This window comes from Arachis hypogaea, chromosome 20, assembly GCF_003086295.3.
Source record: "Arachis hypogaea cultivar Tifrunner chromosome 20, arahy.Tifrunner.gnm2.J5K5, whole genome shotgun sequence".
Taxonomy (NCBI): domain Eukaryota; kingdom Viridiplantae; phylum Streptophyta; class Magnoliopsida; order Fabales; family Fabaceae; genus Arachis; species Arachis hypogaea.
In genome coordinates this window covers 121,439,226-121,583,404 of record NC_092055.1, presented here as the reverse complement: position 1 = coordinate 121,583,404, position 144,179 = coordinate 121,439,226, and the positions used below count along the sequence as shown (strand labels likewise).

The 144,179-nt window shown below is 37.7% G+C and overlaps 1 protein-coding gene, 1 long non-coding RNA gene and 2 other non-coding genes across 4 annotated transcripts; 2 read left to right on the top strand and 2 right to left on the bottom strand.

Moving 5' to 3' along the window:
* The first annotated feature begins 79,667 nt into the window (after nt 1–79,667).
* On the top strand, nt 79,668–117,854 carry LOC140183191 (uncharacterized). Its single transcript, XM_072231212.1, has 4 exons — nt 79,668–79,883; nt 117,374–117,427; nt 117,563–117,664; nt 117,756–117,854. Exons 1-4 carry the CDS (start codon nt 79,668–79,670, stop codon nt 117,852–117,854), a joined length of 471 nt encoding a protein of 156 aa, XP_072087313.1.
* On the bottom strand, nt 102,558–102,665 carry LOC112787518 (small nucleolar RNA R71). The gene has a single exon (XR_003194928.1). It is a non-coding gene; the product is annotated as a small nucleolar RNA R71 (small nucleolar RNA).
* On the top strand, nt 113,183–113,290 carry LOC112788607 (small nucleolar RNA R71). Its single transcript, XR_003195966.1, has one exon. It is a non-coding gene; the product is annotated as a small nucleolar RNA R71 (small nucleolar RNA).
* A 1,238-nt stretch (nt 117,855–119,092) lies between the features above and the next one.
* Nucleotides 119,093–120,783, bottom strand: LOC112786251 (uncharacterized). The gene is made up of 2 exons (XR_011878628.1): nt 120,679–120,783; nt 119,093–119,698 (listed from the first exon to the last, which is right to left on the bottom strand). It is a non-coding gene; the product is annotated as an uncharacterized lncRNA (long non-coding RNA).
* Nucleotides 120,784–144,179: the final 23,396 nt, after the last annotated feature.

Sequence of the window (144,179 nt, the reverse complement as noted above, 5' to 3'; positions counted from 1 at the left end):
AAATTTTGAGCATTCCTTAGTTCTTTTATTTCTTAAGTTCCTTTAATCTTTCATTTCTTGATTTCAAAACCTCCCTTTTTGCCGTCTCTACAACCAAAAGTGTAACATTTCATTTGCATTCCTAGGGAGAACGACCCGAGGTTGAAGTACTCTTGATCTCGGTTATTTGATTTGAATTTAAACATTTGATTTGGGAATTAATTTTTGGTCTAAACTATACTTTCAACGACGGAATTCTATTTTGCAAAAATCTAGACTAACGATAAATTCCTAACTATCATTTATCTTGTGCTTAATTTAGGGAATTTTATCAACTTATCTCACATTTATTCAATGAAATAGCATGGTTTTGTAATTCTCCCTGATTTTGTGCTTAAGAGTAAAAACATGCTTTTTGGGCCTTAAAATTGCTAATTTTAATTCACTTTAATCCCATTTGATTCCTTGATATGTTTATTGAGTGATTTCAGAGTCATAAGGCAAGTATTGGATAGAAGAAGTGAAGAGAAAAGCATAAAAAGTGGAGAATTCATGAAGAAATGAGCATTTGGAGGGTTCATAGCCACACATACGCGTCATCTATGCGTACGCGTGAAGAGGACATTCAAGCCACGCGCACGCGTCGACCACGCGCACGCGTGACGCTAATCACGTGACTTCATTAAAGTGAAAATGCTGGGGGCGATTTCTGAAGCTATTTGATGTAGAACTCAAGATGGGTCAAGGGGGGAGAAATTAGTTAGTGTAGGAAGCATGCCTTAGGTTAGTTCTAGAGAGAGAAGCTCCCTCTTCTCTCTAGAAAATAGAGTTCTTAGTTTATTTTCATCTTAGATTTAGGTTTAATTACATGTTTTGATTTAGTTTTCTTTATTTTTCCTAGTTGATTTGCTTTAATTTCCTTAGTTCCTCTTGTTAATTTCTCTATTATGTCATTTTTATGTTATGAACACTCTTGTCAATTTCTATTTCATTTAATGCAATTTGAGGTATTTCATGTTTAATGTTGCTTTCTTTAGTTGTTGTTGTTAATTTCTTGCATTGGGTAGTGATAGATTTTAGTATTCTTGCAATTTTATGATGCTTTCCTTTTATGCCTTCCAAGTGTTTGACAAAATGCTTGGTTGGATGTTAGAGTAGCTTTTTGAGCATTCTTGGCTTGGAAAGAGAAATTAGGTAATCTTGAGTCATTAATACCCAACTAATGTTGGTGATCTAGAGTTGTTAGTTAATATTATTTTCATTGACTCTAATCTCTTGCTAATTCAATTAGTAAGTTGATTAGGACTTTTGGATTGAAATTAACTAGTCTTATTTGAATTTCTCTCAATGTGAAGATAACATTTTACCTTTTTCCTATATTGTAGATAACTAAATAGGATTAGCTCTTGTTCATTATTGTATGATGATTAGTGATTAGGATAGAAAGCCTACATTCTCCATCCTTACCATGAATGTCTCTCTTTAGTATTTGTTTTCCTTAGTTGTTTGCTTTATTTTCTTGCCATTTATATTCTTGCCCCTTTTATGCAAACCACCCTTTGGATACCATAACCAAGAATATGCATACCTCACTGCAATTCCTTTGAGAGACGACCCGAGATCTAATACTCTCGGTATTCTTATTGGTTTGCATTCGTGACAAACAAAATTAAAATTTGATTGAGGGTTACTTGTCGGTTTGGAACTATACTTGCAACGAAGTTATTTTCTCTAAACGAGAAGAAATTCTAAGCCAACGATAATGCTCTTTCACCCCTTAATTTGATGATTTTAATTCTCTTTAATTCCGTTCGATGTCTTGATGTGTTTGTTTAGTAATTTCAGGCTTAGGAGGCAAGGATTGGATTGAAGAAGTGAAGAAAAAGCATGCAAAGTGGAGAATTCATGAAGAAATGAGGATTTGGTGAATTCATGGCGACACATACGCGTGAGAGAGGAACTTGCCAGGCCACGCGTATGTGTGACCCATGCATACGTGTAACACTTGTCACGTGACGTCATTAGCTCATCCAGGCCCAAATCTAACTCATTTCTGAAGTATTTGAAACCAAAATCAAGAAGGAAGAAAGGGGGAGCAATTAGTGTAGCTTAGGAATCATGCTTTAGGTTAGTTCTAGAAAGAGAGAAGTTCCCTCTTCTCTCTAGAAATTAGCATTTTTAGTTTAATTGTATCTTTAGTTTAGGTTTTAATTCTTGTTTTCATGTAGTTTCTTTTACCTCTCCTTGTTCTATTGCCTTAATTCCCTTAAGTTTTCTTGTTAATTTCTCTTTTATGCTACTTTTTAGTTTATGAACACTCTTGTTAATTTTCATTTCATTTAATGCAATTTCATGTTTATTGATGTTTGTTTGAGTTATTGTTGTTATTTTCTTATATTTGGTAGTAGTAGATTTTATTATTCATGCAATTTAATATGCTTTTCTTTTTATACACACCAAGTGTTTGATAAAATGCTTGGCTTAGATGTAGAGTAGATTTTGAGCATTCTTGGCTTGGAAAGGAAAATTAGGTGCTCTTGAGTCATTAATACCCAACTTATGTTGGTAATCTAGAGTTGTTAGTTAATCTTGTTTCCATTAATGCTACTTATGGATTGGGATTAACTAGGCTTATTGTGTTATAATTAATGACTAGGATAGAAAATCTTGATTCTCAATCCATGCCATGAATGCCTCTTTAGCATTTGTTATCTTTAATTGTTAGTTTTATCTTCTTGCAATTTAATTCTTAGTCTTTTCACCACCAACCCCCCTTGATATCATAACCAATAATTGAGCACTCGATTGTAATTCCTAGGGAGAACAACCCGAGAGTAATACTCTTGGTTATTTTTATTGGGTTAAACTTGTGACAACCAAAATTAAACTTTGATTGAGGGTTGTTTGTTGGTTTAGAACTATACTTCGATGAGATTATTTTTGTGTGAAAATTCTAAACCGACAAATTATCTCCCATCAGTATTCCATATTTTGCAACTTCAGAAGTACACTTCTGATGCAACTCATGTGATAGAGCCCGAATTAGTTCAGCTGAAGTATCCAAGATACCCCCATTGTTAAATGTGGAGGATTAACTGAGTAGCATAATGAGAAGGAGAGCTTGGAGCTTCAAGAAAAAGAAGAGGAGTTGAAGCAAGAATTGCAACAAGAGGAGAAAGTTGAGATAACTGAGCCGGAAGGAGCGGTTGAAGAATTAGGAGAGGTTGAGCAAGAATTGGATTTAATCATTGATCAGTTCTTGTCTACACTAATTAATCACATCGATGATTTTGTTGAAACCTCCTTCTGTTAAGCTTGAATTTGATGTTGAGGAGGGTGCACAACCTCCAAAGCATATGATGAATGAAGAATTGGAAGAAGTTGAATAAGCAACTAACCCACATCTTGACAATGTTTCCACACCAACGCATGACCCTTTTGAGTTTGAGGAGTCTTCTTCCATTGAAATTGAGGTTGATGTTGAGATAAATTCCTCATTGGCTCTGAGTTGTGACATGAAAGATGCAGAAGAGTTAGAAGAGGTTGGTCAGGAATTGATTGAACATGAAGAACCTTGTCACGAAGTGGACATGGAGGATGCTTGTCAAGAGGTGGAGGTAGTCAAAGAAGAGCACAAGGGAGTGGAACTTGCAAGACCATTGGAATCATCCCTTCCTAAGTCACCATCATCCATTACATCATTCAAGTAGGTAAACTTCATATCTCTTAGCTTTCTTATTTCACCTGAGTATGATTTGCTTGAAACAGATGGTCAACTTAGAGCTCTTTATGGAATGGGAAGCAAGAAAGAGTTGGTTAGTGGTTGGCACCACAATTCAAGGTTCATTATGGTTGAGTCATCAAAGTTTAAGTGCAAAGGGTGGTGTAGTACTCAATTGAGAGGATCTAGGAAATTTTGGTGCTTAAATGAGAATTCACAAGTCTTGTCACCCGGATTGAACTATGGTAGCCAACAAGAAGACGGGTGCAAAAATAAGGTTTGGGACCCCAAAATACATATCAACCATCATCAATCTTGGGGTCTTGTTACTTGCTTGAGATCTATTGGGAGCTTGGTGCGCCTAGTTTGGGATCCCGGAGGCTATTGTAAATGCAAACATTGGTGGGGATTCAAGGAAGAATTCAAGCATAAGCTACCTTGATGAGAGCTCACCAAAATGTCCAACTTAAGGATTTAAAATAAAAGTGCTAGGTGAGAGACACCCCACTATGGTAAACTCTTTTCATTTTTCTCTTTTGTATACATTAATAAATAAGTTTAATCTCATGTTTAGTTTAGCTGGTTGAGTTTATTTGGTAGTCTAGGGTGTTAAATAAGGTTTGCTGGTGTTTAGATGACTGTTTGGATATTTTGAATGCTTGGTTTGGTGCAAGAAGTTGGAAAAATTTTGAAAAACATAGCACCCTGTCACGCGTACGCATGACTCCTCGATTCCAAACACTCCCGTGTATGCAGCAATATTTCCGCGTACGCATCATTGTATTTTTGGCCCAAGACGCGTGCGCAGTCACTTCCTGCGTACGCATTCCACCTCCGCGTTCCAACTGCTCGCGTACGCGCATCACATCACGTTTTCCCTTGTCACGCGTACGCGTGACCACCCCCTGCTTCACATATTCTTCTTTTCTTCCCTTCTTTCCATTTCTTTTCCTCTTTTCTTTTCTCCTCTATTCTTTCCCTCCTTCAACCATCATCCACCACCACCATTCACCATCTACCATCATTTCCTTTAGTTAGTTAGTTAGTTGTTAATTAGTTAATTAGTTAGTTAGTTAGTTCGTTTACTTTTCCGTTTTGGTGCTAAGTGTTGGATTCTTGATTTAATTTGTTGTATATTGCTACTAATTACTGGTGTGATGCTATTTTGGCATCATTATTGTGAATATTCTTTGTTGGATTTCTTTGTTGAGGTTATAATTTGTTACTTGGTATTGAATTTTTCTTCTTTGATACTCTACATACCATGTACTTGTGAATTACCTTCCAAGCATTCTAAATATTTTGAATTGCATGATTTGACCACCATGTGATTTAAATTCTTTAACCATGACTAAGTAATTTATTGATATTGGATGATGTGCATTTATCTCAATGCATTGTGTTGCGTGATCATATGCATCCATATGTTATGCTTATGCCCTAATGACATGTTAATCCTTAATTGTCTAACTATGTGCTCTACACATATTTGAAGTTAGTCATTTTGGCATAATGCTTCATTTGTGAGATCGGATTGTAAGCTCACCTAGGGGCATCTTTTTGAAATTCTCAAGCTATATGGACCTTGCTTGCTATGTGATTGATTTTAACTTCTATCTCTCTTTTCCTAAGATGAATAGCAACCATGTGTCCCACTTCATGTCAATTAGGTAATGCAAACAAATTTCAATGTGTGACATTGTTTGATGTGTGAGCTCTATATATCATTTGATTTATTTAATCTCTTTTACATCAACCAATGTCCATTCATCATCCATTTCACATTTGCTAGATTCTTTCTTGAATGCTTTTGATGAGCGGATAATTTATACCCTTTTTGGCATTGTTTTTACATAATTTTTAGTATGTTTTATTTACTTTTTATTATATTTTTATTAGTTTTTATTCAAAAATCACATTTCTGGACTTTACTATGAGTTTGTGTTTTTTTGTAATTTCAGGTATTTTCTGGCCAAAATTGAGGAACCTGAGCAAAAATCTGATTCAGAGGCTGAAAAAGAACTGCAGATGCTGTTGGATTCTGACCCTCCTGCACTCGAAGTAGATTTTTTGGAGCTACAAATATCCAATTGGCGCGCTCTCAGTTGCGTTGAAAAGTGAACCTCTTGGGCTTTCCAGCAATATATAATAGTCCATGCTTTGCTCGAGATTTGATGACCCAAACTGGCGTTGAAAGCCAGCCTAAAACTTTCTGGCGTAAAACGCCATAACTGGCATAATTCTTGGCGTTAAACGCTTATTTTGGCACCCAGGGTGGCGTTTAACTCCAATATGAGGCATATGCACGTGGAAGCTTGAAAGCTCAGCCCAAACACTCACCAAGTAGGCCCCAGAAGTGGAATTCTGTACTATCTACACCTAGTTACTCATTTTCTGTAACACCAAGTTACTAGTTTAGTATAAAAACTACTTTTAGAGATTTATTTAGCAACTCATGACATTTTTACATTCCATATTGTATCTTTGACGGCATGAGTCTCTAAACCCCATAGGTCGGGGTGAGGAGCTCTGCTGTGTTTCAATGGATTAATGCAATTACTACTGTTTTCTATTCAATCACGCTTGATTCTATTCTAAGATACTCACTCGTACTTCAATATGGAGAATATGATGATCCGTGACACTCATCATTATCCTCAACCCTATGAACGCGTGCCTGACAACCACTCCATTCTATCTGAGCTCAACGTAGTCATTGGGCAACAGCTTGAGTGCGTATCTCTTGGGTTTCTGATCCACGGACCGAGTCCGGAGGTTAGAACCTTCGTGGTATAAGCTAGAATCAATTGGCAGCATTCTTGGGATCCGGAAAGTCTAAACCTTGTCTATGGTATTCCGAGTAGGATCTGGAAAGGGATGACTGTGACAAGCTTCAAACCTACGAATGCTGGGTGCAGTGACAATGTGCAAAAGGACAAGGGTCCTATTCCGACGCTAGTGGGAACCAATAGATGATTAGCCGTGCGGTATCTGTACATGGTATTTTTCATCTGAGACGAGCAATCCGACAGTTGATTAGCCATGCAGAGATCGTACCTGGTATTTTTCATCCGAGAGGATCATACAGCTTGCCATTGAAGGAAGCCATGCGTGTTTGGAGAAGAAGACAGTAGGAAAGCAGAGATTCAGATGACAGAGCATCTCCGGAACCTCAACCTGTTCCTCATTACTGAATCACAAGTACTATTTAATTTATGTTATTTATTTTTCATAAATACAATCACTCTTATCATTAATCTCCTGACTAAGATTTACAAAATAACCATAGCTTGCTTTAAGCCGACAATCTCCGTGGGATCGACCCTTACTCACGTAAGGTATTACTTGGACGACCCAGTGCACTTGCTGGTTAGTTGTGCGGAGTTGTGAAAAGTGTAATCACAATTTTGTGCACAAAGTTTTTGGTGCCGTTGCCGGGGATTGTTCGAGTTTGGACAACTGATGGTTTATTTTGTTGCTTAGATTAGGAAAAAATTATTTCTTTTGGTTTAGAGTCATTAAAATTGAATCTTTTATTATTGTTTTTGTTAAAATTTTAAAATCCTTGTTTTCTTTTTCTAGATAATTTTCGAAAACTTTTAATAAATAGATAAAATCAATAAACTAATAATTGAGTCTTCTGTTTGAGTTTAGTTTCATGTTTTAAGTTTGGTGTTAATTGCATGTTTTTATTTTTATTCACATTTTTAATTATATGTTCTTAGTTCTTTATTGATCTTCAAATTGTTCTTGATAATTTTCCTTATTTGGTCTTTAAAATTTCTTGTTTGGTGTTTGTTGCTATTTATCTTATACATTTTCGAATTATTAGTGTCCAAAATATAAAAATTTTTAAGTTTGGTGTTCTTTGTGTTTTTATTTTCTTAAAAATTTTTAAAACTTGTTCTTGGTATTCATCTTGATCTTCAAAGTGTTCTTGATGTTCATCTTGACATTCAAAGTTTTCTTGTTTATTTTCTTTGTTTTGATATAAAAATTCTAAGTTTGGTGTCATTTTATTGTTTTTCTCTTTCCTCATTAAATTCAAAAATATCTTTTCTCTTTATTTAATTGAATTTTCGAAAATTTCATTTAAAAATTCAGATTTTTATTTTAAAATTTTTATTTTATCTTATCATAGTTTTAAAATTTCAAAATTCAAAATCTTTTTCAAAAATTATATATTTTTCAAAATCTTATCTTATCTTATTTCAAATTCGAATTTCAAATTTCAATTAAATTTCAAAATTTAAAATTCAAAATTTAATTTTCAAATTTAAAAATCAAATCTTTTCAAAATTTAAATCTTTTTCAAATCTTTATCTTATATTGTTGACTTTTTCAAAATTCAAAATTCAAAATTTAATTTTCAAATTCAAATTTAAATTTCAAAACTTTTTCATTAAAAAAAATTTTATCTTCTCTTACCTAACTTATCTTATCTTTTCTAATCTCAAAACTTAAAATCAAATCTTTTTCAAATCTTTTCTTTTATTTATTTTCTTACAGGTATCTTTAATTTGAAGACATATCTTTTTCAAAACTTTCTAACCACTTTCTATCTCTCCATTTTTCGAAAATCCTCACCTATTTTTTTCAAATCTTTTTAATTAATTAATTATTTTAGTTTTCAATTTTCTTTTAATTTTTGAACTTATATTTGACTTTTCATTTATTTTATTTTCTTTTAATTTCGGTATTCAAAAAAAAATTATTTTACAATCCACATCATCTCCCTTTCTCCATCATGGACCTAAGTGGAAATGAACAGTCCAGAAGGACCCTGGGGTCATATGCTAACCCCACTACTGCTGCATATGGGAGTAGTATCTGTATACCTCCCATAAGAGCCAGTAGTTTTGAGCTAAATCATCAGCTTATTATCATGATGCAGCAAAATTGCCAGTATTCCAGTCTTCCATAGGAAGAACCTACTGAGTTTCTGGCACAGTTCTTACAAATTGCTGACACAGTACGTGATAAAAAAGTAGATCAGGATGTCTACAAATTATTACTATTTCCATTTGCTGTAAAAAATCAAGCTAAGAGGTGGTTAAATAACCAACCCACAGCAAGCATAAGAACATAAAAACAGTTATCAGATAAATTCCTGAATCAATATTTTCCTCCAAAAAGGATGACACAGCTAAGGCTGGACATCCAAGGCTTTAAACAAGAGGATAATGAATCTCTTTATAATGCCTGGGAGAGGTACAGAGGGATGCTAAGGAAATGCCCTTCTGAAATATTTTCAGAGTGGGTGCAGTTAGACATCTTCTACTACGGGCTTACAGAAAAGGCCCAGATATCTCTAGACCACTCAGCTGGTGGATCTATACACATGAGAAAGACAATTAAAGAGGCTCAAGAACTTATTGATACAGTTGCTAGAAATCAATATCTATACTTAAGTAGTGGGTCCTCCATGAAAGAAGAAGCTAAAGCAGTATCCACTGAACTTAGTCCTCAAGAACAAGTTGCTGAACTCAATCAGTAATTTCTTATTATAACAAAATAGTTCACAGAATTTAAAGAGATGCTCCAAGACACTAAAAATGCTAACAAGAATATGGAAGCATAATTGGATCAGATAAGACAGCAGCTGTCTAAACAGATAACAGAAGAATGCTAAGCTGTTCAATTAAGGAGTGGGAAGACATTGAATGTCTCAACTCAAAGCAGCAGAAAGCCAAGAAAGGAACAACTGACAAAGGATAACCAACCCACTACCCAAAATCCCTCTGAGGTTAGTAAGAGCCCAGAGAGGAATGATTCTGGCGTTCAAACGCCAGAACAGGGTAGAAAAGTGGCGTTAAACGCCCAAGAGATGGCCAATTCTGGCGTCCAAATGCCAGAAAAGGGTGGCAATCTGGTGTTAAACGCCCATGCAGTACCCAATTCTGGCGTTCAAATGCCAATAAGGGGTCAGACACCTGCAAGTGCTGATAACAACCCCCTTAGGCAGGCTTCTCCAACCACTTCTGTAGGAAATAAACCTGCAGCAACTAAGGTTGAAGAATACAAAGCCAAGATGCCTTATCCTCAGAAACTCTGCCAAGCGAAACAGGATAAACAATTTGCTCGCTTTGCAGACTATCTCAGGACTCTTGAAATAAAGATTCCTTTTGTAGAGGCACTTGAGCAAATACCCTCTTATGCTAAGTTCATGAAAGAGATCTTAAGTCATAAGAAGGATTGGAGAGAAACTGAAAAAGTTGTCCTCACTGAAGAATGCAGTGCAGTCATTCTGAGAAGCTTACCAAAGAATCTTAAAGATCCCAAAAGCTTTATGATACCATGCACATTAGGGGATGCTTGTACCAAGAGAGCCCTTTGTGATCTTGGGGCAAGTATCAACCTAATACTTGTATCTACTATCAAAAAGCTTGGTTTGACCGATGAAGTTAAACTAACCAGGATATGCCTCCAACTTGCTGATGGCTCCATTAAAATCCCATCAGGCATAATTGAGGACATGATTGTCAAGGTTGGGCCATTTGCCTTCCCTACTGACTTTGTAGTGCTGGAAATGGAAGAGCACAAGAGTGCAACTCTCACTCTAGGAAGACCTTTCCTAACAACTAGACGAACCCTCATTGACGTCTAAAAAGGAGAGATAACCCTGAGAGTCAATGAGGATAAGTTTAAGTTGAATGTTGTCAAAGCTATGCAGCATCTAGACACACCAAAAGACTGCCTGAGTGCTGATATTATTGAATCCTTGGTAGAAGAGGTCAATATGACTGAGAGTCTCGAATCAAAGCTAGAGGACATTTTTAAAGATGTTCAGCCTGATCTGGAGGAACCAGAGAGAACAGAAGAACCTCTGAAAACTCCTCAGGAAGAGGATAAGCCTCCTAAACCTGAGCTCAAACCACTACCACCATCACTGAAATATGCATTTCTGGGAGAAGATGACACTTTTCCCGTGATCATAAGCTCTGCCTTAAATCCACAGGAAGAGAAAGCACTAATTCAGGTGCTAAGGACATACAAGACAGCTCTTGGGTGGTCCATAAGTGATCTTAAGGGCATTAGCCCAGCAAGATGCATGCACAAGATCCTATTCGGGGATGATGCTAAGCCAGTGGTTCAACCACAGAGGCGGCTAAATCCAGCCATGAAGGAGATGGTGCAGAAAGAGGTTACTAAGTTACTATAGGCTGGGATTATTTATCCTATTTCTGATAGCCCCTGGGTGAGCCCTGTACAAGTTGTCCCCAAGAAGGGAGGCATGACAGTGGTTCATAATGAAAAGAATGAACTGGTTCCTACAAGAACAGTTACAGGGTGGCGTATGTGTATTGACTATAGAAGGCTCAATACAGCCACCAGGAAGGATCATTTTCCTTTACTATTCATAGACCAGATGCTAGAGAGACTAGTAGGTCATGAATACTACTGCTTTTTAGATGGCTATTCAGGTTACAACCAAATTGCAGTAGATCCTCAAGACCAAGAGAAAATAGCATTCACATGTCCATTTGGAGTCTTTGCCTATAGAAGGATGCCATTTGGTCTGTGCAATGTACCTGCAACCTTTCAGAAGTGCATACTCTCTATATTCTCTGACATGGTAGAAAAATTTCTGGAAGTCTTCATGGATGACTTCTTAGTATTTGGAGACTCATTCAGCTCCTGTCTTGATCATCTAGCACTTGTTCTGAAATGGTGCCAAGAGACCAACCTGGTTTTAAACTGGGAGAAATGTCACTTCATGGTGACTGAAGGAATTGTCCTTGGGCACAAAATTTCGAACAAGGGAATAGAGGTGGATCAAGCTAAGGTAGAGGTAATTGAAAAATTACCACCACCTGCCAATGTTAAGGGAATCAGAAGCTTTCTGGGGCATGCATGATTCTATAGGAGGTTTATAAAGGATTTTTCAAAAATTGCAAAACCTATGAGCAATCTGCTAGCTGCTGACACGCCATTTGTCTTTGACACGGAGTGTCTGCAGGCATTTGAAACTCTGAAAGCTAAGCTGGTCACAGCACCAGTCATTTTTGCACCAGACTGGACATTACCATTTGAACTAATGTGTGATGCCAGTGACCATGCAATTGGTGCAGTATTGGGACAAAGGCATAACAAGCTTCTGCACGTCATTTACTATGCTAGCCATGTTTTGAATGACGCACAGAAGAATTACACAACCACAGAAAAAGAGTTGCTTGCAGTGGTTTATGCCATTGACAAGTTCAGCTCTTATTTAGTAGGATCAAAAGTGATTGTGTACACTGACCATGCTGCTCTAAAATATCTCCTCACAAAGCAGGATTCAAAACCCAGACTCATAAGATGGGTGCTGCTTCTACAAGAGGTTGATATAGAAATAAGAGATAGAAAGGGGACAGAGAACCAAGTAGCTAATCACTTGTCCTGGATAGAACCAGTAGCAGGAGCGTCCCTCCCTCCTACTAAGATCTCTGAAACCTTTCTGGAATACCATGGTTTACAGACATTGCAGACTATAAAGCTGTGAGATTCATACCCAAAGAGTACAGTAAGTAGCAAACGAAAAAATTGATTACTGATGCAAAGTACTACTTGTGGGATGAACCATATCTCTTTAAGAGGTGTACAGACGGAATGATCCGTAGATGTGTTCCTAGAGAAGAGGCATAGAAGATCCTATGGCATTGCCATGGATCACAGTATGGAGGACATTTCAGAGGTGAGCGAACCGCCACCAAGGTTCTCCAGTGTGGCTTCTACTAGCCTACTCTCTATAAAGACTCTCGAGAGTTTGTACGTAACTGTGATAGTTGCCAGAGAGCTGGTAATCTGCCTCACAGTTATGCCATGCCTCAACAAGGGATCTTAGAGATTGAGTTGTTTGATGTATGGGGTATTGACTTCATGGGGCCTTTCCCACCATCATACTCAAACACTTATATTCTGGTGGCAGTAGACTATGTATCTAAATGGGTGGAGGCAGTTGCAACACCCACTAATGATACTAAGATAGTGATGAAGTTCCTCCAGAAGCATATCTTCAGCAGGTTCGGTGTCCCTAGGATACTAATCAGTGTTGAAGGCACTCATTTCTGCAATAAACAGCTTGACTCTGCTCTGGTCCGATATGAAATTAACCATAAAGTGGCAACTCCATATCACCCACAGACAAATGGGCAGGCTGAAGTATCAAATAGAGAACTAAAATGAATCCTGGAGTGGACTGTAAGTAACCGTAGAAAAGATTGGACAAGAAGTCTAGATGATGCTCTGTGGGCATACAGAACCGCATTCAAGACTCCTATAGGGACCTCTCCATACCAGCTTGTGTATGGAAAAGCCTGTCATCTGCTAGTGGAACTAGAACACAAGGCCTACTGGGCAACCAGGTTCCTAAACCTTGATGCTAAGGTAGCTGGAGAGAAAAGATTACTCCAGTTGAATGAGCTGGAGGAGTTTAGACTCAATGCTTTCGAAAATGCTAAAATTTACAAGGAGAAAGCAAAAAGATGGCATGACAGAAAGCTGTCATCTAGAGTCTTTGAGCCAGGACAGAAGGTTCTACTGTTTAACTCTAGGCTCAGATTGTTCCCTGGGAAATTGAAATCCCGGTGGAAGGGACCATATGTGATTACAAGTGTGTCACCATATGGTTATGTAGAGCTTCAGGATATTGACTCTGACAAAAAGTTCATTGTTAATGGACAAAGAGTCAAACATTATCTTGAAGGCAATGTTGAGCAAGAATGCTCAAAACTAAGACTAAATTAAAAGCTTAATCAAGTCCAGCTAAAGACAGTAAAGAAGCACTTGCTGGGAGGCAACCCAGCCATTATCAAAAATTAGATGTTTGTAAAAATTATATAAGTTTATTTAATTTTGTTATCTATGTTAGTTACATGCATTTCAGTGAATAAGTCAGAGAAATAGAGGTTCAGGACATAAAACAGAGGAATCACAGAGAAAAGGAGCTCACTGGTGTCAAAACGCCAGAAAAGGTATCATTCTGGGCGTTAAATGCCAGAATAGGCAGCATTCTGGGCGTTTAACGCCAGAAATGGTAGCATTCTGGGTGTTCAGAAAAACGCCCAATAAAGAAGGAATCCTGGCGTTTAACGCCAGCCAGGGTATCTGGCTGGGCGTTAAACGCCCAAATAGGCAGTCAAGTGGGCGTTAAACTCCAAAATGGATAGCATTTTGGGCGTTTAACGCCAGGATGACACAAGGGAGGTAATTTTATTTCCAATTCGATTTTTTTTTATTTTTCATGTTTTAATTCATAATTTTTTGCATCAAACATATTTCAAGCGTTCATCTTTCAATTTCTATTTTCAAATATTAATAATCTTTCAAATTCTTTTTAATTCCCTTTTTAATTATTTTTAATTCCTTCCAAAACATTTCCAAAACTTACATATCTTTTCAAATTCTTTTCAAATCCTTTTAAATGTTTTCTTGTATACAGTAATAAGTTTTCAAAATTAATTGCATCATTCTTCTTCTACTCCCTTCTTTCTTCTTTTGCTCGAGGACGAGCAAACCTTTTAAGTTTGGTGTGGAAAAAGCTTTGCTTTTTGTTTTTCCATAACCATTAATGACACCTAAGGCCGAAGAAACCTCTAGGAAGAGGAAAGGGAAGGCAGTTGCTTCCAACTCCGAGTCATGGTTGATGGAGAGATTCATCTCAAAAGCCCATCACTAGAAAGAGGATGGAGCAAACAAGAGAGCCCACTTATGGACCTCAACAAGAGCCATGAGGGAAGAGCAACAAAGGGAAGGAAGAGACATAAAGGAGCTCAAGCACTCCATAGGATCTTCAAGAGGAAGAACTAGCCGCTGTCACTAAGGTGGACCCGTTCTTTAATTTCCTTGTTCTTATTTTTCTGTTTTTCGATTTTTATGCTTTATGTTTTGTCTATGTTTGTGTCTTTATTACATGATCATTAGTGTCTAGTGTCTATGTCTTAAAGCTATGAATGTCCTATGAATCCTTCACCTTTCTTAAATTAAAAAAATGTTTTCTGAAAAAGAAAAAGAAGTACATGAATTTTGAATTTTATCTTGAAAATAATCTAATTATTTTGATGCGGTGGTAATACTGGAAAACAAATTGCTTAGGGTCACGGCCAAGACTCATAAAGTAGCTGTGTTCAAGAATCAACATACTGAACTAGGAGAATCAATAACACTATCTGAATTCTGAGTTCCTATGGATGCCAATCATTCTGAACTTCAAAGGATAAAGTGAGATGCCAAAACTGTTCAGAAGCAAAAAGCTACTAGTCCCGCTCATCTAATTGGAACTGAGCTTCACTGATATTTGAAATTTATTGTACTTTCTCTTCTTTTTATCCTATTTTTTTTAGTTGCTTGGGGACAAGCAACAATTTAAGTTTGGTGTTGTGATGAGCGGATAATTTATACCCTTTTTGGCATTGTTTTTACATAATTTTTAGTATATTTTATTTACTTTTTATTATATTTTTATTAGTTTTTATTCAAAAATCACATTTCTGGACTTTATTATGAGTTTGTGTGTTTTTCTGTAATTTCAGGTATTTTCTGGCTGAAATTGAAGGACCTGAGAAAAAATCTGATTCATAGGCTGAAAAAGGACTGCAGATGCTGTTGGATTCTGACCCTCCTGCACTCGAAGTGGATTTTCTTGAGTTACAGAAGCCCAATTGGTGCTCTCTCAGTTGCGTTGATAGGTGGACCTCTTGGGCTTTCCAGAAATATATAATAGTTTATACTTTGCCTGAGATTTGATGGCCCAAACTGGCGTTGAAAGCCAGCCTAAAACTTTCTAGCGTAAAACGCCAGAACTGGCATAATTCTTGGCGTTAAACGCCCATTTTGGCACCCAGGTGGCGTTTAACTCCAATATGAGGCATATGCACGTGGAAGCTTGAAAGATCAGCCCAAACACTCACCAAGTGGGCCCCGAAAGTGGAATTCTGCACTATCTACACCTAGTTACTCATTTTCTGTAACCCTAAGTTACTAGTTTAGTATAAAAACTACTTTTAGAGATTCATTTAGCAACTCATGACATTTTTACATTCCATATTGTATCTTTGACGGCATGAGTCTCTAAACTCCATAGGTGGGGGTGAGGAGCTCTGCTGTGTTTCAATGGATTAATGCAATTACTACTGTTTTCTATTCAATCACGCTTGATTCTATTCTAAGATACTCACTTGTACTTCAATATGGAGAATATGATGATCCGTGACACTCATCATTATCCTCAACCCTACGAACGCATCCCTGAAAACCACTCCGTTCTATCTGAGCTCAACGTAGTCATTGGGCGACAGCTTGAGTGCGTATCTCTTGGGTTTCTGATCCACGGACCGAGTCCGGAGGTTAGAACCTTCGTGGTATAAGCTAGAATCAATTGGCAGCATTCATGGGATCCGGAAAGTCTAAACCTTGTCTGTGGTATTCTAAGTAGGATCTGGGAAGGGATGACTGTGACGAGCTTCAAACCTACGAATGCTGGGCGCAGTGACAGTGTGCTAAAGGACAAGGGTCCTATTCCGACGCTAGTGGAAACTGACAGATGATTAGCCGTGCGGTAGCTGTACATGGTATTTTTCATCCGAGACGAGAAATTCGACAGTTGATTAGCCGTGCAAAGATCGTACCTGGTATTTTTCATCCGAGAGGATCATACAGCTTGCCATTGAAGGAAGCCATGCGTGTTTGGAGAAGAAGACAGTAGGAAAGCAGAGATTCAGATGACAGAGCATCTCCGGAACCTCAACCTGTTCCTCATTACTGAATCACAGGTACTATTTAATTTATGTTATTTATTTTTCATAAATACAATCACTCTTATCATTAATCTCCTGACTAAGCTTTACAAAATAACCATAGCTTGCTTCAAGCCGACAATCTCCGTCGTATCGACCCTTACTCACATAAGGTATACTTGGACGACCCAGTGCACTTGCTGGTTAGTTATGCAGAGTTGTGAAAAGTGTAATCACAATTTTGTGCACCAGCTTTCATGCTTCTTTATTACTTGTTTGTTTACCTTAACCTACAAGATTCTTTAAGAGTATTTTAAGCACACTAGAATGAGTGAAGTATATGCTTTTTTTATGTAAATGTGACATACCTTTTAAATGCTAGTGTATGACTTCTAAACCGCATGCAACATACAATTCACGCACTATTTTCATCAATGTCACACACTAATTCACTCACTTCATTTTAGTGATTATCACCTCATTCCAATAATCTATGCTTCCTTGCTTTTGCTTTTACTCGTCTTACTATCCTATTTTCTATCTTCCAGGATGAGTTACCATGAGCAAAAAGGGAAATAGAAGAAAGAACATACAGCAGCCAGTTGATCCACCAACTGAAGGTGGCAATCTGGAAAGTCGCACTACCCTCTTGCTCATCTTTGAATGCACCAAGGACGGTGCAAATTTTTAAGTGTGGGGAGGTTGTCCGACTAATCGGCCAATTTTTGAGTGACAAATTTCTAATCCCAACACTTTCATATTTTATTTTATTTTATTACTAGGTCTTCTAGAATTCTTAGTTGCATTTTCTTAGTTTGCATATACATAATAAACTTAGTCAAAATAATAAAATTTTTCAAGAAGAACATTCTTAATAGGGCATTGACATCCCAATTGATTTGAGTTAAAATATTTTTCATTGAAACTTGCATGATTCATATATTGTGGAACATATTTTTGAGCTAAGAACACATAAGCTTGTGAGTTTTGAGCCTAATTATGTGGTTACATCATATAACCACTATTTTTCTTCTTGTGTGCTATTCTCTCTCTATGATTGTAATCTTTGATTTGTTTGATTCTTTATATCCATTATTTTGTGTATGAATACATTTATATGATTGAGACCTTTATTTTATTTGAGCTCACTTACCCAAATAGTCTTACCTTTTTATCCACCTTTGTTAGCCAATTTTGAGCCTATTTTAATTCCTTTTTATTCTTTATTTTAGCACATCATTACCCCTAAGTGAAAAACAATAAATGGTCTTAATGGGTAAAGTAATAAGAATAATGCATATGGGATGTGAATTAAAAAGGAAATGCATGAGTGTGTGAAAAAAATGAATAATGGGTAGTTAGGTTTGCATTTGAATTGTATAGGTTATTATAGTGTTAGGTGAGAGCTTAGGTTAATCAAAAATACGAATTTCAAGCTCACTTAGCCATATATATCCTTACCTTGACCTTAGCCCCATTACAACCTTGTGAAAAGTTCTCATGATGATTGTATGCATGCATTGAATAATTGTTGATTGTTAGATGAAAAATAAATCTTAGAAAGCATGATTAGAAGAGAATTGAGAGAATCAACCCTATACACTTGAGTGACTAGAGCGGATACACATCCGGTGAGGGGTTCGATTGCTCAATTACATGTTTTCACCTATGATCATCTCTTTTCTTGCAAGTTTGTAAATTCTTTTCAATAACTCAATTCAATTGTGGATTTGATTTGATTGTGATTGCTTTAGCCTTTATGTTTGTGTATGCATTCTTGAAAATTGATTTATTTTGACCAAGTACTTGCATGCATGTAGATAGGTTGTATATAGATAGTTTACTTGCATTGAATTAATGTTGATACCCTTTTCTTGTCTTTCTTGGTTTAGCACAAGGACATGCTTGGTTTAAGTGTGGGGAGGTTGATAAACCCCAATTTTGTGATTTATCTTGGGTTGAATTTAGTGAAATTTATCAACTTTTTAGTATATTTATTTAATGAAATAGCATAGTTTTGTGAATTTCTCCTACTTTGTGCTTAAGAGTGAAAACATACATTTTAGCCCCTTAATTGTTGACTTTAATTCTCTTTAATTTTATTCGATGCCTTGATTTGTTTGTTTAGTAATTTCAGGCTTAGGAGACAAGGATTGGATTGAAGAAGTGAAGAAAAAGCATGCAAAGTGGAGAATTCATGAAAAAAGAGGATTTGGTGAATTCATGGCGACGCGTACGCGTGACCCACGCGTACGCGTGAGAGAGGAACTTGCTAGGCCACCCGTACGCATGACCCATGCGTACATGTGACACTTGTCACATGATCTCATTAAAGAAAATACGATGGGGGCGATTTCTGAGCTCATCCAGGCTTAAATCCAACTCATTTCTGAAGTATTTGAAGCCAAAATCAAGAAGAAAGAAAGGGGGAGCAATTAGTGTAGCTTAGGAATTATGTTTTAGGTTAGTTCTAGAGAGAGAAGCTCCTTCTTCTCTCTAGAAATTAGGGTTTCTAGTTTAATTGTCTCTTTAATTTAGGTTTTAATTCTTATTTTCATGTAGTTTCTTTTACCTCCCCTTGTTCTATTGCCTTAATTCCCTTAAGTTTTCTTGTTAATTTCTCTTTTATGCAACTTTTTAGTTTATGAACACTCTTGTTAATTTTTATTTCATTTAATACAATTTTATGTTTTCATATTTATTGATGTTTGTTTGAGTTATTATTGTTATTTTCTTGCATTTGGTAGTAGTAGATTTTATTATTCATGCAATTTAATATGCTTTTCTTTTTATGCACACCAAGTATTTGATAAAATGCTTGGCTTAGGTTTAGAGTAGATTTTGAGCATTCTTGGCTTGAAAAGAGAAATTAGATGCTCTTGAGTCATTAATACCCAACTTATGTTGGTACTCTAGAGTTGTTAGTTAATCTTGTTTCCATTGATGCTACTTAAGGATTGGGATTAACTAGGCTTATTTGACTTTCTCCCAATGTTGGAAATAACAAAATAGGATTAGCTCTTGATAACTATTTTGTTATAATTAATGACTAGGATAGAAAACCTTGATTCTCAATCCTTGCCATGAATGCCTCTTTAGCATTTGTTATCTTTAATTGTTAGTTTTATCTTCTTGCAATTTAATTCTTAGACTTTTCACCATCAACCCCCCCTTGATATCATAACCAATAATTGAGAACTCGATTGTAATTTCTAGGGAGAATGACCCGAGAGCAATACTCTCGGTTATTTTTATTGGGTTGAACTTATGAGAACCAAAATTAAACTTTGATTGAGGGTTGTTTGTTGGTTTAGATCTATACTTTGATGAGATTATTTTTGTGTAAAAATTCTAAACCGATGAATTACCTCCCATTAGTATTCCACATTTTGCAGCTTCAGAAGTACACTTCTGATGCAACTCGTGTGATAGAGCGCGAATTAGTTCAGCTGAAGGAAAATCTAACGTTTTAAGTGGCTCTGGTTAGAATTGATGATGTTAGCATTAAGAAACTGCGCGAAAAGAAAGTTTCAATGGTGAAAATGGCTTGGAGTTGAGCCAAAGTAGAGGAGCATACGTGGGAGCTTGAATCTAATATGAGGGCGGACTATCCACAACTTTTTACTGGTAATTAAATTTTGAAGACAAAATTCCTAATTAGATGGGTAGTATGTAAAAAACCTGATTAAATTATAATTAGTAAATTATTTATGAGTCAAAGAGGTTAAGAAATTAAAATTTATAATTCAGAAAAGTGAAAATAATTAGGATGCAAATTAAAACACTAACCTTAAAGGTTTTGGCAAAAAGTTAGGCCATACAGGCTAAAATGAGTGTACCAAGCCTCACTTGGGCCCAAGGCCCACTCATAACATCCACCCACTTAGCCATTTTAGCATAACACTCCCCCCCCCCCTTTCATTGAAGAGAAGAAACCAATGAAGAAGAGAGGAAGAGAGTTCCCTAACCATTGTCACTATTCACCTTTCCCTTCAATTTCCCATGTCTTCCAATTCGGAGCTCCGATTGACAAACCGTTTGTGGCCACACATTCGTCTCGGAGTCCTCTTTAATTCCATTTGAACAAATTGGTAAGAAACTCAAAATTTCTTGCCCAGATTACTCTCTTCATTAATTTCGCATTTTTTGTTTGGGTATTGTGGAAATTTTGAATTTTTGTTATTTAGGGGAGGTTCAACCTTGAGTTCTAGTAGAGTTTCAATTCAAGGTTGTGTAAGAAAAGGTAAGAAATCTCAATCCCCCAGTTTTTCCACTATATGCGAAAACCTAGGTTAAATTATGTGAAAATTATGTGATTAGATGGAATAGAGCTTGTTTGGAATGAATTTTGGGTAAAGTGGAACTAGCCCTGTGCATTTTGGTGCGAAATTGGATTCAAGGATCACTTTGGTGTGGAATTGGCGAAGTTTGGAGTGGAGGTTAGAGTTGCCCGGAGGAAATCAAAGTGTTGGAGGAGCCACCGACTAGAGGTACAGGTTTTAGTTTCAAGTAGGCATTATGTAAGATTATGTGAATGCTTAGGCTAATTGCCCCTCAGGTAGGATTGAATGGAATTGGTTGATGTTGTATTAATTTATTGTGATTTTTATGAATTGAGTGGTTAGTGAATGATATGAATGTCTATATAAATGAGTCGAATCGAATATGAGTTGTGGTATGCTTGATTATGATTGATATTAAGATGGAAATTGGGCTGGAGGCTATGATAGGATGAGGAATCTCCTATAAGGTGAGTTAAGGTAAGTTGGTGCAAGCACCATGCTGTGAAATTGATGGTTTGGTTTTGATTATTAATGAATTAAATGTTGGGATTGATTGATGACATTGAAATTTAGTTGATTAAGTTTTGTATAGTTAAGAAATGATGATTGAGTGTTTGGAAGGCCTAGCAATGGTATTGGTATAGTTTGGAGTATGTTGGATTTAAAAATTTGTCAAAATGAGCATTGTGCAATATTTGGTAAAAATAAGTTTTTGACCAAATTCAACAGGCCATAACTTGGTGCTTGGTGTTTGGAATTGAATGAAATTAGTCTTGAATTAAAGCTAAGGGAAAGATCTTTAAAACTATATAAGAATGAGAGAAAATAGAATTTTGTAGAGGAAATTATGAATGTGTAAAAATTGAGGTTTAGGGATGAAATCTGAAATGTTACAGAAAACCAAAATTTTGGCATGTGTGCCACGCACACAATGGTGCCCACACACAGAACAGATTGAGTAAAAATGATTGTGTGTACGCATAGGGATTATGCAGACACACAAGCTGGGAATGGCATTCTGGTGGGTGCGTATGCACAACCCCTATTTTCTCAAAAATTTCTCTATTTTTCACTGTTTGGTTTTTTTGGCAAGCTTGTAAACTTTCGTAATCCCTAATTAAGGTCCGATGACTAGTTTTTAGGCACGGAAATGAGTGTGAACTTATAGATTTGATTAAATTGATATTTTGGAAGAGGTTGTGGATCAAAGTGAATGGTTATTATTGAAGACTTGTGGCTAATGTAATTACTGAGAAAAGATTTTTACTGTGAAATGAACTGAGATGTATTCTGGCAAAGTCAGTGGTATAAACCACTTGCATACGGATTGGTGTTACTCTTGGCAACGACGCGGCAAGAACGGTGGTGAATCCCGCTTGTACTGAGCCGAGTTATGCCAAAACAAGGACGGTGGTTGATCCCGCTTGTTTTGTGGCTCTCTAATCATAAGGGTGGCCGGACTCGCAATTCCCAGAGTAATGCCTCTAGGAGAAGGTGACAGAACATTAATCCCTCTTAGACTGGCATGTGATAAGTTTGGGGTAATGCCTTATGGGGATGCACAACAGAGAGACAATGTCCAAACTAGCTACCAAATGTGTCAGGTTCTGGCAGTATAACTGCGTGAGCTCATGGCCAGTAAGACAAGTATGCATCATATGCATTTATGTGAAATTATTTGAGTATGCATTGTTTTGGTTTGCTTACTTATATATCTCTGCTTAATTACTAACTGTTGTATATGTTATAACTGTTATTGATTGTGTTTGCACCCTATTAATTGTGTTTGCATCTATTGGTTACAATTACTAAAATCAATACCAAAATTATGTGGTATTGAATTGAAAATAGACGGGTTGAGTGAAGTGTGGGATGAGATTAAGAATTGGACCATGAATATAGTGAAGTATGTAGAGTGTTTTACCAGGTTTTGGATTAGTATAACCCTAGGCTTGGATCTCGGTTTTTAGAACTTAGGATTGCTTAGTGGGTTCGGGTAGTTTTACATCGTCTCTATTTAAAACTGTGATGAGCGGATATTTTATACGCTTTTTGGGGTTAATTTCATATAGTTTTTAGTATGTTTTAGTTAGTTTTTAGTTTATTCTCATAAGTTTCTAAAATTTATATTTCTGGACTTTACTATGAGTTTGTGTATTTTTCTGTAATTTCAGGTATTTTCTGGCTGAAATTAAGGGAGCTGAGCAAAAATCTGATTCAGGCTGAAAAAGGACTGCTGATGCTGTTGGATCCTGACCTCTCTGCACTCGGAATGGAATTTCTGGAGCTACAAGAGACCAATTGATGCACTTCCAATTGCGTTGGAAAGTAGACATCTAGGGCTTTCCAGCAATATATAATAGTCCATACTTTGCTCAAGGATAGACGACGTAAACTGGCGTTCAACGCCAGTTCCATGATGCAGTCTGGCGTCCAGCGCCAGAAACACGTTACAAGTTGGAGTTCAACGCCAGAAACAGGTTACAGCCTGGCGTTGAACGCCCAAAATAGCCCAGGCACATGAAAAGTTTTAGTCTCAGCCCCAGCACACACCAAGTGGGCCCCAGAAGTGGATTTCTGTACTATCTATCATAGTTTACTCATTTTCTGTAAACCTAGGTTACTAGTTTAGTATTTAAACAACTTTTAGAGATTTATTTTGTATCTCATGACATTTTAGATCTAAACTTTGTACTCTTTGACAGCATGAGTTTCTAAACTCCATTGTTGGGGATGAAGAGCTCTGCTGTGTCTCGATGAATTAATGCAAGTATTTCTGTTTTCCATTCAAACATGCGTGTTCCTATCTAAGATATCCATTCGCACTTCAACATGAATGTGATGAACGTGACAATTATCATCATTCCCCCATGAACGCGTGCCTGACAACCACTTCCGTTCCACCGTAGAATGAATGAATATCTCTTGGATCTCTTAATCAGAATCTTCGTGGTATAAGCTAGATTGATGGCAGCATTCAAGAGAATCCGGAAAGTCTAAACCTTGTCTGTGGTATTCCGAGTAGGATTCAGTGATTGAATGACTGTGACGAGCTTCAAACTCGCGAGTGCTGGGCGTAGTGACAGACGCAAAAGGATAGTAAATCCTATTCCAGTACGATTGAGAACCTGCAGATGATTAGCCGTGCGGTGACAGCGCACCTGGACCCTTTTCACTGGAAGGACGGATGGTAGCCATTGACAACGGTGATCCACCAACACACAGCTTGCCATAGCAGGACGTGCGTGCGTGAATCAGAAAACAGAGGAAAGCAGAATTTCAGAAGACAAAGCATCTCCAAAACTCCAATATATTCTCCATTACTGCATACAAGTATAATTTGTGTTCTGCCCTTTTTACTTTTCACAATTCAAATTAAAAAGTTTTATTGATATTATATCCTGACTAAAAGTTACGAGATAACCATAGCTTGCTTCAAGCCAACAATCTCCGTGGGATCGACCCTTACTCACGTAAGGTATTACTTGGACAACCCAGTGCACTTGCTGGTTAGTTGTGCGAAGTTGTAAGAGAGTAATGTGAACATTGACATTACAATTTCATGCACCAAGTTTTTGGCGCCGTTGCCGGGGATTGTTTGAGTTTGAACAACTGACGGTGAATCTTGTTGCTTAGATTAGGAAAATTTTGTCTTTTGGGTCAGAGTCTTTTATATTCTTTTCAAAAAAATTTTTCAAAAAATACTTTTTCTTAGTTATTAAAAATACTTCTTCAAAACAAGTGTTACATTTACAGCTCTATTGGCTAGAGCATTGGTTTATGTTCTTGATGATTGGGCACCGGTTTTATTAAAAATCTGTTTCAAAAATAATTTTTCTTGATCTTGTGCCAAACTTTAAGTTTGGTGTTTTCTTGTTAATCTTTCTATAATTTTCGAAAATTTTAGTTTGGTTTTCTAAAAATTTTAAGTTTGGTGTTCCTTCTTCATGTTCTTGTTGTTCTTGTGAGTCTTCAAGGCGTTCTTGAGTTTTCCTTGTGTCTTGATCTTAAAATTTTTAAGTTTGGTGTTCCTTGGTGTTTTCCCTCCAAAATTTTCGAAAACAAGGAGCATTAGATCTAAAAATTTTAGATCTTGTGTTATTTTATTGTTTTTCTCTTTCCTTATTAAATTCAAAAATATCTTTTCCCTCTATTTTAAAGTAATTTTTCGAAAATCAATTTTAAAATTCAAATTTTTTTCTATTTCAAAATTTAAAACCCTTTTCGAAAAAAAAAATCATATCTTTTTCAACACTTCCTAACCACTTTCTTTCTCCTCATTTTTTTTCGAAAATCTTCACCCATTTTTATTTATTTTATTTTAATTTATTTTATTTTTGAAATAAATAAATAAATAAATAAATAAAAATAATTTTTTTTATTTTACATCATCTACCTTTCTCCATCATGGATCTAAGTGGAAATGAACAGTCCAGAAGGACTCTGGGGTCATATGCTAACCCCTCTACTGCTTCATATGGGAGTAGTATCTGCATACCCTCCATTGGAGTCAGTAGCTTTGAGTTGAATCCTCAGCTCATTATCATGGTGCAGCAAAGCTACCAGTATTCCGGTCTTCTACAGGAAGAACCTACAGAGTTTCTGGCATAGTTTTTACAAATTGCTGACACAATACATGATAAGGAAGTAGATCAGGATGTCTACAGATTATTACTATTTCCATTTGCTGTAAAAGACCAAGCCAAGAGTTGGTTAAATAACCAACCTAAGGCTAGCATAAGGACATGGAAACAGCTGACAGAAAAATTCCTGAATCAATACTTTCCTCCAAAACGGATGACACAGCTAAGGCTGGACATCCAAGGCTTTAAACAAGGAGATAATGAATCTCTTTATGATGCCTGGGAGAGATACAGAGAGATGCTAAGAAAATGCCCCTCTGAAATGTTTTCAGAGTGGGTTCAGCTAGACATCTTCTATTATGGGCTTACAGAAAGAGCTCAGATCTCTCTAGATTACTCAGCTGGTGGATCTATCCACATGAGAAAGACAATTGAAGAAGCTCAATAGCTCATTAATATAGTTGCCAGAAATCAGCATCTGTATCTAAGCAGTGACCCTCCCATGAAAGAAAAGGCTAAACCAGTAACTGCTGAACTCAGTCCGGTAGAACAAGCTGCTGAATTCAATCAGCAATTGGATTTTCTAACAAAGCAGTTAGCCGAATTCAAGGATAGACTACAAGAGACAAGGATGGCTAATATAAATATGGAAGTACAATTAAAGCAAACAAAGCAGCAGCTGTCAAAACAAATAACAGAAGAATGCCAAGCAGTTCAATTAAGAAGTGGAAAGACATTAAATACCCCACCTCAAGGTACCAGAAAGCCGAGAAATGAGCAAACTACCCAAAATCCATCTGAGGACAGTAAGAGCCCAGAGAGAAATAATTCTGGCACTAAAACACCAGAGATTGGGTGGAAGGCTGGTGCTGAACGCCCAGACCATGCTAAGGACTGGCGTTCAACGCCAGAAACAAGCAAGGAACTGGCGTTGAACACCCAAAAGAAGCACAGTTCTGGCGTTCAGACGCCAAGAACAGATGAAAAGTTGGCGTCTAACGTCACTCCAGCTTCTAACTCTGGCACTCAATTGCCAGAGAGGGATCAGACATACACAAGTTCTGATGACAACCCATCTAAAAAGGCTTCTTCAACCACTTCTGTAGGAAATAAACCTACAGCAACCAAGGTTGAGGAATATAAAGCCAAGATACCTTATCCTCAAAAACTCCGCCAAGAGAAGCAAGATAAGCAATTTGCTCGCTTTGCAGATTATCTCAGGACTCTTGAAATAAAGATTCCGTTTGCAGAAGCACTTGAGAAAATACCTTCTTACGCCAAGTTCATGAAAGAGATCTTGAGTCATAAGAAGGATTGGAGAGAAACTGAAAGAGTTCTCCTCACTGAAGAATGCAGTGCAGTCATTCTGAAAAGCTTTCCTGAAAAGCTTAAAGATCCCAGAAGCTTTCTGATACCATGCACATTAGAGGGAAATTGCACCAGGACAGCTTTATGCGATCTTGGGGCAAGCATCAACCTAATACCTGCATCCACTATCAGAAAGCTTGGTTTAACTGAAGAAGTTCAACCAACCCGGATATGTCTCCAACTTGCTGATGGCTCCATTAAATACCCATCAGGCGTGATTGAGGACATGATTGTCAGGGTTGGGCCATTCGCCTTTCCCACTGACTTTGTAGTATTAGAGATGGAGGAGCACAAGAGTGCTACTCTCATTCTAGGAAGACCTTTCCTAGCAACTGGACGAACTCTCATTGATGTCCAACAGGGAGAAATAACCCTGAGAGTCAATAGGGATGAGTTTAAGTTGAATGCTGTCAATGCCATGCAGCATCCAGACACACCAAAAGACTGCATGAAAGTTGATCTTATCGATTCTTTGGTAGAAGAGATCAACATGGCTGAGAGTCTCGAATCAGAGCTGGAAAACATCTTTAAAGATGTTCCACCTGATCTAGAGGATTCAGAGGAATTGAAAGAGTCTCTAAAATTTCCTCAGGAAGAGGAAAAACCTCCTAAACCCGAGCTCAAACCATTACCACCATCCCTGAAATATGCATTTCTGGGAGAAGGTGATACTTTCCCAGTGATCATAAGCTCCGCCTTAAATCCACAGGAAGAGAAAGCACTAATTCAAGTGCTAAGGACACACAAGACAGCTCTTGGGTGGTCCATAAGTGACCTTAAGGGCATAAGCCCAGCTAGATGCATGCACAAGATCTTATTGGAGGACAATGCTAAGCCAGTGGTTCAACCACAGAGGCGGCTAAATCCTGCAATGAAGGAAGTGGTGCAGAAAGAGGTCACCAAATTACTGGAGGTTGGGATTATTTATCCTATTTCTGATAGCCCCTGGGTGAGTCCTGTTCAAGTTGTCCCTAAAAAGGGAGGCATGACAGTGGTTCATAATGAAAAAATGAACTGGTTCCTACAAGAACAGTTACAGGGTGGCGCATGTGTATTGATTACAGAAGGCTCAATACAGCCACCAGAAAGGATCATTTTCCTTTACCATTCATAGACCAGATGCTAGAAAGACTAGCAGGTCATAATTATTACTGCTTTTTGGATGGCTATTCAGGCTACAACCAAATTGTAGTAGATCCCCAGGATCAAGAGAAAACAGGATTCACATGTCCATCTGGAGTATTTGCTTACAGAAGGATGCCTTTTGGGCTGTGTAATGCGCCTGCAACCTTTCAGAGATGCATGCTCTCTATTTTCTCTGATATGGTGGAAAAATTTCTGGAAGTCTTCATGGATGACTTCTCAGTATATGGAGACTCATTCAGCTCCTGTCTTGATCACCTGACACTGGTTTTAAAAAGATGCCAAAAGACCAACCTAGTTTTAAACTGGGAAAAATGTCACTTTATGGTGACTGAAGGGATTGTCCTTGGGCATAAAATTTCAAACAAGGGAATAGAGGTGGATCAAGCTAAAATAGAGGTAATTGAAAAATTACCACCTCCTGCCAATGTTAAGGCAATCAGAAGCTTTCTGGGGCATGCAGGCTTCTATAGGAGGTTTATAAAGGATTTTTCAAAAATTGCAAAACCTTTAAGCAACCTGCTGGCTGCGGACACACCATTTGTGTTTGACACAGAGTGCCTGCAAGCGTTTGAAACTCTAAAAGCTAAACTGGTCACAACACCAGTTATCTCTGCACCAGACTGGACATTACCATTCGAATTAATGTGTGATGCCAGTGATCACGCCATTGGTGCAGTACTGGGGCAGAGGCATGACAAGCTTCTGCATGTCATTTATTATGCTAGCCGTGTTTTGAATGATGCCCAGAAAAATTACACAACCACAGAAAAAGAATTGCTTGCAGTGGTTTATGCCATTGACAAGTTTAGGTCATACTTAGTAGGATCAAAAGTGATTGTGTACACAGATCATGCTGCTCTTAAATATCTACTCACAAAGCAGGATTCAAAACCCAGACTCATAAGATGGGTGTTGCTTCTGCAAGAGTTTGATATAGAAATAAGAGACAGAAAAGGGACAGAGAACCAAGTGGCTGACCATCTATCCCGGATAGAACCAGTGGAAGGGGCGTCCTCCCCTTCTATTGAGATCTCTGAAACCTTTCTGGATGAGCATTTGTTCGCCATTCAGGAATTACCATGGTTTGCAGACATTGCAAACTACAAAGCTGCAAGGTTCATTCCCAAGGAGTACAGCAGGCAACAAAAGAAAAAATTAATTACTGATGCAAAGTACTACTTGTGGGATGAACCCTATCTCTTTAAGAGATGTGCAGACGGCATAATCCATAGGTGTGTGCCTAAGGAAGAAGCACAAAGGATCTTATGGCATTGCCATGGGTCACAATATGGAGGTCATTTCGGAGGTGAGCGAGCAGCCACCAAGGTCCTCCAATGTGGTTTCTACTGGCCTACACTTTACAGAGATTTCCGAGAGTTTGTACGTAACTGTGACAGTTGCCAGAGAGCTAGTAATTTGCCTCACAGTTACGCCATGCCTCAACAAGGAATCTTGGAGATTGAGTTATTTGACGTATGGGGTATTGATTTCATGGGGCCTTTCCCACAATCATACTCAAACACTTATATTCTGGTGGCAGTTGACTATGTATCAAAATGGGTTGAGGCCATTGCCATGCCCACCAATGATACTAAAATAGTGCTGAAGTTCCTCCAAAAACATATATTCAGCAGGTTTGGTGTCCCTAGGGTACTGGTGCACGAAAATTACTTCACAATGTAATTTCGCACAACTAACCAGCAAGTGCACTGGGTCATCCAAGTAATACCTTACGTGAGTAAGGGTCGAATCCCACGGAGATTGTTGGTTTGAAGCAATCTATGGTTATCTTGCAATTCTTAGTTAGGAATTCAATTATATTTATCAGTTGAATTACGAATAAACAAGAGAGAATGGATTAGAGGTTACTTGTTATGTAGTAATGGAGAATATGTTGGAGTTTTGGAGATGCTTTGTCTTCAGAATCTATGCTTTCCTCTATCTTCTGATTCACGCACGCACGTCCTCTTATGGCAAGCTGTGTGTAGGTGGATCACTGTTGTCAATGGCTACCATCCATCCTTCCAGTGAAAAGGGTCCAGGTGCGCTGTCACCGCACGGCTAATCATCTGCAGGTTCTCAGTCATACCGGAATAGGATTTACTATCCTTTTGCGTCTGTCACTACACCCAGCACTCGTGAGTTTAAAATTCGTCACAGCCATCCAATCCCAGAATCCTACTCGGAATACCACAGACAAGGTTTAAACTTTCTGGATTCTCATGAATGCCGCCATCAATCTAGCTTATACCACGGAGATTCTGATTAAGGAGTCTAAGAGATATTCATTCAATCTGATGTAGAACGGAGGTGATTGTCAGACACACGTTCATGGATTGAGGAAGGTGATGAGTGTCACTGATCATCACCTTCTCCATAGTTAGGCGCGAATGGATATCTTAGATAGGAACACGCATGGTTGAATGGAAAACAGAAATACTTGCATTAATTCATCGGGACACAGCAGAGCTCCTCACCCCCAACAATGGAGTTTAGAGACTCATGCCATCAAAAGGTACAAAGTTCAGATCTAAAATGTCATGAGATTCAAAATGAATCTCTAAAAGTTGTTTAAATACTAAACTAGTAACCTAGGTTTACAGAAAATAAGTAAACTATGATAGATAGTGCAGAAATCCACTTCTGGGGCCCACTTGGTGTGTGTTGGGGCTGAGACTAAAGCTTTCACGTGCCTGGGGCTGTTTTGGGCGTTCAACGCCAGCTTTGGATCCTTTTCTGGCGTTGAACTCCAACTTGCAACTTGTTTCTGGCGCTGAACGCCAGAATTGGGCAAAGAACTAGCGTTGAACGCCATTTTACGTCATTTATCCTTGAGAAAAGTATGGACTATTATATATTGCTGGAAAGCCCTGGATGTCTACTTTCCAACGCAATTAAAAGCACGCCATTTGAAGTCTTTTAGCTCCAGAAAATCCATTTTGAGTGCAGGGAGGTCAGAATCCAACAGCATCAGTAGTCCTTTTTTAGCCTGAATCAGATTTTTGCTCAGCTCCCTCAATTTCAGCCAGAAAATACCTGAAATTACAGAAAAACACACAAACTCATAGTAAAGTCCAGAAATATGGATTTTGCCTAGAAACTAATGAAAATGAACAAAAAACCAACTAAAACATACTAAAATCTATATGAAATTAACCCCAAAAAGCGTATAAAATATCCGCTCATCACAACACCAAACTTGAACTGTTGCTTGTCCTCAAGCAACTAGACAAATAAAATAGAAGAATAATAAGTCAAGAAGCAATAAGATCTCAGAGTTTTTGAGTGAAGCTCAGATTCTAATTAGATGAGCGGGACTAGTAGCTTTTTGCTTCCGAACAGTTTTGGCATCTCACTTTATCCATTGAAGCTCAGAGTGATTGGCATCTATAGGAACTTAGAATTCAGATAGTGTTATTGATTCTCCTATTTCAGTATGATGATTCTTGAACACAGCTACTTTATGAGTCTTGGCCTTGGCCCTAAGCACTTTGTTTTCCAGTATTACCACCGGATACATAAATGCCACAGACACATAATTGGGTGAACCCTTTTAGATTGTGACTCAGCTTTGCTAAAGTCCCCAATTAGAGGTGTCCAGGGTTCTTAAGCACACTCTTCTTTTTGCTTTGGACCTTGACTTTAACCGCTCAGTCTCAAGTTTTCACTTGACACCTTCACGCCACAAGCACATGGTTAGGGACAGCTTGGTTTAGCCGCTTAGGCCGGGATTTTATTCCTTTAGGCCCTCCTATCCACTGATGCTCAAAGCCTTGGGATCCTTTTTATTTGCCCTTGCCTTTTGGTTTTAAGGGTTATTGGCTTTTTGCTCTTGCCTCTTGGTTTTAAGAGCTTTTGGCTTTTTCTGCTTGCTTTTTCTTTTTCTTTCTATTTTTTTCGCTTTTTTTTTCTGCAAGCTTTGTTCTTTGCTGCTTTTTCTTGCTTCAAGAATCATTCTTATGATTTTTCAGATTATCAATAACATGTCTCATGTTCATCATTCTTTCAAGAGCCAACATATTTAACAGTCTTAAACAACAAATTCAAAACTCGAATTTTTCTTATTAAAAACTCGAATTTTATTGCCTCTTATTCAAAAGATCTACTATTTTATTTATGTTTGCTGATGATGAGAAAAATAGACTATAACTTAATTGGAGGTAAAATCAAAATAGACACTAATTACTACTATATGACTCCTAAGGTAAACTCCTATAACGACAACTATCACAGAGTTAAAGCAGAAATTGAAATTTAACAACCTTTGTTCTGGGGAGTGGATGTTCCTCGGATCTATGGGGTGCTTGGTCCTTCAAGAGATAACTTCTGGCGCTTCAATTCCCTCAAGTCACGCCCTTGCTCTTCCTATTCTTTAATCAAATAGCAAAGAATTTGACTTTGTTCCTTCTGTTCTTTTATTATTTGTTCCATAGCTTCTTGCATCTTGGTGACTGATGTTTCAAGATACTCCCAATATTCAGATTGAGGGATTTCTGGGAGAAATTCCTGTGTTTTCTTCTTGATGGGATCATCCTGTGCTTGTTGTTTTTCCATTGATGCTTTGGTGATTGGTTTCTCAATTGAGATATACTCAGTTATTCCCATCCTTACTTCAGCATCCTTGCAGAGCAGAGAAATCAAGCTTGGGTAAGCCAACCTGGCCTCTTTAGAATTTTTATTAGCAATTTTGTAGAATTCAGTTGAAATTAGTTGATGAACTTCCACTTCTTTTGTAACACCCTAACTACCAAAGCTCACACTTCCGGCTGCGCGACTCTGATAGCTCGGACATTACGACGACACTTATACTATTTAATACTAAAATATGAGCCTGTTTTAAAACTTTAAACCGCAATACCGATTCCAAAAGATACTTTTGCTATACAACGTACATCTATACATACAATACACTTACAACAACACATAAAGCGTACATACATGTATATATATATATACATAAATGATATTACAACTATTATCCAATACAGTTCCTATCCCTCTTACAGAAAATATCAATATAAAGGCGAGGGTACAATAGACCATAACTAAAACAATACAGAGCATCTCAACAACAACTAAATAAACTCTTCGTAACTTCTGCGCCCATATCCTGAAAGGGGAAAAATGTAGCGGGGTGAGAACATCATCCTCGAAAGGGTTCTCAGTAGAGGGTTTTTGGGAATTACTGTAATAGGATACATGAAGATAAACCGTACCAGTGATTAATAACCGTCTTATGCCTCTTTTTAAAAACAACGATTTACAATAAAAGAGGAATCGGAAATCTTTTCTAAAAGAGGAACAGTTCAATTCTCAAAAACTCAAAAATCCTTTCAAAACGGTTTATCTATATTAAACCAAAATAGCCTTTCGTATTTTATTCCAAACCAGAAACACAAAACCGAAATCAACCATCGGTTCATCTCATTCCAACCACGGCTCTAGGCCCAAACAATCCAACCATCAACCAATCACCACAGTCCAACAGAGTCCCAGATGCAAACACAGATAGGAAGAGGCAAGCACAAACAAACAGTTATTGCAAGTAGATCAGTTAGCAATTAATCACATAGGCAAACCAAGTATAATATGCACACCCAAACAATGTCACACAAATGCATATGATGCATGCCTGTCCCTAATGGCTGATGATATCATCTTTCGGTTATATAGCCAGCCCGACACGTCCTGGTAGCTAACCATGGACAGAAACACCCATCGCGGAGCAAGTAGGTTTGAGCTACAACCCCCTTGCTACTGCCCGCTCAACCCAGAGCCAGTGGAATAACCACTACTGTGGCTACTACCCAGGCAGGTGTTTAAAAGCTCAACCTGGAGCGAGTGGAATCACCACTACTACCGCTACTACCCAGGCGTCACAGTCTCTAACCTGGAGCAAGTGGGACAAGCCACAACCCTTGCTACTACCCAGGTATCTCAAGCATATATTCATTCAGTCCCAACCATGGATCAACATCCATCTCAGCCATCCGGCTTAAATTCATAATTCATAATCAGCCATACGGCCCATAACTCATTCGGCAATCCGCCATAAATCAATATTATACACAGCCATTCCGGCTCATTACAAAATGGCACCTCCACCATTCAACATCATCAAATTCATAAAATCGGCATTTAAGCCACAAATCACTTTTTCTCAAATCGTTTCACTTTGAAATCAAGTTTCAACTCTTTTCAGCCTTGGCTTTAGAAATCTCGTTTCTCAAATCATCTCAGGCTCATAAGCCAAATCTACTCAAAGTGAGTTCCCTTTTAAAACAAAGCCACTCTCGGCATTCTCTTTCCAAAACTTCCAAAACCATGGAAAGTTAAAGATTCATTTTGGGAACATTCAAAATCACCCATCCAACAATGAGATTTTATAACAAAAGTTCCTCGGCAGAGTCCCAAGTCTTTAGGGGAGAATAACATAACTCATTTCGCCAAATTCATTTAAAATCATTAAAACCTTGGCTTTCCGAGTTGAGTAATAAAATAGGATCTAAGCCAAACCGAGTCATGTAATCATTTACTTCTTTCAAAGCCGTTTCCTTTACTTAGGCAAAAACCAACTTCAACCCCCATGATAAATTATAGAACGTTTCAACTGTTCAAAATTGTTTTAGTCTTGCAAGAATTCAGAATTCAAAGAGTACTTAAACCTTTCCAAAACATTTCAAAATGAAACTTGTCAATAGACATTCAGGTTCTTTCAAAATCATTGAAAACTCCTCTAATTGAAACCCTCAAGTCAAATTCAAAGGCATTGCACTTGTCACATTTAAAACAGCTTTAAAACATAAGTTTCATCTAAATAGCTTTCTCCTGAAAGAGATACAATGCCTTTCTTAAGAAGCAAGGCTAAATCACAATTTCCTCTTTAGTAATCCATTTCAAAAGTATGAATCATCCTTTTCTTGATAATTCAAATAAAATAGTAGAAATCTTTAACTCGTCATTTTTCCAGACAACATTTCAATAAAGATTCGGATTTTATAGAAATTTCGGCAGCACCTCCCCTAAAACTTGGACTTTTGCCACCCGGTTCGGGTCCCAACTAAACCGTTTCTCATTCCTTTTCAACAGCTCAAAACCAGAAATCAATTCAAAAGCAAGCTAAGTCCAACAGTCGCCTCAGTGGCATATCTCAAGAAAACCATTTCAAAATCAACTCAATATCAACCGATTTAACTCATTCCCAAAGCTTTAAAGAATCGGTTCAGTAATAAATCATTTATCAAAACCAAATCAATTAAGGCAACCCAGGCTGAATTTCAAGGGTATTCTATCTTCCACATCATCAAAATAATTGACTCAATTCAAACCAATCCTCAACGGATTAAGCTCATATTTCAAATCTTTAAAGAATCAACTTCAAACATTACATTTCACAAGCCACACAATAATTCAGCCAAACCAACATCCATAGTCCTTCGAGTCAATCAAATAATACATAAGGCAGATACAATCACCAAATACACAATATCTCACACCAGTATCCATATGTAATAATTCCAATACACAAAACAAAGTTTTCGGAAAGCGCCCCTACCTCAAAACGCAAATCCATAACCCAAAAGTCTCACAGAGTCCTTTCCGGCTCAACCCGAACTGACGGCAACCAAAACCTCAGCTCCCAGCCACTTTTGCAATAACCAAAGCAACACTATTCGCAACATACAACGATCGAAACTCAATCTTATAGCAATTAATGCCACAAACCTCAGCGTGAGATAACGAAACAGTAACAAAAGGGCTTTCAAATTAAAACGCTTACCGAACCGAAGGAGGAACGGCTGAACCGAAACAGCGGCGATCTCTGAACCGGTTCGGCGGCTGTCCGATAGCCACCTCAAGCGGCAGCGGTGACCTGAACAGTATGCAGAGACAATGAGATTCCCGAAAACTCAACGGAAAGGAGAGCCAACTTGAAATCCTTACCGACAGAATTTTTTCGGCGACGGCAAAAGCAGCCAGAAGCTCCGGCGGTGCTCCCGGAAGTCACAGAACCACTTCCGGCGGTCAGAATCACAGAGACGCAGCTCCCTTCTCCGGCAACGACGCTTGCGGTGGCCGAGACCCCTTTCTAACGGTGGCAGTTCTGACGGAGGCGGCGCCGGCGACGCGAGCACGGCTGGGCATGGTGGCTGAACCCCAGCTCAGCCTCTGATCTCTCCGTCTCTCATGCTCGGTGTGACTGGACGGCCCTCCTCTCAACAGCACGGCGGCAGCAAACCCTAGCAGTGGCAACGGCGGCTCAGCAGGGACGGGTTCCTTCGGCGGCAGCAGCGGTGCGACCTCCTCTCCCCTGCGTCGTTCCCTTCTCCACGGTGGAACCCATCAGGGACGGCAGCAGCACCAGCCGCGACGGATTGACTGCGACGGAACCCTTGGCGGCGACAATGGCGAGGTGGCTGAGCTTGTGAACGACGGCAGTGTAGAGGCGGTTTCTTCCCCTCCCGTGCGCGCCAGTTCCTCCCGTCAGCCTCTTCGTGATCGCAAGGATGGCGGCGGCGCGGCGAGGGCGACAGCGGCGCTGTGTGCTTCAGCGACAGCGACACGTTGGTCACGGCTCCTCCAGCGGCGGTGGTGAGTGGGTAAGCGCCGAACGACAGCGACGGCTGGCCGGTGGTCACAGCGCAGCTTTTCCCTCTGCGTTTCCCCGTTTCCTCCTAGCCCTTTTTCTTTCTTCGTTCCATTTCTTTTGCAGCTATTGTTGCTGTGTTGCGGCTGGGTTTGGGGGGATTGAGTGAAGTTGAGAGAGAACCGAGTCGGGTAATGGGTTACCGGGTTAGGGTTTTCCTTATTTGAAAATTAGGGTTAAGGGCATTATGGTAAATTCACATAAAATTAGGAATAATATGGTAATTGAAATCCAATGTAATTCCAACACTTATTGTATATGGAAAAACACTATTTGCTCATCTACTTTTACAAATTATTTTCAACAAAATGCCCGAATCTAAAGATTAGAAATAATATAATTAATTTCTCTATTTTCCAAAATAGCAGTACTAATATTCAAAATATTAATTACTTAGTCCAAAACATATAAAATTCTTATTATTTCACAACTGCTAAATTTATAATTTAAATATAGAAAATAATCCAATAATTATAAAATTGGATAATAATCATAACTTATTTCAAATTCAATAAATCAAAACTTGCTTTAATTTTCTTTAGTAGAGGAATTTCTGAAATTAAAGCTGCAGAAACACTTAATTTGAAATTAGCTAATAATAGCCCTTTTTCAAAGGTTTTGGGTCTTACATTCTACCCACCTTATAAAAATTTTCGCCCTCGAAAATTGATACAAGACGAAAGAAATCTCATAACAGTTCACCCTTGAACACATTTAGGGAAGTAGCAAAAATATCTCATCATATAAACATATATACGATTTTCAAATACTTTAATAGTCATATGCATAAGGATGCAAAGGTAGATGTATGATTGCAAAGCAAACATTACAAGACAGGCTCAATGTAAAAAGTGACATGGTTCAACATGTGGTAGAAAAGAAAGGCATCGAAGGCTATAAAACAGGATGGGGTTAAAACGACGCGCTTAACATCCGCACACTAATCTCATACCAACCTCAAGGCTTCAACTTTCCAACTTCGTCAAGCACTTTTCAACCTCATAGCCAATCATAAGCCTAACACCCGCAAGCTCGTTTGCAAGGGACAAAACACCCACAACTCATCATAACGTTACACACCTACCACTTCACCTTCCATATACACATATCACGTCTTAAAGAACTAACGCATCGCGTTACGTATACGTCTACAAGTCGCACGTGATATCAAAACAATTCTCGAGTCTACTTAGAAGGATACAAGATTTAGAAAGGAGAGTCAAATGTCAAGGGTAGTACTCATAGATTTGAGAGAATGTATCCAATTCCAGATAAACAAGGATGTTCAAGCAATGAATTTTGCTAGACACAATTCAATTGACAACTTCAAAGATAACCCTTAGATCAAACAAGTTCAATAGGATCAATAAGAAGAAAACCAGCGCATCAGTTTGAAACAAACTCAAGCTGAGTCGAGGAAACATGAGGTTTACAGAAGAGAATATTTCAAACCCAAGACAAAGCTCACAGAACTCGAGAGCATGATTAAAAATACTTTCGAATACATTGTTCATGAAAGAGTCGAAAACTTGCGAAAAAACCACTGTGCAGTCTAGAAGAAAAGTTGAGCAACAAACATTCTTCAAGAGAGTAGCAAAAGCATAAACGTGGCTTTACTTCAATACAATTTCATGTTGAAGTAGATCATGTAGAGTTTTAAAAACAAAATGCACACAAATTTGACTAAGAGCTAAAATATTTCCTCAAATATTTTAGAAAAATAGTTAGGTGCATAACTTAACCAAAAGTAATTCATAAAACTCGGAAGAAATCAAATGCTTGTTCAAAAATTTCCAAAGTTCACATTCAAACAAGCGTGTATAACATTCGTAGCAAGGATGAAAGGGAAAATTAAACTCCTTTTAGAAAAGAAACTCCAAGGTAAAAATTTGCACACAATCTGGTAAGGAAATAAGCGGTGTGTTACAAACAAACCGGTTTCCACTAAACAAGGAAGCTTTCCAAAACTTCATTTAAAAGGGCGCATGCCAACTTTAAATTAATTTCGCCAAAATTGGACAATGGTTTTAATCTCAATCAAACAACAGAAAATAAATTCCGTTTAATATTTCGTCAAAGAGAATTCGAAACTTCTTTAAAAGGTTCAAAACAAGACTCCAAAAGCGTTCTTGAAATCACCATCTCGGAAGAACATTCAAGAAGTTTAAGATGTACTAAAAAGGAGTCAAGCCTTGCAAGAAAGGATCTTAATTTAAAGTAGTTCAAACAAGATCCACTAGACATGAAACATCAAACAAGTTTTAAATTGATCCAAAAGAATACAAAAGTCATAGAAAAAGACAACTCAATCATTAGTAATTTCTCAAGGATAAATCTTTGACTAAAAGCTCTTGTAAAGACAATGAGAGGATAAACGGTGCACGAAATTGAAACAAATCAAGCTGACTCACATAAGAGTCAAGAGAGGAAAAACCAAGATCAATGGTAATGTGCACAAGATGTAAAAGGTCAGTTAAAAACAAAGTCAAACATGACATTCATGGAGATGGAAAGCTTAAGAGAGAATGAGTCTGTTCATAAGAAGAAAGCTAGAAGTCCAACATTTTCAAAAGAACTACAATGGCATAAACCATGTAGTATGCTAGATCAGGCTCAAATCAAAATAAATTAAGTAAAGTTTATCAAATGAAATTCAACCGAGGCAAAAGTGATAAATCCTTTATTTCCAGTATTTCGAAAAATATCCAAATACACAATCAAATAAAGATGTCCATTGGAATTATAGTAAAATTACTAGAAGGTCAAAATTTACTTTTAAAGTAAGTGCAATTGCGTAAACCAGTAAAAGTACAGGCAAGGTATTAGAAAGAAATAGTTGTTAAACTGTATAAATAATTTCAAAGTCTCATATATAGAAAAGTATATATCTAATCAACAGCAACTTTATAAAAATCTCAAAATTGGCTGTGATCACTGTCAAGTAAGAGAAAAACTGAATCAACAATTTCTCAAAGAATGGACTCAGAATCCCAGAGTTACAATGTACAACGCAGTAGGACAAGTTCAAGGCTATATCAAAGAATACATGAACCAAGAACTCAAACAGAGAAAGATAGATACAGCAAGGATTTCAAACAAACATATGCAATTAGGATCAAACAAGAATGCATATGAATAGAGGAATAGAGTTGAAGTATCAAACTACTTTTCAAGAGGACTAGCAAACAAGAACTTCATGTTAGGATATAAAAGAACAAGTCAACTCGAACAGAATTCAAGACACACAACTGAATAGCCTCGAGAAATAGTTTCTAACGTTCCCAAAACCCGCGATTCGCTTTACTCAAAACTCGTATATCATCTATGACAACCCATTAGTGCTTTCATATACATAATTCACTAGTATTAAGCCGGCCAAACTTAATACCAAGAATTATGCAATGCAAGACTAACAGCGTTAATCAATAGATCGTCATGTGCATAAAGCTCTAATTCTCGTCGTTTGACAAGACCTATTCCATGACAAACGCTTAGAGCATGCAACTGAAGCATAGTCAGTCCATTCCTCAGGCTCTACAGGAAGAACTGCTCTGATACCATAATGTAACACCCTAACTACCAAAGCTCACACTTCCGGCTGCGCGACTCTGATAGCTCGGACATTACGACGACACTTATACTATTTAATACTAAAATATGAGCCTGTTTTAAAACTTTAAACCGCAATACCGATTCCAAAAGATACTTTTGCTATACAACGTACATCCATACATACAATACACTTACAACAACTCATAAAGCGCACATACATGTATATATATATATATATACATAAATGATATTACAACTATTATCCAATACAGTTCCTATCCCTCTTACAGAAAATATCAAGATAAAGGCGAGGGTACAATAGACCATAACTAAAACAATACAGAGCATCTCAACAACAACTAAATAAACTCTTCGTAACTTCTGCGCCCATATCCTGAAAGGGGAAAAATGTAGCGGGGTGAGAACATCATCCTCGAAAGGGTTCTCAGTAGAGAGTTTTTGGGAATTACTGTAATAGGATACATGAAGATAAACCGTACCAGTGATTAATAACCGTCTTATGCCTCTTTTTAAAAACAACGATTTACAATAAAAGAGGAATCAGAAATCTTTTCTGAAAGAGGAACAGTTCAATTCTCAAAAACTCAAAAATCCTTTCAAAACGGTTTATCTATACTGAACCAAAATAGCCTTTCGTATTTTATTCCAAACCAGAAACACAAAACCGAAATCAACCATCGGTTCATCTCATTCCAACCACGGCTCTAGGCCCAAACAATTCAACCATCAACCAATCACCACAGTCCAACAGAGTCCCAGATGCAAACACAGATAGGAAGAGGCAAGCACAAACAAACAGTTATTGCAAGTAGATCAGTTAGCAATTAATCACATAGGCAAACCAAGTATAATATGCACATCCAAACAATGTCACACAAATGCATATGATGCATGCCTGTCCCTAATGGCTGATGATATCATCTGTCGGTTATATAGCCAGCCCGACACGTCCTGGTAGCTAACCATGGACAGAAACACCCATCGCGGAGCAAGTAGGTTTGAGCTACAACCCCCTTGCTACTGCCCGCTCAACCCAGAGCCAGTGGAATAACCACTACTGTGGCTACTACCCAGGCGGGTGTTTAAAAGCTCAACCTGGAGCGAGTGGAATCACCACTACTACCGCTACTACCCAGGCGTCACAGTCTCTAACCTGGAGCAAGTGGGACGAGCCACAACCCTTGCTACTACCCAGGTATCTCAAGCATATATTCATTCAGTCCCAACCATGGATCAACATCCATCTCAGCCATCCGGCTTAAATTCATAATTCATAATCAGCCATACGGCCCATAACTCATTCGGCAATCCGCCATAAATCAATATTATACACAGCCATTCCGGCTCATTACAAAATGGCACCTCCACCATTCAACATCATCAAATTCATAAAATCGGCATTTAAGCCACAAATCACTTTTTCTCAAATCGTTTCACTTTGAAATCAAGTTTCAACTCTTTTCAGCCTTGGCTTTAGAAATCTCGTTTCTCAAATCATCTCAGGCTCATAAGCCAAATCTACTCAAAGTGAGTTCCCTTTTAAAACAAAGCCACTCTCGGCATTCTCTTTCCAAAACTTCCAAAACCATGGAAAGTTAAAGATTCATTTTGGGAACATTCAAAATCACCCATCCAACAATGAGATTTTATAACAAAAGTTCCTCGGCAGAGTCCCAAGTCTTTAGGGGAGAATAACATAACTCATTTCGCCAAATTCATTTAAAATCATTAAAACCTTGGCTTTCCGAGTTGAGTAATAAAATAGGATCTAAGCCAAACCGAGTCATGTAATCATTTACTTCTTTCAAAGCCGTTTCCTTTACTTAGGCAAAAACCAACTTCAACCCCCATGATAAATTATAGAACGTTTCAACTGTTCAAAATTGTTTTAGTCTTGCAAGAATTCAGAATTCAAAGAGTACTTAAACCTTTCCAAAACATTTCAAAATGAAACTTGTCAATAGACATTCAGGTTCTTTCAAAATCATTGAAAACTCCTCTAATTGAAACCCTCAAGTCAAATTCAAAGGCATTGCACTTGTCACATTTAAAACAGCTTTAAAACATAAGTTTCATCTAAATAGCTTTCTCCTGAAAGAGATACAATGCCTTTCTTAAGAAGCAAGGCTAAATCACAATTTCCTCTTTAGTAATCCATTTCAAAAGTATGAATCATCCTTTTCTTGATAATTCAAATAAAATAGTAGAAATATTTAACTCGTCATTTTTCCAGACAACATTTCAATAAAGATTCGGATTTTATAGAAATTTCGGCAGCACCTCCCCTAAAACTTGGACTTTTGCCACCCGGTTCGGGTCCCAACTAAACCGTTTCTCATTCCTTTTCAACAGCTCAAAACCAGAAATCAATTCAAAAGCAAGCTAAGTCCAACAGTCGCCTCAGTGGCATATCTCAAGAAAACCATTTCAAAATCAACTCAATATCAACCGATTTAACTCATTCCCAAAGCTTTAAAGAATCGGTTCAGTAATAAATCATTTATCAAAACCAAATCAATTAAGGCAACCCAGGCTGAATTTCAAGGGTATTCTATCTTCCACATCATCAAAATAATTGACTCAATTCAAACCAATCCTCAACGGATTAAGCTCATATTTCAAATCTTTAAAGAATCAACTTCAAACATTACATTTCACAAGCCACACAATAATTCAGCCAAACCAACATCCATAGTCCTTCGAGTCAATCAAATAATACATAAGGCAGATACAATCACCAAATACACAATATCTCACACCAGTATCCATATGTAATAGTTCCAATACACAAAACATAGTTTTCGGAAAGCGCCCCTACCTCAAAACGCAAATCCATAACCCAAAAGTCTCACAGAGTCCTTTCCGGCTCAACCCGAACTGACGGCAACCAAAACCTCAGCTCCCAGCCACTTTTGCAATAACCAAAGCAACACTATTCGCAACATACAACGATCGAAACTCAATCTTATAGCAATTAATTCCACAAACCTCAGCGTGAGATAACGAAACAGTAACAAAAGGGCTTTCAAATTAAAACGCTTACCGAACCGAAGGAGGAACGGCTGAACCGAAACAGCGGCGATCTCTGAACCGGTTCGGCGGCTGTCCGATAGCCACCTCAAGCGGCAGCGGTGACCTGAACAGTATGCAGAGACAATGAGATTCCCGAAAACTCAACGGAAAGGAGAGCCAACTTGAAATCCTTACCGACAGAATTTTTCCGGCGACGGCAAAAGCAGCCAGAAGCTCCGGCGGTGCTCCCGGAAGTCACAGAACCACTTCCGGCGGTCAGAATCACAGAGACGCAGCTCCCTTCTCCGGCAACGACGCTTGCGGTGGCCGAGACCCCTTTCTGACGGTGGCAGTTCTAACGGAGGCAGCGCCGGCGACGCGAGCACGGCTGGGCATGGTGGCTGAACCCCAGCTCAGCCTCTGATCTCTTCGTCTCTCATGCTCGGTGTGACTAGACGGCCCTCCTCTCAACAGCACAGCGGCAGCAAACCCTAGCAGTGGCAACGGCGGCTCAGCAGGGACGGGTTCCTTCGGCGGCAGCAGCGGTGCGACCTCCTCTCCCCTGCGTCGTTCCCTTCTCCACGGTGGAACCCATCAGGGACGGCAGCAGCACCAGCCGCGACGGATTGACTGCGACGGAACCCTTGGCGGCGACAATGGCGAGGTGGCTGAGCTTGTGAACGACGGTAGTGTAGAGGCGGTTTCTTCCCTTCCCGTGCGCGCCAGTTCCTCCCGTCAGCCTCTTCGTGATCGCAAGGATGGCGGCGGCGCGGCGAGGGTGACAGCGGCGCTGTGTGCTTCAGCGACAGCGACACGTTGGTCACGGCTCCTCCAGCGGCGGTGGTGAGTGGGTAAGTGCTGAACAACAGCGACGGCTGGCCGGTGGTCACAGCGCAGCTTTTCCCTCTGCGTTTCCCCGTTTCCTCCTAGCCCTTTTTCTTTCTTCGTTCCATTTCTTTTGCAGCTATTGTTGCTGTGTTGCGGCTGGGTTTGAGGGGATTGAGTGAGGTTGAGAGAGAACCGGGTCGGGTAATGGGTTACCAGGTTAGGGTTTTCCTTATTTGAAAATTAGGGTTAAGGGCATTATGGTAAATTCACATAAAATTAGGAATAATATGGTAATTGAAATCCAATATAATTCCAACACTTATTGTATATGGAAAAATACTATTTGCTCATCTACTTTTACAAATTATTTTCAACAAAATGCCCGAATCTAAAGATTAGAAATAATATAATTAATTTCTCTATTTTCCAAAATAGTAGTACTAATATTCAAAATATTAATTACTTAGTCCAAAACATATAAAATCCTTATTATTTCACAACTACTAAATTTATAATTTAAATATAGAAAATAATCCAACAATTATAAAATTGGAAAATAATCATAACTTATTTCAAATTCAATAAATCAAAACTTGCTTTAATTTTCTTTAGTAGAGGAATTTCTGAAATTAAAGCTGCAGAAACACTTAATTTGAAATTAGCTAATAATAGCCCTTTTTCAAAGGTTTTGGGTCTTACATCTTTTCCCATCATGATGCAATGGATCATCACTGCTCTTTTAACAGTGACTTCAGAACGGTTGCTAGTGGGCAGCAGAGAATGCCCAATGAAGTCCAGCCATCCTCTGGCGACTGGTTTGAGATCTTCCCTTTTGAGTTGATTTGGGACACCCTTCGTGCTAGTGGTCCACCTTGCTCCAGGGATACATATATCCTCTAGAATCTTATCCAGGCCCTTGTCTGTTCTCATCATTCTCCTGTTGAAAGAGTCTGGATCATCTTTCAGCTGAGGTAGCTTTAAGATCTCTCTGATCTTGTCAGGGATGGTATGTGATGAGCGGATATTTTATACGCTTTTTGGGGATAATTTCATATAGTTTAGAGTATGTTTTAGTTAGTTTTTAGTCTATTTCTAGTAGTTTCTAGGAAAAATTCATATTTCTGGACTTTACTATGAGTTGTGTGTTTTTCTGTAATTTCAGGTATTTTTCTGGCTGAAATTGAAGGAGCTGAGCAAAAATCTGATTCAGGCTGAAAAAGGACTGCTAATGCTGTTGGATTCTGACCTCCCTGCACTCAAATTGGATTTTCTGGAGCTACAAAACTCGAAACGGCATGCTTCCAATTGCATTGGAAAGTAGACATCTAGGGCTTTCCAGCAATATATAATAGTCCATACTTTGCATAAGGATAGACGACGTAAACTGGCGTTCAACGCCAGTTCTCTGCCCAATTCTGGCGTCCAGCGCCAGAAAAGGATCAAAAACTGGAGTTGAACGCCCAAACTGGCATAAAAACTGGCGTTCAACTCCACAAATGGCCTCTGCACGTGACTCACTCAAATCTCAGCCCCAGCACACACCAAGTGGGCCCCAGAAGTGGACCTCTGCATCATCCATCATAGTCCACTCATATTTTGTAACCCTAGGCTACTAGTTTAGTATTTAAACAACTTTTAGAGACTTATTTTGTATCTCATGACATTTCAGATCTAAACTTTGTATTCTCTGACGGCATGAATCTCTAAACCCCATTGTTGGGGGTGAGGAGCTCTTCTGTGTCTCGATGAATTAATGCAAGTATTTCTGTTTTCCATTCAAACACGCTTGTTCCTATCTAAGATGTTCATTCGCGCTTAACTGTGATGAAGGTGATGATCCGTGACATTCATCACCTTCCTCAAACCATGAACGTGTGCCTGACAACCACCTCCGTTCTATATCCGATTGAATGAGTATCTCTGAGATCTCTTAATCAGAATCTCCGTGGTATAAGCTAGAACTGATGGCGGCATTCATGAGAATCCGGAAAGTCTAAACCTTGTCTGTGGTATTCCGAGTAGGATTCAAGGATTGAATGACTGTGACGAGCTTCAAACTCCTGAAGGCTGGGCGTTAGTGACAGACGCAAAAGGATAGTAAATCCTATTCCAACCGGATCGAGAACCAACCGGTGATTAGCCGTGCTGTGACAGAGCGCGTGAGCATAGTTTTCACTGGAAGGATGGAAGATAGCCATTGACAACGGTGATCCACCAACACACAGCTTGCCATAGGAGGACGTGCGTGCGTGAACAAGAAGACAGAGAAAAGCAGAGATTCAGAAGACAAAGCATCTCCAAAACTCCAACATATTCTCCATTACTGCATAACAAGTAACCTTTAATCCATGCTCTATTGTTTATTCGCAATTCAACTGATAAACATAATTGACTTCCTGACTAAGATTTACAAGATAACCATAGATTGCTTCAAACCACCAATCTCCGTGGGATTCGACCCTTACTCACGTGAGGTATTACTTGGACGACCCAGTGCACTTGCTGGTTAGTGGTACGCGTTGTGAAAAGTGTGATTCACAATTCGTGCACCAAGTTTTTGGCGCCGTTGCCGGGGATTGTTCATGTTTGAACAACTGACGGATTATTTTGTTGCTTAGATTAGGAAAAATCTTTCTTTTTTTTTTTTTGGTTTAGAGTCTTTTATTATTTATCCCTTGTTAAAATACTTTAAACTTATAGCTCAGTTATTTAGAACGTGGTGTTTATGTTCATGATAATTGGCTATCATAAATTTTTTTAAAACCTTTTTCAAAAATAATTTTTCTATTAAATCCTGTGCCAAACTTTAAGTTTGGTGTTTTCAAAAATAATCTTTCTTAAAATTTTTGAAGGTCCCATAACTCATTTGGCTAGAGCGTTAATCTGTGTTCTTGGTAATTGGGTTAGAATCTTTTATACTCTTTTCAAAACCTTCTTTTTCAAAAATATTTTTTCTATTAAATCTTGTGCCAAACTTTAAGTTTGGTGTTTTCTGGTTGATTTCCCTTTGATTTTCGAAAATTTTGGTTTGGTTTTTTGAAAATTTTAAGTTTGGTGTTCTTCCTTCATGTTCTTGTGTTCTTGTGAGTCTTCAAAGTGTTCTTGAGTTTCCTTGTGTCTTGATCTTAAAATTTTTAAGTTTGGTGTTCCTTGGTGTTTTCCCTCCAAAATTTTCAAAGACAAGGAGCATTAGATCTAAAAATTTTAAATCTTGTACTATCTTATTGTTTTTCTCTCTCCTCACTAAATTCAAAAATATCTTTTCAAAATATCTCTTCTAACTTCCTAACTTCTTATCTTTTCAAAATTTGTTTCAACTAACTAACTAACTTTTTGTTTGTTTCTTAACTTTTTCAAAACCACCTAACTAACTCTCTCTCTCTAATTTTCGAAAATATCTTCCCTCTTTTTCAAAAATTTCCTTTTTTTAACTAATTATTTTTAATTTTTTTTTACGAAAAAAAAAATATTTAACTTCAAAATTCAAATTCTTTTTAGTTATTTTATTTTATTTAAGTATTTACTTCTTATAAAATAAAATAAATAAAAAGGTAAATCAGTCCAAGTTATATCCATAGATCCATCATGGACATAAGTGGAAATGATCAGTTCAGGAGGACTCTGGGGTCATATTCTAACCCCTCTACTGCTTCATATGGGAGTAGCATCTGCATACCCTCCATTGGAGTCAGTAGCTTTGAGTTGAATCCTCAGCTCATTATCATGGTGCAGCAAAGTTGCCAGTATTCCGGTCTTCCACAGGAAGAACCTACAGAGTTTCTGGCACAATTTTTACAAATTGCTGACACAGTACATGATAAGGAAATAGATCAGGATGTCTACAGACTATTACTGTTTCCATTTGCTATAAAAGATCAAGCCAAGAGGTGGTTAAATAACCAACCTAAGGCCAGCATAAGAACATGAAAACAGCTGACAGAAAAATTCCTGAATCAATATTTCCCTCCAAAAAGGATGACACAGCTAAGGCTGGACATCCAAGGCTTTAAACAAGGAGATAATGAATCTCTTTATGATGCCTGGGAGAGATACAGAGAGATGCTACGAAAATGCCCCTCTGAAATGTTTTCAGAGTGGGTTCAGTTAGACATCTTCTACTATGGGCTTGCAGAAGGGGCTCAGATGTCTTTAGATTACTCAGCTGGTGGATCTATCCATATGAGAAAGACAATTGAAGAAGCTCAAGAGCTCATTGATACAGTTGCCAGGAATCAGCATCTGTATCTAAACAGCAACCCTTCCTTGAATGAAGAGGTTAAAACAGTAACTGCTGAATTCAGTACTGTAAAACAAGCTGCTGAATTCAATCAGCAATTAGATTTTCTAACAAAACAGCTAGCTGAATTCAAAGACAGGTTACAGGAGACAAGGATAGCTAATATACATATGGACGAACAGTTTAAGCAAACAAAGCAGCAGCTATCAAAGCAAATAGCAGAAGAATGCCAAGCAGTTCAATTAAGAAGTGGGAAAACATTAAATACCCCACCTCAAGGCATCAAAAATTCAAGAAATGAGCGACCCACCAAAGATTCCCCTGAGGATAATAAGAGCCCAGGGAAAAATAATTCTGGCACTAAAACGCCAGAAAATGGGTGGAAGGCTGGCGCTGAATGCCCAGACCATGCCCAAAACTGGCGTTCAGCGCCAGAAACAAGGCAGGATTGGCGTTCAACGCCAGAAATGGGCAAGAATCTGGCGTTGAACGCCCAAAGGGGGCATAATCCAGCGTTGAACCCCCCAAAATGGGCACATTTCTGGCGTTCAGGCGCCAGGAACAGACAGTGAGTTGGCGTCTAACGTCACTCCAGCTTCTGACTCTGGTACTCAATTGCCAGTGAGGGATCAGACACACACAAGTGCTGATAACAACCCCTCTAAAAAGGCTTCTTTAACCACTAAGGATGAGGAATATAAAGCCAAGATACCTTATCCTCAAAAACTCCGGAAAGAGGAGCAGGATAAGCAATTTGCTCGCTTTGCAGATTATCTAAGGACTCTTGAAATAAAGATTCCTTTTGCAGAGGCACTTGAGCAAATACCTTCTTATGCCAAGTTCATGAAAGAGATCTTGAGTCATAAAAAGGAGTGGAGAGAAACAGAAAGAGTTCTCCTCACTGAAGAATGCAGTGCAGTCATTCTGAAAAGCTTTCCTGAAAAGCTTAAAGACCCTGGGAGTTTTCTGATACCATGCATATTGGAAGGTGATTGCACCAAGACAGCCTTATGCGATCTTGGGGCAAGCATCAACCTAATACCTGCATCCACTATCAGGAAGCTTGGCTTAACTGAAGAAGTTAAACCAACCTGGATATGTCTCCAACTTACTGATGGTTCCACTAAATACCCATCAGGCATGATTGAGGACATGATTGTCAGAGTTGGGCCATTCGCCTTTCCCACTGACTTTGTTGTGCTGGAAATGGAGGAGCACAAGAGTGCCACTCTCATTTTAGGAAGACCCTTCCTAGCAACTGGACGATCCCTCATTGACGTCCAACAGGGGGAAATAACCTTGAGAGTCAACGATGACGAGTTCAAGTTGAACGCTGTCAAAGCCATGCAGCATCCAGACACATCAACAGACTGCATGAAAGTTGACCTTATTGACTCTTTGGTAGAAGAGATCAACATGGCTGAGAGTCTCGAATCAGAGTTGGAAGACATCTTTAAAGATGTTCAGCCTGATTTGGAGGATTCAGAGGACATGAAAGAGCCTCTGAACTTCCTTCTGAAAGAGGAAAAACCTCCTAAACCAGAGCTCAAGCCACTGCCACCATCCTTGAAATATGCATTTCTAGGAGAAGGTGACACCTTTCCAGTGATCATAAGCTCTGCTTTAAATTCACAGGAAGAGGAAGCACTTATTCAAGTGCTAAGGACACACAAGACAGCTCTTGGGTGGTCCATAGGTGACCTTAAGGGCATAAGCCCAGCTAGATGCATGCACAAAATCCTATTGGAGGATAATGCCAAACCAGTGGTTCAACCACAGAGGCGGCTAAATCCAGCCATGAAGGAAGTGGTGCAGAAAGAGGTCACCAAATTACTAGAGGCTGGGATTATTTATCCCATTTCTGATAGCCCCTGGGTGAGCCCTGTTCAAGTCGTCCCAAAAAAGGGAGGCATGACAGTGATTCATAATGAAAAAAACGAACTGGTTCCTACAAGAACAGTTACAGGGTGGCGCATGTGTATTGACTACAGAAGGCTCAATACAGCCACCAGAAAGGATCATTTTCCTTTACCATTCATAGACCAGATGCTAGAGAGACTAGCAGGTCATGATTATTACTGCTTTTTGGATGGCTACTCAGGCTATAACCAGATTGCAGTAGATCCCCAGGATCAAGAGAAAACAACATTCACATGTCCATCCAGAGTGTTTGCTTATAGAAGGATGCCCTTTGGGCTATGCAATGCCCCTGCAACCTTCCAGAGATGCATGCTCTCTATTTTCTCTGATATGGTGGAAAAATTTCTGGAAGTCTTCATGGATGACTTCTCAGTATATGGAGACTCATTCAGCTCCTGTCTTGATCACCTGAAACTTGTTCTGAAAAGATGCCAAGAAACCAACCTAGTTTTAAACTGGGAAAAGTGTCACTTCATGGTGACTGAAGGAATTGTTCTTGGGCATAAAATCTCAAACAAGGGAATAGAGGTGGATCAAGCAAAAATAGAGGTAATTGAAAAATTACCACCACCTGCCAATGTTAAGGCAATCAGAAGCTTTCTGGGGCATGCAGGATTCTATAGGAGGTTTATAAAGGATTTTTCAAAAATCGCAAAACCTCTAAGCAACCTGCTAGCTGCTGACACGCCATTTGTATTTGACACAGCATGCCTGCAGGCGTTTGAAACACTGAAAGCTAAGCTGGTCACAGCACCAGTCATTTCTGCACCAGACTGGACATTGCCATTTGAGTTAATGTGTGATGTCAATGATCATGCCATTGGTGCAGTATTGGGACAGAGGCATGACAAGCTTCTGCATGTCATTTATTATGCCAGTCGCGTTTTAAATGATGCCCAGAAAAATTACACAACCACAGAAAAGGAATTACTTGCAGTGGTTTACGCCATCGACAAGTTCAGATCCTACTTAGTAGGATTAAAGGTGATTGTGTACACTGACCATGCTGCTCTTAAGTATCTACTCACAAAGCAGGATTCAAAACCCAGGCTCATTAGATGGGTATTGCTCCTGCAAGAGTTTGATATAGAAATAAGAGACAGAAAAGGGACAGAGAACCAAGTAGCTGATCATCTGTCCCGGATAGAGCCAGTGGAAGGGACGTCCCTCCCCTTTCTTGAAATCTCTGAGACGTTCCCTGATGAGCACCTATTTGCCATTCATAAAGCACCATGGTTTGCCGATATTGCAAACTATAAAGCTGCAAGGTTCATACCCAAGGAGTACAATCGAATACAAAAGAAAAAATTAGTTACTGATGCAAAGTACTACTTGTGGGATGAACCCTATCTCTTTAAGAGATGTGCAGACGGAATCATCCGTAGGTGTGTCCCCAGAGAGGAAGCACAGAGAATCCTATGGCATTGCCATGGATCTCAATATGGAGGCCATTTCGGAGGTGAGCGAACAGCCACCAAGGTCCTCCAATGTGGCTTCTATTGGCCCACACTCTATAAAGATTCCTGAGAGTTTGTACGTAATTGTGACAGTTGCCAAAGAGCTGGTAATCTGCCTCATGGTTACGCCATGCCTCAACAAGGAATCTTGGAAATAGAGTTGTTTGATGTATGGGGAATTGACTTCGTGGGACCTTTCCCACCATCATACTCAAACACTTATATTCTGGTGGCAGTTGACTATGTATCAAAATGGGTTGAGGCTATTGCCACTCCCACTAATGATACTAAAACAATGCTGAAGTTCCTCCAGAAACATATCTTTAGCAGGTTTGGTGTCCCTAGAGTGTTAATCAATGATGGGGGCACTCACTTCTGCAATAAACAGCTTTACTCTGCCATGGTTCGGTATGGAATTCGCCACAAAGTGGCCACCCCATATCATCCACAAACCAATGGGCAAGCTGAAGTCTCTAACAGAGAATTAAAGAGAATCCTGGAACGGACAGTAAATACCCGTAGAAAGGATTGGGCAAGGAGCTTGGATGATGCTCTGTGGGCTTACAGAACAGCATTCAAGACCCCTATAGGGACCTCTCCATACCAACTCGTGTATGGTAAGACGTGCCACTTGCCCGTGGAACTAGAACATAAGGCCTACTGGGCAACCAGATTCCTAAACTTAGATGCCAAATTAGCAGGAGAAAAACGATTGCTCCAGCTAAATGAGCTAGAGGAATTCAGATTCACAGCTTTCGAAAATGCCAAGCTTTATAAAGAAAAATAAAAAAAATGGCATGACAGAAAGCTGTCATCTAGAATCTTTGAACCAGGACAAAAAGTCCTGTTGTTTAACTCTAGACTCAGGCTATTCCCCGGGAAACTGAAATCCCGGTGGAGGGGACCATACGTGATTACAAGTGTGTCACCATATGGTTATGTGGAGCTTCAAGATATTGATTTTGATAAGAAGTTCATTGTCAATGGACAGAGAATCAAGCATTATCTTGAAGGCAACACTGAGCAAGAATGCTCAAGGCTGCAGCTAGATTAAAAGCTCAGCAAGGTCCAGCTAAAGACAATAAAGAAGCGCTTGCTGGGAGGCAACCCAGCCATGGGGCAACAATCCTCTAAGCATTTTGCCCTATTTCTATCTTTATTTTTTATATAGAGTTCATTGACAACAAGGTAAATAATCATTTACAGAAGACCTCGGCACACAAAACAGAGTAAAAGAGCTCAATGGCAAGAAAACGCCAGTAAAGGGGCATTTTGGGCGTTCAGCGCCCAAAATGGGCATCCACTGGGCGCTGAACGCCAGTAATGGCAGCATTTGGGCGTTCAACGCCAGAAATGGCCACCCACTGAGCGTTGAACGCCAGGAATGGCAGCAACTGGGCGCTGAACGCCCAGGAGATCAGCATTTGGGCGCTGAACGCCCAAAATAGGCAGTGTTTGGGCGTTCAAACGCCAGGAGGAAAGGGAGGAGCCAAATCCAGTAATCCCACACGTATTTCTATTCTAATTTATAATTTTATGATTCAATACATGATTTTATTTACATAAACATGTCAAGAACCCTGATTTCTAAAAATCCTACCCTCAAAATATCAAATGTATCTTAATTCATAAGCACACACCCTCTTTGCAAAATCAATCCAACTCTTTTCAAATCTTTTCCAAAAACAAATCTATCTTTTTCACTCTAAAATCTTTTCAATATCTTTTTCATATTATCTTTTTCAAAAACCCAGATTTATCTTTTTCAAAAATCTATCCTATCTTTTCAAAATCAAACTATATCTTCTATCTTATCTTTTTCAACTCAATCTTTTTATCTTATCTCTTCCAATTTTTCGAAAATCCACCCCCCCACCCCTTTAAATTGGGTTCGGCCTCCCCCCTCCTCCATCAAACAAGTGCACCTCGATCTCCTTCTATCCCTCTCCTTTCTTTTCTTTTGCTTGAGGACAAGCAAACCTCTAAGTTTGGTGTGTTTATCCGAGATCACTAAGATCATGGCTCCCAAAGGAAAACAATCCACTCCAAGAGGCAAGAAAGAGAGCATTCCAAAACCACTTTAGAATCAAGGGAAGTTCTTATCTAAAGAACATTCAGACCATTATCTTAAAGTAATGGGTCTGAGATCAGTGATCCCGGAAGTGAGATTCGATCTGAAAGAAGATGAATATCCGGAGATCCAGGAGCAAATTCGAATCAGGAACTGGGAAGTCCTAGCTAATCCTGAAACGAAAGTAGGAAGGAACATGGTCCAGGAGTTCTATGCTAATATGTGGCAGACTGACAAGCAAAGACTATCTGGAACAGCCTGCTACGAATTTCGGACCATGGTCAGGGGAAAGATTGTTCATACCACCCCTGACAAGATCAGAGAGATATTAAAGCTACCGCAGCTAAAGGATGATCCAGACTCCTTCAACAGGAGGATGATGAGAGCAGACATTGGCCTGGATAAGATTCTAGAGGACATCTGTATCCCTGGAGCCAGGTGGACCACCAACACAAAGGGCGTCCCAAATCAACTCAAGAGGGAGGATCTCAAACCAGTTGCCAGAGGATGGCTGGACTTCATTGGGCGTTCTCTGTTGCCCACCAGCAACCGTTCTGAAGTCACAGTTAAAAGAGCAGTGATGATTCATTGCATCATGATGGGAAAGGAAGTGGAGGTTCATCAGCTGATTTCAATAGAGCTCTATAAGATTGCTAACAAAAATTCAAGAGAGGCCAGGTTGGCTTATCCAAGCATGATTTCTCTGCTCTACAAGGACGCTGGAGTCAAGATGGGAATAACTGAATATATCCTAATTGAAAAGTCAATCACCAAAGCATCAATGGAGAGACAACAAGCACAGGAGGAACATATCAAGAAGAGAGCACAGGAATTCCTCCCAGAGATTCCTCAAGCGGAATATTGGGAATATCTTGAGAACGTCTGTCACCAAGATACAGGAAGCTATGGAGCAAATAATAAAACAACAGAAGGAACACAGTCAAATGCTGACCCATATGCTTAAGGAACAAGAGGAGCAGGGACGTGACTTAAGGGAACTGAAGCGCCAAAAGTCTTCTGTGATACCAAGCCTCCCAAGGATCAGAGGAACTCCCATACCCCCAGAATAAAGGTTGTTAATTTCCAATTTCTGCCTTAACTCTGTGACAGTGTCCTTATAAAAAGTTTACCTTAGAAGTCATATAATAGTAATTAGTATCTATTTGATTTTATCTCCAATTAAGCTATAGTTTATTTTTCTCATCATCATTAAACATGAATAAAATAGTAGATCTTTTGAATAAGAAGCAATAAAATTTCGAGTTTAAATAAAACAAATTCTAATTGGTTAAATGTGGTGGCAATGCTTTCTGTCTTCTGAATGAATGCTTGAACAGTGCATATGTCTTTTGAATTTGTTGTTTAAGACTGTTAAATATGTTGGCTCTTGAAAGAATAATGAACATGAGACATGTTATTGATAATCTGAAAAATCATAAAAATGATTCTTGAAGTAAGAAAAAGCAGCAAAGAACAAAGCTTGCAAAAAAAAAAAAAAGCAGAAAAAGCCAATAACCCTTAAAACCAAAAGGCAAGGGCAATTAAAAAGGATCCCAAGGCTTTGAGCATCAGTGGATAGGAGGGCCTAAAGGACTGAAATCCTGGTCTAAGCAGCTAAACCAAGCTGTCCCTAACCATGTGCTTGTGGCGTGCAGGTGTCAAGTGAAAACTTGAGACTCAGCGGTTAAAGTCAAGGTCCAAAGCAAAAAGAAGAGTGTGCTTAAGAACTCTGGACACCTCTAATTGGGGACTTTAGCAAAGCTGAGTCACAATCTGAAAAGGTTCACCCAGTTATGTGTCTGTGGCATTTATGTATCCGGTAGTAATACTGGAAAACAAAGTGCTTAGGGCCACGGCCAAGACTCATAAAGAAGCTGTGTTCAAGAATCATCACACTGAACTAAGAGAATCAATAACACTATCTGAATTCTGAGTTCCTATAGATGCCAATCACTCTGAGCTTCAATGGATAAAGTGAGATGCCAAAACTGTTCAGAAGCAAAAAGCTACTAGTCCCGCTCATCTAATTAGAATCTGAGCTTCAATCAAAAACTCTGAGATATTATTGCTTCTCAACCTATTAGTCTTCTATTTTATTTGTCTAGTTGCTTGAGGACAAGCAACAGTTTAAGTTTGGTGTTGTGATGAGCGGATATTTTATACGCTTTTTGGGGATAATTTCATATAGTTTAGAGTATGTTTTAGTTAGTTTTTAGTCTATTTCTAGTAGTTTCTAGGAAAAATTTATATTTCTGGACTTTACTATGAGTTGTGTGTTTTTCTGTAATTTCAGGTATTTTTCTGGCTGAAATTGAAGGAGCTGAGCAAAAATCTGATTCAGGCTGAAAAAGGACTGCTAATGCTGTTGGATTCTGACCTCCCTGCACTCAAATTGGATTTTCTGGAGCTAAAGAACTCGAAACGGCATGCTTCCAATTGCATTGGAAAGTAGACATCCAGGGCTTTCCAGCAATATATAATAGTCCATACTTTGCATAAGGATAGACGACGTAAACTGGCGTTCAACGCCAGTTCTCTGCCCAATTCTAGCGTCCAGCGCCAGAAAAGGATCAAAAACTGGAGTTGAACGCCCAAACTGGCATAAAAACTGGCGTTCAACTCCACAAATGGCCTCTGCACGTGACTCACTCAAATCTCAGCCCCAGCACACACCAAGTGGGCCCCAGAAGTGGACCTCTGCATCATCCATCATAGTCCACTCATATTTTGTAACCCTAGGCTACTAGTTTAGTATTTAAACAACTTTTAGAGACTTATTTTGTATCTCATGATATTTCAGATCTAAACTTTGTATTCTCTGACGGCATGAGTCTCTAAACCCCATTGTTGGGGGTGAGGAGCTCTTCTGTGTCTCGATGAATTAATGCAAGTATTTCTGTTTTCCATTCAAACACGCTTGTTCCTATCTAAGATGTTCATTCGCGCTTAACTGTGATGAAGGTGATGATCCGTGACATTCATCACCTTCCTCAAACCATGAACGTGTGCCTGACAACCACTTCCGTTCTATATCCGATTGAATGAGTATCTCTGAGATCTCTTAATCAGAATCTCCGTGGTATAAGCTAGAACTGATGGCGGCATTCATGAGAATCCGGAAAGTCTAAACCTTGTCTGTGGTATTCCGAGTAGGATTCAAGGATTGAATGACTGTGACGAGCTTCAAACTCCTGAAGGCTGGGCGTTAGTGACAGACGCAAAAGGATAGTAAATCCTATTCCAACCGGATCGAGAACCAACCGGTGATTAGCCGTGCTGTGACAGAGCGCGTGAGCGTAGTTTTCACTGGAAGGATGGAAGATAGCCATTGACAACGGTGATCCACCAACACACAGCTTGCCATAGGAGGACGTGCGTGCGTGAACAAGAAGACAGAGGAAAGCAGAGATTCAGAAGACAAAGCATCTCCAAAACTCCAACATATTCTCCATTACTGCATAACAAGTAACCTTTAATCCATGCTCTATTGTTTATTCGCAATTCAACTGATAAACATAATTGACTTCCTGACTAAGATTTACAAGATAACCATAGATTGCTTCAAACTACCAATCTCCGTAGGATTCGACCCTTACTCATGTGAGGTATTACTTGGACGACCCAGTGCACTTGCTGGTTAGTGGTACGCGTTGTGAAAAGTGTGATTCACAATTCGTGCACCAGTATGAACAATCTTTCCTCTGACCATGGTCCGATATTCATAGAAAGCAGTTCCGGATAGTTTTTGTTTGTCAGTCTGCCACATATTAGCATAACTCCTGGACCATATTCCTTCCCACTTTCGTCTCAGAATTAGCTAGGACCTCCCAGTTCCTGATTCGAATTTGCTCCTAGATCTCCGGATATTCGTCTTCTTTCAGATCGAATCTTACTTCCGGGATCACTGATCTTAGACCCATTATTTTGTAATAATGGTCTGAATGTTCTTTAGATAAGAACTTCCCTTGATTCCAAAGTGGTTTTGGAATGCTCTCTTTCTTGCCTCTTGAAGTGGGTTGTTTTCCCTTAGGAGCCATGATCTTAGTGATCACGGATAAACACACCAAACTTAGAGGTTTGCTTGTCCTCAAGCAAAAGAAAGGAAAGGAGAGGGATAGATGGAGAGCTAGGTGCAATTGTTGATGGAGGGGGGAGGCCGAACCCATATTTAAAGGGAGGGGGTGGGTTCGAAAATTTAGAAAAGATATGATAAAAAAGATTGATTTGGAAAAGATAAGATAGAAGATATGATGAGAGAGGATATAGTTTAAAATTGAAAAGATATGAAAAAAAAAATTTGAAAAAAAGATAAATCTAGATTTTGAAAAAGATAATGTGGAGATTTGAAAAAGATATTAGTTGAAAAGATAGATTTGTTTTGAAAATTTGAAAAAGAGTTGAATTGAATTGAAAAAGAGGGTTTGTGCTTATGGATTAAGATACATTTGATATTTTTAAGGTAGGGTTTTTAGAAATTAGGGATTTTAGAAATCAGGGTTCTTAACATGTTTATGCAAGAAATCATGAATTGAAGCATGAAAATTAAGATTAAAATGAAAAATATGAAGAAAAAATGAATTTACCTCCTCCCCACCATCCTGGCGTTTGAACGCCCAAATGCTGCTTGTTTTGGGCATTCAGCGCCCAAATGTTGCCTCTCCTGGGCGTTCAACGCCCAGCTGCTGCTTCTATCTGGCGTTGAACGCCAGGAAGTCCTTTGTTACTGGGCGTTTTTATGAACGCCCAGAATGCTGTAAATCTGGCGTTAAACGCCTAGAAAGAGCTTCTTCTGGCGTTTAACGCCCAGATGGCTATCCTCACTGGCGTTCAACGCCTAGTGGATGCTTCTGTTGGGCGTTGAACGCCTAAAACAGACTTTTACTGGCGTTTTCTTGCCAGTGAGCTCTTTTTCTCTGTTTTGTGTGCAGAATCCTTCTGTAACCCTGTGAACTTATACAATTGACTCTTTACCTTAGGATCAGTGAACTTTATATAAACAAATAAAAATAAAAATAAAAATAGGGCAGAATGCTTAGAGGATTGATGCCCCATGGCTGGGTTGCCTCCCAGCAAGCGCTTCTTTATTGTCTTTAGCTGGACCTTGCTGAGCTTTTAGTCTAGCTTCAGCCTTGAGCACTCTTGCTCAACATTGTCTTCAAGATAGTGCTTGATTCTCTGTCCATTGACAATGAACTTCTTATCAGAATCAATATCTTGAAGCTACACATAACCATATGGTGATACAGTTGTAATCACATATGGTCCCCTCCACCGGGACTTCAGTTTCCCGGAGAATAGCATGAGCCTAGAGTTGAACAACAGAACATTTTGTCCTGGTTCAAAGATTCTAGATGACAGCTTTCTGTCATGCCATTTTTTTATTTTTCTTTATAAAGCTTGGCATTCTCGAAAGCAGTGAATCTGAATTCCTCTAGCTCATTTAGCTGGAGCAATCTTTTTTCTCCTGCTAATTTGGCATCAAAGTTTAGGAATCTGGTTGCCCAGTAGGCTTTATGTTCCAGTTCCACGGGCAGGTGACATGCTTTACCATACACAAGTTGGTATGGAGAGGTCCCTATAGGGGTCTTGAGTGTTGTTCTGTAAGCCCACAGAGCATCATCCAAGCTCCGTGCCCAATCCTTTCTACGGGTATTTACTGTCCGTTCTAGGATTCTCTTTAATTCTCTATTAGAGACTTCAGCTTGCCCATTAGTTTGTGGATGATATGGAGTAGCCACCTTATGGCAAATCCCATACCGAACCATGGCAGAGTAAAGCTGTTTGTTGCAAAAGTGAGTGCCCCATCACTAATCAGTACTCTAGGGACACCAAACCTGCTAAATATATGTTTCTGGAGGAACTTCAGCACTATTTTAGTATCATTGGTGGCTGTGGCAATGGCCTCAACCCATTTTGATACATAGTCAACTGCCACCAGAATATAAGTGTTTGAGAACGATGGTGGAAAAGGTCCCATGAAGTCAAGTCCCCATACGTCAAACAACTCAATCTCCAAGATTCCTTGTTGAGGCATGGCGTAACCATGAGGCAGATTACCAGCTCTTTGGCAACTGTCACAGTTACGTACAAACTCTCGGGAATCTCTATAGAGTGTGGGCCAATAGAAGCCACATTGGAGGACCTTGGTGGCTGTTCGCTCACCTCCGAAATGGCCTCCATATTGAGATCCATGGCAATGCCATAGGATCCTCTGTGATTCTTCTCTAGGAACACACCTACGGATTATTCCGTCTGCACATCTCTTAAAGAGATAGGATTCATCCCACAAATAGTACTTTGCATCAGTGATTAATTTTTTCTTTCGTTGCCTGGTGTACTCTTTGGGTATGAACCTTGCAGCTTTATAGTTTGCAATATCGGCAAACCATGGCGTTTCCTGAATGGCAAATAAATGCTCATCCGGAAAAGTCTCAGAGATCTCAAGAAAGGGGAGGGACGTCCCTTCTACTGGCTCTATCCGGGACAGATGATCAGCCACTTGGTTCAGATGATCAGCCACTTGGTTCTCTGTCCCTTTTCTGTCTCTTATTTCTATATCAAACTCTTGCAGAAGCAACACCCATCTGATGAGCCTGGGTTTTGAATCCTGCTTTGTGAGTAGATATTTAAGAGCAGCATGGTCAGTATACACAATCACTTTTGATCCTACTAAGTATGATCTGAACTTGTCAATGGCATAAACCACTGCAAGTAATTCTTTTTCTGTGGTTGTGTAATTTTTCTGGGCATCATTTAAAACGCGACTAGCATAATAAATGACGTGCAGAAGCTTGTAATGCCTCTGTCCCAATACTGCACCAATGGCGTGATCACTGGCATCACACATTAGCTCAAATGGTAATGTCCAGTCTGGTGCCGAAATAACTGGTGCTATGACCAGCTTAGCTTTCAGCGATTCAAACGCCTGCAGACACTCTGTGTCAAACACAAATGGCGTGTCAGCAGCTAGCAGAATGCTTAGAGGTTTTATAATTTTTGAAAAATCCATTATAAACCTCCTATAGAATCATGCATGCCCCAGAAAGCTTCTGATTGCCTTAACATTGGCAGGTGGTGGTAATTTTTCAATTACCTATATTTTTGCTTGATCCACCTCTATCCCCTTATTTGAGATTTTATGCCCAAGGACAATCCCTTCAGTCACCATGAAGTGACATTTTTCCCAGTTTAAAACTAGGTTGGTCTCTTGGCATCTCTTCAGAACAAGTTTCAGGTGATCAAGACAGGAGCTGAATGAGTCTCCATATACTGAGAAGTCATCCATGAAGACTTCCAGAAATTTTTCCACCATATCAGAGAAAATAGAGAGCATGCATCTCTGGAAGGTTGCAGGCGTATTACACAGCCCAAATGGCATCCTTCTACAAGCAAACACTCCAGATGGACATGTGAATGCTGTTTTCTCTTGATCCTGGGGATCTACTGCAATCTGGTTATAGCCTGAGTAGCCATCCAGGAAGCAGTAATAATCATGACCTGCCAGTCTTTCTAGCATCTGGTCTATGAATGGTATAGGAAAATGATCCTTTCTGGTGGCTGTATTGAGCCTTCTGTAGTCAATACACATGCACCACCATGTAACTGTTCTTGTAGGAACTAGTTCATTTTTTTCATTATGAATCACTGTAATGCCTCCCTTTTTTGGGACGACTTGGACAGGGCTCACCCAGGGGCTATCAGAAATAGGATAAATAATCCCAGCCTCTAGTAATTTGGTGACCTCTTTCTGCACGACTTCCTTCATGGCTGGATTTAGCCGCCTCTGTGGTTGAACCACTGGTTTAGCATTATCCTCCAATAAGATTTTGTGCATGCATCTAGCTGGGCTTATGCCCTTAAGGTCACCTATGGACCACCCAAGAGCTGTCTTGTGTGTCCTTAGCACTTGAATAAGTGCTTCCTCTTCCTGTGGATTTAAAGCAGAGCTTATGATTACTGGAAAAGTGTCATCTTCTCCCAGAAATACATATTTCAGGGATGGTGGTAATGGTTTGAGCTCGGGTTTAGGAGGTTTTTCCTCTTCCAGAGGAAATTTCAGAGGCTCTTTTATCTCCTCTGAATCCTCCAAATCAGGCTGAACATCTTTAAAGATGTCTTCCAACTCTGATTCGAGACTCTCAGCCATGTTGATCTCTTCTACCAAAGTGTCAATAAGATCAACTTTCATGCAGTCTTTTGATGTGTCTGGATGCTGCATGGCTTTGATAGCATTCAACTTAAACTCATCATCATTGACTCTCAGGGTTATTTCCCCTTGTTGGACATCAATGAGGGTTCGTCCAGTTGCTAGGAAGGGTCTTCCTAGAATGAGAGTAGCACTCTTGTGCTCCTCCATTTCCAGCACTACAAAGTCAGTGGGAAAGGCGAATGGCCCAACTCTGACAATCATGTCTTCAATCACGCCTGATGGGTATTTAATGGAGCCATCAGCAAGTTGGAGACATATCCGGGTTGGTTTAACTTCTTCAGTTAAGCCAAGCTTTCTGATAGTGGATGCAGGTATTAGGTTGATGCTTGCCCCAAGATCGCACAAAGCTGTCCTGGTGCAATTACCTTCTAATATGCATGGTATCAGAAAACTCCCAGGGTCTTTAAGCTTTTCAGAAAAGCTTTTTAGAATGACTGCACTGCATTCTTTAGTGAGGAGAACTCTTTCTGTTTCTCTCCAATCCTTTTTATGACTCAAGATCTCTTTCATGAACTTGGCATAAGAAGGTATTTGCTCAAGTGCCTCTGCAAATGGAATCTTTATTTCAAGAGTCCTGAGATAATCTGCAAAGCGAGCAAATTGCTTATCCTGCTCCTCTTTCCGGAGTTTTTGAGGATAAGGTATCTTGGCTTTATATTCCTCAACCTTAGTTGCTGTAAGTTTATTGCCTACAGAAGTGGTTGAAGAAGCCCTTTTAGAGGGGTTGTCATCAGCACTTGTGTGTGTCTGATCCCTCACTGGCAATAGAGTGCCAGAGTCAGAAGCTGGAGTGACGTTAGACGCCAACTCCTTGTCTGTTCCTGGCGTCTGAACGCCAGAACTGTGCCCATTTTGGGCGTTCAGCGCCAGATCTTGCCCATTTTGGGCGTTCAGCGCTAGATCCTTGCTTGTTTCTGGCGTTGAACGCCAGTCTTGGGCATGGTCTGGGCGTTCAGCACCAGCCTTCCACCAGATTGCTGGCGTTTTAATGCCAGAATTACTTTTCCCTGGGCTCTTACTGTCCTCAGGTAAATTTTGGGTGGTTTGCTCATTCCTTAGCTCTTTGCTGCCTTGAGGTGGGGTATTTAATGTTTTCCCACTTCTCAATTGAACTGCTTGGCATTCTTCTGTTAATTGTCTTGACAGCTGCTGCTTTGTTTGCTTCAATTATTCTTCCATATTTATATTAGCCATCCTTGTTTCTTGTAGTTTACCCTTGAATTCGGCTAACTGCTTTGTTAGAAAGTCCAATTGCTGATTGAATTCAGCAGCTTGTTTTACAGGGCTCAGTTCAGCAGTTACTGTTTTAACCTCTTCTTTCATGGAAGGGTCACTGCTTAGGTACAGATGCTGATTCCTGGCAACTGTATCAATGAGCTCTTGAGCCTCTTCAATTGTCTTTCTCATGTGGATAGATCCACCAGCTGAGTAATCTAGGGACATCTGAGCTCCTTCTGCAAGCCCATAATAGAAGATGTCTAACTGAACCCACTCTGAAAACATTTCAGAGGGGCATTTTCGTAGCATCTCTCTGTATCTCTCCCAAGCATCATAAAGAGATTTATTATCTCCTTGTTTAAAGTCTTGGATGTCCAGCCTTAGCTGTGTCATCCGTTTTGGGGGAAAGTATTGATTCAGGAATTTTTCTGTCAGCTGTTTCCATGTCCTTATGCTGGCCTTAGGTTGGTTATTTAACCACCTCTTAGCTTGATCTTTTACAGCAAATGAAAACAGTAATAGTCTGTAGACATCCTGATCTATTTCCTTATCATATACTGTGTCAGCAATTTGTAAAAATTATGCCAAAAACTCTGTAGGTTCTTCCTGTGGAAGACCGGAATACTGGCAACTTTGCTGCACCATGATAATGAGCTGAGGATTCAACTCGAAGCTACTAACTCCAATGGAGGGTATGCAGATACTACTCCCATATGAAGTAGTAGAGGGGTTAGCATATGACCCCAGAGTCCTCCTGGACTGCTCATTTCCACTTAGATCCATAATGGAGAAAGGGAGATGATGTAAAATAAAAAAATATAATTTTTTTATTTAATTAATTTATTTTATTTTTGAAAATAAAATAAATTAAAATAAAATAAATAAAAATGGGTGAAGATTTTCGAAAAAATGAGGGGAGAGAAAGTGGTAAGGAAGTTTTGAAAAAGATATGATTTGGAAAAGATTTTAAATTTTGAAAAAAATCTGAGGTTTTAAAAATAATTTTTGAAAATTTGTTTTAAAATTAGAGAGAAAAGATATTTTTGAATTTAGTGAGGAAAGAGAAAAACAATAAAATAGCACAAGATTTAAAATTTTTAGATCTAATGCTCCTTGTTTTCGAAAATTTTGGAGGGAAAACACCAAGGAACACCAAACTTAAAATTTTAAGATCAAGACACAAGGAAAACTCAAGAACACTTTGAAGACTCACAAGAACACAAGAACATGAAGAAAGAACACCAAACTTCAAATTTTTAGAAAACCAAACTAAAATTTTCGAAAATCAAAGAAAAAATCAACAAGAAAATACCAAACTTAAATTTTGGCACAAGATTTAATCAAGGGAAAATTATTTTTGAAAAAGATTTTTAATAAAACTGGTGCCCAATCATCAAGAACATAAACTAACACTCTAGCCAATTGGGCAATAAATGTAACACTTGTTTTGAAGAAGGATATTTTTAACCAAGAACAATAATAAGAGACTCTAAACCAAAAAAGAAAAATTTTCCTAATCTAAGCAACAAAATTCATCGTCAGTTGTTCAAACTCAAACAATCCCCGGCAACGGCGCCAAAAACTTGGTGCACGAAAATTACTTCACAATGTAATTTCGCACAACTAACCAGCAAGTGCACTGGGTCGTCCAAGTAATACCTTACGTGAGTAAGGGTCGAATCCCACGGAGATTGTTGGTTTGAAGCAATCTATGGTTATCTTGCAATTCTTAGTCAGGAAGTCAATTATATTTATCAGTTGAATTACGAATAAACAAGAGAGAATGGATTAGAGGTTACTTGTTATGTAGTAATGGAGAATATGTTGGAGTTTTGGAGATGCTTTGTCTTCAGAATCTATGCTTTCCTCTATCTTCTGATTCACGCACGCACGTCCTCCTATGGCAAGCTGTGTGTAGGTGGATCACCGTTGTCAATGGCTACCATCCATCCTTCCAGTGAAAAGGGTCCAGGTGCGCTGTCACCGCACGGCTAATCATCTGCAGGTTCTCAGTCATACCGGAATAGGATTTACTATCCTTTTGCGTCTGTTACTACGCCCAGCACTCGTGAGTTTGAAATTCGTCACAACCATCCAATCCCAGAATCCTACTCGGAATACCACAGACAAGGTTTAGACTTTTCGGATTCTCATGAATGCCGCCATCAATCTAGCTTATACCACGGAGATTCTGATTAAGGAGTCTAAGAGATATTCATTCAATCTGATGTAGAATGGAGGTGATTGTCAGACACACGTTCATGGATTGAGGAAGGTGATGAGTGTCACTGATCATCACCTTCTCCATAGTTAGGCGCAAATGGATATCTTAGATAGGAACACGCATAGTTGAATAGAAAACAGAAATACTTGCATTAATTCATCGGGACACAGCAGAGCTCCTCACCCCCAACAATGGAGTTTAGAGACTCATGCCGTCAAAAGGTACAAAGTTCAGATCTAAAATGTCATGAGATTCAAAATGAATCTCTAAAAGTTGTTTAAATACTAAACTAGGTTTACAGAAAATGAGTAAACTATGATAGATAGTGCAGAAATCCACTTCTGGGGCCCACTTGGTGTGTGCTGGGGCTGAGACTAAAGCTTTTACGTGCCTGGGTCTGGTTTGGGCGTTCAACGCCAGCTTTGGATCCTTTTCTGGCGTTGAACTCCAACTTGCAACTTGTTTATGGCGCTAGACGCCAGAATTGGGCAGAGAACTGGTGTTGAATGCCAGTTTACATCGTCTATCCTTGAGCAAAGTATGGACTATTATATATTGATGGAAAGCCCTGGATGTCTACTTTCCAAAGCAATTGGAAGCACGCCATTTGGAGTCCTGTAGCTCCAGAAAATCCATTTTGAGTACAGGGAGGTCAGAATCCAACAACATCAGTAGTCCTTTTTCAGCCTGAATCAGATTTTTGCTCAACTCCCTCAATTTCAGCCAGAAAATACCTGAAATTACAGAAAAATACACAAACTCATAGTAAAGTCCAGAAATGTGGATTTTTCCTAGAAACTAATGAAAATGAACTAAAAACCAACTAAAACATACTAAAATCTATATGAAATTAACCCCAAAAAGCGTATAAAATATCCGCTCATCAGGTACTAATCAGTGATGGGGGCACTCACTTCTGCAACAAACAGCTTTACTCTGCCATGTTCCGGTATGGGATTCGCCACAAAGTGGCGACTCCATATCATCCACAGACAAATGGGCAAGCTGAAGTTTCTAACAAAGAACTAAAAAGAATCTTGGAACGGACTGTAAGTACCTGTAGAAAGGATTGGACACGAAGCTTGGATGATGCTCTGTGGGCTTACAGAACAACATTCAAGACTCCTATAGGGACCTCTCCGTACCAACTTGTGTATGGTAAGGCTTGTCACCTGCCCGTGGAACTGGAACATAAGGCCTACTGGGCAACCAAATTCCTAAACTTTAATGCCAAACTAGCTGGAGAAAAAAGATTGCTCCAGCTGAATGAGCTAGAGGAATTCAGATTCACTGCCTTCGAAAATTCCAAGCTTTATAAAGAGAAGTCAAAAAGGTGACATGACAGAAAGCTGTCATCTAGAATCTTTGAACCAGGACAAAAGGTTCTGTTGTTTAACTCTAGGCTCAGGCTATTCCCCGGGAAACTGAAGTCCCGGTAGAAGGGACCATATGTGATTACAAGTGTATCACCATATGGTTATGTGGAGCTTCAAGATATTGATTCTGATAAGAAGTTCATTGTTAATGGACAGAGAATCAAGCACTATCTTGAAGGCAATGTTGAGCAAGAGTGCTCAAGGCTGAGGCTAGATTAAAAACTCAGCAAGGTCCAGCTAAAGACAATAAAGAAGCGGTTGCTAGGAGGCAACCCAGCCATGGGGCATCACTTCCTCTAAGCATTTTGCCCTATTCTTGATTTTATTTTTTTATATAAAGTTCATTGATACTAAGGTAAAGAGTCAATTGTATAAGTTTAGAAGGTTACAGAAGGATTCTGCACACAAAATAGAGAAAAAAGAGCACTGGCAAGAAAACGCTAGTAAAAGTCTGTTTTAGGCGTTCAACGCCCAAAAGAAGCATCCACTGAGCGTTGAACGCCAGTAAGGATAGCCATCTGGGCGTTAAACGCCAGAAAGAAGCATCTTCTGGGTGTTGAACGCCAGAAAGAAGCTCCTTCTGGGCGTTTAACGCCAAATTTACAGCGTCCTGGGCGTTCAGAAAAACGCCCAGTGACAAAGGAGTTCCTGGCGTTCAACGCCAGAAAGAAGCAACAACTGGGCGTTGAACGCCCAGGAGAAGCAGCAGTTGGGCGTTGAACGCCCAAAACATGTAGCGTTTGGGTGTTCAAACGCCAGGATGGTGGGGAGGAGGTAAATTCGTTTTTTCTTCATATTTTTCATTTTAATCTTAATTTTCATGTTTCAAATCATGATTTCTTGCATAAACATGTTACAAACCCTGATTTCTAAAATCCCTAATTTTTAAAAACCCTACTTTAAAAATATCAAATGTATCTTAATCCATAAGCACAAATCCTTTTTTTTATCCAATTCAACTCTTTTTCAAAATTTTCAAAACAAATCTATCTCGTTTCATTCAAAAATCTTTTCAACTAATCAATATCTTTTTCAAATCTCCATATTATCTTTTTCAAAAATCCAAATTTATCTTTTTCAAATATCTTTCATATCTTTTCAATTTTAAATTATATCTTTTCTTATCGTACTTATCTCTTTTTAAATCATATCTTCTATCTTATCTTTCTCCCTATTTTCAAAAACCCACCCCCTCCCTTTTAAAAACACATTCGGCCTCCTTCCTCTCATCCACCATTCAACACTAGCTCTCCTTCTATCCCTCTCCTTTCTTTTCTTTTGCTTGAGGACAAGAAATCCTCTAAGTTTAGTGTGTTTATCCGTGATCACTAAACCATACCCACTAAGATCATGGCTCCAAAAGGAAAACAACACACTCCAAGAGGCAAGAAAGAGAGTGTTCCAAAACCACTTTGGAATCAAGGGAGGTTCTTAACCAAAGAACATTCAGACTATTACTACAAAATAATGGGTCTAAGATCTGTGATCCTGGAAGTCAAGTTCGATATGAAAGAAGATGAATATCCGGAGATCTAAGAGCAGATTCGAAACAGGAACTGGGAAGTCCTAGCTAATCCTGAAACGAAAGTGGGAAGGAATATGGTTCAGGAATTCTACGCTAATCTGTGGCAAACAGACAGGCAGAGAATATCTGGAGCTGCCCTCTATAACTATAGGACTGTGGTCAGAGGAAAGATTGTTCACATCCACCCTGACAAAATCAGGGAGATCTTTAAGCTACCTCAGCTAAAAGATGACCCAGACTCCTTCAATAGGAGAATGATAAAAACAAACAAGGGCCTGGATAAGATTCTAGAGGATATATGCATCCCTGGAGCCAGGTGGACCACCAGCACGAGGGGTGTCCCAAATCAACTCAAGAGAGAAGATCTCAAACCAGTCGCCAGAGGATGGCTGGACTTCATTGGGCGTTCTATATTGCCCACCAGCAACCGTTCTGAAGTCAATATTAGAAGAGCAGTGATGATCCATTGCATTATGTTGGGAAAAGAAGTAGAAGTTCATCAACTGATCCCATATGAATTCTACATACTTGCCAACAAGAACTCCAAGGATGCCAGGTTGGCTTATCCAAGCCTAATCTCTATGCTCTGCAAAGATGCTGGAGTAAAGATGGGAATAACAGAGTATATCTCAGTGGAGCAACCAATCACTAAAATCACAATGGAAAAACAACAAATGCAGGATGACCCCATCAAGAGGAGGGCGCAAGAATTCCTACCAGAACTCCCTCAATTTGAATACTGGGAGCATCTTGAAGCATCTGTTACTAAGTTGCAAGAAAGCATGGACCAAATGAAGGAAGAACAGCAAAATCAAAATAGCATGCTTTGCAAACTGCTTAGAGAACAAGAAGTGCAAGGGCATGAATTAAGAGAACTAAAGCGTCAGAAACTATCTCTTGAAGGGCCAAGCACTCCACAGACTAAAGAGGCATCCGCTTCCCAAAGTCAAGGTTGTTGAGTTCTGATCTTAACCTTAACCCTGTGATAACTTTTTTTATTTGAGTTTTACCTTAGGAGTCATATAGTAGTAATTAGTATCTATATTTTTGATTTTATCTCCAATTAAGCTATAATTTATTTTTTTCATCATCATTAAACATGAATAAAATAGAAGGTTTTCTTTAGAATAAGGAGTCAATAATTTTCGAGTTTTTAATAAGAAAATTTCTAATTATTTATATGTGGTGGCAATGCTTTTTGTCTTCTGAATGAATGCTTGAACAGTGCATATGTCTTTTGAATTTGATGTTTAAGACTGTTAAATATGTTGGCTCTTGAAAGAATGATGAACATGAGACATGTTATTGATACTCTGAAAAATCATAAAAATGATTCTTGAAGCAAGAAAAAGCAGTGAATACAAAAGCTTGCAGAAAAAAAAATTATAGAGAAAGAAAAAAAAGAAAAAGCAAGCAGAAAAAGCCAAAGCTCTTAAAACCAAAAGACAAGAGCAAAAAGCCAATAGCCCTTAAAACCAAAAGGCAAGGGTAAATAAAAAGGATCCCAAGGCTTTGAGCATCAGTGGATAGGAGGGCCTAAAGGAATAAAATCCTGGCCTAAGCGGCTAAACCAAGCTGTCCCTAACCATGTGCTTGTGGCGTGAAGGTGTCAAGTGAAAACTTGAGACTGAGCGGTTAAAGTCAAGGTCCAAAGCAAAAGAAGAGTGTGCTTAAGAACCCTGGACACCTCTAATTGGGGACTTTAGCAAAGCTGAGTCACAATCTGGAAAGGTTTACCCAATTATGTATCTGTGGCATTTATGTATCCGGTGGTAATACTGGAAAACAAAGTGCTTAGGGCCACGGCCAAGACTCATAAAGTAGTTGTGTTCAAGAATCATCATACTGAAATAGGAGAATCAATAACACTATCTGAATTCTAAGTTCCTATAGATGCCAATCACTCTGAGCTTCAATGGATAAAGTGAGGTGCTAAAACTATTCGGAAGCAAAACGCTACTAGTCCCGCTCATCTAATTAGAATCTGAGCTTCACTCAAAAAACTCTGAGATATTATTGTTTCTTGACTCATTTGTATTCTATTTTATTTGTCTAGTTGCTTGGGGACAAGCAACAGTTCAAGTTTGGTGTTGTGATGAGCAGATATTTTATACGCTTTTTGGGGTTAATTTCATATAGTTTTTAGTATGTTTTAGTTAGTTTTTAGTTTATTTTCATAAGTTTCTAGGAAAAATTCATATTTCTGGACTTTACTATGAGTTTGTGTGTTTTTCTGTAATTTCAGGTATTTTCTGGCTGAAATTGAGGGAGCTGAGCAAAAATCTGATTCAGGCTGAAAAAGGACTGCTGATGCTGTTGGATCCTGACCTCTCTACACTCGGAATGGAATTTCTGGAGCTACAAAAGTCCAATTGACGCGCTTCCAATTGCGTTGGAAATTAGACATCTAGGGCTTTCCAGCAATATATAATAATCCATACTTTGCTCAAGGATAGATGACGTAAACTGGCGTTCAACACCAGTTCCATGTTGCAGTCTGGCGTCCAGCGCCAGAAACACGTTACAAGTTGAAGTTCAATGCCAGAAACAGGTTACAGCCTAGCGTTGAACGCCCAAAACAGCCCAGGCACGTAAGAAGTTTTAGTCTCAGCCCCAGCACCCACCAAGTGGGCCCCAGAAGTGGATTTCTGCACTATCTATCATAGTTTACTCATTTTCTGTAAACCTAGGTTACTAGTTTAGTATTTAAACAAATTTTAGAGATTTATTTTGTATCTCATGATATTTTAGATCTGAACTTTATACTCTTTGACAGCATGAGTTTCTAAACTCCATTGTTGGGGGTGAGGAGCTCTGCTGTGTCTCGATGAATTAATGCAAGTATTTCTATTTTTCATTCAAACATGCGTGTTCCTATCTAAGATATCCATTCGCACTTCAATATGAATGTGATGAACGTGACAATCATCATCATTCCCCCACGAACGCGTGCCTGACAACCACTTCCGTTCCACCGTAGAATGAATGAATATCTCTTGGATCTCTTAATCAGAATCTTCGTGGTATAAGCTAGATTGATGGCAGCATTCAAGAGAATCCAGAAAGTCTAAACCTTGTCTGTGGTATTCTGAGTAGGATTCAGGGATTGAATGACTGTGACGAGCTTCAAACTCGCGAGTGCTGGGCGTAGTGACAGACGCAAAAGGATAGTAAATCCTATTCCGGTACGATTGAGAACCTGCAGATGATTAGCCGTGCGGTGACAGCGCACCTGGACCCTTTTCACTGGAAGGACGGATGGTAGCCATTGACAACGGTGATCCACCAACACACAGCTTGCCATAGAAGGACGTGCGTGCGTGAATCAGAAAACATAGGAAAGCAGAATTTCAGAAGACAAAGCATCTCCAAAACTCCAACATATTCTCTATTACTGCATACAAGTATAATTTGTGTTCTGCCCTTTTTACTTTTCACAATTCAAATTAAAAATTTTTATTGATATTATATCCTGACTAAAAGTTATGAGATAACCATAGCTTGCTTCAAGCCAACAATCTCCGTGGGATCGACCCTTACTCACGTAAGGTATTACTTGGACGACCCAGTGCACTTGCTGGTTAGTTGTGCGAAGTTGTAAGAGAGTAATGTGAATATTGACATTACAATTTCGTGCACCAAACTGTTACCCTGCTGGAAACCTTTTGGTTCTCACCCATTTTGGAAATTTTCTGTTTTCAGATACAGGACGTGACTTATCTCACTGAGCGCGCTGGATTTTCTCTGCAAGCAAAGACTACTTTTAGGATTTTTATTTTGTACCTAGCATATATATGTATATGTTCTCTACTTTTTTATTTTAACTTGTACATCCCTTTTTGATTTTGGAGAAATAGAATTTATGTTTTATGTTTATGTTTATGGTAGCATTTTAAGGCTGCATATATGTACTCTAGTCGCCTTTACTTCATAATTCGGGACTAGTGACTTGATATGTATCTATCTTTTTTGGATTCTTATATATTGTCTATTCTATTTCTATAATCTACGCTTTCTACTTTTAACATTTTCAAGTGTAACGCAAATTCTTGCTTGTACCTATCTTCTTTTTCAAGGCTCCTATCCTTCAAATATATGTATATATTTTGCTTTTAGATATCGTAACGCCTCACCACCTCTGATTTACAACTTAAGCATAAAGTTCTATGTGGTAGGGTGTTACAAAACATATATTTTTATGATTACATGAGTCTTATGGATTGAATTAAGTTACTTTGGATGAATGAAATTGTTTGCCTGATTGATTTATTGACTATTTGAGAAGCCCGGATATTTTGGTTTGTTGGTTGACTTTGTTGAATTGGTTTTCTTGTAATTGAAAATGGTTTGATATTGGAAATGGTTGAGAAAGTTCTGAGAAATATTTGGAGGGAACCCTTGAACGGTGGTAAAGTCCGAGTTTTAGAAGAGATGTTGCCAAAATTTTTATAAGTATTTAAGTGAAATTGAATAATAAGAATTAACTTATTTTGGGTTTGATTATGAAAAGAGATTATGTTTTGAGCTTGAAAAAGGAGTTGAAGTTGGTTAATTTGATTGAAGCTTTCTGTTTTGAGATGTTTTAGAGGAGTTAAAGTATTTGAACTTGATTTGGTGAAAATAAAATGGATTTCGAGACTTTTTGAGAATGTCTTAAATTTAAAAGTGAAGCTGAAAATTGTGTTGGGGAATCTAGTTAAATCGAAAGTGAGTTTATTTGATTAATTCTAATTAAAGGGTTATGATTTAAGGATTTTTAATGGATTTAAAGTAATGAGATTGATTATTCAAGGTTAAACAAAAAAATGAGATTTATTTGATTTTGAATAACCATGGAAAGGATTATGTTTTTGAAACTTCCTAATGATTTTAAAGTAATTTTTTAAGAACAAAAATGATTATATTTTCAATTAAGATTTGAATTGGGGAAATAAGGTGATTTTTTTTAGTCTTTTGGTAAAAAGAATTTGGAGGTGAATATAACAGATTGAATTGAGTAATTTTCTGATAAGAATTTTGTTAAATAAAATATTTTGATGTTATGTCAGGGTGGTATGTGAATCATGATTGGATACAATTACGTAATTGATTGAATGATGAGCAATGAGTAGTAATCATGTGTTGAGGTATTATGAGCCACAAGTTGAGATTGAGGATTTTCTCATCTTGTGTTACGATGGACAAGTTAGGTTGAGGATTCCTTCTCTTATCGCATTAGAAAATGGGATAGAAGGTTGAGGATTTCTTTCGGTCCAATTCTCAGCTATGGTGAGGACGGTGATTTTATCCCGCCCACAGTTTAAGGAATAATTTTCCTTGTGATGAATGTGAACATAATGAATTCTGATTATAATGAAGTTTGATTGAAACATGATTATATATAATTGTGGATTTGACTTTGATCTTGATTATGATTTGAAACGAGAATTTGATTGATGTTGTGGGGTTGGTGATTTTGTCCCACCCACGATGAGGATAGTGGCGCTGTCCCACTCACAGATAGGTAAGTTGAGATTGAGGATTCTCTCTCTAACTATGATAGACAAGTTGAGGTTGAGGATTTTTTCTCCTGATGTGGTGGACAAACGGGGTTGAGGATTTCCTCTCTAGTTACACCAGAAAAATTGAATAAAAGGTTGAGGATTCCCTTCGATTCAATTTCTGGATGTGGTATGAATGAGTTAGGTTGAGGATTCCCTATTGTTGAATCACAGTCTCTCTCTGATTTGGAAGGTTGAGGATTTCCTTCTAAAAGGTTGAGGATTCCCTTCATATTGAGAGATTATATCCGCATTAGCTACCGAATATGTCGGGTTTGTTATTATAACCGACACATGAGCTCATGGCCAGTAGGACAGGCATGCATCATCTGCATCTATGTGACATTGTTTGGGTGTGCATATTGTATTTGGTTTACCTATGTGAATATTTCTAATTAACTGCTAATTGCTATACTTATTGTAATTGTTCTTGATTGTATTTGAACTTCATTACTGGTGATCGTGTCTGTTAGGTTCAGTTGGATTATGGTGGTTTGAGTGTTGATTTGATTATGCTTTGGGTCGGAGGCTGTGATTTGATTTTGTGTTAGACCGGAGGCCGAGATTTGATTTGTGTTAGGCCGGAGGCCGTGATTTGATTATGTTTGGGCCAGAGGCCGTGATTGAATGAATTAGTGATAAGTTTGGTTAGTATGGTCCTTTGGTAGGTAGTGAAATGTTATGGAATGTTTTGTTTGATTGGAATTTTTATAAAGAAAATATGAATTTAGATTTTCGATATATAATTGTTGATTTTCGAAAAGATTCATAAGAAGAGCGATTATCACTGAGGTTGAAAACAACTTTCTTTTATATATCTTCTTATGAAAATTTTGAAACTCCTTTAGTGAGACCATATGGTTAGGTTTTCTCCTCCCTATAGACTTCTCCTTTTAGCACGAACAAGATAGTTTATGAAGTTTTCTTCTGCGCATCTAGTTGTATATAGTTATAGTTTTTCTCTCATCATTATTATTAGATTTATGTAAAGAGGGATAGAAGTTATGATTGTAATGATATGTACATATCTAATATGTGCAGTTACTTGTATAAGAAGTCTTGTATATATATATGTGAAGTGTTGTGGTTTATATGTATGCATGTTTGTAAAAAGAAAAAGTATTTCCAATTTTTCAAAGAAAACAATAATACGGTTTCGAGTTAAAGGCTCCTATTTTATTATTAAGTATATGAAAGTCATCGTAATATCTTTGCTAAAGAGTGGCGCAGCCGAAAGCGCGACATGCTGGTAGTAAAGGTGTTACAACGGTAACTCCAACGCTAAAGTTGGTGCCTAATTAGTATGTCTTCCATTTCCTAATTAGTGATTTGTGAGCCAATTTGGTAAAAGGATGGTCCATGAAACTTAATGTCTCATGTGAACTTCTATTCTGTGAATTGGATTTGATTGTAATTTCTGGTTTGTTATGGAAGAGTTATGCCTGTTATGATTTATGTCAACCATTTATGGTTTGGTTTATTGTAAAACTCATGTACAACTTAGATTTAATTTATTTTATTTAAGACTCATTTATGAATAGTAAAGACCTAGAATACAAGCTTTTTCAAAAAGTTCAGTGAAGACCTTAGGTATTTTTCTCAAAATGTGTTCATCAAAATTGTGCTGTGATATGTTATTATTCTTAATTTTTAACTATAACTTTGTTAAAACCTTATTAAAGTTTGATAAAATTTAATTATGTTTTATTGAGTGATAAGTAAACTTGTTTTTTTCTGAATTATTTTTAATTCGTGAGTATGTTGTAAATGTTAGTCATAACCCGGTTTAAAAGATATTGTTTACTCTTTTTTGAAAAAGGCTGCATTGAAATATGAATTGGTGCTGTGTATTTACTTTCAAGTATTCATTGTATCTGCCATGTAATCTTAATAATTTGATTGCATTCTTTTTATGATACATGTGACTTTTAGTTTAGGCTAATCATTTGTTTGGTTACATTAAAATTTTAAAAGTATTCCTTTTTTTTTAGTATTTTTGTAGATTCTACTCTCCAATAAGTGTATAATGTCTCTAGTTTGTGTGAAGGTTTGAAAATATGCCTAGGAGACCGTGGTACAGCTGTATCCCTAATGCTGGCACTACTGACAAAACTCAGCATATCAATGCTCAGACGTTCAAAAAAAATAGATCATTCAGTCCACCACATCTTAAAACACAGCTAGCTCCATCAACTCAGAATGATACTGGTTAAGCTTCCGCACAACGCACAGAGACTGAACATGTTGCTGAAGCTACCCAAATATCTTCGAACGATGAAGATTATGATCCTGAGGCTGATGAAGTTGAGTCATGGGATGATCACGTTGATAACTTATATGCCGAAGAAGAAGTTGTAGGCCGTAACTGTAAAACCTACGAAATTAATGAATAATTATCCAATAAAGTAATTATTATTTAAATAAATTAGAAACTTAAATTTTATAGTTTAATGAGGTAGAAATAATTAAAACATGAATTTTAACACTAATTTTAAAGGATTTGGCCCGATATTGGGCCGAACAGGCCAAACTGGTCAAACCAAGCCCAAAACAGGCCCAAGGCCCAACCCATTTCAGCCCACCCTTAAATGAACTTCAACATTTTCTCCCTTCCCTTAATGAAACACGCAGGGCAGCTAAAGAAAGGGGGAAGAACACATGAAGAACACAAACCCTCACTCCCAAATTTCAATTCCTTATAACTTCTTATCTGGAGCTCCGATCACCGTACCGTTTACGGCCACGCAACCAACGCGTCGAGCTTTACAAAGCACACTACTCAATTTGGTATATACCTCACTATTTCTTTCTCAACCACTCTCCCTTAATTTCAAAAATTTGAGGATTAATTTTGAAGAATTATGTGATTTTGGTGCTTTAGGATCAAATTAACCTTGTGGACTTGTTGGGTCTTTTTCCAAAATTCCGTTGGTAAGGTGAGAAACGTTTAATCCTTGTCAAGTTATCTAATTAGTAAACCCGATGATAATTTTAGTGTTATTTTGTGAAATTAGATTGAATTGTGTATTTTGGAAACAAATTGGTGGTGTTAGGGACGTGATATTGGACTTTGGGGAGCTGGAGATCTATTTGGTGTGACTTTGGAATCTTGGGCTTGTGAGAAACGGTGGCCAATTGTGACGTTTCGGGTTTTACGAGGAATCGACCAAGGTATGGTTTTGGTTTCTCGTGTGTAATATATAATGTCTTGTGAAAACTTAGGTTAAATGACCATAGGATAGATTAGAATGTATAATTATGTTAATGTTTAGTAACTTTGATGGAATTATTGAATGATATTGAGAATGTGTAGTGATTGATGATTTTGTTGAAAGTGTGGCGTTGGTGTTTGATGATGAATTTGATTGAGTTTGATGGGAATTGAATTAGTTGTACTTGATATAGATTAGTGATTCTTGATGTAAATGTAGAGCCATTCATGATAGTGTGGTGAAGTATATATTGTTGAAAAGGTTGATGATTGATGATGAGTAATGATAGTGATTTTATTGTTGGTGACTGTTGAACGGAAGGGTTAAATGTGTATGTTGGCATGTGTGACAAGGAAACTATATATATATGAGTATATTTGTTATTGAATTGGATTGAGGAATTGTGAATATGCATGTGTATATATAGAGAATTATTGAATAATTGAAAGTATTGGGTGTGGTATGTTATAAAATGAATAGGAGATGTGGAGTTGAATTTTGGTGATGTTTTGGTTGTGAAATATTTCGGTGTGAAATGAGGTTTTGGTAAAAATAAGGGTTTGGTGATTTTTGGGTAAAACTTCATTTTTAATGAATTTCAGTGATCTATAACTTGAGCCTCGGATTTTGGATTTGAATGAAATCTATTTCAAATTAAAGATAATTTAAAGAGCTTTAAAATGGTATAAATTTTGTGAAAATCAAAATTTTGTAGAGCTTATGGACGTCAGAAATTAGGTATAGAAAATTGAAATTTTCCTAAGTGCAGAAAACCAGAATTTCTGGTGTGTGTATGTACACACAGACCAGGAAGTGTGATTTGGGGTGTGCGTACGCACAGGTTGGGAAGGTTGTTCTATTGTGTGCATAAGAACAGCACCTATGCATACGCACACTACCTTGTTTTGCACACAAACTCTGTTTTTCACTGTTTGACCTTCTCGGCAAGCTTGTAAGCCTCCGAACCCATTGTTTTGATGAAAATTCATTGTTTTGAACTATTAATCATTTCTCTAATTTTCCAAGCCTCTAAAGGTTCTGTTTAAGGTTTATTTAGTGAGGTTTTGCGTTATAAAGTAAGGGTTAGTGAGTGGAAGAAGATAGAATTGGTATCAGAAGAGTTGAGGAATGTGATGCTTGATTTGATGAGGATGATGGGAGTAATGAGAATTTGTAATTTAATGAGATATATGTGACCGGTAGTAGGCAGTGGCATTGTTCATTTGCTCCGGGTATGAGATGAGGAAGAAGAATTATGAAAACTGAGTTTAATCATGGGGTTTTGAATAAATATGAAAGAATTGAAATGATAAAGAAAATAACAAAGAAAATTTGAATGGGATACCTGGCAGTAGCAAGGATTGTGGTTCGTCCCGCTTGCCCCGGGTTAGTGATTGTGATACCTGGGCAGTAACAAGGATTGTGGTTCGTCCCGCTTGCTCTGGGTCAGTGATTGTGATACATAGATAATATCAAAGATTGTGGTTCGTCCCGCTTGCTCCAAATCAGTGATTGTGACGCTTGGGTAGTAGCAACAGTAATGGATTATTCCACTTGTTCCTGGTTAAGCTTTTAAACACCCGCTGGGTAGTAGCAGCAGTAGTGGTTTAATTCCACTTGCTCTGGTTAAGCGGGTAGTAGTAAGGGGATTGTAGCTCAGACCCACTTACTCTGCAATGGGTGTTTCTCTCCATGGTTAGCTACTAGGATATGTCGGTTTGGCTATATAATCGATAGATGATATCATCAACCATAGGGCAGGCATACATTATATGCATATGTGTGTTTTGTTTGATTGTGCATTAATTGGACTTGCCTATGTGATTATTATGATTACCTGCTATATTTGCTACTTGCTGTATTTGTATCCTACTTGTGTTTGTTTTGTCTGTATTGTTTGTCTGTGTATCGGGGTTTTAGAGGATTGGAGAAAGGTGGAGTTTAGGGCTTAAGTTAGAAAGGAATTAGAAATAAGAACCTTAGATAACTTACCCTATTTATGGCTTTCAATTTATAAAATTTAAGATTTAAATCTGAGTGTCGGAGTTCTAGGATCACCTTTGACTTTTTCGGGACCTTATATATTATATATCTGGGCACCATCACCATGCTGAGAACCTCCGATTCTCATTCCATACAAATGTTGTTGTTTTCAGATGCAGGTTGAGAGGCACCTCGCTAAACGACTGGAGTTTCGATCGCAGCTGAGTTGGGGCTTTTGGCTCTTGTATTTTGATATGATATATGTATATTTATATATGTGCTAGTCTTCTCCTATATGTATGTTTTACTTTTGTGCCTCATAGAGGCTTGATAGAAACATGGGGTTGGTTTTGAGTATTTTGGATATTGGGATTATATACATATATAAAAATATTCTCCGGCTAGCCTTGGCTTCGCAGGTTGAGCTCGGAGCTTGACTATTTTGTATCCTTGGCACTCCATATATATATATAATTGTTACCTTCAACGTTACGCTTTTATTTTTCACGTTTTTGCTTAACCACCCTTCAAGGCTCCTTGAATATTATATTTCTTCAATTATATATGTATGTATGTTTTATTTAGAGGTTGTAATACCACACCACCTCTGTTTTACGGCTTAAGCATAAAGCTCTGTGTGGTAGGGTGTTACAGTAACAATCCCAACGGTCGCAAAGATACGGATTATTGGACTATTGCTGTTGTCGGTAAATTTTTTTCCTGCAGTCTTGATTATTTAATTATAATTGGATGACTTCATTATTCTATTTAATTTTTAGGCAATGATAATACAACTAAACCTTGAAAATTGTTTCTTAAACGATGGCGTCACAAAAAGGATGAACTTGAGCGTCAAGGAGGCTATAGTACTTCCTCCTGCTAGACAGATCATTTTGGAGTTTAATACAAAGTTGCAACTGATCGGTCAGGCAACTGGATTGTTAAATGGGTCTCTAGGGAGTTTGGGGGCTGACTTTCAACATTTTCCCATTAATGAAGAGAGTTGGAAGACAATGGACATTACTCTGAAGAAACATGCATACAACACAGTTAAGGTATAATGTTAATTTTCATAGCTTATTATGTTATGTAAAATATGATCTATATATCCTTATTTTTCCTTTTGTTGACATGCATCGCATTATGTCTCAAAATTTTAGTGGACCTTTTGGTATGAGGAGGATGACAACGAAAAAAATGGGTAATTATTGGTATGCGAAATTGTGATCATCAACAATGGCGCCAAAGGACTTGGAGCTCTTAAACGTGAATCACACTTTGTCACAATTCCGGACACTAACCAGCAAGTGCACTGGGTCGTCCAAGTAATAAACCTTACGTGAGTAAGGGTCGATCCCACGGAGATTGTCGGCTTGAAGCAAGCTATGGTCATCTTGTAAATCTCAGTCAGGCGGATTCAAATGGTTATGGAGTTTAAGGTGATGAAAATAAACATAAAATAAAGATAGAGATACTTATGTAATTCATTGGTGGATTTCAGATAAGCATATGAAGATGCTTTATTCCCCTTGAACCTCTGCTTTCCTATTGCCTTCTTCCAATCATTCATACTCCTTTCCATGGCAAGCTTTATGTTGGGCATCACGGTTGTCAATGGCTACATCCCGTCCTCTCAGTGAAAATGGTCCTGATGCTCTATCACAACATCGGCTAATCAGATGTCGGTTCTCGATCATGTCGGAATAGGATCCATTGATCCTTTTGCGTCTGTCACACGCCCCACAATCGCGAGTTTGAAGCTCATCACAGTCATCCCTTCCCAGATCCTACTCGGAATACCACAGACAAGGTTTAGACTTTCCGGATCTCAGGAATGGCCGCCAATAATTCTAGCCTATACCACGAAGGTTCCAATCTTAGATTAGAAACCCAAGAGATACGCATTCAAGCCATTGCTAGTAGAACAGAGGTGGTTGTCAGGCACATGTTCATAGGTAAGAATGATGATGAGTGTCACGGATCATCACATTTATCAAGTTGAAGAACAAATGAATATCTTGGAGAAAAAATAGACTTGAGTTGAATAGAAAAACAATAGTACTTTGTATTAATTCATGAAGAACAACAGAGCTCCACACCTTAATCTATGGTGTGTAGAAACTCCACCGTTGAAAATACAAAAGTGATAATGGTGTAAGCATGGCCGAATGGCCAGCCCCAAGGTCTAGGGACTAATCGTCCTAAGATGTGTGTGTGTAAAAATACAATAGTGAAAGGTCCTATTTATAGAGAACTAGTAGCCTAGGGTTACAGAAATAAGTAATTAATGCATAAATCTTCTTCCGGGCCCACTTGGTGTGTGCTTGGGCTGAGCATTGAAGCATTTTCGTGTAGAGACTTTTCTTGGAGTTAAACGCCAGCTTTTGTGCCAGTTTGAGCGTTTGACTCCAGCTTTTGTGCCAGTTTTGGAGTTAAACGCCAGAATTCTTGAGCTGACTTGGAACGCCAGTTTGAGCCATGAAATCTCGGGCAAAGTATCGACTATTATATATTGCTGGAAAGCCCATGATGTTTACTTTCTAATGCAATTGAGAGCGCGCCAATTGGGCTTCTGTAGCTCCAGAAAATCTACTTTGAGTGCAGGGAGGTCAGAATCCAACAGCATCTGCAGTCCTTTTTCAGCCTCTGAATCAGATTTTTGCTCAGGTCCCTCAATTTCAGCCAAAAAATACCTGAAATCACAGAAAAATACACAAACTCATAGTAAAGTCCAGAATTGTGATTTTTATTTAAAAACTAATAAAAACATAAGAAAAACTAACTAAAATATATTAAAAACATACTAAAAACAATGCCAAAAAGCGTATAAATTATCCACTCATCACAACACCAAACTTAAATTGTTGCTTGTCCCCAAGCAACTGAAAATCAAATAGGATAAAAAGAAGAGAATATACAATGAATTCCAAAAACATCTATGAAGATCAGTATTAATTAGATGAGCGGGGCTTTTAGCTTTTTGCTTCTGAACAGTTTTGGCATCTCACTTTATTCCTTGAAGTTCAGAATGATTGGCATCTATAGGAACTCAGAATCCAGATAGTGTTATTGATTCCCCTAGTTAAGTATGTTGATTCTTGAACACAGCTACTTTATGAGTCTTGGCCGTGGCCCTAAGCACTTTGTTTTCCAGTATTACCACCGGATACATAAATGCCACAGACACATAACTGGGTGAACCTTTTTAGACTGTGACTCAGCTTTGCTAGAGTCCCTAATTAGAGGTGTCCAGGGTATTAAGCACACTCTTCTTTTTGCTTTGGACCTCGACTTTAACCGCTCAATCTCAAGTTTTCACTTGACACCTTCACGCCACAAGCACATGGTTAGGGACAGCTTGGTTTAGCCGCTTAGGCCAGGATTTTATTCCTATGGACCTTCCCATCCATTGATGCTCAAAGCCTTGGATCCTTTTTATCACCCTTGCCTTTTGGTTTAAAGGGGTATTGGCTTTTTCTGCTTGCTTTTCTTTTTCTTTTCTCTCTTTTTCTCTCTTCTTCTTTTTTTTTTTTGCAAGCTTTTCACTGCTTTTTCTTGCTTCAAGAATCAATTTTATGATTTTTCAGATCATCAGATAACATTTCTCCTTTTTCTTTCATTTTTTCAAGAGCCAACAATTTTAACATTCATAAACAATCAAATTCAAAAATATGCACTGTTCAAGCATTTGTTCAGAAAGACAATAGTATTGCCGCCACATCAAAATAATTAAACTGTTTTAAAATTTGAAATTCATGCACTTCTTTTTCTTTTTCAATTAAAAATATTTTTCATTTAAGAAAGGTGATGGATTCATTTTCATAGCTTTAAGGCATAGACACTAATGATCATGTAATAAAGACACAAACATAAAGCATAATTTTTGAAAAACAGGAAATAAGGAACAAGGAAATTCAAGAACTGGTCCACCTTAGTGATGGCGGCTTGTTCTTCCTCTTGAAGATCTTATGGAGTGCTTGAGCTCCTCAATGTCTCTTCCTTGTCATTGTTGCTCCTCTCTCATGATTCTTTGATCTTCTCTAATTTCATGGAGGAGGATGGAATGCTCTTGGTGCTACACCCTTAGTTGTCCCATGTTGGAACTTAATTCTCCTAGGGAGGTGTTGATTTGCTCCCAATAGTTTTGTGGAGGAAGATGCATCCCTTGAGGCATCTCAGGAATTTCATGATGAGGAATTTTCTCATGCTCTTGATGAGGTTCTCTTGTTTTCTCCATCCTTTTCTTAGTGATGGGTTTGTCCTCATCAATGAGAATGTCTCCCTCTATGTCAATTCCAACCGAATTGCAAAGGTGACAAATGAGTTGAGAGAAGGCTAACTGGTGCACGAAATTGTGATCTCCAGGCTTGAACAAATCCTGGTAATGGCTCCAGAGCTTGGTGCTCTGATCTTAATTCATAATTGTCACAACTTCGATACAACTAACCAGCAAGTGCACTGGGTCGTCCAAGTAATACCTTACGTGAGTAAGGGTCGAATCCCACGGAGATTGTTGGTATGAAGCAAGCTATGGTCACCTTGTAAATCTCAGTCAGGCAGATATAAATTGATAATGGTGTTTTCGAATAATATATAATAAAATAGGGATAGAGATACTTATGTAATTCATTGGTAGGAATTTCAGATAAGCGAATGGAGATGCTTTCGTTCCTCTGAACCTCTGCTTTCCTGCTATCTTCGTCCAATCAGTCTTACTCCTTTCCATGGCTGGCTTTATGCAAGGGCATCACCGTTGTCAGTGGCTACATCCCCTCCTCTCAGTGAATAATATGCTCACGCACCCTGTCACGGCACGGCTATTCATCTGTCGGTTCCCGATCATGCTGGAATAGGATTCACCCTCCTTTTGCGTCTGTCACTAACGCCCAACAATCGCGAGTTTGAAGCTCGTCACAGTCATTCAATCATTGAATCCTACTCAGAATACCACAGACAAGGTTTAGACCTTCCGGATTCTCTTGAATGCCGCCATCATTCTAGCTTACGCCACGAAGATTCTGGTTAGGAGATCTAAGAGATACTCATTCTAGCTTAATTCATGTAGAGCAGAAGTGTTTGTCAGGCACGCGTTCATAAGGGGGAAGGATGATGAGCGTCACACATAATCATCACCTTCATCACGTTCTTGGGCGCGAATGGATATCTTAGAAGCGAAATAAGAAGAATTGAATAGAAAACAGTAGTACTTTGCATTAATCTTTGAGGAACAGCAGAGCTCCACACCTTAATCTATGGAGTGTAGGAACTCTACCGTATGAAAATACATAAGTGAAGGTCCAGGCATGGCCGAGATGGCCAGCCCCCTAAAACGTGATCAAAGGATCATAAGGTAATCCAAAGATGCCTAATACAATAGTAATAGGTCCTATTTATAATAAACTAGCTACTAGGGTTTACATGAGTAAGTAATTGATGCATAAATCCACTTCTGGGGCCCACTTGGTGTGTCTTTGGGCTGAGCTTAAGTGTAGCACGTGCAGAGGCCATTTGTGGAGTTGAACGCCAGTTTTTGTGCCAGTTTGGGCGTTCAACTCTGGTTTTGATCCTTTTCTGGCGCTGGACGCCAGATTTGGGCAGAGAGCTGGCGTTGAACACCCGTTTACGTCGTCTATTCTTGGCCAAAGTATGGACTATTATATATTGCTGGAAAGCCCTGGATGTCTACTTTCCAACGCAATTGGAAGCGCGCTATTTCGAGTTCTGTAGCTCCAGAAAAGCTACTTTGAATGCAGGGAGGTCAGAATCCAACAGCATCAGCAGTCCTTTTTCAACCTCTGAATCTGATTTCTGCTCATGTCCCTCAATTTCAGCCAGAAAATACCTGAAATCACAGAAAAATATACAAACTCATAGTAAAGTCCAGAAATGTGAATTTAACACAAAATCTATTAAAAACATCCCTAAAAGTAACTAGATCCTACTAAAAACATACTAAAAACAATGTCAAAAAGCGTATAAATTATCCGCTCATCACTAACCTTGCCAAAGGAGAGGACTTGTCCGCCACCTTGTAGAGTTCTTGGGATATAACCTCATGAACTTCCACTTCCTCTCCAATCATGATGCTATGTATCATGATAGCCCGGTCTATAGTAGCTTCGGACCGGTTGCTAGTGGGAATGATTGAGCGTTGGATGAACTCCAACCATCCCTTAGCCACGGGTTTGAGGTTATGCCTTCTTAGTTGAACCGGCTTCCCTCTTGAATCTCTCTTCCATTGAGCGCCCTCTTCACATATGTCCATGAGGACTTGGTCCAACCTTTGATCAAAGTTGACCCTTCTAGTGTATAGGTGTGCATCTCCTTGCATCATGGGCAAGTTGAATGCTGGTGCACGAAATTGTGAATCACACTTTTCACAACTCGTACCACTAACCAGCAAGTGCACTGGGTCGTCCAAGTAATACCTTACGTGAGTAAGGGTCGAATCCCACGGAGATTGTTGGTTTGAAGCAATCTATGGTTATTTTGTAAATCTTAGTCAGGAAGTCAATTATGTTTGTCAATTGAATTGTGAGTAACCAGTAGAGCATAAGTTAAAAGTTACTTGTTGTGCAGTAATGGAGAATATGTTGGAGTTTTGGAGATGCTTTGTCTTCTGAATCTCTGCTTTCCTCTGTCTTCTGATTCACGCATGCACGCCCTCCTATGGCAAGCTGTGTGTTGGTGGATCACCGTTGTCAATGGCTACCTTCCGTCCTCCTAGTGAAAACTACGCTCACGTGCTCTGTCACAGCACGGCTAATCACCGGTTGGTTCTCGATCCGGTTGGAATAGGATTTACTATCCTTTTGCGTCTGTCACTAACGCCCAGCCTTCAGGAGTTTGAAGTTCGTCACAGTCATTCAATCCTTGAATCCTACTCGGAATACCACAGACAAGGTTTAGACTTTCCGGATTCTCATGAATGCTGCCATCAGTTCTAGCTTATACCACGGAGATTCTGATTAAGGAATCTAAGAGATATTCATTCAATCGTATATAGAACGGAGGTGGTTGTCAGGCACACGTTCATGATTTGAGGAAGGTGATGAGTGTCACAGCTCGTCACCTCCATCACAGTTAAGCGCGAATGAACATCTTAGATAGGAACAAGCGTGTTTGAATGGAAAACAGAAATACTTGCATTAATTCATCGAGACACAGCAGAGCTCCTCAGCCCCAACAATGGGGTTTAGAGACTCATGCCGTCAGAGAATACAAAGTTTAGATCTGAAATGTCATGAGATACAAAATAAGTCTCTAAAAGTTGTTTAAATACTAAACTAGTAGCCTAGGGTTACAAAATATGAGTGGACTATGATGGATGGTGCAGAGGTCCACTTCTGGGGCCCACTTGGTGTGTGCTGGGGCTGAGATTTGAGTGAGTCACGTGCAGAGGCCATTTGTGGAGTTGAACGCCAGTTTTTATGCCAGTTTGGGCGTTCAACTCCAGTTTTTTATCCTTTTCTGGCGCTGGACGCCAGAATTGGGCAGAGAACTGGCTTTGAACGCCAGTTTACGTCGTCTATCCTTGTGCAAAGTATGGACTATTATATATTTCTGGAAAGCCCTGGATGTCTACTTTCCAATGCAATTGGAAGCATGCCATTTCGAGTTCTGTAGCTCCAGAAAATCCAATTTGAGTGCAGGGAGGTCAGAATCCAACAGCATTAGCAGTCCTTTTTCAGCCTGAATCAGATTTTTGCTCAGCTCCTTCAATTTCAGCCAGAAAAATACCTGAAATTACAAAAAAACACACAACTCATAGTAAAGTCCAGAAATATAAATTTTTCCTAAAAACTACTAGAAATAGACTAAAAACTAACTAAAACATACTCTAAACTATATGAAATTATCCCCAAAAAGCGTATAAAATATCCGCTCATCACAACACCAAACTTAAACTGTTGCTTGTCCTCAAGCAACTAGACAAATAAAATAGAAGACTAATAGGTTGAGAAGCAATAATATCTCAGAGTTTTTGATTGAAGCTCAGATTCTAATTAGATGAGCGGGACTAGTAGCTTTTTGCTTCTGAACAGTTTGGCATCTCACTTTATCCATTGAAGCTCAGAGTGATTGGCATCTATAGGAACTCAGATTTCAGATAGTGTTATTGATTTTCTTAGTTCCGTGTGATGATTCTTGAACACAGCTTCTTTATGAGTCTTGGCCGTGGCCCTAAGCACTTTGTTTTCCAGTATTACTACCGGATACATAAATGCCACAGACACATAACTGGGTGAACCTTTTCAGATTGTGACTCAGCTTTGCTAAAGTCCCCAATTAGAGGTGTCCAGAGTTCTTAAGCACACTCTTCTTTTTGCTTTGGACCTTGACTTTAACCGCTCAGTCTCAAGTTTTCACTTGACACCTGCACGCCACAAGCACATGGTTAGGGACAGCTTGGTTTAGCCGCTTAGACCAGGATTTCAGTCTTTTAGGCCCTCCTATCCACTGATGCTCAAAGCCTTGGGATCCTTTTTAATTGCCCTTGCCTTTTGGTTTTAAGGGTTATTGACTTTTTCTGCTTGCTTTTTTCTTCTTTTTTTTTTTTTTTGCAAGCTTTGTTCTTTGCTGCTTTTTCTTGCTTCAAGAATCATTTTTATGATTTTTCAGATTATCAATAACATGTCTCATGTTCATTATTCTTTCAAGAGCCAACATATTTAACAGTCTTAAACAACAAATTCAAAAGACATATGCACTGTTCAAGCATTCATTCAGAAGACAGAAAGCATTGCCACCACATTTAACCAATTAGAATTTGTTTTATTTAAACTCGAAATTTTATTGCTTCTTATTCAAAAGATCTATTATTTTATTCATGTTTAATGATGATGAGAAAAATAAACTATAGCTTAATTGGAGATAAAATCAAATAGATACTAATTACTATTATATGACTTCTAAGGTAGACTTTTTATAAGGACACTGTCACAGAGTTAAGGCAGAAATTGGAAATTAACAACCTTTATTCTGGGGGTATGGGGGTTCCTCTGATCCTTGGGAGGCTTGGTATTACAGAAGACTTTTGGCGCTTCAGTTCCCTTAAGTCACGTCCCTGATCCTCTTGTTCTTTAAGCATATGGGTCAGCATTTGACTGTGTTCCTTCTGTTGTTTTATTATCTGCTCCATAGCTTCCTGTATCTTGGTGACAGACGTCTCAAGATATTCCCAATATTCCGCTTGAGGAATCTCTGGGAGGAATTCCTGTGCTCTCTTCTTGATAAGATCCTCCTGTGCTTGTTGTCTCTCCATTGATGCTTTGGTGATTGACTTTTCAATTAGGATATATTCAGTTATTCCCATCTTGACTCCAGCGTCCTTGCAGAGCAGAGAAATCACGCTTGGATAAGCCAACCTGGCCTCTTTTGAATTTTTGTTAGCAATCTTATAGAGCTCAGTTGAAATCAGCTGATGAACCTCCACTTCCTTTCCCATCATGATGCAATGAATCATTACTGCTCTTTTAACTGTGACTTCAGAACGGTTGCTAGTGGGCAACAGAGAACGCCCAATGAAGTCCAGCCATCCTCTGGCAACTGGTTTGAGATCCTCTCTCTTGAGTTGATTTGGAACGCCCTTTGTGTTGGTGGTCCACCTGGCTCCAGGGATACATATGTCCTCTAGAATCTTATCCAGGCCAATGTCTGCTCTCATCATCCTCCTGTTGAAGGAGTCTGGATCATCCTTTAGCTGAGGTAGCTTTAATATCTCTCTGATCTTGTCAGGGGTGGTATGAACAATCTTTCCCCTGACCATGGTCCGAAATTCGTAGCAGGCAATTCCAGATAGTCTTTGCTTGTCAGTCTGCCACATATTAGCATAGAACTCCTGGACCATGTTCCTTCCTACTTTCGTTTCAGGATTAGCTAGGACTTCCCAGTTCCTGATTCGAATTTGCTCCTGGATCTCCGGATATTCATCTTCTTTCAGATCGAATCTAACTTCCGGGATCACTGATCTCAGACCCATTACTTTAAGATAATGGTCTGAATGTTCTTTAGATAAGAACTTCCCTTGATTCCAAAGTGGTTTTGGAACGCTCTCTTTCTTGCCTCTTGGAGTGGGTTGTTTTCCTTTGGGAGCCATGATCTCAGTGATCTCGGAAAAACACACCAAACTTAGAGGTTTGCTTGTCCTCAAGCAAAAGAAAAGAAAGGAGAGGGATAGAAGGAGATCGAGGTGCACTTGTAGATGGAGGAGGGGGGAGGCCGAACCCAATTTTAAAGAGGTGGGGGGGTGGGTTTTCGAAAAATTATAAAAGATAAGATAAAAAGATTGAGTTGAAAAAGATAAGATAGAGGATATAGTTTGATTTTGAAAAGATAGGATAGATTTTGAAAAAGATAAATTTGGATTTTGAAAAAGATAATATGAGGATTTGAAAAAGATATTGATAAGATTTTTAGAGTGAAAAAGATAGATTTGTTTTTGGAAAAGATTTGAAAAGAGTTGGATTGAATTTGCAAAGAGGGTGTGTGCTTATGAATTAAGATAAATTTGATATTTTGAAAGTAGGATTTTTAGAAATCAGGGTTCTTGACATGTTTATGTAAATAAAATCATGTATTGAATCATAAAATTATAAATTAGAATGGAAATACGTGTGGGATAAATGGATTTGGCTCCTCCCTGGCTCCCTGGCGTTTGAACGCCCAAACACTGCTTGTTTTGGGCGTTTAGCGCCCAAATGCTGATCTCCTGGGCGTTCAGCGCCCACTTGCTGCCATTCCTGGCATTCAACGCCCAGTGGGTGGCCATTTCTGGCGTTGAACGCCCAATTGCAGCCATTACTGGCGTTCAGCGCCCAGTGGATGCCCATTTTGGGCGCTAAACGCCCAAAATGCCCCTTTACTGGCGTTTTCTTGCCATTGAGCTTCCAATCTCTGTTTTGTGTGCAAATTCCTTCTGTAACCCTGTAAACTTATGCAATTGATCCTTTACCTTAGTGTCAGTAAACTTTATATAAACAAATAAAAAAGAAAAATAGGGCAAAATGCTTAGAGGATTAATGCCCCATGGCTGGGTTGCCTCCCAGAAAGCGCTTCTTTATTGTCTTTAGCTGGACCTTGCTGAGCTTTTAATCTAGCTTCAGCCTTGAGCATTCTTGCTCAATGTTGCCTTCAAGATAATGCTTGATTCTTTGTCCATTGACAATGAACTTCTTATCAGAATCAATATCTTGAAGCTCCACGTAACCATATGGTGACACACTTGTAATCACGTATGGTCCCTTCCACCGGGATTTCAGTTTCCCGGGGAATAGCCTGAGACTAGAGTTAAATAACAGGACCTTCTGTCCTGGTTCAAAGATTCTAGATGACAGCTTTCTGTCATGCCGTTTTTTTTATTTTTCTTTATAAAGCTTGGCATTTTCAAAAGCTGTGAATCTGAATTCCTCTAGCTCATTTAGCTGGAGCAATCGTTTTTCTCCTGCTGATTTGGCATCTAAGTTTAGGAATCTGGTTGCCCAGTAGGCCTTATGTTCCAGTTCCACGGGCAAGTGGCATGCCTTACCATACACGAGTTGGTATGGAGAGGTCCCTATAGGGGTCTTGAATGCTGTTCTGTAAGCCCACAGAGCATCATCCAAGCTCCTTGCCCAATCCTTTCTACGGGTATTTACTGTCCGTTCCAGGATTCTCTTTAATTCTCTGTTAGAGACTTCAGCTTGCCCGTTGGTTTGTGGATGATATGGAGTGGCCACTTTGTGGCGAATTCCATACCGAACCATGGCAGAGTAAAGCTGTTTATTGCAGAAGTGAGTGCCCCCATCACTGATTAACACTCTAGGGACACCAAACCTGCTAAAGATATGTTTCTGGAGGAACTTCAGCACTGTTTTAGTATCATTGGAGGGTGTGGCGATAGCCTCAACCCATTTTGATACATAGTCAACTGCCACCAGAATATAAGTGTTTGAGTATGATGGTGGGAAAGGTCCCATGAAGTCAATTTCCCATACATCAAACAACTCTATTTCCAAGATCCCTTGTTGAGGCATGGCGTAACCATGAGGCAGGTTACCAGCTCTTTGGCAACTGTCACAATTACGTACAAACTCTCGGGAATCTTTATAGAGTGTGGGCCAATAGAAGCCACATTGGAGGACCTTGGTGGCTGTTCGCTCACCTCCGAAATGGCCTCCATATTGAGATCCGTGGCAATGCCATAGGATTCTCTGTGCTTCCTCTCTGGGGACACACCTACGGATAATTCCGTCTGCACATCTCTTAAAGAGATAGGGTTCATCCCACAAGTAGTACTTTGCATCAGTAACTAATTTCTTCTTTTGTATTCTATTGTACTCCTTGGGTATGAACCTTGCAGCTTTATAGTTTGCAATATCGGCAAACCATGGTGCTTCCTGAATGGCAAATAGATGCTCATCAGGGAACGTCTCAGAGATCTCAAGAAAGGGGAGGGACGTCCCTTCCACTGGCTCTATCCGGGACAGATGATCAGCCACTTGGTTCTCTGTCCCTTTTCTGTCTCTTATTTCTATATCAAACTCTTGCAGAAGCAATACCCATCTGATGAGCCTGGGTTTTGAATCCTGCTTTGTGAGTAGATATTTAAGAGCAGCATGGTCAGTATACACAATCACTTTTGATCCTACTAAGTATGATCTGAACTTGTCAATGGCGTAAACCACTGCAAGTAGTTCTTTTTCTGTGGTTGTGTAATTTTTTTGGGCATCATTTAGAACGCGACTGGCATAATAAATGACATGCAGAAGCTTGTCATGCCTCTGTCCCAATACTGCACCAATGGCATGATCACTGGCATCACACATTAACTCAAATGGCAATGTCCAGTCTGGTGCAGAAATGACTGGTGCTGTGACCAGCTTAGCTTTCAGCGTTTCAAACGCCTGCAGGCATGCTGTGTCAAACACAAATGGCGTGTCAGCAGCTAGCAGATTGCTTAGAGGTTTCGCGATTTTTGAAAAATCCTTTATAAACCTCCTATAGAATCCTGCATGCCCCAGAAAGCTTCTGATTGCCTTAACATTGGCAGGTGGTGGTAATTTTTCAATTACCTCTATTTTTGCTTGATCCACCTCTATTCCCTTGTTTGAGATTTTATGCCCAAGAACAATTCCTTCAGTCACCATGAAGTGACACTTTTCCCAGTTTAAAACTAGGTTGGTTTCTTGGCATCTTTTCAGAACAAGTTTCAGGTGATCAAGACAGGAGCTGAATGAGTCTCCGTATACTGAGAAGTCATCCATGAAGACTTCCAGAAATTTTTCCACCATGTCAGAGAAAATAGAGAGCATGCATCTCTGGAAGGTTGCAGGCGCATTACATAGCCCAAATGGCATCCTTCTATAAGCAAACACTCCCGATGGACATGTGAATGCTGTTTTCTCTTGATCCTGGGGATCCACTGCAATCTGGTTATAGCCTGAATAGCCATCCAAAAAGCAGTAATAATCATGACCTGCTAGTCTCTCTAGCATCTGGTCTATGAATGGTAAAGGAAAATGATCATTTCTGGTGGCTGTATTGAGCCTTCGGTAGTCAATACACATGCGCCACCCTGTAACTGTTCTTGTAGGAACCAGTTCGTTTTTTTCATTATGAATCACTGTCATGCCTCCCTTTTTTGGGACGACTTGAACAGGGCTCACCCAGGGGCTATCAGAAATGGGATAAATAATTCCAGCCTCTAGTAATTTGGTGACCTCTTTCTGCACCACTTCCTTCATGGCTGGATTTAGCCGCCTCTGTGGTTGAACCACTGGTTTGGCATTATTCTCCAATAGGATTTTGTGCATGCATCTAGCTGGGCTTATGCCCTTAAGGTCACCTATGGACCACCCAAGAGCTGTCTTGTGTGTCCTTAGCACTTGAATAAGTGCTTCCTCTTCCTGTGAATTTAAAGCAGAGCTTATGATCACTGGAAAGGTGTCACCTTCTCCTAGAAATGCATATTTCAAGGATGGTGGCAGTGGCTTGAGCTCTGGTTTAGGAGGTTTTTCCTCTTTCAGAAGAAAGTTCAGAGGCTCTTTCATGTCCTATGAATCCTCCAAATCAGGCTGAACATCTTTAAAGATGTCTTCCAACTCTGATTCGAGACTCTCAGCCATGTTGATCTCTTCTACCAAAGAGTCAATAAGGTCAACTTTCATGCAGTCTGTTGATGTGTCTGGATGCTGCATGGCTTTGACAGCGTTCAACTTGAACTCGTCATCGTTGACTCTCAGGGTTATTTCCCCCTGTTGGACGTCAATGAGGGATCGTCCAGTTGCTAGGAAGGGTCTTCCTAGAATGAGAGTGGCACTCTTGTGCTCCTCCATTTCCAGCACAACAAAGTCAGTGGGAAAGGCGAATGGCCCAACTCTGACAATCATGTCCTCAATCACGCCTGATGGGTATTTAGTGGAACCATCAGCAAGTTGGAGACATATCCTGGTTGGTTTAACTTCTTCAGTTAAGCCAAGCTTCCTGATAGTGGATGCAGGTATTAGGTTGATGCTTGCCCCAAGATCGCATAAGGCTGTCTTGGTGCAATCACCTTCCAATATGCATGGTATCAGAAAACTCCCAGGGTCTTTAAGCTTTTCAGGAAAGCTTTTCAGAATGACTGCACTGCATTCTTCAGTGAGGAGAACTCTTTCTGTTTCTCTCCACTCCTTTTTATGACTCAAGATCTCTTTCATGAACTTGGCATAAGAAGGTATTTGCTCAAGTGCCTCTGCAAAAGGAATCTTTATTTCAAGAGTCCTTAGATAATCTGCAAAGCGAGCAAATTGCTTATCCTGCTCCTCTTTCCGGAGTTTTTGAGGATAAGGTATCTTGGCTTTATATTCCTCAACCTTAGTGGTTAAAGAAGCCTTTTTAGAGGGGTTGTTATCAGCACTTGTGTGTGTCTGATCCCTCACTGGCAATTGAGTACCAGAGTCAGAAGCTAGAGTGACGTTAGACGCCAACTCACTGTCTGTTCCTGGCGCCTGAACGCCAGAAATGTGCCCATTTTGGGCGTTCAACGCTGGATTATGCCCTCTTTGGGCGTTCAACGCCAGATTCTTGCCCATTTCTGGCGTTGAACGCCAATCCTGCCTTGTTTCTGGCGCTGAACGCCAGTTTTGGGCATGGTCTGGGCGTTCAGCGCCAGCCTTCCACCCATTTTCTGGCGTTTTAGTGCCAGAATTATTTTTCCCTAGGCTCTTACTGTCCTCAGGGGAATCTTTGGTGGGTCGCTCATTTCTTGAATTTTTGATGCCTTGAGGTGGGGTATTTAATGTTTTCCCACTTCTTAATTGAACTGCTTGGCATTCTTCTGCTATTTGCTTTGATAGCTGCTGCTTTGTTTGCTTAAAATGTTCGTCCATATGTATATTAGCTATCCTTGTCTCCTGTAACCTGTCTTTGAATTCAGCTAGCTGTTTTGTTAGAAAATCTAATTGCTGATTGAATTCAGCAGCTTGTTTTACAGTACTGAATTCAGCAGTTACTGTTTTAACCTCTTCATTCATGGAAGGGTTGCTGCTTAGATACAGATGCTGATTCCTGGCAACTGTATCAATGAGCTCTTGAGCTTCTTCAATTGTCTTTCTCATATGGATAGATCCACCAGCTGAGTAATCTAAAGACATCTGAGCTCCTTCTGCAAGCCCATAGTAGAAGATGTCTAACTGAACCCACTCTGAAAACATTTCAGAGGGACATTTTCGTAGCATCTCTCTGTATCTCTCCCAGGCATCATAAAGAGATTCATTATCTCCTTGTATAAAGCCTTGGATGTCCAGCCTTAGCTTTGTCATCCTTTTTGGAGGGAAGTATTGATTCAGGAATTTTTCTGTCAGCTGTTTCCATGTTCTTATGCTGGCCTTAGGTTGGTTATTTAACCACCTCTTGGCTTGATCTTTTACAGCAAATGGAAACAGTAATAGTCTGTAGACATCCTGATCTATTTCCTTATCATGTACTGTGTCAGCAATTTGTAAAAATTGTGCCAGAAACTCTGTAGGTTCTTCCTGTGGAAGACCGGAATACTGGCAACTTTGCTGCACCATGATAATGAGCTGAGGATTCAACTCAAAGCTACTGACTCCAATGGAGGGTATGCAGATGCTACTCCCATATGAAGCAGTAGAGGGGTTAGAATATGACCCCAGAGTCCTCCTGGACTGTTCATTTCCAATTATGTCCATGATGGATCTATGGATATAACTTGGACTGATTTACCTTTTTATTTATTTTATTTTATAAGAAGTAAATACTTAAATAAAATAAAATAACTAAAAAGAATTTGAATTTTGAAGTTAAATAAATTTTTTTTTTCGTAAAAGAAAATAAAAATTAATTAGTTAAAAAAAAAAGAAATTTTTGAAAAAGAGGGAAGATATTTTCGAAATTTAGAGAGAGGGAGAGTTAGTTAGGTAGTTTTGAAAAAGTTAAGAAACAAACAAAAAGTTAGTTAGTTAGTTGAAACAAATTTTGAAAAGATAAGAAGTTAGGAAGTTAGAAGAGATATTTTGAAAAGATATTTTTTTTTTGAATTTAGTGAGGAGAGAGAAAAACAATAAGATAGTACAAGATTTAAAATTTTTAGATCTAATGCTCCTTGTTTTCGAAAAATTTGGAAGGAAAACACCAAGGAACACCAAACTTAAAAATTTTAAGATCAAGACACAAGGAAAACTCAAGAACACTTTGAAGACTCACAAGAACACAAGAACATGAAGAAAGAACACCAAACTTAAAATTTTTTTAGAAAACCAAACCAAAATTTTCGAAAACCAAAGGGAAATCAACAAGAAAACACCAAACTTTAAGTTTGGCACAAAATTTAATAGAGAAAATATTATTTATGAAAAAGAAGGTTTTGAAAAGAATATAAAAGACTCTAACCCAATTACCAAGAACACGGATTAACGCTCTAGCCAAATGAGTTATGGGACCTTCAAAAATTTTAAGAAAGATTATTTTTGAAAACACCAAACTTAAAGTTTGGCACAGGATTTAATAGAAAAGTTATTTTTGAAAAAGGTTTTAAAAATATGATAGCCAATTATCATGAACATAAACACCACGTTCTAAATAACTGAGCTATAAGTTTAAAGTATTTTAACAAGGGATAAATAATAAAAGACTCTAAACCAAAAAAAAAAAAGAAAGATTTTTCCTAATCTAAGCAACAAAATAATCCGTCAGTTGTTCAAACACGAACAATCCCCGGCAACGGCGCCAAAAACTTAGTGCACGAAATTGTGAATCACACTTTTCACAACTCGTACCACTAACCAGCAAGTGCACTGGGTCGTCCAAGTAATACCTTACGTGAGTAAGGGTCGAATCCCACGGAGATTGTTGGTTTGAAGCAATCTATGGTTATTTTGTAAATCTTAGTCAGGAAGTCAATTATGTTTGTCAATTGAATTGTGAGTAACCAGTAGAGCATAAGTTAAAAGTTACTTGTTGTGCAGTAATGGAGAATATGTTGGAGTTTTGGAGATGCTTTGTCTTCTGAATCTCTGCTTTCCTCTGTCTTCTGATTCACGCACGCACGCCCTCCTATGGCAAGCTGTGTGTTGGTGGATCACCGTTGTCAATGGCTACCTTCCGTCCTCCTAGTGAAAACTACGCTCACGCGCTCTGTCACAGCACGGCTAATCACCGGTTGGTTCTCGATCCGGTTGGAATAGGATTTACTATCCTTTTGCGTCTGTCACTAACGCCCAGCCTTCAGGAGTTTGAAGTTTGTCACAGTCATTCAATCCTTGAATCCTACTCGGAATACCACAGACAAGGTTTAGACTTTCCGGATTCTCATGAATGCTGCCATCAGTTCTAGCTTATACCACGGAGATTCTGATTAAGGAATCTAAGAGATATTCATTCAATCGTATATAGAACGGAGGTGGTTGTCAGGCACACTTTCATGATTTGAGGAAGGTGATGAGTGTCACAGCTCGTCACCTCCATCACAGTTAAGCGCGAATGAACATCTTAGATAGGAACAAGCGTGTTTGAATGGAAAACAGAAATACTTGCATTAATTCATCGAGACACAGCAGAGCTCCTCACCCCCAACAATGGGGTTTAGAGACTCATGCCGTCAGAGAATACAAAGTTTAGATCTGAAATGTCATGAGATACAAAATAAGTCTCTAAAAGTTGTTTAAATACTAAACTAGTAGCCTAGGGTTACAAAATATGAGTGGACTATGATGGATGGTGCAGAGGTCCACTTCTGGGGCCCACTTGGTGTGTGTTGGGGCTGAGATTTGAGTGAGTCACGTGCAGAGGCCATTTGTGGAGTTGAACGCCAGTTTTTATGCCAGTTTGGGCGTTCAACTCCAGTTTTTGATCCTTTTCTTGCGCTGGACGCCAGAATTGGGCAGAGAACTGGCGTTGAACGCCAGTTTACGTCGTCTATCCTTGTGCAAAGTATGGACTATTATATATTTCTGGAAAGACCTGGATGTCTACTTTCCAATGCAATTGGAAGCATGCCATTTCGAGTTCTGTAGCTCCAGAAAATCCAATTTGAGTGCAGGGAGGTCAGAATCCAACAGCATTAGCAGTCCTTTTTCAGCCTGAATCAGATTTTTGCTCAGCTCCTTCAATTTCAGCCAGAAAAATACCTGAAATTATAGAAAAACACACAACTCATAGTAAAGTCCAGAAATATGAATTTTTCCTAAAAACTACTAGAAATAGACTAAAAACTAGCTAAAACATACTCTAAACTATATGAAATTATCCCCAAAAAGCGTATAAAATATCCGCTCATCAAATGCCAACCTTACATTTTCCGGACTAAAATCCAAGTATTTCCCTCGGACCATTGTAAGCCAATTCTTGGGGTCCGGGTTCACCCTTTGATCATGGTTCTTGGTGATCCATGCATTGGCATAGAACTCTTGAACCATTAAGATTCCGACTTGTTGAATGGGGTTGGTGAGAACTTCCCAACCTCTTCTTTGGATCTCATGTCGGATCTCTGGATACTCATTCTTTTTTAGCTTAAAAGGGACCTCGGGGATCACCTTCTTCTTGGCCACAACTTCATAGAAGTGGTCTTGATATACCCTTGAGAGAAATCTCTCCATCACCCATGACTCGGAGGTGGAAGCTTTTGCCTTCCCTTTCCTCTTTCTAGAGGTTTCTCCGGCCTTTGGTGCCATAAATGGTTATGGAAAGAAAAAAGCTTTAGCTTTTACCACACCAAACTTAGAAGGTTGCTCGTCCTCGAGCAAAAGAAGAAAGAAGAGAGTAGAAGAAGAAGAAATAGAGGAGATGGAGTGGGCTTTGTGTTTCGGCCAAGGGAGAGAAGTGGTGTTTAGGTTGTGTGAAAATGAAGGAGTGAAGATGGGTTTATATAGGGGTGAGAGGGGTGTGTATGGTTCGGCTATAGAGGGTGGGTTTGGGAGGAAAAGTCGTTTGAATTTGAATGGTGAGGTAGGTGGGGTTTATGAAGGATGGATGTGAGTGGTGAAGAGAATGGTGGGATTTGATAGGTGAGGGATTTTTTGGGAAGAGGTATTGAGATGATTGGTGAATGGGTAAAGAAGAGAGAGAGTGGTGGGGTAGGTGGGGATCCTGTGGGGTCCACAGATCCTAAGGTATCAAGGATATCTCATCCCTGCACCAAGTGGCGTGCAAAACGCCCCTTTCTGCCAATCCTGGCGTTAAACGCCAGGCTGCTGCCCATTTCTTGCGTTAAACACCAGTCTGGTGCCCTTTTCTGGCGTTAAACACCCAGAATGGTGCCAGACTGGGTGTTTAACGCCCATTCTGCTGCCTTTACTGGCGTTTAAACGCTAGTAACTATCTCCTCCAGGGTGTTCTATTTTTCATTCTGTTTTTCACTTTGTTTTTGCTTTTTCAATTGTTTTTGTGACTTCACATGATCATCAACCTATAGAAAACATAAAATAACAAAAGAAAATAGAAATTTAATATAGATAATTAAAGATTGGGTTGCCTTCTAACAAGCGCTTCTTTAATGTCAATAGCTTGACAGTGGGCTCTCATGAAGCCTCACAGATGTTCAGAGCAATGTTGGAACCTCCCAACACCAAACTTAGAGTTTGAGTGTGGGGGTTCAACACCAAACTTAAAGTTTGGTTGTGGCCTCCCAACACCAAACTTAGAGTTTGACTGTGGGGGCTCTGTTTGACTCTGAATTGAGAGAAGCTCTTCATGCTTCCTCTCCATGGTGACAGAGGGATATCCTTGAGCTTTAAACACAAGGGAGTCTTCATTCACTTGAATGATCAATTCTCCTCTGTCAACATCAATCACAGCTTTTGCTGTGGCTAGGAAGGGTCTGCCAAGGATGATGGATTCATCCATACACTTCCCAGTCTCTAGGGTTATGAAATCAGTAGGGATGTAATGGTCTTCAACCTTTACCAAGACATCCTCTACAAGTCCATAAGCCTGTTTCTTTGAATTGTCTGCCATCTCCAGTGAGATTCTTGCAGCTTGTACCTCAATGATCCCTAGCTTCTCCATTACAGAGAGAGGCATAAGGTTTATGCTTGACCCTAGGTCACACAAAGCCTTCTCAAAGGTCATGGTGCCTATGGTACAAGGGATTGAGAACTTTCCAGGGTCCTGTCTCTTTTGAGGTAATCTCTGCCTAGTCAAGTCATCCAGTTCTTTGATGAGCAGTGGGGGTTCATTCTCCCAAGTCTCATTACCAAATAACTTGGTATTTAGCTTCATGATTGCTCCAAGGTACTTAGCAACTTGCTCTTCAGTGACATCTTCATCCTCTTCAGAGGAAGAATACTCATCAGAGCTTATGAATGGCAGAAGTAAATTCAATGGAATCTCTATGGTCTCAGAATGAGCCTCAGATTCCCATAGTTCCTCATTAGGGAACTCCATGGAGGTCAGTGGGCATCCATTGAGGTCTTCCTCAGTGGGAATCACTGCCTCTTCCTCCTCTCCATGTTCGGCCATGTGAGATGTGGTTATGGCCTTGCACTCTCTTTTTGGATTTTCTTCTGTATTGCTTGGGAGAGTGCTAGGAGGGAGTTCAGTAATTTTCTTACTCAGCTGACCCAATTGTGCCTCCAAATTTCTAATGGAGGACCTTGTTTCAGTCATAAAACTTTGAGTGGTTTTGATTAGATCAGAGATAATGGTTGTTAAGTCAGAGGGGTTTTGCTTAGAATTCTCTGTCTGTTGCTGAGAAGATGATGGAAAAGGCTTGCTATTAAACCTGTTTCTTCCACCATTGTTGTTGTTGAAACCTTGTTGAGGTCTCCGTTGATCCTTCCATGAGAGATTTGTATGATTTTTCCATGAAGGATTATAGGTGTTTCCATAGGGTTCTCCCATGTAATTTACCTCTTCCATTGCTGGGTTCTCAGGATCATAAGCTTCTTCTTTAGAGGAAGCTTCCTTAGTACTGCCTGTTGCAGCTTGCATTCCAGACAGACTCTGAGAAATCATATTGACTTGTTGAGTCAATATTTTATTCTGAGCCAATATGGCATTCAGAGTATCAATCTCAAGAACTCCTTTCTTCTGAGTTATCCCATTATTCACAGGATTCCTTTCAGAAGTGTACATGAATTGGCTATTTGCAACCATTTCAATGAGTTCTTGAGCTTCTGCAGGCGTCTTCTTCAGATGAAGAGATCCTCCAGTAGAGCTATTGATAAACCACTATTTTATGGTTTATATTGTGTTTAATTGTGTGGTTTTGTCATGATCCTTGCCCACTTATTCATCAATTTAGCATGCATTTAGATTTCCTTCCTAAATTCAGTACATGTTTGAAAATTGCTTCCTAGAGACTTTAATTATTTACTTTTAATTCTCCTTTATTCCATTCGATGCCGTGATAGGTGTGTCAAGTGTTTCAGGCCTTATAGGGCATGAATGAGATGGAGATTGGAGAGGAAGCTAGCAAAAATGGAAGGAACACAAGAATTTGAGGAGATAACCAGCGAGAAGTGACGCGGTCGCATGGCTCACGCGACCATGTGAAGGAGCGCAAATCGCAAGCGACGCGGTAGCGTGGACGACGCGAACGCGTGGAGAGGAAAAAGCGCAAGCGACGCGCCCGCATGGACGACGCGATCGCGTGACATGTGCGATTTGCATAATCTGCAGAATTCGATGGGGGCGATTTTGGACCTTACTTCGGCCCAGTTTTCGGCCCAGAACAGTAGACTAGAGCCAGAGAATATGCAGAAACAAGAGAGACATTCATTCAGTAGTTTTAGATCTAGTTTTTTCACTCTCTTAGGTTTTTCTCTCTAGTTTTTAGAATTTTAATTTTCAATTGGTCTTAGCACTGGAACATTGAGAAGAGTTATTTCCTCATCAAGACTTCATCACTCTAGTTTGTTCTCTTAACTTGGTTTTATTCTTCCATGTTCTTTGTTATGTTCAATTTTGTCATTCAGATACTTTTATGATTAATTAATGCAAGGATTATTTCTCTTTAATTTAATTTCAATTCCAATAATCATGTCTTCTTTTAATTCCCTTTCATGTGCCATGGATTCTTTATTTACAATGCGTGAGTAGTTTCATTACTTGATAGGGAGTTGATTAAAAGGAATTCTTGAGTTGGAAGGATTGAAGGAGAAATTTATAGTTGGGTTAAATGTTGGATTGTTATCCTGTCACTAACGCCAATCCCTTTGAACTAAGTGGGTTGTAACTCGTGAATAGATCTGGCAGTCCAACTTGTTTGACTTTCCCTTACCTAGTAAAGGATAACCAAACAGAGTAACCGTTAATTATAAATCAATCTTAAAAATCACTCCATCAATGATAGAGATTCTAACTAATCAATTCCCAGTCAAGGCTTTCATTTATATTATTTAAAATTCCTCAATTTAAATTCCAATTTACTTAGCTCAACTTCTTGGAACATCTGATTAATAAAACAGCACACTTTTCTGCAACTCGTTGGGAGACGACCTGGGACTTAAAACTCCCAGTAATTTTAATTTAAACTCTCTGTGACATATTTCTAAATTGATAGGCAGATTTTCGGTGAGTTAAGAACTATACTTGCAATGTAACCATTTTAATAAATTTTTAATTCACCAGCTTCTGCTTCCCATCAATTTTTGGCGCCGTTGCCGGGGAGTTGCAATAGAGTGCTAATTTTATTAATTAGAATTTATTTATTTGCATTTTATTTAATTTTGCTACTATGAGCTGCATGTTTCTTCCGTCAAATGACGCGTTCACTTCCTAATCCGCGCTTGCTAATATTCGATCCTGAAATTAAAAGGACTATTTCACGAATAAGGCGAGAACAGTGTAGGTTAGCCCACTTTGAGGGCGGATCTGAAAGTGAATCTGAGGAAGAAACCAGCCCTCGTTCTACTGATTCGGTTGTTTTACGTGCAGAAAATATGGCAGCTAGAAGAGTTACCATTCAAGAGGAAGGAGCTCCTGATTTTACAATGCAACCGTTTCAAGCGCATCATCCAGCGGTAGCTACGGATTTTGAGATAAAGACCGCACTGCTAAATTTGATGCCCAAGTTTCATGGCCTACCTGCTCAAGAGCCTATCAAGCACTTGAGAGATTTCCAGGTAGCCTGTTCTACTGTCAGGCATGATGGCATTGATGAAACTTCAATTCTGCTGAAAGCTTTTCCGTTCTCTCTTGAGGGAAAAGCAAGAGAGTGGTACTACACTCAACCTCTAGCAAATGTATCCAACTGGGATACACTCAGAAAGGAGTTTCTGGAGAAATTCTTTCCATCTGAAGTTACTGATAAACTGAGGAATGATATCTCTACAATTGTTCAGGACGACAATGAGACTCTCTTTGAATACTGGGAGCGCTTCAATAATCTTCTGGAAGCATGCCCCCACCACATGATTGACAAGATCGTGCTACTCAGCTATATCACACAAGGTATGAGACCCCAAGATAAAACCACATTGGAAAGTGCCAGCAATGGGTCTATGAAGAAGTACAAGACCACTGATGAAGCTTGGCAATTGATCAGTGATTTAGCTGAATCTACTCGGAACCACAGACAGAAGCAAGGCTGTTCAAAAACCGTTACAGAAGTATCTTCTGGCATAGAGACTGCTGCTCTAAATCGAAGCATCTGTGAGATGACCAACCTGCTGAAGCAAATGCAGTTGAGTCAACAAGCTCAGCAAACTCAACCGCAGGAAAACCAACAACTAGTTCCACAAAGAATTTGTGGAATTTTTGCTGATTACAGCCATTACACTGATGAATGCCCGCAGCTCCAACAAGATGACAACATGGTGGCATCCACTCACAACTTCTATGACCGCCCCAACCAAGGGTACAATCAAAGTGGAAATAATAACCATGGATGGCAGGACAATTCAAACCAAAATTGGAGAGACAACAATAATAGGGGAGGCAGAGATAACCAGGGAAATCAGAGGTGGAATAATAACAATAACAGGCAGCAAAATCAACCTTACCGAGCACCTCACCTGAGGCAAAACCAAGGACCACCGAACAATCAGCAGCAAACCTCTCAATTTACTCATTCTTCTGTATCTTCTAATGAAGATTTATTACAAGCTTTTGAGAAAAGACAACTGGCCATGGAAAATACCATCGTGAATAGTATTAACGCCAGTCTGAATGGTTTCACCTCTACTCTGCAAGCTCTTATGACACAACTTGGTTCAACACAAAATTCCAGTAACCAACCTTCAAGCACCACTGGAATCCCCTCTCAACCATTACCCAATCCAAAGGGAGGCATTAATGCCATCACCCTGAGGTCCGGAACCACACTGCAGGAGAGGAATCAGGAGGAACTAAGCTCACCATAATACGCCTCAGCTGAAGAGGTGGTAGAAATCGAAGATGTTGAAGAGGAAGAGGACATACAGGACATAGCTGAAGAAGAGATAGCTCAACCACAGGAAGAAGCACAAAAAGGCGCAGGCACCACAGAAAACACTACTCCCATTCCATTTCCACAACTCGCAAGGAAGCCCAGGAAGCAGCTGGAACCTGATCCTAAAATGGTAGAAATATTCAAAAAAGTTGAGGTAACTGTTCCCCTTTTTTATGTTATTCAGTAGGTACCTAAATATGCAAATTTTCTAAAAGACTTATGTATCCATAAAGACAAAATTAATGAATTAGAAACTATTCCTTTAGGTAGTTCTATATCTGCTTTAATGGGAGGATTACCTGAAAAATGTAGTGATCCAGGTCCTTGCATAGTTAGTTGTACTATTGGTGGTGTAGTAATTTATGATTGCATGTGTGATTTAGGAGCATGTGTCAGTATAATGCCTTTGTCTATATATGATGTTTTAAGGCTCCCTCCCTTAAAAAGGTCGGCAGCTCGTTTTGTGTTAGCAGATAAAAGCATCATTACAGTGGCTGGAGTTGCTGAAGATGTTTTGGTGAACATTAAAGGGCTCACATTTCCCACTGATTTTTACATCTTGGAGATGCCCCATAATGATTCAGATAAGCCATCATCAATCCTACTTGGAAGACCATTCCTGAAGACATCAAAATTCAAATTGGATGCTTTTTCAGGAACATACTCCTTTGAAATAGATGGCCGCATAGTGATCTTCAATCTGAATGGAGTCATTGACAACCCCCCAGAAGATCGTTCTATCTTTCAGTGTGATGTCATAGACGAGAGTGTGGCTAAAGTTCAAAAAGAAGAGTTTGAAGAGAGGCACACTGGACAAGATCCAAGTGTGGGGACCCTCTTGACTGACAATGAGGACACTTCGCCATTTTCACAAACCCCAGATAATCTAGAGCCTGCCCATGATCAAAAGTTAGAATTGAAACCTCTTCCTCCACATCTCAAATATGCTTATCTTGAGGATGAGCAGAAGCTTCCGGTTATTATTGCAAGAGAACTGACTTCTCAACAAGAAGAGCAGTTACTTGATGTGCTGAGGAAGCATAAGAAAGCAATTGGGTGGAGTTTGGCAGACATAGTGGGAATCAACCCTCAAGTATGCGAGCACAGAATATTTTTGGAAGATGGAGCAAGACCTGTCCGTCAACCACAAAGAAGATTGAATCCCACCATCTTGGAAGTTGTCAAAAAGGAAGTGACCAGACTATTGGAGGCCGGTATCATATATCCCATTTCAGACAGTGAATGGGTAAGCCCAGTACAAGTTGTGCCCAAGAAGTCCGGAGTCACTACCGTGAAGAATGAGCATGGAGAGCTCATAACAACTAGAGTTCAGAATGCTTGGAGAGTCTGCATTGATTACAGGCGTCTCAACCAAGCTACCCGTAAGGATCACTACCCACTTCCATTCATTGATCAAATGCTGGATCGCCTGTGAGGTAAATCACATTATTGCTTTTTAGATGGTTACATAGGTTATTTCCAAATTCATATAGCTCCTGAGGCAGAAAAAGACTACTTTTACATGTCCTTTTGGGACCTATGCTTATAAGAGAATGCCCTTTGGCTTGTGTAATGCACCAGCTACTTTCCAAAGGTGCATGATGAGTCTTTTCTCTGATCTTATTGAGGACTGTATGGAAGTTTTTATGGACGATTTCAGCGTTTATGGTGATTCTTTTAACCTTTGCTTAGATGGATTATCTAGAGTATTAGATAGATGTGTTAATACAAACCTTGTATTGAATTTCGAAAAATGCCACTTTATGGTAAAACAAGGGATTGTATTGGGACATGTGATATCTAATAATGGCATTTCTGTAGACCCAGCAAAGGTGAATGTTATTTCTAGTCTACCTTACCCCTCTTCTGTGAGGGAAGTCCGTTCGTTCATTGGCTATGCAGGTTTCTACAGGAGATTTATTAAAGACTTTAGTAAGGTGGCACTTCCCTTATCCAAATTACTGCAGAAGGACATTGAGTTCGAGTTCAGTGAAGATTGCAAAAAAGCATTTGATAAGCTGAAGACTGCTCTAACTCAAGCCCCAATTGTGAGAGGACCCGACTGGCGCCAGCCATTTGAAATCATGTGCGACGCTTCCAACCATGCGGTAGGAGCAGCGCTGGCTCAGCATGAAGGTAAGGATCCTTTTGTTATTGCCTATGCGTTTAAGACTTTAGACACTGCCCAGTCTAATTATACTACTACTGAGAAAGAGCTACTTACTATTGTTTTCGCTCTGGATAAATTTCGAGCTTATTTACTTGGTACTAGAGTGGTAGTGTATTCGGACCATGCAGCTCTAAAGTATTTATTAGCTAAAAAGGAATCCAAACCAAGACTTATACGTTGGATACTGCTGTTACAAGAATTTGATTTAGAAATAAAGGATAGGAGTGGTAATCAAAATTCAGTAACGGACCACTTGAGTCGCCTTGAACATATTAAGGATGATTCTACTCCTATAGATGATAATTTTCCTTTTGACAACCTGCAAGCAGTATCTGAGGTAATCCCTTGGTACGCACCTGTTGCTAACTATTTAGTTAGCCGCACATTTCCTCCACATTTCTCTAAACATCAAAGAGACAAGCTGAAAAGCGAGTCTAAATATTATATATGGGATGACCCATATTTATGGAGATGTGGCGCTGACCAGATAATTAGACGTTGTGTACCTTAATCAGAATTCCAGTCCATTTTAGAGGCATGTCACTCATCTAAGAGTGGAGGACACTTTGGCCCTCAAAGAACAGCTAGAAAGATCTTAGACTACGGATTCTGGTGGCCTACTCTTTTTAGAGATGCTGCTGAGTTTTGTAAATCTTGTCACCCATGCCAGAAATTTGGTAACATATCCAAGAGGGATGAGATGCCTCAACAATATATGCTTTTCTGTGAAATTTTTTATGTCTGGGGCATTGACTTCATGGGTCCATTTCCAAATTCTAGTGGATATTTTTATATTTTGTTAGCTGTGGATTATGTTTCCAAATGGGTGGAAGCAATTCCTACCCGCACTGACGATGCTAACACTGTTGTTTTCTTTGTGAGAAATCATATTATATGCCGCTTTGGATCACCACGAGTGATCGTGAGCGATCAAGGCACCCATTTTTGTAACAGGAGACTAACAGAATTGATGAAGAAACATGGGATAATCCATAAAGTTGCAACAGCTTACCATCCCCAAACTAATGGGCAAGCCGAGGTGTCAAACAGAGAAATTAAGCGTATCCTGCAGAAGATAGTAAAGCCTCATAGAAAAGACTGGAGCACCAGACTACAAGATGCACTGTGGGCATATAGAAGAGCATACAAGACACCCATTGGGATGAGTCCCTTTCGCTTAGTTTATGGAAAAGCTTGCCATCTTCCAGTTGAAATCGAACACAGAGCCTTCTGGGTAGTTAAAGAGTGCAACATGGAAATTGAGAAAGCCGGAACTGAAAGAAAGTTGCAACTACAAGAACTGGAGAACCTTCGCCTAGAAGCTTATGAGAACTCCAGAATATACAAGGAAAAGATGAAATCTGTGCATGATCAAAACATCAAGAAGAGAGAGTTCCAACCTGGAGATTTTGTTCTCCTTTACAAATCTCAACTGAGGCTCATGCCCGGTAAGTTGAGATCAAAATGGGAAGGTCCATAAAGAATAGAAAAGACTGAACCGTACGGAGTCTATCACCTAAGCCATCCTTCAAGTTCTGAACTTATTAAGGTTAATGGACACCGCCTAAAGCTGTACCATGGTGAAAAGGTGCAGAGAAATAAGGAGCTTAAGATCTTCCACTTGGAAGATCCCTACATAGCAGCAGATTGAGCTAGTGGAGCGTCCAACTTATGGACGTAAAAGCAAAGTGCTTGGTGGGAGACAACCCACCGCGGTATGATCGTTCCTTTCTTCACTTTTAGTTTTTCTTCTTTAATAACTCTTCTCTTTATTAGTGCTTCCGTGCTCTTTCAATTACATGTCTTTATCTTTCCTAAAAAAAAAAAAAATTTCCGCCGCGCGACGCGATCGCACCAGCGACGCGTCCGCGTGGCAGGAAAAAAAAAAAAAAAAAATTACGCAGGAGGCTGGAGTCATGCCAATGCACAAATTATTCCACGCGACCGCGTCGCATGGAAATCATGGCCTCCCACGCGACCGCGTGCCCTGCATTTTCGACGTAAAAGGGTGCACAATGCTATATTGTGCGAGAGTGGTGCTGGATTGGTGCTGGAAGCACAATCCTTGTCACGCGACCGCGTCGCCGACGCGGCCGCGTCAATTATTTTCTGACGCACACTCACGCGATCGCATGACCCACGCGATCGCGTCACCCAATTTTGGCAATTAAAATGAATCGAACAGAGAGTTGTGCTGGAGCGAGGCTGCACTCGCGCCAGCAGCGCAACATAGGTCACGCGACCGCGGGACCGACGCGATCGCGTCCCCTTCCCTGACGTGCCCCCATGCGAACGCATGCCCCAGGCGGCCGCGTCGCATGCGCCGCACAGCTAAACCTCAATTGCCAAATTATCTTATCTTTCTTTCCTCCAGATCCTAATTTTTCTTTTCCCTCCTTCTTCCTTCTTTCTTCTTTCCCCCTTCTCCTTTCTATCTCACTCTCTCTCTCTCCTCCATTAACAAGGTTTCACCTTCTTCTTCCTTCTTCTCTTTTCTATCATTCTTATTATATTATGTATATATTATTTTTTTTCTTTTCTTTTTCTTTTCGAACTTTTATTTTCTTTATTCTTCTTTTCCCTTTTTACATGGTGTTAGAAAATTTTTTGAGTCATTATCCCTCACTATATGCTTGTGACTTGTTACAATTTATTTGACAATTATTATTATTATTATTATTTTTGGGGATTGCTTGCATGTTCAATTTCATACTTTTTACATCTTGTTTAACATGCATGCTATGTGTTTGTAAAAAAGCCCATGTGGCATTATGCACTTCTCTATGTTCCTATACTATTCAATGCTTGCTTTTCACAACTTTCTCCTATTATTTTATTAATTGAATTCAATTGTCAATACAAACGTGATGGCTTGTTACAAAGTAATGCTTGGTCTATGCTACTCATGCCCTTTGCCAGCATGCTAATAAACACCTTGCATTCACTTGTCTTTTTATGCACTAGCTATTTCCCATTGATGGCTTTTCATATGTACTAGAGAGCATGTGTTAATGTCATCTACATTTTATTGTGCATCATTCACCCTCTTTTCCGTTTTCTTCCTTGCTGTATCTCTCTTTGCATTTAATTTTCTTTCTCTTCCCTTCTTTCAGGATGGCCACCAAGAAAGGAAAGGAGAAATCAACTTCCAGACCACCAGCAAGAAGAGGAACTAAAAGAGCATTAGTGGCAGAACCTTCTTCAACCGCAGTCAAGCCCTCAACAAAACGAGTCAAGAGGATAATAAAGGTTGACGAAAAGGAGAAAGCCTTTCCAGCAAAGGACGCTGCGTGATTTTCCAATCGCTACTGTGAGCAGATGTTTCCCATCCTGGCAGAAAGGAACTATAACAATGAATACCTTCTTATCCTCCCGTCCAATATTGCCACCTTTGTTGAGCCGCAAATTGAGCGAAGACAATGGGGTTTCCTACGAAAACAGCCAAGGCAGGTCAATCTTTCTTGGGTAGTTGAGTTCTACTCCAACTTCTACATGCCGACCCTGCAGTCTATTTATGTCCGGCAAAAAGCAAGTCCCCATCACAGAAGAAGCCATTCAGCAAGTTCTGAGTCTTCCCCCTATTCCTGTAGGAATGGACACATTTCAAGAAGCCACCCTTCAGCGCCAGAGATACCAATTTGACTGGGACTCCGTTCTCGGAGTCATCGCTTTACCTGGCAGCCGTTGGATCTACGGATACCACCGTTCCCGCCCTAAGGGAATCTTGGCTTCCGCACTTACCTTGGAGGCTCGCATATGGGCACAGATCATGTCCCATTACGTCTTTCCGAGCACTCATGAGTCCTCCTTCACTGCAGACATGGCTGTTCTACTATGGTGCATCCTTACAGACCAACCTATGAATCTTTCAAGACACATCCGAAATTCTATGGAGCATGTACAAATCACGGGCAACCTACCTTTTCCCGCCCTGGTCTCAGATCTTGTCTCAGTAGCCGGAGTCTCCTACAGAGCTGGAGACACCAAAGCCATGCTTCCACGGGATAATCAATATGTCCCTCACGGGAAATACCTCAGACTTTCAGCAGCCACTACAAGCCAGCCTACTGAGCCAGTTGAAGATATTCCTTCTTCAACACCACAAGCATCTACAACCGAGAAATTGCTCCAACAGTTACTTGAAAAGTTGGATGGGTATGAAAAGAAAGCTAAGATGAGAGAGCGCCGTAACAAGCGCCGATTCACATACCTCAAGGAGCTGATCATGGGCAAATTCATGGACTCAGACACTCCGGACTCCACTTCTTTTACCAGCACCGGGAGCCATGATGGTCCCGACTGTGGAGATACTGCTACCAGCCCACCCCTGTTTCTGACAGATGGCACCGAGGACGGTGCAAAGCCTTAAGTGTGGGGAGGTCGGTGAGTACCTGACTTCCGGAGGTAAATTCTCTTCTCTGGCACCAATAATTAGGATATTTTAGTTAGATTTTTCTTTCTTTTATAGAATAGAATAAATTTCATAGGTTAGAATAGTTGCATGCATGTTCTACTTGATTGAAAAGATAATAAGTTTCTTTTAAAAATCTATCTTTGGAACAAAATTTCACTAATTTTTCAAAATTTTTATGATAAATCTGCTTGAGTTGTATTTGGAACATGATGTTTGAGCTAAAGAACACACAACCTGTGAAAGATTTGAGCCTTTATGTATGGTTACACTATTTAACCATAATCATTTTATTCTTGTGTGTTTACTTCTCTATGATTGTAATCTATATTTTGTTTTATCTTATATGTCCAGTATTTATTATATTTACATGCTTGCACATGATTGAGGCCATTATTTGTTTAAACTCACTTATCCAAATCAAGCCTACCCTTCTCAATTACCTTTGTTAACCACTTTGAGCCTTTAATTCCCATTTGTTCGATATTTTACCACATTACTAACCTTAAGCCGAAAAAAACAATTATATCCCAAATTGAATCTTTGGTTAGCTTAAGATAGAATTGTGTGTGTTAGTTAAGTATGGGAAATTACGGGAACAAAAGTTGTTGAGGGAATATGTCATGAAAATTTAAAGGGAATTTGGATACCTACTCATGTAAAAATATAAGAATGAAAAATCTATGTGCATTGATAAGCTTTAATTATTCAAAAAAAAATAAAATAAAATAAAATAAAATAAAAAATAAATAAATAAGGGGACAAAATTACCCCAATGTTAAATTCATAATTCAAAGATCAATGCACATATGATAGAATTAAAATACAAAGTTGAAACATGAGTATGGGTTGAAAAAGGGAATTATGGGTAGCTAAGCATGAATTTAAAAGTATATAGAATATATGTATATTAGGTGAGAGCTTAGGTTAATTAAAGATTCAATTTATAAAGCTCACTTAGCCATATGTATATCCTTACCTGCACCTTGGCCCCATTACAACCCTGAAAAGACATCATGATGTTTGCATTGGTATATTAACTGTTGTTGATTGGTTAAGAGAAAAACAAAAGTTAGAAAACATGACTAGAAAAGAATTGAGTGATTACCCTATACACTAGAGATTAGAGCGTACATACATTATCAGTGAGGGTTCAATGCTTGAATTTTCATGTTTCCTGCTTTCATAAGCTATCTTCTTGCATTTTTATCGGTTTTATTGTATAATGATAGAATTAGTGGAATTTAATTTGTAACTGTTTTGAAGGGCTTATTTACTTTTGATCAAGTGGACAATAATCATATAGTTGCATTTATTTATATACGTAGGATTGTATTGCATTTCATGAGTTTCTGCATGTTCATACTTATTTCCTTGTCTCCTTCAATTTAGCATGAGGACATGCTAATGTTTAAGTGTGGGGAGGTTGATAAACCACTATTTTGTGGTTTATATTGTGTTTAATTGTGTGGTTTTGTCATGATCCTTGCCCACTTATTCATCAATTTAGCATGCATTTAGATTTCCTTCCTAAATTCAGTACATGTTTGAAAATTGCTTCCTAGAGACTTTAATTATTTACTTTTAATTCTCCTTTATTCCATTCGATGCCGTGATCTGTGTGTCAAGTGTTTCAGGCCTTATAGGGCATGAATGAGATGGAGATTGGAGAGGAAGCTAGCAAAAATGGAAGGAACACAAGAATTTGAGGAGGTAACCAGCGAGAAGTGACGCGGTCGCATGGCTCACGCAACTGCGTGAAGGAGCACAAATCGCAAGCGACGCGGTAGCGTGTACGACGCGAACGCGTGGAGAAGAAAAAGCACAAGCGACGCGCCCGCATGGACGACGCGATCGCGTGACATGTGCGATCTGCATAATCTGCAGAATTCGATGGGGGCGATTTTGGACCTTATTTTGGCCCAGTTTTTGGCCCGGAACAGCAGACTAGAGCCAGAGAATATGCAGAAACAAGAGAGACATTCATTCAGTAGTTTTAGATCTAGTTTTTTCACTCTCTTAGGTTTTTCTCTCTAGTTTTTAGAATTTTAATTTTCAATTGGTCTTAGCACTGGAACATTGAGAAGAGTTATTTCCTCATCAAGACTTCATCACTCTAGTTTGTTCTCTTAACTTGGTTTTATTCTTCCATGTTCTTTGTTACGTTCAATTTTGTCATTCAGATACTTTTATGATTAATTAATGCAAGGATTATTTCTCTTTAATTTAATTTCAATTCCAATAATCATGTCTTTTTTTAATTCCCTTTCATGTGCCATGGATTCTTTATTTACAATGCGTGAGTAGTTTCATTACTTGATAGGGAGTTGATTAAAAGGAATTCTTGAGTTGGAAGGATTGAAGGAGAAATTTATAGTTGGGTTAAATGTTGGATTGTTATCCTGTCACCAACGCCAATCCCTTTGAACTAAGTGGGTTGTAACTCGTGAATAGATCTGGCAGTCCAACTTGTTTGACTTTCCCTTACCTAGTAAAGGATAACCAAACAGAGTAACCGTTAATTATAAATCAATCTTAAAAATCACTCCATCAATGATAGAGATTCTAACTAATCAATTCCCAGTCAAGGCTTTCATTTATATTATTTAAAATTCCTCAATTTAAATTCCAATTTACTTAGCTCAACTTCTTGGAACATCTGATTAATAAAACAGCACACTTTTCTGCAACTCGTTGGGAGACGACCTGGGACTTAAAACTCCCAGTAATTTTAATTTAAACTCTCTGTGACATATTTCTAAATTGATAGGCAGATTTTCGGTGAGTTAAGAACTATACTTGCAACGTAACCATTTTAATAAATTTTTAATTCACCAGCTTCTGCTTCCCATCAGCTATCCAATGACATCTTGGATAGTTCAGATAGACCATCATAGAAGATTCCTATGATGCTCCATTCTGAAAGCATGTCAGAAGGGCACCTTCTGATCAATTGCTTGTATCTCTCCCAAGCTTCATAGAGGGACTCACCATCCTTCTGTCTAAAGGTTTGGACTTCCACTCTAAGCTTACTCAATTTTTGAGGTGAAAAAAACTTTGCCAAGAAGGCATTGACTAGCTTTTCCCAAGAGTTCAGGCTTTCCTTAGGTTGTGAATCCAACCATGTTCTAGCTCTGTCTCTTACAGAAAAAGGAAAGAGCATAAGTCTGTAGACTTCAGAGTCAACCCCATTGGTCTTGACAGTGTCACAGATTTGCAAGAACTCAGCTAAGAACTGATGAGGATCTTCCAATGGAAGTCCATGAAACTTGCAATTCTGTTACATTAGAGAAACTAATTGAGGCTTAAGCTCAAAGTTGTTTGCTCCAATGGCAGGGATAGAGATGCTTCTCCCATAGAAATCAGGAGTAGGTGCAGTAAAGTCACCAAGCACTTTTCTTGCATTGTTGGCATTGTTGTTTTCGGCTGCCATGGTTTCTTCTTCTTTGAAGAGCTCTGTTAGGCCCTCTAAAGAGAATTGTTCTTTAGCTTCTCTTAGCTTTCTCTTCAAGGTCCTTTCAGGTTCAGGATCAGCTTGAACAAGTATGCCTTTATCTTTGTTCTTGCTCATATGAAAGAGAAGAGAACAAGAAAGTAGGGAATCCTCTATGTCACAGTATAGAGATTCCTTGAGGTGTCAGAGAAAAAGAAGAATAGAAGGAGGAGGTAGATGGAGGAGAATTCGAACATATAAAGAAGGAGGGAATTCGAATTGTACCTTGAGGAGGAGTCTTAGTCCCTTAAATAGAAGGATATGAGAAGAGGGGAAGAATTTTCAAAAATTAATTAAAATATTTTAAAAAGAAATTTGAAAATTTGATTGAGATTTTCGAAAACTAAGATTGGGAAAGAAATAAAGTGATTTTTGAAAAAGATTTTGAAATTAGAAAAAGATTTGATTGAAAAAAATTAATTTTAAAAAAGATGTGATTGAAAAGATATGTTTGAAAAGATATGATTGAAAATCAATTTAGAAAAAGAAAATTTTTAAAATTAAAGTTGATTACTTGACTATCAAGAAATTAAAAGATATGATTTTAAAATTTAAAGTTTGATCCTTTCTTAATAGGCAAGTAACAACTTGAAAATTTTGAAGTAAATCTTTAATTGAAGCAAGGATTTTTGAAAATAGTAAAAATAAATATAAAATGGAAAGAAATTGATTTTGAAAGAGATATGATTGAAAAGATATGATTTGAAAAAGATTTGATTTTAAAAAAAATATGAAAACTTGAAAAAAATGTGAATTAAAAACAAAATCTTCTCTCTAGTGTCATCCTGGCGTTAAACGCCCAGCCAGGTACCCTGGCTGGCGTTTAAACGCCAGTTTTCCTTCTTCACTGGGCGTTTTGAACGCCCAGTTTTTTCTGTTTGTTTCCTCTGCTGAATGTTCTGAATCTTCAATTCTCTGTATTATTGACTTGAAAAGACACAATTTTAAAAATATTTTTGAATTTTTAATGATGAGAAACAATAAAAATTTCAACTAAGATCAAATAAACAATGCATGCAAAACACCAAACTTAAATATTTTCATATAAGAGACACTAACAAATTGAGAATGCATATGAGAAACAACAAAACACACAAAACAAGAGAATTTAAAGATCAGAGCAATGAAATCATCAAGAACAACTTGAAGATTAATGAAGAACATAATGCATGTATTCGAAAAATGCAAGAATAAAAACATGCAATTGACACCAAACTTAAAATTAGACAATAGACTCAAACAAGAAACATAAAATATTTTTGGTTTTATGATTTTAAAATTTTTTTGTATTTTTTTCGAAAATTATATAGAAAAGAAAATAAAGAGAATCAAAACTTTTAATAAGAATTCCAGGAATCATGCAATGTTAGTCTAAAGCTTCAGTCTAAAAAGATTAGACATGTTTGGCCAAGCTTCAACAGGACATTACATTCAATAGCTAAATTGATGAGATTCAATCAGCTTTTGTGATGGTGGGAACATCACCTTGAAACTTTAGAATTCATTCTTAAAAATTCTGAAAAGTACCTAATCTAAGCAACAAGATGAACCGTCAGTTGTCCAAACTCGAACAATCCCCGGCAACGGCGCCAAAAACTTGGTATGCGAAATTGTGATCATCAACAATGGTGCCAAAGGACTTGGAGCTCTTAAACGTGAATCACACTTTGTCACAATTCCGCACAACTAACCAGCAAGTGCACTGGGTCGTCCAAGTAATAAACCTTACGTGAGTAAGGGTCGATCCCACGGAGATTGTCGGCTTGAAGCAAGCTATGGTCATCTTGTAAATCTCAGTCAGGCGGATTCAAATGGTTATGGAGTTTAAGGTGATGAAAATAAACATAAAATAAAGATAGAGATACTTATGTAATTCATTGGTGGATTTCAGATAAGCATATGAAGATGCTTTGTTCCCCTTGAACCTCTACTTTCCTATTGCCTTCTTCCAATCATTCATACTCCTTTCCATGGCAAGCTTTATGTTGGGCATCACCGTTGTCAATGGCTACATCCCGTCCTCTCAGTGAAAATGGTCCTGATGCTCTGTCACAACATCGGCTAATCAGCTGTCGGTTCTCGATCATGTCGGAATAGGATCCATTGATCCTTTTGCGTCTGTCACACGCCCCACAATCACGAGTTTGAAGCTCGTCACAGTCATCCCTTCCCAGATCCTACTCGGAATACCACAGACAAGGTTTAGACTTTCCGGATCTCAGGAATGGCCGCCAATAATTCTAGCCTATACCACGAAGGTTCCAATCTTAGATTAGAAACCCAAGAGATACGTATTCAAGCCATTGCTAGTAGAACAGAGGTGGTTGTCAGGCACATGTTCATAGGTGAGAATGATGATGAGTGTCACGGATCATCACATTCATCAAGTTAAAGAACGAATGAATATCTTGGAGAAGAAATAGACTTGAGTTGAATAGAAAAACAATTGTACTTTGTATTAATTCATGAAGAACAGCAGAGCTCCACACCTTAATCTATGGTGTGTAGAAACTCCACCGTTGAAAATACAAAAGTGATAATGGTGTAAGCATGGCCGAATGGCCAGCCCCCAAGGTCTAGGGACTAATCGTCCAAAGATGTGTGTGTGTGTAAAAATACAATAGTGAAAGGTCCTATTTATAGAGAACTAGTAGCCTAGGGTTACAGAAATAAGTAATTAATGCATAAATCTTCTTCCGGGCCCACTTGGTGTGTGCTTGGGCTGAGCATTGAAGCATTTTTGTGTAGAGACTTTTCTTGGAGTTAAACGCCAGCTTTTGTGCCAGTTTGGGCGTTTAACTCCAGCTTTTGTGCCAGTTTTGGAGTTAAACGCCAGAATTCTTGAGCTGACTTGGAACGCCAGTTTGAGCCATCAAATCTCGAGCAAAGTATCAACTATTATATATTGCTGGAAAGTCCAGGATGTGTACTTTTCAACGCAATTGAGAGCGCATCAATTGGGCTTTTGTAGCTCCAGAAAATCCACTTTGAGTGCAGGGAGGTCAGAATCCAACAGCATCTGCAGTCCTTTTTCAGCCTCTGAATCAGATTTTTGCTCAGGTCCCTCAATTTCAGCCAGAAAATACCTGAAATCACAGAAAAACACACAAACTCATAGTAAAGTCTAGAATTGTGATTTTTATTTAAAAACTAATAAAAACATAATAAAAACTAACTAAAATATATTAAAAACATACTAAAAATAATGCCAAAAAGCGTATAAATTATCCGCTCATCAATGATTCAAATAATAGAAAAAATCTGAAAAGAAACAAGAAACAACTTATTTCACAAGTTTTATTACGACAGAAAGAGTTTAGAAGAAAACGCTAAGCGTAAACCATCAGGAATAGATGCACAGTAGTGGAAATGGTTCCTTCAATATCGTTTGAAGGAGTCTACGAAAGTAATTAACATTGAATTGGTACTCCATTTAGTGTTGCAATTTTAATCATTTTGAATACCTGAATAAAATGATTGATTGAAAGTGATAGAATTAAAAACCTAAAATACCAGTCCAATATGTTTCTAACCCTTAAAAAAAGATGGGGGCACTATTAAGGAGTCATTACGTTTTAAAATTCATTGCATAATTAATTGTATTTTTGTCTTTATTTATAGCAAAAGCATAGACAAAATGCTCTAAATCGGTCGAAGCAACTTTATTCACATACTGTATGTTCGAAAACATTGGCAAGGTAAAAGGATGAAGAGGTAATTATGTGTCTATTATCTTTCATATATTTTTTCGTGTTTTGTGATATTTATTTGTTACATGTATGATTGTGTAAATATTTAATGTGGTTATAGGAGAAACTACAGCAAAGACGCATTGATAGAGGAGAGATATGGGCTATGGCTCATTTAAAAAAAGATGGCTCGTATATGAATGATGATGCGCATATTGTTGGAGTAAGTATTGGTTAATAATTATTTACATCTCTTGCTCTATTCATGTTGCTAACTTCAAAATTACAATAACCCAACTCTGGTATGTCTATAGGAAGTGATTACAAATATCGAGAGAGATGGTTCCTTGAAGGAGATTTCACTTAGTGATTCGCTTGTGCAAGTCCTTGGAAAGGACGAGTTCGGGGGTTAGGTTTTGGACCATGTCCAACCGAAATTATTCGTAATCCTACACAACAATCGAACTCTGGAGTGCAAATTGAGGAATATCAGAAGGAGATTACAGAATTAAAGGCAGCGGCAGCAAAACAAAGGCAGAGAAAGCAAAAGAGAAGGCAAAGAGATAGACTATGGAGAATCTATTAAGATACATAATCCAACAGCAAGGAAATACTTTACCACTTGAGTTGATGCACAACTGAAGTCTTTGGAGAGTGCAACAAAATAGAGATCTTTTAACAATTAATTTTTTTTGTTTCCTTTATAAACAGTGCACTTTGAGGACAAATTGCTATTAACTATTTTATTTGGTGATTTATATGTATAATTTGGATTATTCTAGCATTGTGTTTTACATGAATTATAATTTTTTTACTATAATTGAAAACATAATCAGTTAAATTAATACGTAACATCTTTAAATTAAAAGACTTTTTAAATGTTGATTGTGATATGAAATGAAAATTCAAATAAACTATTTAAATGAAAATAAAAAATACGAAGTTTAGCGGTGGTTACTATTGAACGCCGTAAAATTTACTATTTTTAACTACAATAAATAGTGACGGTTATCTCACCGTCGTGAAAAGGGTCTCAAATCAGTTTTAATAAACAGCAGCAGTCGTTAACTGCCGCAGAATATTTTTGTCACTAAATTCTGTTTAATATTGGTTATTCTGGCGATCAAATAAAATCGCCGCTAAAGATTTACTAGCGCCATATATTTCAGCGGTCAATCAGCTATTGTTGTTATATGTTTAACGGCAGCCAAAAAATCACCGCGATCCAAATATCAACCGCCGCTACCTACCATCTCTTGTAGTTAACTTGCAAGTTTATAGACAGAGTTGGCCTGATTCACAATCCCGTAAATTGGACAAGTGCTTATATGTTTTGTGAATCACATACATAAGCTGAATCGCTAATTTTTTTTTTCACTTTTTTTTAATTTATTTTAATCATGTCTAATAGTTTTATACAAGTAAATGGATTTAAAAAATTTAATTACCAAATATTATATATATGAGTGAAAATAAAATTATTAGCTATATTAAAAACATTATAAATAACCTATATTTTTTCTATTAGAAGAAATATGCGGGTTCAAATATTAGCTACAGGTATTTTTTTTTTTTTTCAAAACATCTAAACTCAGAGCTGTATTTTAATATTTAAAATTAAAAAGAAAAAAACTTAGATGAACTTAGAGTAAGATAAATTTCTTATATATACTCTGCATCATACTTTTTTTTTTTTTTCATTGTCACACCAATAGTGAACTTGGTGAAACAAAGATGGAATAATAAGCATCTAACTAAGAATTATTTGTATAATTTCTTAGGGATAACTAGAGCTCCTTCCAAGTTTGGACATACTTTTCCTTTTCTCTAAACTTCTCTTTGCTATTTCTCTCATAGAAAGAGTTAAAGATAGCTTTGGATTAATCCTAGTAGTGGCGTTATACTGGTTGCAAAAATCCTTATGTTGGTTCAAAGCATCTTCCATGGCCACCACCACCTTTGAACTAGTTGTTCTTGGTCTCTCTGCTAATAACACTCTCTCTTTTACAGCTTCAGCACAAAGGCCACACACCCACTTCCCACAATACCGTTCTTGAACTTGCCTTTTGTATACTCTGGTGCACTCTTCCTTCAATCCACAGCACTCGCATTCAGCTTGTTCCACTTCTTCAATGGCACCTAACTTCATCGTCTCTAGCTCCGACTTTACTAGGTACTTGTCCATTTCTTGAGAGACGTCGGACACCGCCTTTCGAAGAACAACCTTCTGCTCATTCTCCGCCTCCGCCTCCTCCTGCTGCAAAACACATATGGAAAGCGTATCATTAGACACATGTTTTTTTGTACGAGTACAAAGATATAGAGATGAACAAATTTATGTCACACGACAAAATAATATAGAACATTTGTATACTAAACAGTACACACATTCTTTTTTGTATTTGTCTCCAACCCTGCCTAAATGAACCTTTTTATTTCTTTTTATTATTATTATTATTATTATTGATGTTCTATCATTGATTATTATTCATGGGGCTTTTCTTTGGTGAAGAGAAGAATAATGCAAACCGCGAAGATTTTTACTAAATTTAAAGAAATATGTACCTTAAGCATGACAAATTCTCTTTGGTGGTTTTTTTAATTTAAAAAGTAATTTTCATTCTGCCTAAACATTACTACTCTTCACAATAACATTACTCTTATTCATATATTTGTTTACATTTTTATGATAATAATTTTATGATATAATATCAAAATTATTAAGATCTAAAAATATAGAATTCTGACACTTAATATTTACAAAAGAAAAGATTTTAACATAAAGAAAACAATAAAAAAGAAAAAGAAAAATATCATATGTTAAATGTACACTAAAATAAATTATCAATATAGTAAAATACAAAATACATAAAATAAGTTAAACAGCAAATTCATTTAAACACAACTAAATATAACTAATTTTAGTGATTAATTTTAGTTTGTAAATAATATTTTTTAAAAATATATGCAAAAACAATTCATACAAATTAAAAAAATATATATATGATAGAGCACGTCAAAAAATAATTATTTATATACTTTTTTTTATCAACTTAATCACTTAAATCTTTTAGACAAATAATTTTATGAGAGTATTCACTACAAAATCAACAATATTGAAACTTTAATCTCATCTAAAAGAACACAATAATGGTTATGTATAAGAAGAAGAAAAATATATGCGGTATTGTTAGAGATATGAACGCATATATGGGATAAGATAGATATAGAGAGCACCATGAAGGAAATTAATAATAAACTTGATAAACTCTTTGTTGGTGTGTCTTCTTCTTCTTTTTTCACGTCGCTTATGTGAGCTTCGTGCATGTTGATATGTTAATTTTTAAAGATACAAGCTTGTGCTGTATATGTGTGTATTTATATACGAAAGGGTGGTTGAGATCATAATAATGTAAAGACAAGTTAGATAAGATTTTTTATTGACAACTAACAACAAATTAAATAATAAAGCTAAGGCCTTTACAGAATGAACCATGGTAATTTGTATTTGTACATATTAAGTCCGATCCGCTATCATGATTCATGAGTAGTCCTTTTTATTATTAATTGGTCCACTAGCTATAGCAATATAACACTGCAACAATTAATATAATCTTTCTGTTGATGATATATGCATGCTTGATATAGAGAAAATCAAATTCCATGCATCTATATATTTAGGCTCATTTTTAAACACTTATTATTTATTAAATATCGTTATATTTTTTTTGTTAACTAAATAGGTTTTAATTTTTTATTTATTATATTTTATATTAATAGTTTAAATTTATAATTTAACATATAAAGTATTTTATTTTTTATTTTTTATTTTTTAACTTTTAAGAACAAGTTAACTTTTAAAAAATATTATACTCCTTTATTTTTTTGCAGCATATTAGCATTCACTATATATTTAATACGATAAATATTTAACCTATTCATTTTATTATGTTAAAAACTAAATATACCATCTTAACGAGTTAATACTCAATTTAACTAATGAAATTTGAAGTCATATTTAATTTAATTTTTAAAATTTTAATGGACTCAAATTAGATCTCGAAATTTATAATCATAACTTACATTAATTTTTGAGTCAATCTCTATTAATGACGTGTAGATTTGACACGTTAACTTGTTATAATTTAAATTTTTTATTTAGATTTTATGTGATCAAGATTTATTAGAACTTCATAAATTTGGTTGTTGTTCTCAAAGTTACAAAATTTTTAAATTGAACTTATTATCTTCCTACATGAGAATGTTGGGGATCCAATCAAACTTTTAGTGAAATTTAGTAGGTATTAGTCACATAAAATTTATGTGAAAAATCTAAATTTTAACAAGTTAACGTGCAAAATTAACACACTATTTATGAAAATCAGCTCAAAAACTAAAGTAAATTATTATTATAAATTTTAAAGACCAAATTAAATCAATTATAATTTTAGAAGTCAATTTGAATTCGATATCAAATTTCAAGAATCAAATTGAATATTTACTCTCCTCCTTTTAACTATTACTTATAGTAAAATGCAAAATCCACATAAGATAAGTTTGTCTCTTACATATTATTCAATATTAAAAGGAACATATGTGTATGAATTCAATGTATAAAATTAAATAAGTACAAATAATGCACCATATTAAAGAAATACGTGTTACTATGTATGCATGTACAAGTTTGGAGACAAATCTAAATCACTTTATTATATACACTTATTAGGTTATATAGCTAGCTAGCCCTTCCCAGATTTCCAAGACAAGTGGAACTAACTATATTGTTTTGTGTCTATAGCTGCAACTCGTGAAGGTTCAGAAGAATAGTGCATGCATTTAGAACAAGTTGCACTGACATGCCAAATCCTTACCCATACGTGGCCACCTTTCTATCATTCAAACGTAACTAATTAAAGAAACACTATATTTAACTAGTAGAGAACAAAACACAACTTAGAGCTAATTACACAAGATTGTTGTTTTTCCGGATATAATTGTCTTCCAGTCTTATTGTGTATGTAAGGTACGCCAGCTTAATTTCATTCACCAACAATAACCTTATGTGATTAGTTCTAAGTTGTGTTTCTTTGTTCCTTACTAGTTAAATATAGTGTGTGTATATATATATTTGGTAATGTTAGAAAGAGAATAAACAAAAGCTAATTACTTCATTAAATTTAATATATATAATTTATATATGTAATATTTATTATTACAAATAATATTAAAATAATTATAATTTAAAGTTATTTTATTTAATTTAATTAATATTTATAATTTATTATTACTCAATTATTCTAGTCAGGGACGAAATTTAATAAAGACAATGAGGCCATAGTCCCCCAAAATTTTTAAAAATAATTAAATATACATATGATAATATAAATGTATTTGTAGTTCAAAAATTTTCAAATCATACAATTTTATATTCTCTTTCTCTTTCTTAGCCTTCATGATATTTTTAAAAAACTAAAAAGTTGTTTTTTTAATACTTGTTTCATCAATTTATTAATAAAAATTATTTTTAAAATAACATAAAGTAATATTAATATATTTCTTATTTTTAAAATTAATTTATCATATTAATATTGTTTTATCTAATTTTATCTTATGATATGTAGATAACTTAATGAATTTGACTAATAAATATCATATTTATAAAAAATTTAAATAATAAACTATTTTTATTAAAATAATTAAAAATTAAATTTTATTATATTAAATATTTTGTGTTAAATTTTTAGCCTCCCAAACAATTTTTTCCAAGCTCCGCCACTATTCTAGCGATAATTACATAAAATAAGTAATAATTAATAAATATAAAATAAAATTTTTTTATCACTTTAGATTGATTTTTTATTGTCTCCCGAAAACATGTAATATAAGATAAATTTGAAATGTTTAGACTAATTTTTATTATCTTTTAAATATTTGTTTTAATTTATATATATTTAAGGTAAAGTTGATATAGGAATAAATAATTTCAAGGTTATTGCTAATTGTATAATTTATAATATATATGCCAGAGTTAATTATTAATATTGTCTAAAAATATAATGAACTATTTTAAGGAATAGACAATTTATAAAAAATAGTAAGAAAATATTATCTAAGTTGAATTTTGAATTGATATTTTTATTTATTTATTTTGTATAATTCTAGCCGAAATTCAATTGATTTTGAATAAATAAAATATTTGAATCAATTATATTGCATCAAGACTGAAGATAAGAAAGATTTTTGAGAAGATTTGTGGAGAGAGGAACTATGAAGGGGTAAAATTTTGGATACGGGAGGAGAAGAAATTAAAAGATGTCAAGAACAACCTAGTTTTTTTGGATCCTTGATGTTTTTCTACTTTTTTTTATTTATTAATATAAATTGTTTTAAGATTCGGATTTAGGGATTGATCTATACTTCTGATTGATGTTCGGATCCTGATTGTTTTAATATAAATTATGTCAGCTTATTCGTCCGCTTAAATAAGTGTCAGATGTTTGAATCCTATCTTATGTATGCAGTAACCTAGATGACCAGCGACAGATTCTTAAATTGAACTCCAGACATAAATTAGTTCTTGATAACTTGTCAGGTTAGGGAATATCGTAAGCAACAAAAAAAATAGTATAAATTCGATAATAGTTCGTTATTGATTAACTCTCAAGAAGATAAATTAATGACTTTAACTAACATATTAATCTAATCATCGATCCTGAATTTATCAAGTGGCGACTTCTGTATGTAATAATCCATTAGCTACAGACAAATTAATAAGTCTTTGACATAAAAGATATATACTCCGAAAAAAAGAACTAATATTTTATTTAAATGAGACCAATTATAAGATAATATCAGTTAGCCAAATTTTTAAGCTAAAACTAAATCAATATTATTATTTCCGTCTTAAATTAATTATTGTCGCTTTTTTTTAATATTAAAAACTCAACACATACATATGTGTATGTGTTTGTTTGTTACATATATTCATATTTTGAAACGTAAGAATATTTCCTAAAATTTCGTTTGTGAATTTATGTTTTAATTTAGAGGCCTGGGAAATGGAGGAGAAGGATTGAAAATGCTTATAATGTTGCTTAACTTTTGAATTTTACAATATATAAACCCTTTATTATTTCTAATTCTCTCTCCTTCCAAAAGTCCTAATTAACTGGCAAACAATGCAACTCTTAAAAAAATTCAATAAGTAAACAATAAAATCTTAATATAAAGTAAGACTATATGCATGGTTACATTTTAAATAAATAAAGTGCATGCACTCTTGTAACCATGCAAAAGTGCAAAAGTGACATTATTTATTTAACATCTGTGAAAAAGACTTCCAACAAATTTCCTTACGTTGAATCTTCACATCATGCAAAATAGTGACATTATTTATTTAACAAAAGTGCAATTTATTAAAAAAAAAAATCTTTTAACTGAAATTATTTCTAGGCATTAGATATACCTGTAAAAACCACAGGTAACAACTTATTTCTAGCTATAATTGGCTTTCTAATTTTTTATTAATTTCGTTAAAAATTGATATTTTATTAAATATCTTATTAGTTCCTTATTTATGTGTCATTCTCGAAACATATTTTTATAAATATTAAATGAGGTAGTTTTTTTATAAATATATAACCAAATGTCTTCTTGCTTTATATTGTGCTTATAATTTTAAAATATATAACCAACTGTCAAATATTTTTTTATTCAGGAATTACCTTTTTATATTTAATTGAGTAAACTACCAAAAATGCACTCAAATAATTGTGTCACTGACAAAAATACACTCAGATTTTGTTTTCGACAAAAATGTCCTCACATAATTTAAAAACGCGACAAAAATATCCAACATTAAATATATATTCTAAAAAAATACTTTAGAAATTGAATTTTAATATAGATTTTTGCAAGCATAGTTAGAAATATGAGATATTTTTATTCTTAAAATTTGGTGATTTTTCACTAAGTATATATTTTTTTTGTCAACAATCAATATACTTTTAAAAAATCACAAAAAATATAGTTAGCGAAAATCACCAAATTTTAATAATAAAAATATCTCATTTTTCTAATCATTCTTGCAAAAAACCACATCAAAATTCAATCTCTAAAGCATTTTTGATAAATACATATTTAATGAATATTTTTGTCGCATTTTTAAATTATTTGAGAACATTTTTATCGATAGAAAATTTTGGGTGTATTTTTGTCAACAACAAAATTATTCAAATATATTTTTGATAGTTTACCTATTTAATTTTGGACTACCAAATTGAAGGATAAGAAATCAATGATTATACGTGTTTTACATATAAAGAAAATCAATAATCGATTCATGTCTTTTCCGGTTGTTTTTTCATCTTTTATTTTTCTTTATTTTCTCTTTATTTATTGGCATGCACCCACACGGTCGTTGTCTCTTTCCTTGTTTTATTTTTCAACTTTTTAGTCACGTAAATCGTGGTATTTTTTTCTATTTTATACTTTTGGTTGTTTTTTCCTAATGCACTCATAAAACTTGCGATTTACTTGTATGTATGCATTATTATGGTAAATTATTGGATTTGCATGTGTTTTATAAACAAATATATATAAAATATCATCTACAAAACTCACGATTTAAATAAAAAGTGAGAGGACAAAAATTTTATTGGAATTAATTTTAGGACAATCATGTAGTACTATTTTTCAAATCATTTATGGAACTAAATTATCCAAAAATAAAGTGTAAACTTAAAATTGGTAACACTTTTAATTTTAAACGTTGCCAAAGTTATATAATTATCATAGCTAATATAATGGATTAAGATACTATAAAATGTAAAAGTTAGTAAAGTAATAAAGTGAGAAATTAATCACTTTTAAATTAAGATAATAAAATACACATTTCATAAAAATTGTAAAATCAATAGTAATTAATCCTTCATTTTACCAATTTTTTTACTTAAAAAAATCTAAATTCCATCGTAATAATAGCCAAGCAACACATGTGCGCGCATTCAGTACATTGCATTTAAATTTGTTTGACTTAACACATAAAAATAATATTGGATATTGACACCAATGCTAAAGGAGCTTAATTACTGCATGTAGTAGTTCATGAAAAGAGAAACTTGATTTTATGGATTATCCCTTTCATGAAAATGACTTTGGACACCCCAAAGCACAAACTAATTTAGGGTTTAGGACCACCATATAGTTAATATTACTTGTAGCTAGTTGCTAGTTGTTACCCCAAAGCAAAAACATGAGAGCTATAACAAGTGCCATATTCTAGCTATGACCCCAGGCCTAACTAGGTTTTCTGATCTTCATGATAATCTTTATCGGTCGTAAGATCGTGGAAAATTGCAATTTTTTTTTCTTTTTTTAGATAGTGTTTTTCATTCATAATGAGTAAAACACGGAACGGATAGTAAAGTTGATAAATGCAAAGGTCGCTACTAAAGGTTTTATGTAAGGGTTACCACTCATCTAAAAATAGAAAAAATATTTTTTTTTAAAGTTGTTTATTCGACCATAATTAAAAAATATACTCTAAAAAATATAGATTAATAATAAAAGTATAAATTATTAATAAAATTAAAGATTTAAGAAAAGAAATAATTATATTAATGATTGTAACTAATATTAATTTAAACAACGACACTAAATTTTTTAAATCTATACAAAATAATTTTTTTTCAAAATCTCAATTTTATAATAAGTTTTATTCAAAGAATTGAAAAATAAATAAGAATTACTAGACTAAAAGTAAAATAATTAGCAATAAGAATTAGTAGATTAAAATATAGATATTCAAAAATTTGAGAAAAATATTTAAAAAATTATAAAAATTGTAAATAAAAATTCAACTCATAAAAATTATAGTAAAATGAGAAAAAATATCAAAATAATAATAAAATGAAAGCAGAAAAATAATATTATAAAGTTTATAAAAAATAACAAAAAATAAAACAATCTTTTAATAAAATTTTTGTTACAAATTTAAATTTTAAATAAATTAGAAAATTGATATTAGAATCAAATTAACGATTACAAAAATATAAAAATATTTTTTAATAAAGATAACCCTTTTAGTTTATACCAAATGTCAATAATTTAATACATGATAATCTATTTAATAGATGAAATTAAACATTTTTATTTAAAGATATTTTAAATATCTTTATTTCAGTATCTACCTTTATATAAATGTAATTAGATTGAGATATTTATGTTTGATATTCTTCTTATTTTTATAATAATTATTGGTTTTAACTTAACCAATATCACGAATTGAGGAGTTTAACGTTTTTATTGTAAAGCACTTTTTTATGGATATATAGAACCAACGAATTGAAACCGCCGCAAAAGATCCTGACGAACACTTGAGTTAGAGGTCATAAACAATAATTATAGCAGATGTATATTAAAATTAACTATTAATATAAAATACAGATTAAAAATAAATTAAATAATATATATATATATATATATATATATATATATTAAAATATTTGGTTTATTTCAACGACTGATTTTGTACAAATAACATTTTTGTACATACGAAAATATTTTAAAATTATTTAGTGACCAAATTGCTGAAAATTAGTACTTAATAAATTATAACGGTCATTTTTTTTTTTTTGGTGACTAGGTCATTTTTTTTTTTTGAGCAGCCGGGATCCAGTCCCCAAAAATCAATATTATCATGTAATTTCTCTTTTTTAGAAGTGGTAATGGATAAGTTAATAAAATAGGATTTAAACCTAATTTTAATTTTATTTATGGGTTTAATTTTTTATTAAAATTCAATTATATCCTACCCCACCAATTTATAACATACCAATCCTAATTCTTCTTATCTTTACTTGGCAGGTATCGACTCTATCTTTGAGATATAAAAAAATACAATATTCAATAATTTGACGAGGTATTAAAATTGTAATTTGATATTTATAAATCTATCACTAAATAAATTTAATTTTTATATAAATAAAAGTGATAAATTTTCAATTGAAAATTTTGACATAGTAATAAAGGTTTTTATAGAAATGAAAGATTTTTTTTGTTTGACACACACGCATACGCACACGGACAGGGACATATGCACGCGTGCACACACACAGAGTGCGGGTTGGTCGGATATAATTGAACTTTAAACCATCAACTCGTTCTGTACTCAATCCTACTTGTAACAGATCGAGTTGACAATCTTACCTGACCAAATTAGATCGGATTAAATAACTGCGAATAGAGTTATTTACTATTGTCATTAATGCTATTCTCCCTCAACAAAAACCAGAATTAAAAATTAAATGGCGTCTACATTATCAAAAAAAAATTGAAAATACTATCATTATCATATATTATTACAAAGGAAATTGAGCAACAAAATATCTTAATATATATAACTATCAAAATAGAATAATATAATATGATAAATAAATTTTATTATTTTTAATTAATATTTTAAATTTTAAATATTAAATTTTAAATTAAAAAATTTAAATGATAATTTTAATAATATAAAATAAATTATTAATCTAAAATACTAACTAATATTAATAAAGAATATTAATTCTCTAACATTTCTCATCAAGATATCACACCACTGCCCGAGAATTTTATGTTAGCAGATATAACAAATTAAAAGAGATCCTATATCAAAATAACCAAATATGTAGCACGCAATATGCATCGTATGCATGCGAAGAAAGAGTGTTATTATTGATGATGAACTTAGCTAGCGAGGGAGAAGAGGAAAGGGGAGACGTAATTAACTACCTAACATTCACGAGTTTCTTGACTTAACATTTTAGGTTTTATATCGCACACCTTTTTTCATTTGTAGGGTTAAAAGTTAAAACCTCCTATAGACATATAATAATATATGATACAGTTAACTTTTAGATTTCATATCTACATCCTATGTGTAAAAAGAATATGATATTTTTTTTCGTGAACTTTTTAAAATTTGATGAGTACTTAATAATGTCAAAGTTAAAGGCAAAACTTTTAAAAGATAGTTAAAGTTAAAACTTAACTCATTTATGTTAACAATAAATTTAGATGTCCAAATATTTTTTAAATTAATTTTTTAAATAAAATTATTATCTATTTTTTTTTATGTATTTGGGTGTTCTTTTTGCTGTTATTTCTTTTTTTTCCCTTTTTTTCGTTAGCGTCCTATCATCATCTTTTCTGTTGTGCATTTATTTCTTTAATATTGTTATTGTCATCTCTTTTTTTATTCTCCTTTATTATCATCATCATCGTCCTCATCATTTTCATATTCTTATATATATATTCAGAAAATTAGAGCATATAAATTTTAGTTCACAATATAAAAATTTTAGTATATAGCACAAAATTTTTTAAAGAATTACACGCTAAGAATATTGACACTCAACTGACAAAATATGTATAATACAAAAATTTTGATGCACAACATAAAAATTTTGGTACACAACATAAAAATTTTTAAAGGACCACATGCCAAAAATATTGACACCCAACCAACAAAATACGCACAACATATAAATTTTGGTTACAGGACATAAATCTTAGTGCATAACACAAAAATTTTGATGTGCAGCAGAAAATTTTTTGAAAGACTATATACTCAAAACATTGACTCACTTAATCAACAAAATACATTTGCAGCAAAAAAATTATGTGTTATGTCCAAAAATTTTTATACTATATTGATGAATTTGTGTTATATGCAAAAATTTTTGTATTATATCAATAAATTTATATGCTCTTCATCAAAAACACAAAATAAGATAAGTAATGACGTATGTGCTTATTTTTTTTCTTGCTAAACTTGTACCAACCTGTAGTTAGATTTAATTACAAAAATATTTGTATATATAGCATTACTTAGATGCTAAGCTAACTTCCTTTGGGTTTGATATAGAAAATTAATTATTTTTTAGTTAACATCATCTAATATTTTTTGAAGTTATCATTTTATTCTAAATTTTAAATTCTAAATTATTCTAAATTTTAAATTCTAAAATTTGAACTCAAAATTCTAAATTTCAAAAAAGTAATCTTATAAAAAAAATTAATTAATATTAATTAAAAGTTAGCTTCTAATATTTATTCTTTAACATTTAGTCATTTGATTACGCTTTTGCTAACAACCGTTTTCTATTATTCTTATAAAAATAATAATGATACGTGACTAATAAATTTATTATTTTTAGTTAATATTTTGTTAACATCTATATCTTAAGTATCAAATTAAAAATTTTAAACATTAAATCCTAATTGCGAATAATATAAAATAAAATATTGATTGAAAGTGTTAGTTAATATTGATTAAAAGTGTTGTCCTCTAACATTTCTTTTTTTATAATTAAAGAATAAGTACTATTTTAGTCTTTAAAATTTGGGATCAAAATTAAAATCGTTCATAATTTTTTTATTTAAGATGGTCCTCAATATTAAAATTATTTTTAAAATCATCCTTTTGACCATTTTAGCCTCATCTTACTAATCATACCCTCATCTTTCTAATTCTAATACTATCTCTATCTCCATCATACCACTCATCTCCTCTCCATCAGCTTCATTACACCACTCATCTCCATTAATCTCATCAGACCACCTATCATGCTCTTCTTCTCACTCCCACACACATATTCAGAAGAAAAGAAAAGAAAAGACAAGCAGAGAAAACTGACCAAGAGTTTGGTAGAAGAAGAGAAGAGAGGTAGAAAAGGGAATGCCCCAACAAGATTGAGTGTCGTCTTCACCGTGGACATGGCAGACAAAGAGAGAGTAGGAGGAACAACGGCGACAGTTTCAGATATTTTCTTCTTTCCTTTTCCGGCAACGGCTTCGGAGAGTAGAAGAAATAGTGTGGTAGTTTCAACGATAGTAACAGCAAAGAAAGAGAAGGGAAAAACAGATCTTCTCTCTCTCTCTCTCTCTCTCTCTCTCTCTCTCTCTCTCTCTCACCAGTGGTAATAGTGACGACTTCTCTCAATGTCCCTATCCAACTCTCCCTTTCTCTCTTCTCAATCTCTCTTTTTGGCGACTCAACCAACGGTAGCAGCGACGACTTCTCTCAATGTCACTATCTAACTCTCCCTTTCTTCTTCTTCTCCCTTATTGAATTCATTGCATCTCTCTTCTCTCTTTGTCCTAATTTTTTCTTTGTTTTTTCTTTCAAAAAAATTTAAATGTGGTAGTGTTGTTGTTGTTGTTGTTAAATTTGAAGGATTCAGTTGTAATAGATGATCATGACGTTGTAGTTGTTGTTCTTGAATTTAAATGATGTGTTGCTGTTGGTGATGGATAAAATAAATAGTTATGGGAAGAAAGATGACTACTACTTGATCAGAGTAAGAATCATGGTAATAAATGGTGGGGTTAGAGTCAGAATAAATATAAGGGTAGTTTTTGTCTAAAAAATTTTGAAAGAATTATTTTAATTCGAAATATAACGTCGAGAATCATTTTGAATAAAAAAACTGGAATAATTTTAATTTTGATTCCAAATCTTAAAAATGAAAATAATACTTATTCTGATGGTTATCAGTGGCTAAGAGAAGGGCGAGTTGAATCTTAGCCCCCTTTTTACTTAACAATACTTGCTGGCCTTTGAAACCACTTCTGGAATCTTTTTGTCTTTTTATCTCGTAACTAGCCACGAGACTTTTTCTTTTGTCTCGTCCCCAGCCACGAGACTTTTCTTTTTGTCTCGTCAGTCAGCATGAGATATTTTCAGTTTTATCTCTTGGGCAGCAGAAACAGAAATGGAGTAGAAGAGAGAGAGAATTACACCAAGATATATCCTGGTTCAGCTGCTAAGTGCAAGGCAGCCTACATCTAGTCTCCATCACAACAATGATGGAATTTCACTATAATCATTCTTGATTACAAACACCAATTCTCCCTAGGAACTACCTTTCCTATCTGGGACAAGTCTAGAATCTAATCTCAAACTGAACTTGACTTGGTCACTGCCAAGCTTTCAACTGTAAAGTGCTAACCCAACTTACAAGGGAATTCCCAAAGAATCATGAAACACAACACAGATGTACAAAGGAACTCTATGGACATCTATGGCTTTTTCTTTTAATTTTGCACTCTCTGCCTTTTTCCGCTCTATAGCTTTTTCATACAAACCTTACTGTTTGCATTTTTCCATGAGACTCAAGACATGACAAAATTGAACAGAAAATTACAAAATAGAAAACATTGAAGGAGAAGAACTTCTATAAGCTTGGGGTGCTATAGGAACTCTGTGTTCACTCTTTTCCTTGAATCAAACCCTGACTGTTCACCCTTACTTATAGGGAGAAACCTCCAAGGTTGAAACTAAACAAACCAAGCCAATCTTCTTCTTCTTCAAGTCAGAACCGGTTCGGCCAGAGAGAGAGAAGAGATAACTCATGCAAAACCCAAGATGCAATTACCTCTAGTCATTCCTTGGTCACTACTCTTCATCAATCCGAGCCCTTCATCCTTGTCTTGCTCTCCAAGATGAACTTCTGGCCCTTGATGCTTCATGATGATGATAGCTTCATCTGCTCCAATCTCTACTTCTTCCATCACGTAGCCACTGTAGCTACCTCCTGTGGTGGTTGAGCAGAATCAGAGACAAGCCATCCTCTCCAAGGATCTTCTTCTCTGACCGAGATCTTCTTCAACCATTTTTGGTATGGAGAAGCCAAGATCTCTTCACAAAATCTTACCATAAGTGAATGAGAATCTTAGCCACAGCATACTTTTTATTTTCTTTTTCTTGCCATCATTGTGATGGTCTTGTGGCGTGCTTCATCTTCTCTTTGGTGGCTAGTTTTAGCTTCCATGGTTGTTGCTCTGATATGACCGAAAGCGAGGAAGTGAAATGAGAGAGAGAGGAAAGAGAAATTATGAACAATAATTAATGAATCAAAGATAGAGAATAAAAGTAAATTAATTTCCCTTTCCCTTTGCTGACTAGCGTGTAGCTTTAGTGCTTGCAATCAAATCAATAGCTTTATTCTCTCTCATGTTTCCAATGTAAGTATTAACTTCACTTTAATGAAATTTGAATTCCACCACATGTAAAAGAGAGAGATCCGTTGGAAGCATGCAGCCATGAATCAATGAATTGGGTTTTTATTACTTTAAAAGAATAACATAACCATAGTGTCCCAATTCCTTTTAATTTCGGACCAAGCAAGTTGGTCATATACCAAGAATGGATTTGGGCATGCACATTTAAAATCTGGCCCAACAAGGCAAAACAATTCAGCCATCATTCATAAGATAATTTTGCACAAGGCTGAAATTTTGATTTTATTGGACTTAGGATCTTTTCTTTTTCTTTTCGGCCCAATTAACCACAAATTGCTTCAGCCACTTAATTTATCATTTTTATACCCAAGGCTGAATATATGAAATCATGTTTGTTGATCAATTTATTTGGCCCATCAGAAACCTGTATCAACAAAATTATTAATTAAACAAGTATGAATTAAGATCAAGTTAATAATTTTGTAAATAATCATGTTAATAATGTTTAGTCTTCACAAAAATTAATTTAGAGTTTTCCAAACTCATCAATCTCCCCCTTGATGACAAACATTATTAAAATTGAAATGGAAAGAAATTAAAGATTAAAGTATAGAATACCCCCTTAATGTATGCTATTTTACCAAGAGAAGCTTTATACCTGTAACAATTTTTGTCAAGCCTAAGGCAACAATGTTATTCAACATATTCATTATGTAATGTTGAATGGCTTGATTTATGAGCAGAATTGAATGATAATCAAAACTCATTTATTATCAATAATTTGATTTTCTGCTCAATTACACACAAAACAACAAGGTTGATGTTTTCTGTATATTTTTCAATCAAATCAGAACAAATTGATCATAGCAAAGGAAATTTTTTCTAATCAAGCATGATCATCTCAATCCTTAGCAACTATCAAACTTCATATGTCTTAACTTAAAGGAACTACCAAAAATAAACCCAAAACAACCATCATTATATCAAAGTAAGACAAATGCATCACAATTATAATCAACCAAGCATTTTACCAAGATAAACATCAAGCAACAGCAGTAATCAAGATAAAACAAATGCATTATCAACATGCATTATCAAGCAACAACTGTATCATCTCAACAAGGGTGATCATGAATTCTCAAAAGAATTTCATCTCCTGTTTGTGTCAATTTCAATTTTCTAGAATTTCTCCCCCTTTTGGCATCAAGGGGCACCTGCAAAAAATATGACATAGCAAACAGAATATCTAAAATATTTTTCAAAAGTATCCACAGTGTATCACAGAGTTGTAGGACTAACAATATCCAACCAAATAAAACAGAGTATCAAATTGAGCCTAAACATGCCAATATCAAATACTAAAAGAAACAGATTAATCATCAGATAAATGAAGATCAGATTCCTCAGCCCTTTCTTCACTTGCAACTCCCAGATCCTCCTCAAGGCTTTCCAGCATCAGACTTACCCGATCCTTGCACCTCATCCAGGCTTTCTCATTCTCATAGGCTAGCTTGCGTGCCGCCTTATAGGATTGTACCATGAGTTCTGACATGTTTGAAAATTCTGTGAGAATTTCCTTGATAGATTCGGTTACCTTAGAGGACTCAGGCCGACTCTCATAGTTACTCTCTGAAGCCACAAATTTCTTGCTCTTGGTTCCTTTAACAGCCCCACCTCCTTTGATCATAGACACTTTGTTTTCTACAGCCTCATTCAGGAGATTAATTTTAAAATATTCAAAAATATTTGTTAAAAATATTCCATAGGGAAGATTAGCCTTTTTGGTGCTTTAAACTGACTCACACATGTGTCTGATCATGAGGTAACCAAAAGATATAGGAGTAGATGTAACAAGAGCAAAAATGATGAGAGAGTCAGAGAATGTTACTCTATTATGGGAGCCGCTTTGAGGGGTCAGAATGTGGGTGATGATCCTGTGAAGCAGAGAATTGGTAGGACCGAGAGCTTTGTGGGTAGGAGTAGTCCCATCCAAGCCAGAGAGATTTTCACAGATGTGTTGAAGAACAATCTTATAAATAACGCCAACCTGTGAGTCCCACTTCTCGGCCATATATGCTCTCGGCCCTTCCTCTTTGTAGCCTAGAGCCGTCTCAATGGTTCCAGTGTCAAGAGTGATGTGAACCCTCTTCACATATGAGTGGATGGTGCCATCAATTAGTCGCATGTTGGCATAGAACTCACGAACTAAACCGGGGTAAACCGGTTTCTGGATGTGAAGCAGGGGAGTCCATTGGAGAAGTTCAAAAAGAGAAGAAACATTTATCCCTTTGTTGGTGAGAGAGTCAAGATTGACTAGATAGGTTGCACAGAGATGACGTTTTTCCAGAACCTCTTTGTGGAATTCATATGAAGCACAGGAGTTAAACCTCGCAGGATCATAGTGAGAGTGTGGTTTGTTGAATTTGTTCTTGAAATCCAAGGACTCTAGGTTTGTGGGTTCCTTGGTGTTGTGCAGCGCGAATCCTTTCATTTTCTGAACACTCTTCCCGGGTGTGGCTTTCTTTGGTAGAGATGGTGGTGGTGAAGGAATGGGTGAGGTATGTGATTCTTCCTCTTCCTCCACAGGAAACTTCTGTTTCTTCTTCCTTGAAGAGGTTTTAGTGGCTATGACCTTCCGTCTTATGGTTTCGGTTTGTTTTAAGGGTGGTGAGGGAGAAGACGAGGATGTAGAATAGATATGGATGTGGGTGTGGGATTGAGGGGTAAACGGTTTTTGAGAGAAGAGAATCCTTTCGCTTTTTCTAGGAGCAGTTTTCTTTTTCATGATGATAATGGTGAAGTGGAATAGGAAGAGTTGATGAAGGCCGAATTGAGTGAGGGAGTGGGGAGGTTAGAGACGTAATAAATGAGGAGTGAAGAGAGCATTGGAGGGAGTTTAATGACCATTTAAGGAGCGGTTATTACCCAAAGGAGTTTCTTTTTTATTTGAAATAAACCGAAAAGTGGTTTCCTAGAATCAAGGGATTAGATGAAGAGAAAGATTTGATTTGACAACATCCTATTTCAACAAGATTTGATGAGGCAACAAAGGAAGATTTTGATTTTCATAGAGAGAAACTAACAAAACGGTCAGAGTGGGGTCAAGGAATTTTGGTGGGGCCCATAAGAATTTATTTTGGCACAGTCTCCCCCTTGATCACAGCCCTTCCAACACACTCTGATTTTTATCTCCTCTTTTCCTACGAGACAAAACTGAGCAGAATCAAAATTTCACAAGTTATCAATAGAACTTAAATCAATCATTTCCAAACTTTTTCTCAAAGTGCAGAATCTGTCTTCACAGAGGGGTTTTATAAAAATGTCAGCAAGTTGGTCTTCAGATTTTACAAATTAAATATCGATAGTACCCTTTTGCACATGTTCTCTAATGAAATGATATTTAATTTCAATGTGCTTGGTTCTTGAGTGCAAAACAGGATTTTTTGAGATGTTAATAGCACTCATATTATCACAAAATAAGGGTATACTATTGATCTTTAATTTGTAATCTTCCAACTGCATTTTTAACCAAATTAATTGTGAACAACATGCAGATGCAGAAATATATTCAGCTTCAGCTGTGGATAGAGCCACTATGGCTTGCTTTTTGCTTGACCACATGTTGAGTGAGCTTCCAAGGAAGCAACACATGCCGGATGTACTCCGTCTATCCACTCTATCTCCCGCATAATCTGCATCACAAAACTCTACTACACAAAAATCATCAGATTTAGGATACCACAAGGCATAATCACTAGTTCCCTTAATGTATCTAATGATGCGCTTAACGGCTGAAAGATGGGATTCTTTTGGGTGAGATTGAAATCTTGAACATACACCCACACTTTGAATAATGTCTGGTCTAGAAGAGGTAAGGTACATGAGTGAACCTATCATTCCTCTATACCTTGTTTCATCCACATCTTTGCCATCATCATCCTTTTCAAGTTTTGTGTTTGGATGCATTGGTGTACCCATTGATTTGGAACTTTCTAGGCCAAACTTTTTGATAAGTTCTTTTGCATACTTTCCTTGGTGAATAAAGGTACCACTAGGAGTTTGTTTAATTTAGAAGCCAAGAAAGAAAGTTAGCTCTCCCATTAAACTCATCTCAAACTCACTAGTCATGAGTTTTCCAAACTCTTCACACAAGGACTCATTGGCCGAACCAAATACAATGTCATCCACATAAACTTGAACTAGGAGAATGTCATCATTAGATGCTTTAATGAATAAAGTTGTGTCAGTAGTTCCCCTTTGAAAGTGATTTTCCAATAGGAAGGCACTAAGCCTTTCATACCAAGCTCTTGGAGTTTGTCTAAGGCCATAAAGGGCTTTTGAGAGTTTAAAAACATGATTTGGAAAATCTTTATGTTCAAAGTCGGGGGGTTGAGTCACATACACTTCTCTATCAATAAAGCCATTAAGAAAGACACATTTAACATCCATTTGAAATATTTTAAAACCCTTATGGGCAGCATAGGCAAGAAGTAACCTAATTACTTCCATTCTTGCTATCGGAGCAAAAGACTCATCAAAATCTATTCTCTCTTCTTGATCGTAACCTTGGGCCACTAATCTAGCCTTGTTACGAACAACTTGTCGATCCTCACTAAGTTTATTTTTAAACACCCACTTGGTACCCGTAACTTTCTTACCATCCGGATGGGGTACTAGTGTCCAAACCTCATTCTTGTCGAATTGGGCAAGCTCTTCTTGCATTGCTTTAACCCATGAGGGATCTTCAAGAGCTTGTTTGACATTGTTGGGCTCTATTTGTGACAAGAGGGCAAAATTGTTTGGTTCGGATTGCCTTTTGGTTGAGGATCTTGTTGTTACACCTTGAGAAGGATCACCAATGATAAAGTCATGAGGATAGCTGGTGCACGAATTATGAATCACACTTTTCACAACTCGTACCACTGACCAGCAAGTGCACTGGGTCGTCCAAGTAATACCTCACGTGAGTAAGGGTCGAATCCCACGGAGATTGTTGGTTTGAAGCAATCTATGGTTATCTTGTAAATCTTAGTCAGGAAGTCAATTATGTTTATCAGTTGAATTGCAAATAAACAATAGAGCATGGATTAAAGGTTACTTGTTATGCAGTAATGGAGAATATGTTGGAGTTTTGGAGATGCTTTGTCTTCTGAATCTCTGCTTTTCTCTGTCTTCTTGTTCACGCACGCACGTCCTCCTATGGCAAGCTGTGTGTTGGTGGATCACCGTTGTCAATGGCTACCTTCCATCCTTCCAGTGAAAACTACGCTCACGCGCTCTGTCACAGCACGGCTAATCACCGGTTGGTTCTCGATCTGGTTGGAATAGGATTTACTATCCTTTTGCGTCTGTCACTAACGCCCAGCCTTCAGGAGTTTGAAGCTCATCACAGTCATTCAATCCTTGAATCCTACTCGGAATACCACAGACAAGGTTTAAACTTTCCGGATTCTCATGAATGCCGCCATCAGTTCTAGCTTATACCACGGAGATTCTGATTAAGGAATCTAAGAGATACTCATTCAATCGTATATAGAATGGAGGTGGTTGTCAGGCACACGTTCATGATTTGAGGAAGGTGATGAGTGTCACAGATCATCACCTCCATCACAGTTAAGCGCGAATGAACATCTTAGATAGGAACAAGCGTGTTTGAATGGAAAACAGAAATACTTGCATTAATTCATTGAGACACAGCAGAGCTTCTCACCCCCAACAATGGGGTTTAGAGACTCATGCCGTCAGAGAATACAAAGTTTTGATCTAAAATGTCATGAGATACAAAATAAGTCTCTAAAAGTTGTTTAAATACTAAACTAGTAGCCTAGGGTTACAAAATATGAGTAGACTATGATGGATGATGCAGAGATCTACTTCTGGGGCCCACTTGGTGTGTGCTGGGCTGAGACTTAAGCAATTCACATGCAGAGGCCATTTGTGGAGTTGAACGCCAGTTTTTATGCCAGTTTGGGCGTTCAACTCCAGCTTTTGATCCTTTTCTGGCGCTGGACGCCAGAATTGGGCAGAGAACTGGCGTTGAACGCCAGTTTACGTCTTCTATCCTTGTGCAAAGTATGGACTATTATATATTGCTGAAAAGCCCTAGATGTCTACTTTCCAAAGCAATTGACAGCATGCCATTTCGAGTTCTGTAGCTCCAGAAAATCCACTTTGAGTGCAGGGAGGTCAGAATCCAACAACATCAGCAGTCCTTTTTCAGCCTGAATCAGATTTTTGCTCAACTCCTTCAATTTCAGCCAGAAAAATACCTGAAATTACAGAAAAACACACAACTCATAGTAAAGTCCAGAAATATAAATTTTTCCTAAAAACTAATAAAAATAGACTAAAAACTAACTAAAACATACTCAAAACTATATGAAATTATCCCCAAAAAGCGTATAAAATATCCGCTCATCACAACACCAAACTTAAACTGTTGCTTGTCCTCAAGCAACTAGATGAATAAAATAGAAGACTAATAGGTTGGGAAGCAATAATATCTCAGAGTTTTTGATTGAAGCTCAGATTCTAATTAGATGAGCGGGACTAGTAGCTTTTTGCTTCTGAACAGTTTTGGCATCTCACTTTATCCATTGAAGCTCAGAGTGATTGGCATCTATAGGAACTTAGAATTCAGATAGTGTTATTGACTCTCTTAGTTCAGTGTGATGATTCTTGAACACAGCTTCTTTATGAGTCTTGGCTGTGGCCCTAAGCACTTTGTTTTCCAGTATTACCACCGGATACATAAATGCCACAGACACATAACTGGGTGAACCTTTTCAGATTATGACTCAGCTTTGCTAAAGTCCCCAATTAGAGGTGTCCAGAGTTCTTAAGCACACTCTTCTTTTTGCTTTGGACCTTGACTTTAACCGCTCAGTCTCAAGTTTTCACATGACACCTTCACGCCACAAGCACATGGTTAGGGACAGCTTGGTTTAGCCGCTTAGACCAGGATTTTAGTCCTTTAGGCCCTCCTATCCACTGATGCTCAAAGCCTTGGGATCCTTTTCATTTGCCCTTGCCTTTTGGTTTTAAGGGTCATTGGCTTTTTCTGCTTGCTTTCTCTCTCTCTCTTTTTTTTTTTTTGAATGCTTTGTTCTTTGCTGCTTTTTCTTGCTTCAAGAATCATTTTTATGATTTTTCAGATTATCAATAATATGTCTCATGTTCATCATTCTTTCAAGAGCCAACATATTTAACAGTCTTAAACAACAAATTCAAAAGACATATGCACTGTTCAAGCATTCATTCAGAAGATAGAAAGCATTGCCACCACATTTAACTAATTAGAATTTCTTTTATTAAACTTGAAATTTTATTGCCTCTTATTCAAAAGATCTACTACTTTATTCATGTTTGCTGATGATGAGAAAAATAAACTATAGCTTAATTGGAGATAAAATCAAAATAGATACTAATTACTACTATATGACTTCTAAGGTAAACTTTTATAAGGACACTGTCACAGAGTTAAGGCAGAAATTTGAAATTAACAACCTTTATTCTGGGGGCACGGGGGTTCCTCTGATCCTTGGGGTGCTTGGTCCTACAAGAGAAGACTTTTGGCGCTTCAGTTCCCTTAAGTCACGCCCCTGCTCCTCTTGTTCTTTAAACATATAGGTCAGCATTTGACTGTGTTCCTTCTGTTCTTTTATTATTTGCTCCATAGCTTCCCGTATCTTGGTGACGGACGTCTCAAGATACTCCCAGTATTCAGCTTGAGGGATCTCTGGGAGGAATTCCTGTGCTCTCTTCTTGATGGGATCCTCCTGTGCTTGTTGTTTTTCCATTGATGCTTTGGTGATTGGCTTTTCAATTAGGATATATTCAGTTATTCTCATTCTCACTCCAGCGTCCTTGCAGAGCAGAGAAATCACGCTTGGATAAGCCAACCTGGCCTCTTTTGAATTTTTGTTAGCAATCTTGTAGAGTTCAGTTGAAATCAGCTGATGAACCTCTACTTCCTTCTCCATCATGATGCAATGGATCATCACTGCTCTTTTAACTGTGACTTCAGAACGGTTGCTAGTGGGCAACAGAGAATGCCCAATGAAGTCCAGCCATCCTCTGGCGGCTGGTTTGAGATCCTCTCTCTTGAGTTGATTTGGGACACCCTTTGTGTTGGTGGTCCACCTGGCTCCAGGGATACATATGTCCTCTAGAATCTTATCCAGGTCAATGTATGCTCTCATCATCCTCCTGTTGAAGGAGTCTGGATCATCCTTTAGTCGAGGTAGCTTTAAAATCTCTCTGATCTTGTCAGGGGTGGTATGAACAATCTTCCCTCTGACCATGGTCCGAAATTCATAGAAGGCAGTTCCAGATAGTTTTTGCTTGTCAGTCTGCCACATATTAGCATAGAACTCCTGGACCATGTTCCTTCCTACTTTCGTTTCAGGATTAGCTTGGACTTCCCAGTTCCTGATTCGAATTTGCTCCTGGATCTCCGGATATTCATCTTCTTTCAGATCGAATCTAACTTCCGGGATCACTGATCTCAGACCCATTACTTTAAGATAATGGTCTGAATGTTCTTTAGATAAGAACTTCCCTTGATTCCAAAGTGGTTTTGGAATGCTCTCTTTCTTGCCTCTTGGAGTGGGTTGTTTTCCTTTGGGAGCCATGATCTTAGTGATCTCAGATAAACACACCAAACTTAGAGGTTTGCTTGTCCTCAAGCAAAAGAAAAGAAAGGAGAGGGATAGAAGGAGAGCTAGGTGCAATTGTTGATGGAGGAGGGGAGAGGCCGAACCCAAATTTAAAGGGATGGGGGGTGGGTTTTCGAAAAATTGGAAAAGATAAGATAAAAGGATCGAGTTGAAAAAGATAAGATAGAAGATATAATTTAATTTTGAAAAGATATGATAGATTTTTGAAAAAGATAAATCTGAATTTTGAAAAAGATAATATGGAAATTTGAAAAAGATATGGATTAGTTGAAAAGATTTTTTTTTTTGAGTGAAAAAGATAGATTTGTTTTCAGAAAAGATTTGAAAAGAGTTGGATTGAATTTGCAAAGATGCCTGGTGCTTATGGATTAAAATACATTTGATATTTTTTTGTGGTAGGGTTTTTAGAAATTATGGAATTTAGAAATCAGGGTTCTTGACATGTTCATGTAAAAATCATGCATTGAAGCATAAAATTTGAAATTAAAATGGAAATACGTGTGGAAAAAATGAATTTGGCTCCTCCCTGCATTCCTGGCGTTTGAACGCCCAAACACTGCCTGTTTTGGGCGTTCAGCGCCCAATTGCTGCTCCCCTGGGCGTTCAACGCCCAGCTGCTGCCATTACTGGCGTTCAACGCCCAGTGGGTGCCCCTTTCTGGCGTTGAGCGCCCAGCTGCTATCATTACTGGCGTTCAGCGCCCAGTGGATGCCCATTTTGGGCGTTGAACGCCCAAAATGCTCTTTTACTGGCGTTTTCTTGCCAGTGAGATCTTTTTATCTGTTTTGTGTGCCGAGGTCTTCTGTAAATGATTATTTACCCTGTTGTCAATGAACTCTATATAAACAAATAAAAATAAAAATAGAAATAGGGCAAAATGCTTAGAGGATTGTTGCCCCATGGCTGGGTTGCCTCCCAGCAAGCGCTTCTTTATTGTCTTTAGCTGGACCTTGCTGAGCTTTTAATCTAGCTTCAGCCTTGAGCATTCTTGCTCAATGTTGCCTTCAAGATAATGCTTGATTCTCTATCCATTGACAATGAACTTCTTATCAGAATCAATATCTTGAAGCTCCACATAACCATATGGTGACACACTTGTAATCACGTATGGTCCCCTCCACCGGGATTTCAGTTTCCCGGGGAATAGCCTGAGTCTAGAGTTAAACAACAGGACCTTCTGTCCTGGTTCAAAGATTCTAGATGACAGCTTTCTGTCATGCCATTTTTTTTATTTTTCTTTATAAAGCTTGGCATTTTCGAAAGCTGTGAATCTGAATTCCTCTAGCTCATTTAGCTGGAGCAATCGTTTTTCTCCTGCTAATTTGGCATCAAAGTTTAGGAATCTGGTTGCCTAGTAGGCCTTATGTTCCAGTTCCACGGGCAAGTGGCATGCCTTACCATACACGAGTTGGTATGGAGAGGTCCCTATAGGGGTCTTGAATGCTGTTCTGTAAGCCCACAGAGCATCATCCAAGCTCCGTGCCCAATCCTTCCTACGGGTATTTACTGTCCGTTCCAGGATTCTCTTTAATTCTCTGTTAGAGACTTCAGCTTGCCCATTGGTTTGTGGATGATATGGAGTGGCCACCTTGTGGCGAATTCCATACCGAACCATGGCAGAGTAAAGCTATTTATTGCAGAAGTGAGTGCCCCCATCACTGATTAACACTCTAGGGACACCAAACCTGCTAAAGATATGTTTCTGGAGGAACTTCAGCACTGTTTTAGTATCATTGGTGGGTGTGGCAATAGCCTCAACCCATTTTGATACATAGTCAACTGCCACCAGAATATAAGTGTTTGAATATGATGGTGGGAAAGGTCCCATGAAGTCAATTCCCCATACATCAAACAACTCAATTTCCAAGATTCCTTGTTGAGGCATGGCGTAACCATGAGGCAGATTACCAGCTCTTTGGCAACTGTCACAATTACGTACAAACTCTCGGGAATCTTTATAGAGTGTGGGCCAATAGAAGCCACATTGGAGGACCTTGGTGGCTGTTCGCTCACCTCCGAAATGGCCTCCATATTGAGATCCGTGCCAATGCC

Bases quoted from the DNA above. Each gene is read 5' to 3' on its own strand.
- LOC140183191 (XM_072231212.1), top strand. From the start codon at position 79,668: ATGAACTTGAGCGTCAAGGAGGCTATAGTACTTCCTCCTGCTAGACAG. The intron at 79,884-117,373 runs GTATAATGTTAA...CTTTATTTATAG, and splicing joins ATGCATACAACACAGTTAAG to CAAAAGCATAGACAAAATGC. The intron at 117,428-117,562 runs GTATGTTCGAAA...ATGTGGTTATAG, and splicing joins AGCAACTTTATTCACATACT to GAGAAACTACAGCAAAGACG.